The following is a 144179-nucleotide window of genomic DNA, read 5'->3' as shown; positions in this document are numbered from 1 at the left end:
TTTTGAACAAATGGTAATGGAAAAATAGGATATTTATTTGCAGAAGAATGAAACAAGACCCATATCGTGTCATGTGTTTAAAACTGAACTTAAAATGAATTAAAGGCTCAAATGTAAGACCTAGAACTATAAAGATAATAGATGAAAAATAGGGACAAACCTAGGGGCCCTAATACAGGGCATTAAGAACTATCGAATTAAAAGCAAACAAGAAAACAAAACAAATAACCTACAACAGCAGAAGATAAAATAAATGAGACTTCCTAAGAAATTAGACACATGTGCATTAAGAGATGCTGAGTATGTGCTGGCCCTGGTGTCACTGTTGGGTAACCATTAGACTGCTAACCACAAGGTTAGCAGTTCAAACCCATCAGCTACTCCTGGGGAGAACAATGAGGCTATCTGCTCCCCTAAAGATTTACAGGCTGTAAACCACATATAAGGTTGCTATGAGTCAGAATGAACTTGATCCTAATGGGTTGATTTTTGCAGTGCATCAAAAGATTTCACCAGGTGGCTCTGGATGCCTACAATATCCCTGTGCAGAGAGCCCGAGGTCCTGGGCCTGCTAAATACATTCTCTCCTATTGGACCCAAGGCCACAGCCACAAACATGCTCCTCCAGGTCCTCAGTCAGAACAAGCATCCGAGTTTCTTTTTATTGTCACACAATTCACATATCAGACAAATCAATAGTTCATTCACATCAAGAATAGTTGTAATCATCATCATCACAATCACCTTAGGACATTTTCTTTGTTCTTGTACTCATCACTGTTGGCTTCCCATTTCATACCCACCCAGCCTCCCATGTCACACCCACCAAGGAGCTGTTAATCCAGATACCGTCGCTACAGATTCACCTGTCTGGATTCCATAAACAGAAAAACATTACAAACAAACAAAACCCTAACAATTACAGAGTAAAACAGAGCCTCAATCCAAAAGAAAGCAGAAAATATTAAAAATTAGAAAAATCTAAAAAGGATTTCAAGGGAGTTCAAATGATAAGGTTAGTACTTGAGTTGGGTATCTTGCTGCATATTTATTGGATCTGGAGGTACAGGAGCAGCACTGTATGTCACCCACCTGGCATTGTTTAAGTCAGATATTAGTTGGGATAAAAAGAACCACCCAGACTAGGGAATAAAGTGGGTCCCAAAGATCAATACAAGTTCTACTCTGTGAATGTGAATTACAGCAAGCTGAAGAAAGAGGGCCCTTGTTTCTAAATGAGATATTTTCCATAGTTGTTCATAATGAAGGTGTTCCAGAAGTCATCTGCACAATTTCCCACTTAACCAGGGTATCATTACCCCCAAATCCATGAAATTATGTTGTAGTATCATGTTAGCATTTACAATTTATAACAAACACCTGAAACTTGACGGCGGGGTGGGGGTGGGATTTCATTAAAGAATAGAAAGAGAACCCACAGACAGGAAAAAGAAATGGCAATGGCATATTGAGCAAGGTACAAATCTATAACATTTATAGAATATTCTGACACCTCAACAAGACAAGACAAATAAATAGCCCAAAGGAAAAAATAGGCAGATGATATGGACAAGCAGTTCACCAAAGAAGAAATTCAGGAGGCCAGTACACATCTGAGGAATACTTTGTATTGTGTTCCGGATACTTTGTCTCTCAAGAGATACGAGATACGAATCAAAACAGTGAGTACTGCCTAACCCAGAGAGTGATTGCTAAGTTAAAAAACAAATTGTAACAAATGCTAGAGGGTGCTGACAGACTGGAACCCCATGAGAGTATGAAACAATGCACTCACTGTTCGGTGGTACTTCCTCCCAACGTTGCAAGTAGAGAGACTATGTGACCCAGTCGTTCCTCTACTTCATGTATGTCCTTGTGACCTAAGTGCTGAGACACCAAAAGATACATGCACAACATGCAGTCTGGAACTGAACTCTCCACAAATGGTTGTTTAGAGTAATCAACCATTTAAGACAAAAAAGGAGCCCTGGTGGTGGCATCAGGCTGGCATTGATTAGCTCACCATAAAATATCACCACTATTAAGTTGATTCTGACCCATAGTGACCCCAGAGCACAAAGTAGAGCTTCTGTAGGTTTCCGAGACTGTGAATCTTAACGGGAGTAGAAAGCCTCATCTTTCTCTAGTGGAGGGGCTGGTGGTTTCAAACTCTTCACTTCCTGGTTAGCATTCCAGCTTGTAGCCACTGCACAACTAGAGCTCCTAAGGCTTATTCAAAGCGAACTGCTTTGGAAAAGATTTACTGCCCTGGAAACGACATGGTATTGGTATTGGGGTTGGGTGCCATTGAGTCAGTTGCCGCATAACAACCCTATGCAAACACAACAAAACACCACCCCGTCCTGCACCATCTTCACAACTGCTGTGTTTGAGCCCATTGTTGTAGCCCCTGTGAGAGTCCATCTTGTCCTGCTCCTGTGTCAATCTACCTTGTTCACTGCCCCTCCATTTTACCAAGCATGATGTCCTTCTCCAGGGACTGGCTTCTCTGATAACATGTCCAAAGTATGCGAGACAAAGTCTTGCCATCCTTGTCTCTAAGAAGCACTCTACCTGTACTTCTTCCCAGACAGACTGCTTTTGTTGGTTTGACAGTTTGGAGAACTTTCAATATTCTTTCTTAGCAACATATTTCAAGTGCATGGGTTTTTCTTTGGTCTTCCTTATTCAGTGTCCAACATCCATAGACATATGGTGCTATGAGTGGAATCAACTGGATGGCAGTGGGTTTAGTTTGAATAAGATCAAAAGGGCAGCATTGACCCACAGAGAAACACAGAGAGTTAAGAAAGAAAGGACAATGGAAACGGAACAGGGAGGAGGTGGGATAAGTGGTGGTACACTGAGGGGATTGCAATGGACAAGTGGAAGCAAAATGTGTATAAACTTTCAAATGTAGAAATGATGATGCTCTTGTAAACTTTCATCTAATTCAAATAAAAACAACAACAAAACCTTCGCCCAACTCTAGTTTTAAAAAGGGCAGTTGTCCTTTTGTTATGAAGATTGCCAGAGGGCATTAGAAGATAAACCCACAAGAATGAAGGCATTAGTGATGGGATCTATTCGGGTTTATAAAAGGGAATCAGACAATTGGCTGAGAATGAATTAGTCTGGGCTCAAAATGCCAGAGCCAGGTGTGAGGTGCTGGTTACTTTTTACATACAGTATAGAGCAAGAAGGTATCATCCACAGTTTGCCGGGCACCACTCACGCGGCTGGAGTCAAGATGGAGGAGTACGCGCGAGAACCTTGCCCGTGGCGCATCGTACTGCGGCGGAGCCTTTACCATGGGCACCATAGGCGGTGGTATCTTGCAAGCCATCAAAGGTTTTCGGAATTCGCCAGTGGGAGTCAACTACAGACTAAGCGGGAGTCTGACCGCGATTAAGGCCAGGGCGCCACAGTTGGGAGGCAGCTTTGCAGTTTGGGGAGGCCTATTTTCCATGATTGACTGCAGTATGGTTCAAGTCCGAGGCAAAGAGGACCCCTGGAACTCCATCACAAGTGGTGCCTTAACAGGAGCCATCCTGGAGGCAAGAAACGGACCGGTGGCCATGGTGGGGTCGGCTGCAATGGGTGGCATTCTCCTGGCTTTAATCGAAGGAGCTGGCATCTTGTTGACAAGATTTGCCTCCGTGCAGTTTCCCAATGGTCCTCAGTTTGCTGAAAATTCCTCCCAGATGTCCTCATCCCAGTTACCACCCTCACCTTTTGGAGACTACCAACAATACCAGTAAGGACTGCTGCCCTGGAATTAGGCGAAAGAGAGGTAGTTCAAGAAGGATTTGGGATGACCAAGTCACAGTCCGTTGTTTTTGTTTTTTTTTAATTTTAACAATTTATTAGGGGCTCATACAATTCTTATCACAGTTCATACATATACATACATCAATTGTATAAAGCACATCTGTACAGTCCCTGCCCTAATCATTTTTTTCTCCTCTTTTCTTTTTTTACATTTTATTAGGGACCCATACAACTCTTATCACCATCCATACATATACATACATCAATTGTATAAAGCACATCCATACATTCCCTGCCCCAATCATTCTCAAAGCATTTGCTCTCCACTTAAGCCCCTTGCATCAGGTCCTCTTTTTTTTCCCCTCCCTCCCCTTTCCCCCCTCCCTCATGTGCCCTTGGTAATTTATACCTCGTTATTTTGTCATATCTTGCCCTAACAGGAGTCTCCCTTCCCCCCTTCTCTGCTGTCCCTCTCCCAGGGAAGAGGTCACATGTGATCCTTGCAATCAGTTCTCCCCTTCCAACCCACTCACCCTCCACTCTCCCAGCATCGTCCCTCACACCCTTGGTCACAGTCCGTTTTTAAAGCAAGTATGCCCACACTGGCTCCGAGAAGACATTGAGCACCTTTGTTTTTCTTTTTCCTATTTAAAGGAACGTGGGGGGGAGTATTAAAGGATAAAAAACATTTATTTATTCACATATGGATTGCATTTGTGATCAAAATAAATGCCTAGTAGCATACATAGAAAAATGTCTAGGTGCTCAGAAGGTGAAGGAGCAAAGGACAGATAGCAGTGAAACGTGGCCACCATTTCCTTGGGGACTTCTCTGCCTGGTTTTGTGTGTGCTGTTATTCAAACAATAAAAACTCCTGGAACTTGCTCTTTCTTTGAAGATAAGTTGTAGAGTTCTACTTTTCACGCACAAATACTTCAAGTAAGGCAAAGTGCGTTTGAAACTGCATATTCGAGCGCTGAGTACCTCATCCACATGAAGTGACTTGTGGACGAGAAGTTGATGGGGAGCCGTGGGCCCGCCCGTCCGTGGTAACGTGCTGTATGATCACGGGAGATGGTGCAGTGCCCGTCCTCTGAGAGTGTAACATGTGCTCCGTCCTGGTTTCAGAATCTTGGCTACAAAGCTCTCTTACCATTAGGGCTTCTATGTCTGGATTCCTGATCACCAGAAATAATTTATTCTCACTATCCCCAGTGCTGTGGGAGAAGAATTGGTAAGAGGCTGCTCTTGGCATTGGAGAAGTGTGGTGTTAATTGGGTGCTTGAAAATAAAATAATGTTTCCAATCTAAAAAAAAAAGTGTGTATCATCCACATATTGAAGGTTGTTCATGAGTATTGCTCGAGTCCTGATGTCGCATCCTTTTTCATACGGTCCAGTTTCCAGGTCCTTTGCTTAGCATAGAAATCCAGTAAGTATGGGGAAAGGCCACAACTCTGATCCACACCTTCCTGATTTCAATCTCAGTATCCCCTTGTGTGCCCAGTGACTGCCTTTTGGCAGTCTTTGTACAGGTTCTGGGTGAGTACCAATGAAATGTTCTGGAATTCACATTGTTTCCAAATGCTGTGTTTTTGTAGGCCTTTTTATAGTTCTCTAAATTTTCCACAATCAACTTACATTGCCTTAGAATGAAGTACTTACTGATGAACATCAAAGATGATAACCTTCAGTATGGGTTATGACTGAAAGTGAAGAAAAAGAAAATCCTCAAAACTGGACGGACAAGCAACATCATGACGGAGAGAGGAAAAGTTGAAGCTGTCAACAATATTACTGTATCTGGATCGTCCATCAATATCCATGGCGACAGCAGTCAGGAAATCAAATGACTTAGTACTGTATTGGGTCAATTAAGTTTTAAATGGCATAGATGTTACTTTGATGACTAAACGTCCTGACCCAGACCATGGTCATTTCATTTGTTTCACATGCATTTGAAAGCTGAATAATGAAAAAGGAAGACAGAGGGATGATGCATCGTAATTGGTGTAATGGAAGAATGTTGAATGTGCCATGGACAGCCAGAAGAATAAGAAGTCAGTCTTAAAACGCTTCTTAGAAGTTATAAAACCCCCCACTCTCATGACCACAATTCTACCCTACAAAGCTGGCTAGGCCAGAGCATGTACACGGGTACAGATATGAGCTGGCCACACAGGGAATCCAGGACAGATAAACCCCTCAGGACCGATATTGAGAGTGGTCATACCAGGAGGGGAAGGGGAAGGTGGGAGGAGAAAGGGAAAACGGATCACAAAGGTCTACATGTATCTCCCTCTAGGGGGACGGACAACAGAAAAGTGGGTGAAGGGAGACATTGGTTAGTGTAAGACATGAAAAAATTTTTAATAAATTACCAAGGGTTCATGAGGGAGGGAGGGTGGGAGAGGGAAGGGACAAAAAGAAGCTGATACCAAGGGCTCAAGTAGAAAATGGTTTGAAAATGATGATGGCAACAAATGTACAAATGTGTTTGACTCAATGGATGGATGGATGGATTGTGGTAAGATTTGTTTGAGCCCCCAGTAAAAGGATTTAAAAAAAGAAGACGTTATAAAACATTAGCTTGTTGCTTTGGACATGTCATGAAGTGTTGGGAGCCCATAGCCATTAAGACCTTGGCCTCAGACACGGAGCAGAAACTTGGCCGCTTTCTAACAGCAAGGCTTTGTTTCCTGCCCAACTTTGCCCCCACATTCCAAGCTACGTGCTCAGTAGCATGGGCAGTTGTGATAACTGACCTTGTTGCCATTAGTTAAAGTACTGAGCACCCATTGGACTGCAGACATACCATATTAGGAACATCGTGATAAATTTACCAAGTAAGCCTTGATTTGCATGCGGACATCACCACAGACGTCTTTGAGTACTGTTGAGCACCCTTTTTACCTTATTAGGAACATGTAGCCGATTGGTTGTTACACAGTAAAATATGTGCCTCCCACTTCCTTCTCTGTTGTAAATATATACCCCGAGTTTTGGCGAAATAAACAGGCTTGATCAGCACTTGTCTTGCCTCATGTCTCTGTGTCTGTTTTCCATCTAGGTTCGTTGCCCCTCCGGTCACCGCGTGAGGGTCTCGCTGGACGAGACCCACACAATGCAGAATGATCAGTAGCTGGGAAAGGACTGCATGTCTGGTAGAGAGTCAGAAAAAAATGAAGAAATGAAACCAAACACCAGTGAGATGGGCTGTTGCCACAACCCAAACAATGGACGCAAATATGCCAACGAGTAAATTTGAGCAGGTCAGGGTAACACATCATTCTGTCACACATAAGGTTGCTATGAGTCAGGACCCACACAAATAATGCCTTAGGGGAAAAACCATAAACCTCAAATTTTATACCCTACTTATTCTAAATGTCGTCTGAAATATCATTTCTTCTCTGAAGTCCCCATACTTCAAGTAGATGTGGTTTTTCCTGTGTGACAATATTCCTTCTGGCACTTTTATTTGTCTGTGTCATCACTATACTAAAATGTCATTTTAAAAAAACTAAAATTTTAAAAATTGTGAATCAGGTGGAGGTTTACATAGTAGATCATCCATTTTTACATTCAACAATTCATTCACATTTTATTTCAACTCATGTAATATAATCCCCAGTTTCTCCCTTTGTTTTCTGTTTCCATTCTCCCTTCTCACTGAACTCTCAGACCTTTACCCTTGGGTAAATGCTGCTCCTTTTGCCTTCAATGATTGAGGATTTGTGCTCAAAGGTGAATTCAGCTCTGGACGGACGAGAAGGGTAAGGCCAGACCGCTCTCTCACCTGCTTACCCTCTGTGTAATGTTGCAAATTCTACAGCTTACCCAAGGAGCCTGCCCTTTAGGTATGAGAGGTGGTCACAGGATGTTGGAATATGTATTTCTCATGTATTTCCCAGAATGAACCTGTACTTCTCTTCCTGACCACCTGTCTCTTTTGAGCGCTTTTCTTCTTGGGAAAGTGCCCCGTCATAACAACTGACTCTTGGTTAAGAACAGACTTGGCCCAAGGAACACATGCACAAACAGAAGGAGAGCCGCAACCTGAGGTCACCCCAGAACAAAAGAACTTTGATCAAGGAGCCTTCACCAGGAAGACATTTGAAAATGAAAGATCTGATAAACCATAGCCTGTGAAGAATCATAACCTCTCTCTAATGAATGCTCATGGCCATTCCTGGGAAATCTGCTACATATTCAGAATCCCGTCGATTTGCTTCCTGGGGTGCACACATAAAACTGAACATTTGCTGAGTCTAGTTCTGTTTTTTTGGGTTTGTTTTTTTTTCCTTTCTTGATCAACCAAAGTAAAGCTTTCCCCTTTCACTTTTTTTAAACAGTTTTATTCGGGGCTCATACAACTCTTATCACAATCCATCCATACATCAATTGTGTAAAGCACATTTGTACATTCATAGCCCTCATCATTCTCAGAACATTTGCTCTCCTCCCCTTTCACTTTCATCTGGTCTCCCATTGTCTTACCCTGATTTCATCAGCTTTTGCCACCTTTCCCCTTCTTGTGTGTTGCCTTGCCCTTCACCTAGATTAACACTTACCCACCCAGGCACCCTGGGACAAATATTGGAGTGCTACCTGACAGGGGAGTGCTTAAAGTCCACTAGCCGTTCTATGCGAGAAAATGGTGCTGTCTGCTTCTGCAGAGAGTTTTTAAATCATTTTATTGGGGGCTCATACAGCTCTTATCACAATCCATCGATCCATCCACTGGGTCAAGCACATGTGTACATTTGCTGCCTGTAAAGATTTACAAAGCCCCGAAAACCTAACATAGGGTCACGCAGAGTTAGAACGGACTTAATGGCAGTGAGTTTGGTTTGGGTTCATGCTCTAACCAGTGACATTCCTTCCCTCTCTTCATCCCTCTCCCACACCTGGCAACCAATCAAAATATGTTTCTTTTAGTGTTAAAACATTTTCCTTGACTTTTTATAAAATGCTCTCACACATTATTTGTCCTTTCTGGTTAATTTCATCCAGCCTAATGTCCTCCAGGTTCATCCATGTGATGAGCTGTTTTACAGAGTCATCTTTAGTCTTTTGTGGAGTATTTCATGGTGTGTATACACCAAAGTCTACCTGTTCTTCTACTACTAGGTGGTCAGTTCGTTATTTTGCTATTGTGAATACCGTTTTCAATGTTGTTGATAATCACAAGTTCATATCTGTGTGAATCTCTGATCTCTTTGGACTCAAGAAAGATTATAGCCAGAAATATGAGTTCCTTGTTTAAGAATACTTAATAACTTCTAAGGAGTTTATTGTTTGCCTGGAAGGATCTATGTTAAAATTGAAAACAAATTTCAAGCTGATTTTATTTTCCGGCATCTCTGTATAGGCAGCTGGTGGTCACTGACGAACATGTTCTCGTTAAGAGGATAAGAATTTTTCCTAATGCTGTAAGATTATATATTTTACTTTTCTCTTCATAGATAGAAAAGATCTTTTGTCTTATAGTAGTTTCCAGCAATTTGAAACCTTCTCCAGATGACTGCATACAGCAGTAAGACTTTTGTTTAAAGACCCTGTTAAGCTTTTCCTCTTAGTGAAAGGATTGCTGTCCATGTCTATGAAATCTTTTTATTTGAATAATGTTAAGGAAAATGGCTCAAGATTTCTCTTTCTACCTAATAAAAGGAGTTCTGGTGCAATAAGAAGAACTCTGCTAACAGTTTTCACAAATCTGAAACAGTGCACAGCTTGCTAGCTTAATATCTTTGACATGAACTTGAATAACCTGTTCAGTGCCAAATCCCACAATCCTTGGTAAGACCTTCCCTCCGCCCCTGTATAAAGGGAGATTATTTAAAATAAAAAGTAGCCCAATTTATCGGAGCCAGCCAATGAGTCGAACAGTCCTGAAAGTGGGAGTGAGGATTAAGGAAAAAAAGAGAGACAGAAAGTACTGGGAGGGCAACAGTCTGATGGACTGAAGCACCCGAGTTTATTCTACACACTCCTTACATCCATGCAGAAACAACCCGGGGTTAATGATCTCATTGTTAAGCAAGCACATTTGATACACATCGCAACTCTGTCTTCTGCCAAGGCAGACATCCTTGAGAAAATTAAACAACCTGTTTTCCCAGACATTGCATACTTTCTTGTCCTTGACAGTCTGTTCAAAACATAAAGAAGAAATCAGCAAACACTGACACATAGGTCCTGAGACTTCTCAGCAGTTTCAAGGCTGAGTCTTAATGGCCGTCAACACCAACTCTAGTTTTAAAGAGAACAGTTGTCCTTTTGTGATGACTGTTAAGACTATCAGAGCCCATTAAAAAACAACAAGAAAGGAGGCAGTCATGATGAAATCTGTTCAGGTTTATGGAAGGGAGTCAAATTGAGTATGAAGCAGGACGGGCTCAAAAAGTCAGAGCAAGGTGGGAAGCACTGCTTTCTTTCCATGATGTTAGATGCTATCCAGTTGGTTCTGATTCATAGTAACTTTTTGTACAAACGGAGCAAAACACTGCCTGATCCTGCACCACCCTCACGAGAGATGTTTGAGCCTATTGTTGCAGCCATGGTGTCAATCCATCTTCTTCAGGATCTTCCTCTTTTTATCTGCCCTTCTACTTTACCAAGCATGATGCCCTTCTCAGAGACTAGTTAGTCTCTTTTGATAACATGTCCCAAGTACGTGAAATGACGTCTAATCCTCCTGAATTCTAAGGAACATCCTGGCTGTACCTCTTCCAAGACAGCTTGGTTTGTTCTTCTGATAATCCATGGGACTTCCAATATTCTTTGCCAGTGCCACAATTCAAATGCTTCACATCTTCTTCAGGCTTCTTTACTCAACAATCAACTTTCATATGCATATGAGGTTACTGAAAATTGCATGGCTCCCTGTGGGAAACTAACACTGACTAGGACTATATTCCCTAACTTATATCAGAAGGAATCTGGAAAGTTAGTATTCCATGGTAGAAAAGGCATCACTTTGGTAAGTTAGAAATAAAGTCAGTACTCAGTGAGCATTTAAGCCATTGGTTTCGGTTTCCCTTTTTGAAAACGGCCAGGGACCTATTGATTTGGCAACTTTGTCTCTAGGCATTCTGTATACAGATACGAATCAGTACTTACAAACTGCCTTCCAGTTGATTCCAACTCATAACAACCCTATAAAGGGTTTCTGAGATGGCACATCTTTGCAAGAGTGAGCAGCCAGCTTCATCTCTTTTTCCTATGGATTTGAATTGTCAACCATGCTGTCAGCAGCCTAACACCTTAACCCACAGCACCACCAGAACTGGGTGTCTGTTTGTTTGTTTGTTTGTTTTGCCATGGTTGTTGGAATATTGAAAAATGGAAGGCAACCTACATGGTGTGTCCATACTTGACAATAATCTACAGCTGTTAAAAATGAGATGTACGTAGGATGGGTCAGGATGTGAGAATGTCAAATGTATTGTCAAGGGGGAAAGGCACATATGTAAGATGAGCTCACTTTTGTGAGCAAATATGGTATGTGTATGCATGAACAGGTGTGCATGGCTACACATACAAGTTATCACTCCACAAACCAAAAATGTTTGGTTAACAAGACAATGCTAGGTAAAAAGAGCCAAGGTGCAAGGATAATGAATTAATGGATAAGATTCCTGCCTTACTAGGAATCAGCACTCGGGTTGGGCTCCCATGGGTAAACATGTGTGGTGGTGTGGACACGTGTTTGTGGATAGGTGCCAGCCAGCCAGCCCTGACTTGGCGATCCTATGTACAGCAGAAAGAAACGCCACTCCGTCCTAACCACCCTCTCCAGGCTCTTTCGTTTGAACCTCTGTTGCAATGACTGTGTCGATCACTTTGTCCAGGACCTTCCTTTTTGCCGCCACCCCTCTACTTGACCAAGCATGACATCCTTTTCTAGGGACTGGTCTCTTCTGAGAATATGGGTTCTAAGGAGCATTCTGGCTGCTGCTTCTCCCAAGACAGATTTGTGTGATCTTTTGGTTGCCCAGAACACTTTTAATATTTTTGCCAGTACATAATTTAAATGTATCAAGTCTTCCTTATTTAATGGTCAAATTTCATATACATATGAGGCGGTTCAAAAGACCAGGGCTTAGGTCAGGTGCACCTTAGTCCTCAAAGTGACTTCACTGCCTTTCAACACTTTAAAGACGTCTCCTGCAGCAGATTTATCCGATGTAATGTCTAGTTTGATCTCGAGACTGCTACTTCCATGAGCATTGATTGTGGATCCAAGCAAGGTTACTGTATATACTCAAGTATAAGCTGACCCGAATATCAGCTGAGGCACCTAATTTTACCACAAAAATTACATTAAAATGGGCTGAAAAAACTCAACTAATAAATGAGTATATACAATAAATCCTTGACAACTTCGATATTTTCTCCATTTATCATGAAATATATTGATCCAGTTGTGAGGATTTTTTTTACACTGAGCTATAAACCATCATGAAGGCTGCAATCTTTGACCTTCATAGGCAAGTGCTTCTAGTCCTCCTCATTTTCAGCAAATAAGGTTGTGTCATCAGCATGTCACAGGTTATAAAGCCTTCCTCTAATCCTGTTACCACATCTTCTTCATATACTACAGCATACAGATTGAATAAGTATGGTGAGATCATAAGCAAATATGATAAAGAAAGCTAAAGGTGCCCGGCTATCAAAAGACATAACGTCTAGGGTCTTAAAGGCTTGAGATAAACAAGTGGCCATCTAGCTGAGAAGCATCAAAGCCCACAAGGAAGAAGCAAACGAGCCTGTCTGACCACAAGGTGCAGAAGGGACCAGTTATCAGACATCAAAGAGCTAAAAACCATATCGGTGGGTGCCCACCTCCCTGATACGCTCAATGAAGCCAAACATGTGCATAAGCAAATGTGCTGAAGAAAGCAGATGGTGCCCAGCTATTAAAAGATATAGCGTCTGGGGTCTTAAAGGCTCGAAGATAAACAAGTGGCCATATAGCTCAGAAGTAACAAAGCCCACATGAAAGAAAAACACCAGCCTGTGTGACCACAAGCTGTCGAAGGGATCAGGTGTCAAGCATCAAGGAACATAAAATCATATCATTGAAAATGTGGGTGAGTGCAGAGTGGAGACTCAAAGCCCAAGGGTAGCTACCCAGACACCCCTTGCTGAGGGGTTGTGGGGAGGAGATGAACCAGGCAGGGTGCAGGGTAGCAACGATGAAACATATAATTTTCCTCTAGTTCTTAAATACTTCCTCCCCCTCCCCCCACTATCATGTTCCCAATACTACCTTGGAAATCTGGCTAGACCAGAGGATATACATTGGTACAGATAGCAACTGGAAACACAGGGAATCCAGGACACATGACTTCCCCAGAACCAGTGATGAGAGTGGCGATAACCTGGAGGGTGGAGAGAATGTGGGGTAGAAAGCGGGAACTGATTACAGGAAACTACATATAGCCTCCTCCCTGGGGGAGGGACAGCAGAGAAGTGGGAGACGTCAGACAGTGTAATATATGACAAAATAATAATAACATGAGTGATGAAGGGCTCACAGGGTGGAGGGGAGTGGGGAGGGAGGGGGGAAATGAGCATCAGATATTAAGGGCTCAAGTAGAAGGCAAATTTTTTGAGAATGATGATGGCAACAAATGTACATATGTTCTTGATACAATGGATGTATATATGGATTGTGATAAGAATTGTATGAGCCCCAATAAAATTATTTAAAAATAAAACAAAAAAAGTATGGTGAGAGAATACAATCCTGATGCACACCGTTCTGGATTTTAAATCATGCAGTATTGATTCTCTTGCTCTGGTTGCATGATAGCATCTTGATCCCTGTAGAACAATGGTTCTCAACCTTCCTAATGCTGCAACACTTTAATACAGTTCCTCGTGTGGTGGTGACACCCTAACCATAAAATTATTTTTATTGCTACTTCATAGCTGTAATTTTGCTACTGTTATGAATCACGCGACCCATGTTGAAGAGTCGTTTGACCCCAAAGGGGTCGAGACCCACAGGTTGAGAACCACTGCTGTATAGGTCCCATATGAGCACAATTAAGAGTTCTGAAATTTCTATTCTCAAGTTTATCCATAGTTTTTATGATCCACAGAGTTCATTGCATAGTCAGTAAAACACAAGTAAACATCTTCATGATATACTTTGGTTTCAGCTAAGATCCATCTGACACTAACAATGACCTTCCTTGTTTTACATCCTCTTGTGAATCTGGTCTGAACCTTTGGCAGCTTCCTATCAATGTACTGCTGCAACCATTGTTGGATTATCTTCAGCAAAATTGTACTTGCATGTGATATTAATTATATTTTTCTATAATTTCAGTATTCTGTTGGGTCACCTTTCTTTGGAATTAATGTTGGTCGGTACAAGTTGTTCGACCAAGTGGTGTCTTCCAAATTTCTTGGCATAGACAAAAGAGTGCTTTCATTGGCTCAGCTTGTTGAAATATCTCAATTGATATTTCATCAATTCCTGGTGACATATTGATATAGGAGAGGATAGAGGGATTACTAAATAAAGTTTGCTGTAACACAAGTAGAAATCAATATTCTAAGAGTTGAGAAGAGTTATGATTCGTTAGTCGTATGACTCTTTTGCTAGTGATTTTTTACCACTTTTTTTATCTCTAAGAGATTTAAAATATAAATAACCAACATACCTGACAGATATTAGAGATTCAGTTTCAGACCACCACAATAAATCAAGCCACACATTTTTTTTAACAGTATGGTTACACAACACTGTGGTCCATTAGAAGCCTGGGTGATGCAGTTGATTCAGTGCCAGGCTGCTAACTGCAAGGTCAGTGGTTCAAATTTACCATCTACTCCAAGGGACAATATGAGGCTATCTATCTTGTAAAGATTTACAGTCCTGGAAACCATAAGGAGTAGTTCTACTGTGTCCTGCAGAATTGCTGTGAGCCAGAATTGACTTGATGGCATTGAGCTTCTTTGTTATTGGTAGCTCATCAAATATATAGTAGCATGAATAATTTTGAAATATTTTGAGATTCACTAAAATGTGACATAGAAACATGAAGTAAGCACATGCTGTTTAGAAAATGGTGTCAATAGAGTTTCTCAAAGCAGAACTACTGAAACCCTTTTATTGGGAAAAAAAAAAAAGAAGAAGCATTTTCAAAATGCAGTCAATTGACACACAATAAAAAGAGCTATGCCTGTATGTGTGAGGCTTATATTTTTATATATTTTGCCTCACATAAATATAGAGCCACAGAGGAAAAGACACATATATTTAACCTGTCAGATTTCTCCTCTTAACATTTCAGTTGTCACAGAATATTCATCTGTACAATGCTTAAGGGTGATGTGATAGGTTAGGTTTATTGTGCCAACCTGGCCAATAAGAACATGTGGGATTAATAAGGTTGCATTTTGGTTGGAGGGCAAAGAGATAAATAGCTCAATAAGGCCCACCCTTCTCTCTCTTGCTCTCTGGTGATCAGACCAGCGTGTGGCTGCTTTAGCTAGTTCTCTGCCTCAACTTGTGAGCGACATTACCTGTGGGACAGCCAACCCCTGGATCATGTTGCTAGAGCTTGAGATTCTTTGGAGACCTGCTTCGCCACGCTCCTGGTGTGTACATTGCTTGAGGGTGAGGCTGGTGGATTCTGTTCTTTCATTGCTTGAGTTTGATATTCCAGCCTGGCTTGCTTCGCTAAGCTCCTGAGCTGCTGACTGTTGGTGACCCATCCTGCTGTTTGCTACCTATGAGTGGACTACCTAAATTGCCTGAGGAAAGACTCGGTTGTCTGGTTCCTTGACCTTGGACCCAGCAGCCCTTGTGAGTTGAACTGAGCCCTCTGGACTTGTGTGGACTAATTAGCTGTTATATTCCCTAATGCTGTATAAATATATCTATCTATATAAAATTATATATAAATTCATAGGTGCCCTGGTTTTGCTTCTCTAGAGAACCCTGTCTAACACAGATGATCACAGGAAAATTTGAAGGGGCAGAATAAACCTTCAGCAATCTCTTCTAGTGACCACAGGGAAGGACATCAGCATCTGTGACGTAATGTCACAAAGAACCTGCCTGGCCAAGAGTCCAGCATCGCCTGTCTTTGTTAGGAAGAAGAAGAAGAAGAAGAAGAAGAAGAAGAAGAAGAAGAAGAAGAAGAAGAAGAAGAAGAAGAAGAAGAAGAAGAAGAAGAAGAAGAAGAAGAAACAAATAACAAAAATCATAGTTTCTATAGAGAAGCGAAGTCAGTGTAGCTTATATTTATATATGTAGAGATTTATATGGAGGAAATGACTCACACAGTTGTAGAGGTGAGCAAGTTCCAAGTCTGTGAATCAGATATCAGGCTGCAGGGATCTCCTGACTTGTGTAGTTTCAACAGCTGATGAATCCAAAGGAGTAGGTCTGATGATAGACTTCTGGCTGCAGAGATGAATGAATCCAAGGTTGGCTGATAAGATGGCAGGCTGCTAATGACCCCAGAATCAACAGGAAATATAGTAGGCCAATGGCTCAAATCCACAAACTAGAGGTCGATTGAAAATCCAGATGCAGGATCCGGACCCAGCAAAATACAAGCAAGCTTTCCCACAGGACCCACTTGTACTGGAAGTATGCCGTACCCTGGAGGAAATCTCAGTATGGAGGATTAGTAAGTCTTAATAGTCAATCCACTATGACTCCTGGCCCAGTCAAATTGGCATAAATTCTTAACTGTTCCAATAGGATCACACATTTATTTTGGATGTTGTTGTTTTTTAAAGATCATTTTATTGGGGGCACTTACAGCTCTTATAACAATCCATCCATCAATTGTATCAGGCATATTTGTACATGTGCTGCCATGTCATTTTCTAAATATTTACTTTTTATCGAGCCTTGGTACTGTTGCAGGTTCAAATAAATTACAGCCACTATAATGTCTTGAAATTTAAAAGAGTCTTTTATTTGATTATAGCCAGAGGTTATAACCGGACTGTAAGAATCTAAAAGCCACTCCGTGGTTGCAGTCCCAAGTGATATTTCAGTCCATCTTTAAATGCAAAAACACATTTATCATTTGTCTAGGACTTAAGCAAGCATGGACAGAAGCAGAAAACAAAAATAATGCTATTATTCTTTAGAGTTAGTGAACATTACAGGGTACAGCATTGATGATAGCATCCTGGTTAATAAAATTAAAATAGTAATATCCTGGTTATAGCATCAAAAGGAACACTATTAATAATTACAATGTTCTGATCTTGAGAACATAAGAGTACATTCATTCTAAAATCAATCACTAGTGGGATTTTCCGAATGGCAGGGGGAAGGAGTCGGGTCATTCAGCAGTCAACAAGATGGCCTTACAGTGGCTGGTGTTAGTCTGTTTCAGTATCAGCTCCTTTTTTCCGCTCCCCACCCTACACCCTTGTGGCCCCTTGATAAATTATAAATTATTATCTTTATGTCTTACACCAACGGCTGTCTCTTCACCCACGTTTCTGTTATGCATCCCCCCAGGGCGGGTGGTGGTGGTGGTGGTGTTTGTTATGGATCATTGTGATCGGTTCCCCCTTCCTCCTTTCTCCCAGATCTTTCCCCTACACTCCTGGTTTCGCTACTCCCACTTCTATTCCTAAGGGGTTTGTCTGACCTGGATTTCGTGTGTCCTAAACTCTTATCTGTATACCCTCCAGTCTAGCCAGAATTGAAAGGCAAGACTGAGGACATGACAGTGGGGGGTGAGGAAGCCTCAAAGAACCAGAGGAATATTGTGTGCTTCATCAGTGCTATGCTGTGCCCTAGTTGACTCATCCCTTCCTGTGTCCCTTCCATGATGGGATGGCCTATTGTCTACAGATGGGTTTTGGGTCTCCGCTCTGACCCCCGTCTTACATATTTATTGAGAAGGCTTTGAGACATAAATCACTTACATAAATTCTCCTTTAATATACAAAGTACCCCTAATAGGTAGATACTTATATTTTCATTTTATAAATAATGAAAGATAAATGAGGCTTAGTAAAATTAAGAAAAATATTTAGTCAGACAATTTGGTGTTTAATCTTTCAAAAAGAGTTCAAAAAGCCTATTTTGAGATAAACTGGTCATTTCTATTCAAAAGCTAATTTCAGACTTGAATTGATTCTGTATGAATAGTAATCATAAGTAATAGCCTTTTTATTGTATTTGCTGACAAGAGTTTGCATGTTCTATGAGGGCCTTAGAATTCTTGGAGTTTGGGGCACCAAAAATTAGAATCTATCAAAGAAAATCACCCATTTCCTGAGAGTCAGTCTTTTTATACAAGGAACAAAAATGCGCCCCCGCCCCCCAGTTATTTGTCTTCACCTGAAAGAAACGTTATTTTTCACAGTACCCTGCAGACATAGGCAGGGCAGGGAGCATGCTTCATAGTTTAGGAAGGGCAGAGAGAACTCAGAAAAATGCCCCGAATCATACAGTTAGAGTTAGGCACATCTGCAAGGGGCAGCTCTAAGAAAGACCACTGTGGGGTGGAGGCGTGCGAGCTGAGGCAGGTCTGAGAGAATGCAGGGCTGATAGCAGGTGGCTGCAGCAGGCTTTCCAGGCAGCAAGAACAGCAGGTAGAAAGACAAGGAGCGAGGGAGGGCGGATAATGGGTTGCAAGTGATAGGAATGTTGTTCTCTTATCTCTCTTGGAATTTTAAAAAATCATGGGCAGCATTCCAGGTAGTCTATTTCCTGCTAATTAAGATTTTTAATAGAATTTTAGAGACTTGGGGCTTTGAGACAGTGGGCATAGATGAAACATGGATTCAATTTGAATGCAATGTGGAAAATCATAGGCCTAATAGCATGTCAACATGTTATCTGAGAATTTGGAGGTCTCTTCCAGGTGTTTTCAGAAAGACAAAGGAGATGACATCACAGTCCTTGGAACTCTAAATTAGAGTTCTGAGTTGCAGATGCTGGGTAACTTAAATGGGAAAGGAGTGTATTGCTAACCATTAACATGCACACTCAGCTGCTAACGGAAAGGGTGGAGTTGGGGTCCACCTAGAGACACCTTGGGAGATAGACTGGAAGTCGACTTCCCAAAAATGGATCACTGACAATGAGGTGGAGCACCATTCTATTCCAACTCACGGAGTGGTGAGACAGACTAGCACTCACCTCTGTAACGCCATCCTGTTGACTGCTGAATGATCTGCCTCCTTCCCTTTCCCATCTCAGAAAATCCCACTAGTGATTGATTTTAGAATGTACACTTATGTTCTCAAGATCAGACATTTCAATTAATAATATTGTTCCCTTGGATGTGGTAACCAGGACATTACTATTTTAATTTTATTAACCAGGATGTTATCATCAATGCTGTACCCTATAATGTTCACGAACTCTAAAGAATAATAACATCAATTTTGCTTTCTGCTTCTGTCCACGCTTGTTTAAGTCCCAGGCAAATGATAAATGAGTTTTTGCCTTTAAAGATGGACTGAAATGTCCACTCAGGACTGCAATCAAGGAGTCGAGTCGCTTTTAGATTCTTGCAGTCTGGTTATCACCCCATAAAAGACTAAAATTTCAAGACACTATCATGGCTGTCATTTATCTGAACCCACAACAATCTCCATGAGTCAGAATTGATTCAGTGGCAACTGGCTTGATTTTTTTGTTTGTAGAACATAATCGACCAGAAACCCAGGTTCCTTGGAAAAATGAGAGGCTCCACGGGAAGTTGAGAAGCAGGAAGCCCGGCCATGGACACTTACTGGTACTGGCCACTCATGGTTACTACCCTGAGTCAATTCTAAACTCTCAGCTGTCTCACTCCAGCAGTGTTCGAGGACCAGGTGCCATGGCATAATGGTGGAGTCTAGGTCACGAGGATGGACAAGATCTCGCCACCTGGACTTTTTTCATGAGAAGTGGGACTCTACTCTGGGTTCCACTAATACAACACGATGAAGACAAGAATATAACACATCCTCACTTCCACTTCTATGAGCTCTAACACCAGCAGGACAAGCTTTGGCTAGAAGGTCTCAGTCTCTGCATGTAACGCAAACTCCATCCTCTTTCCCTGGAGGTGGTTCATGTCAGGAGGCGGGGGTTCTCTGGCCCAGCTGCCAAGAGATAATGATCTTGGGGCAACTCCCACTTGGCCTGGCCAACCTCCAGCCAGAATTGCCTCTCTAGAACAATCGCCTGTCAGGTCTATAGACCTTATCAAGGACAGTCAAACCCTTAAAGAAATTCCAAGGTTTGGCATTATACTTTTTAAAGGGATTATATTGCAGGAATGAGGAGAAAGATCAAATGATTTGGCTAACATTGAGGGATTCCATAAACTCAACATGAAAACGAGTCCTTATCTCAAAATAGGGAGGGAGATCTGGAGGCTAACCCACCCCTACCAATCCCCCCAGTAAATCAAAGGATCAGATTACAAAGCAATGTGAAGACTAGATCTCTATTTTGTTCCATCCCAAGGCCCTGGGCTCTTTCCTGGGGTTGTGGACATTTCTGGAGTTGGAGGTGTCCTGAGCTGGTCGGCTGGCTGGGAGGGTTTTGCAGTGACGGCTCTGGTTTACTGGAAGTACGAAGGCTTTCCCAGGAGCATTGAAGACCCTGCACCTGGAGTACTTTGCAGAGGCTGGGAACCACCTGCTCAGTCACCCTGAGGTTGGCTCTTGTCTTCCTGTTTTGGTTTAGATAGCAGATTCCTAAACATCTCCTCCCACTGGAGGTCAAACTAATTAATGCAGGCTCCTGAGGGACAGAGAAGAAGAATGGTGATAGAGTCTGGGATAAATTTAAATATTTTGTCCTTTCAAAGAAAAAAATAGACTTCAGAACTTGGAGGTGTCTCATAAGGTGCAGGGTACACAGTTAGGACAATCACCATCTTGGTTTACCCAAAACAGGATTCTTGGGGTAGAGAGCTTTCAGGGCTAAAACCAAGACTGTGGTTGGCCATTGTGAGCCACGCTGGCAGGTTACTGGAAGGGAATCACCAGACTTTCCTTCAAGGTACCTCTGTGCAGATTCCACTTGCCCACTTTTTGGCTCTAGGAAAACCAGGATGATTAGTCACCCTTGCAGCACTGTTACTTTGTGGTTATATGAACTTGGGGCTAGGAGGACAAGTCAGAAAGTATTGCTACAAATCATAGGCATCGTTATCAAACAAAATGTACAGCTAATATTTGTCAACTTCGCCTCCCATCTAGGTCTTAACATTAAGGAAGGATGTTCCCATCTCTCTCACCCTTCCTCAAAGAGTTCTGTGCTCTTTGACATAACATAACATCAAAATGGCAGTTTGGGTATCCTGGAGGGGCTAACATGATGTTCTATTGAATTGTTCTCCAAGTTTGGGGAACGAAAAGTAGTCTGAAGGGGCAGATAAGGTGGGTTGGGTAAGGTTTCCCAACGAAATTCTCCCAAGACAGCTTTTGCTACCCTTAAGTTCATCGTTGTGATGGGGAACTAATCCCTCACTACAATTTCCTTTTCTCACCAATGCAGTTTACACTTTTCTTAAAACTTCTTTATCGTAACCAAAAACATCGTGGCCCTCGGGTCGAACTGTCCCTGTGGTTTCCTGAAGTTGAATCTCTATGGAGCTGCGAGCCTCCTTTTCCTCTGAAGGAGAAGCCGGTGGTTTCAATCGGCCGATCTTGTGGTTGACAACCTAATGTGCCATCCACGATTGTCTTGTGTCCTTGGAGACAAATCTATCAAGATCACCTTCAGAAGGCACTGCTTTGATTGGACCTTTTATTATTTTTTTTGAAGGCACCTTAACAGGACTAAGTCAAGAGCATATTGTTGAAAGAATCCGTCTATAGCCATCTACTGGGGGCAGAGACATGTTTAAAGGTGTTCCGTGTGAACCTGTGCATGTATGAACAGGAACTCTAATAAAAATACTTTTTGACTTACTCTCATATTGCACAAAGGGGCTCAGCTTGTCTCCTAGCCTCTAGGCTTGCTGGGGAAGTTAAATGATATAAAAAACAAACAATGCAACCCACCACCCACAACCTGCTGTGCGGGCTTAATAGAGCATTTGTATTTTAGCAACGTGTCAGCATTGTTGACTCAGTATTCCAAATAAAGGGGCCCTGGTGACACTAACCACAGGTCGATGGTTCAAACCCACCAGCTGCTCTGAGAAAGAAGTCGAGGCTGTCTGTTTTCATACAGATTTGCAGCCTCAAAACCCCTTTAGAGGGTTGCTATGAGTCAGAATCCACTCCATGACAGGGGATTGGGGTATAAATAATTATATCAGTAACTTCAAAAGAAATTTTCCATTGTTTGACAATTATGTCAGAATACATTAATCTAGGGGAAGATTGACCCAATAAGCAAGTTAAGTATGTGCTAATCTGTAGTGAACACTGATCGGACACCATTTGTAGCTACCAGTTTCCTGCTTTTCACCACATCAAAGTCAGTGATCTCTGAATTCTAATGCTGACTACTCCCCACCACATGACAGTGTTCATGGATTCACTCTCCTTCTCTTGCTTCTGTCCCTTTCTCAGGTGAAAGGTCCAGGAATTGGGCTGCTTGGACATTCGAAAGGGAGCGAACTCTACATGTCTATGGCTTCGTTCTTGAAGGTTATCACAGCTGCCACCATCATCAACGGCTCTCTGGTCAATGTCGGGGGAGAGTTACACAACAAAGATGAGACCTTGCCCCCTGTGGGTGTCATCTCTCATCGGATCAAGGTGGTCAAAGAGGGCCTTGTAGACATCATAGATATCCTCAACAGCCCAACTGAAGGACCTGACCAGAAGAGCGTCATTCCCGTGGAAAGGGCTGAGTGTACCTTCCTGTTCCTTGTTGGTCTGGATGACCACAACTGGAAGAGTGAGTTCTATGCTGATGAGGCCTCTAAGCGCTTACAGGCCCATGGTAAGGAAAAGCCCCAGATCATCTGTTACCCAGGGGCTGGGCACCTTATTGAGCCTCCTTACTTCCCCTTTTGCCCAGCCTCCCTGCACAACTTGGTGGGCAGTCCTGTCATCTGGGGAGGGGAGCCCAGGGCTCATGCCATGGCCCAGGTGATACATGGAAGCAACTTCAGACTTTCTTCCACAGGCACGTAGGTGGTGAAGAGGGGACTAGCCCAGCAAAACCATGATCTTTATTTGATGATGTGGCATTTCTGCTAATATATCCTGAGAGCAACTGCCACAATCAGCATGCATATGCTCACTAACTACGCCTCACATGTACTCTCAGAATGCAACTAATTGCCTACCATGAAAGGAAAGCATACTATATTAAATGTGTATATATATATATATATATATATATATATATATATCAGATTTTAGCTTCCCCTTTTGTTGTGGGTTCAAATAAATGACAGCCACGATAATGTCTTAGAATTTAAAAGAGTCTTTTGTAGGGTTACAACCAGACTGCAAGGATCTAAAAGCAATCCTTGATTGCAGTCCTGAGAGGCTCTTTCGGTCCATCTTTAAAGGCACAAATTCACCAGTCTTTTGTCTGGGACTGAAGCAAGCGTGGACAGAAGCAGAAAGCAAAACTAATGTGAGTTAGTGTCATAGGTACAGCATTAATGATAATAACACCCTGGTTATTTAAATAGAAATAGTAATATCCTAGTTACCACATCCAGGGGAACAATATTATTAATTACAATGTTCTGATTTTAAAAAAACACATTTTATTGGAGGCTCATAAAATTCTCATCACAATCCATCCATCCATCCATTGTTTCAAGCCCATTTGTACATTTTTTTGCCCTCATCATTCTCAAAATATATGCTTTCTACTTGAGTCCTTGGTATCAGTTCCTCATTTTCTCTCCTCTCTCCCCGTCCCCGCCATGAACGCTTGATAATTTGTAAATCATTATTATTTTTTCATGTCTTACACTGTCTGATGTCTCCCTTTGTTAGGTAGCTAGCATAGGGACTTGGGAGTCCATGATGCGTGCTCAGAGGTTAGAGCTTCGGACCAGGAAGGGATGGTACATCTAGGTGGGTGTTACACCTGGATTGGCCCATCTAAGCCAGGTGAGTTGATTCAGCCAATGGGGTTGACCAGTATTATCGACCACGCCTCCCAACAGGGCCCCTTAAAAGGCCAGACCTTTTGCTCTGGCGCTCTCTTTCCCAGCAGCTGCTACACGATGTAGCACAGCCAGGCTGCGGTTGCAAGCAGCCAGGTCGCAGTCCCAAAACTGTGCCACAGACTGTCTGGCTTGCATTCCGTTTACCGAAGAACCTGAAACTGCTTCTATTCTCTGTAAACTCACTTGGATCACAAACCAAGCTTTGGCGTGAATTCTTTCTCTCGGGGAGCCAAGGACGGAGGTATATCTCTCCCCTGAGAGATCTGACACCTTCACCCACTTTTCTGTTGTCCATCCGCCAGGGAGGGACTTACTTGTAGATCCTTGTAATCCGTTCCCTCTTTCTACTCCACCTTCCCTCCACCTTCACGGTATCACCACTTTTACCACTGGTCCTGAAGGTTTTATCAGTCCTGGATTCCCTGTGTTTCTGGTTCCTATCTGTACCAGTGTACATCCTCGGTTCTAGCTGGATTTGTAAGGTAGAATTGGGATCATGATAGTGGGGGGGGGGGGGAAGGGAAGAGGAAGCATTGAAGAACTAGAGGAAAGTTGTATGTTTCATTGTTGCTACACTACACCCTGACTGGCTAATCTCCTTCCCACAACCCTTCTGAAAGGGGATGTCCAGTTGCCTACAAATGGGCTTTGGGTCCCCACTCCACACTCCCCCTCCTTCACAATTATATGATGTTTTGTTCTGATGATGCCTGATAACTGATCCCTTCAGCACCTCGTGATTACACAGGCTGGTGTCCTTCTTCCATGGGGGCTTTGTTGCTTCTGAGTTAGATGGCTACTTGTTTATCTTCAAGCCTTTAAGACCCCAGACACTTTATCTTTTGATAGCTGGGCACCATCAGCTTTCTTCACCACATTTGCTTATTCACCTGGTTTGTCTTCAGCGACTGTGTCAGGAAGGTGAGCATCATGGAATGCCAGTTTAATTGAACAAAGTGTTCTTGCATTGAGAGAGTACTTGAGTGGAGGCCCAATGTCCATCTGCTACCTTCTTACTAAACCTATAAATATATGCACATAAATCTATTTCTCCATCATCATATATAAATATATTTACATATGTACATGCCTGTATTTAGATCTATGTAAATGACCTTTGCCTCCTAGTTCTTTCCTCTATTTCCTTTTACTTTCCTCCTGTGCTACTATCATGCTCAGCCTTCATTTGACTTCAATTCCTCTTGGTTACATTACCCTTGATCAATCCCTACCGGGCTTCTTACACCCTTCTTGTCACTGATTTTGGATCACCTGTTCCCTTGTCTCTGGGTTTGATAATACCACTTCCTTTCTCCCACCTCCCCCTCGCACATGTCTCCCCAGAATAGTCGGTCCCATTGTTTGCTCCTCCAGATTGTTTATCCAGCCTATTTTATCTAGATTGGCCTAAAATGTTCTGATCTTGAGAACATAAGAGTACATTCTAAAATCAATCACTAGAGGGGTTTTCCAAGATGGGAGGGAGAAGGAGGCAGGTCATTCAGCAGTCGCTAAGAGATGCGTTACAGTGGCTTGTGCTAGTCTGTCTCACTTCAAGGGTAGAAGGTTACATCTTAGATTACAAGGTAGGTGTAAAAGTACTAAAAATGTTCACACTTTCAGAGCACATACATTTCTGGTTCTTTACTATATGCTTGGATGCATGATGATTCTCCTAGTTCAGCTGTATTTTGATCCTACGTATACATATGGGTGGTCCCGGGTTGGTGAAGGAGCCCTGGTGGTGCAGCAGCACAGCACTAGCTGCTGAGGAGCAGTTGAATTTCACAGCTCCTAGCGGCTCCAGGAGACAAAGTGCTGGCGATCTGCTCTTGAAACGACGACCGCTCCCTCTCACGATGCTGTGAGAGTGAACAGGTGACAGCAACAACCACCGCCTCAGAGCCTCGTGTTGATGCTTCAATGGTTGGTGGGTGAGGGGAGACGCCGGGGAGTGTAAGATAAGATATAATAATTATTTATAAACTATCAAGGGACCAGGGGTGGGATCGGGGAGGGAAGGGGATGGGGGGAAAAAAAGGGAAACCGAGCTGATTCCAGGAACCCAAGTGGAAGGTGAATTATGAGAGTGACGAGTGCAACGAATGTATAAGGGTGCTTTGCTCATGTGATGTGTGTACAGATTGTGGTAAGAGCCTTATGAGCCCCAATAAAAAGATTAAAAAAAAAAGAAAGAAAATGATTAGGGCAAAGCATGTACGGATGTGCTTTATACAATTGATGTATGTATATGTATATGTATGGATTGTGATAAGAGTTGTATGAGCCCCTAATAAAATGTAAATAAATTAAAAAAAATAACAACAGTAAACTACATTGCTACATTTTGAGACAGTATGTGTAAAAAGCCCAGGTCAGTGGGAAGGTTGAGATAGCTTCTTTCTTACCAAATCAGAAATTCTCAGGGAATTATTTGCAAGAGCACAACAAAGATCATCTTCCACAACAAGTCTACTTCTGTATTTAGACTTGATAACCAACAAGCTGGAAAACCCTGTTTCATAAAGACATGTTGTTGGAAATGGAAGAAGAAGGTGTAACACAGCCTCAGACAGAACAGGATGTGATTGCAAACACTTGATCCAGAACTTTGTAACTGGCACTGTAGAGAAATCAGTTCTCAATGCATCGCTGTTAATTAGTTCAGTGAACACCTTTTGTGTGGTCTCAGGAACATCTTCAACTTTGACTGTGAATGGGGCTTCTGGCAAGTGCAAATGGGGTGTCAGGTAGATTTAGAAAGTACAATAAAATTTCGTCTGCAGGCATGTGCAAGTATTCTTTCATTGAAGTTATCATCGTAATCCTTTTGTCAGGTTCAATGTCGTGTTCCTCAAAGAAAGCAGATAAGGTAGGCAACATGTAAATTTGATTTTCATCCAATTTTTTTTTGTCAAAGCTGAAGTTTCATTTGGAATAATCAGATCTTTTCAACAAATCAAGGCATGTCGCATTTGGTCCTTGCAGTGATAAATTTAACTCATTCAAGAAGGCAAAGGTGTCAACCAAGTAAGCTATTTTCTGCAGTTCACTATTTCGCTGAAAAGTGCTTCGAACTGTGGTCTTGTTTTCTGACTAAAAAACTTGCTTTCTATTTTGAGGTTATCACGAAGCTCAAAAACATGCTTTAAAACTTTTCCTCTCAACAACCACCTCACTTCAGTGTGAACTAGCAGAGCATTATTCAGTGTATCTAACTTGTAGAGTTACGGAAACAGTGACTGTTGAAAGTGCTTGCCTTACAAACTGGACAGAACTTACGACGATTTTCCTTACTTCTTGTCACTCTGGAGGGAGTGTCCTCACTGCTAATATTTGCCGATGACTCACACAGTGAGTTCCAATGACTTTGGAGACTCATTCAGCACCAAACGTTGAAATCCAGATCGACATCCTAGCATAGCTGGAGCACCATCTGTGCAAACACCACAAACCTTTTCCCAAGAGATCTTATGCTCTTTCAGTAATGAACCAACTGCATCAAATACATCACGTGTAGGAGTTGTCGTTTCAAGAGGTTTCCAAAAAAGAAACTCATCTTTAAAGTCACCATCAATATTCCTCACGTAAACCAGTAACTGTGAAGAGTTTGTAATGTCTGTAGATTCATCAAGCTGGATGCTAAATATTGGAAGTGGAGCAGATTTAATTTCCTGGATTACCTGATCAAGAATATCAGCCGACATGTCATCTATTCTTCTGTGGACAGTGCCGTTAGATAAGGAATTTGTACTCAATTTCATAACAAATTCATCTCCGATCATAACTCGAACAATGTCTTTGGCCGCTGGCAACAGTAAATCCTCAGCAATGGTGTGAGGTCTCATAGCTCTGGCAGTTCTGAGTACCACCAAATGTGAAGCTTCAATGGTTCTACGTTTTGGTTGTGGTACTTGCCACCAGTGTCGTCTGGCTTTCTTGAGTCCATCAGCTTTGCTTCTGAAATAGTTGGCATCCTTGCTGGCAAAGCTCAGATGCTTGATATTAAAATGGTGTTTTAGTTTGTTCGGCTTCATAGATTCAGCTGATAGAGCTTCACAACAAATAAGGCATTGCGGTTTCTCAATTCCTGCTGTCATTACTGAGGTGAAACCATTCTGGAAAAAATTCTCCCAGTGCTTTGCCTCGGTGTGGTGGGATCAGGTCAGGTGCAATTCCCACACTGTGTCTCCGGTGCTGTCCCCTGTATCGCCCTTAGTCACTGAGGGGCATCATTTCTCATAGTGGGGCCAGCCATGTTGTTCTCTCTGTGCACTGCCTGCTCTACTCAGGAACATCATCATCACGGCCTGGTGGGCCAGGCTGTGTTCCACTCTCTCCTCCTGCCCCTTCATCTGCTCCTGTGTGCTCTGATCAGATATGTCCATCTCCCGGAGCTGCAGAATCAATGTCATCCTTTGAAACAAATTCTTTTCGAGGGAGGGGCAGGAATCCACTTAATTTTTGGTGCTGGGGCCAGCCTCCCAGACCTCTCCACTGGTTCCCTACTCCATGCCGGGATATTGCATTCACACCTTACGACACTGGGTTGAAGTCTGGTCCCACTTTCCCTGTGGAGATATAAACAATACCCTCCCCTTGGGTGGATTAGTGCCCCATGCCCCCACTCCCCTTTTCTTCCTTAGATTCATCCTTTTGTTTTCCTTCCGCCCCCTCCTCCACCATTGTTTACCATGTGCATCCCTGGTTTTGGTCTGGTCTCTGCCATACTACACAGTCTTCACCCCAAAAATGTTTGTATACAGTAGCTTTTTCCCCTATACCACTTTTGCTTTTTTAAATTCTTACCTCAGCGGGCTCACGTTGTACTTGTCCTTTTGTGCCTGACTTACTTCGCTTAGCATGATTTCCTCCAGTTCTTCCCATGCCGCTATGTGCCTCATACGTTCATCACTGCTTTTTAGTGATGCATAGTACTCCGTTGTATGTATATACCACAGTTTTTTAATCCACTCGTCAGTTGATGGAAATTTGGGTTGCTTCCAACTCCTTGCAATTGTGAACTGTGCTGCAATGTACATTGGAGCACAGATGCCTGGTCTTGGTTTGTTTCTTGCCTCTTTTGGGTATATGCCCAGTAGGGGGATTGCTGGGTCATATGGTAACTCTATTTCCATCTGTTTTAGGTCCCTGTAAAATTTCTGTTCAAATCCTTTGCCCACCTTTCAAGTGGGCTATTGGTTTTTTTTCTTTTTGGAAGCTAGCAGAGTATTGTAGATTTTAGTAATAAGGCCTTTGTCTGATGTGTCATTGCTAAAGATGTTTTCCCAGTCTGTGGATTCTCTTATTACTCTCTTGGTGAATTCTTTCGATGTACACAAGTGTTTTATCTTCAGTATATCCCATTTGTCAATTTGTGCCTCCTCTGTGTGTGTGTGCCCTTCCCTATTTCTGATAGCCTGTGTATTCCCTGTGCCAAAGTTTTCAATTTGGTCCCAATTCCCTCATTGATGGCCCTGGGAGATGGACAGCAGAGAAGGGGGGAAGGGAGACTCCGTATAGGGCAAGATATGACAAAATAACAATGTATAAATTACCAAGGGCACATGAGGGAGGAGGGAGCGGGGAGGGAGGGGGAAAAAAAAGAGGACCTGATGCAAAGGGCTTAAGTGGAGAGCAAATGCTTTTGAGAATGATTGGGGCAGAGAATGTGCAGATGTGCTTTATACAATTGATATATGTATATGTATGGATTGTGATAAGAGCTGTATGAGCCCCTAATAAAATGTAAAAAAAGAAAACAAAAAGGAAAAGCAAATAAAAAAATTCTCACTATGTTTTATTTTCATAACGTTCTTCTCTACATGATCCACTGTCATGAGATGGTTTGTTAATGAAAATAATATACAATAAAGCAATAGCTTTAATGATGAAAATAATATACAATAAAACAATAGCTTTAATAATACAAAAGATGATACATGGCACAGTTCAGTCAATACTATTCTTTAAAGTTTCCTATGATTTACCATTCTGTTGGTTTTTTTACATACCTGTTAGTATCACAAGGGGCAGTATATATCAGTAGTTGATGATTTTACAGCACATGATTTGACATTTACCCAGTAATTATAATTGATGAAGAATCATTTTATCTCCAATACTGCTGCTTTCAATATCATAGCTGCTTTTAACAGAACAGCTGTTTGTAACACAGCAGCTGCTTTCTACACAGTAGCTGCTCTCTACATGTGTGACTTGTTCGTGTGTGGGGTAGCCAGCCCCCACAACTAATCATGGGTTCGATAGGTGCAATTGTACGGTTAAGATATATAAAGATCATAGTAAAGTTATAGAGAAGTAGAGGAGGTGGAAGAGAGAGTGAAGTAAAGAAGTCAGACACATTTCATGGTAGCATGTTCACCTCAGCTCCCCTTGGTGATACACGTGGAGGGAGGTCAGGGACGAGAAGGCAGGAGAATTCTCATGAGGTTTTATTTCTAACCAAAGCTTATATATCTGAGGGGGCATGCAAGCCCTGTGATTACAAATAACAATGTGCGCCATGAGAAGGGATTGTAACGAGGCAATACAAGCAATAGGAGGGGGGTGACCTAGGGGTGTACATGCAATAGTTCAGGGAGGGAATATGTGGCAAGATGGGTGGACCCTAGACTCAATATCGTAGTACAAGCTTAGTCATCCTTGAGTGGTCCCAGTCTTGCCTTTGGGCACTCCTTCAAGGAAACAATATCAGAAGGGAGTGAGCCCTACTTAGAGTGAATCAGACTGTACAGTCTGGTTGCTTTAGATACCCTTAAGTAGAATAACCTCTTACTTACATTCAGTGAGCTAGTGTGTAGCCATTTACCATGTGTAGCAAGAAACGTCTTGGGTTTGGCACATATTTGGGGGAGACAACTTGGGAGGAATCTTTCTGTTTCCCACAGGTCCGCATAAGTACATTAAGGTGCCAACCTGTCACATACACCTGTAATTGTATGGGGTGTATGTGATGGATTTGGCGCAATGATGTCCTCACAGCAGGTACTTGTATGGGGGTGAACCCGCCTAGAGATGGATATAGGAGTGGTGTCTCGGTTCCTAAGACCATCAGAAATATGTGTCATAGGTAACCCCTGTGAAAGGATCATTCAACCCCCCAAAGGGGTCACGAACCACAAGTTGAGAACTACTGCTCTAGGCTATCAAGCCCCACCAAACATTCTATGCCCTTTTCACCATCGATTTTAGATCTCTTGTTGTTCCCTTGCCCCTGAGTTGTTGGCTTCCACCTCCCTTTCCTCCACCCTTCCTCTGTCTCCCTGGAACCGTTGGTCCCATTGATTTTTCCTTGGGATTGTTTACCTTATCCATCTTATACAGAGAGACATGAGAAAAAAAAGGGCCTATCAGATTTGTCTGCTGACCTTTATATATGTTTTATGATCAAGTCTGATGAGGTGCCAAGTCCTGCCCTCTGTGTCTGCAGTGTATTTTCAGGATTCCTCAGGGACTTCGTTGCTTTGCTCCCCTAGCTGCTCTGTTGCGCTCCCTTCAAGTTGCACCCCAGTATGGTGGGGGGTGGGGTGTTTTCTTTCAAATTTCTTGGCATAGACTACAGCGGAAGTCTGCAAACTGCAGCTCTTGAGCCACATGCAGCTCTCTTGATATGTACATGTAGCTCTAAAGTAAATTGAAAATGCTAAAGCTATTGTTTAGATGATGGTGATTTCATTTGTTTGTAAAGATATCATTATGGCTCTCAAATAATTTTTAAATTGTGGTAAGGGACAGGATCGGCCCTTCCATCTCAAAAGTTTGCCAGTCCCTTGACTAATGAGTATTTCCATTGCTTTATCAGCTTGTTGAAACATGTCAATCAATCCCTGAAGCTGTTTCGGTTAATGCTTTCAAGGCAGCTTGAAATTCTTCCTTCACCGTCACTGATTTTTCTCTTATGCTACTTCCTGAACTGGTGGAATGTCGAATAATTCTTTTGGTACAGTGACTGCGTATTCTATCCATCTTCTTTTGATATTTCTTGTATCAGTCAACATTTTGCCCATAGAATCTTCCAATATTGCAACTCCTGGCTTGACTATTTCTCTTGAGTTCTTTCAAATTAAGATAAGGTGAGCATGTTCTTCCATTTTGGTGTTCTAACTCCAAGTCTTTTTACATTTCATTATAGTATTTGACTTTTTATCTTCTCAGCTGATCTTTGAAATTTCTATGCAGCTCTTTGACACCATCATTTCTTCCATTTGCCTTAGCTACTCTATGGTTAAGAGCAAGTTTCAGAGTCTCTCTGATATCCACTTTGATCTTTTATTTCCTTCTGTTGTACATAAGGTCGAAACTCTCTCAATGGTCTTTTGATTTCTTAATGAATGATGTTCTTGATGTCTTCCCATAGCTTACAGGTCTTCTGTCACTACTGTTCAATGCAGCAAATATGTTCTTGAGATGTTCTCAAAATTCAGGTGGGATATACTCAGGGTAATATTTTGACTCTCATGGACTTGTTTTAATTTTCTTCAGCTTCAATTTGAATTTAAATCTGAGCAATAAATGGTCTATTACAGTCAGCCCTAGCCTGGTTTTTTTTTTTTAATTTTAACAATTTATTGGGGCTCATACAATTCTTTTCACAGTTCATATATATACATACATCAATTGTATAAAGCACATCTGTACAGTCTTTGCCATATCATTTTTTTCTCTTTTCTTCTTTTACATTTTATTAGGGACTCATACAACTCTTACCACAATCCATACATATACATACATCAATTGTATAAAGCACATCCATACATTCCCTGCCCCAATCATTCTCAAGGCATTTGCTCTCCACTTAAGCCCCTTGCATCAGGTCCTCTTTTTTTTCCCCTCCTCCCTCCCCATTCCCCCCTCCCTCATATGCCCTTGGTAATTTATACATCGTTGTTTTGTCATATCTTGCCCTATCCGGAGTCTCCCTTCCCCCCTTCTCTGCTGTCCCTCTCCCAGGGAAGAGGTCACATGTGGATCCTTGCAATCAGTTCCCCCTTTCCAACCCACTCACCCTCCACTCTCCCAGCATCGTCCCTCACACCCTTGGTCCTGAAGGTATCATCCACCCTGGATTCCCTGTACCTCCAACCCTCATATGCACCAGTGTACAGCCTCTGTCCTATCCAGCCCTGCAAGGTAGAATTCGGATCATGGTAGTTGGGGGGAGGAAGCATCCAGGATCCGGGGGAAAGCTGTGTTCTTCATCGATACTACCTCACACCCTAATTAACCCATCTCCTCTCCTAAACCCCTCTATGAGGGGATCTCCATTGGTCGACACTTGGGCCTTGGGTCTCCACTCTGCACTTCCCCCTTCATTTAATATGATATATATATACATATATATACATACATATATACATATACACATATATACACATACATATATACATATACACATATATACACATACATACACACACTTATATCTTTTTTTTTTTTGCATGATGCCTTATACCTGGTCCCTTGGGCACCTCGTGATCGCCCTGGCCAGTGTGCTTCTTCCATGTGGGCTTATTTGCTTCTGAGCTAGATGGCCGCTTGTTCACCTTCAAGCCTTTAAGACCCCAGACACTATCTCTTTTGATAGCCGGACACCATCAGCTTTCTTCACCACATTTGCTTATGCACCCATTTGTCTTCAGCGATCCTATCATGGAGGTGTGCAGTCAATGATATGATTTCTTGTTCTTTGATGCCTGGTAACTGATCCCTTTGGGACCACTCGCTCACTCAGGCTGGTGTGTTCTTCCATGTGGACTTTGTTGCTTCTGAGCTAGATGGCCGCTTGTTTATCTTCAAGCCTTTAAGACCCCAGTCACTATCTCTTTTGATAGCCGGGCACCATCAGCTTTCTTCACCACATTTACTTGTTCACACACTTTGGCTCTAGCCGTTGTGTCGGGAGAGTGAGCATCATAGAGTTCCAATTTAATAAAAGAAGGTATTCATGCATTGAGGGAGTATTTGAGTAGAGGCCCAAGGTCCTTCCGCCACCTTAATACTTGACCTATAAGTATAGACACATAGATCTATTTCCCCATCCTCCTATATATATTTGCATGTACACGTCTTTGTCTAGACCTCCATGAATGCCCTTTGACTCCTAGCTCTTTCCTCCATCTCCCTTGACTTTCCTCCTGCCCTACTACCATGCTTCATCGCCACCTGGGCTAGAGTATACCTCTTCTCTAAGCAACCTTACCCTTGATCATTTCCCACCAGGCCTGCCACTCCCACTTCTCTACCATTTGGGGTCCCATGTTTTTCCCTTGTCCCTGGGTTTGTTAACACCACTTCCTTACCCCCCCCTACCCCCCCACCCCAAGTCCCCCCAAAACTGTCGGTCCCGTTGTTTTTCCTCCAGATAGTTCATCCAGCCTGTCCTATTCAGACAGACCTGTGGAGTCACTAACATGCACGAAAACTAGACAGAGGAAAACAAAGCAACAGTATACAACCAGACAACAAAACAACAAAAACAAACCACTGACAAAGAACAGAATAAAACAGTTCACAAGAGAAAAGCTTGTAGTTAGTTCAGGGATCGTTTGCTGGCCCTTAGGAGCGTTTTCCAGTCCAGTCTGTTGGGGCACCACGCCCTGGCCCCGAAGTCCACTTTCAGCATTCTCTGGGGACCTTGCCACTCCATTCCCTTGCTGTTCCGCTGCACTCCCCCAGTGATTTGCCTCGGTGTGGGGGGATCAGGTCAGGTGCAATTCCCACACTGTGTCTCCGGTGCTGTCCCCTGTATCGCCCTTAGTCACTGAGGGGCATCATGTCTCATAGTGGGGCCAGCCATGTTGTTCTCTCTGTGGACTGGCTGCTCTACTCAGGAACATCATCATCACGGCCTGGTGGGCCAGGCTGTGCTCCACTCTCTCCTCCTGTCCCTTCATCTGCTCCCGTGTGCTCTGATCAAATATGTCCATCTCCCAGAGCTGCAGAGTCAATGTCGTCCTTTGGAAAAAATTCTTTTCGGGGGAGGGGCAGGAATCCACTTAATTTATGGTGCTGGGGCCAGCCTCCCAGACCTCTCCACCGGTTCCCTCCTCCACACCGGGATATTGCGTTCACACCTTGCGACACTGGGTTGAAGTCTGGTCCCACTTTCCCTGTGGAGATATAAACAATACCCTCCCCTTGCCTAGCCTGGTTTTAGCTGCTGATATTGAGCTTCTCCATTGTCTCTTTCCATAGATGTGTTTGATTTCATTTCTGTGTATTCCATCTGGAAAAGTCCATGAGTATAGTCCCCATTTGTGTTGGAAAATGGTATTTGCTATGAACAAGTTGATCTTGCAAAATCCTGTCATGTGATTTACAGCTCTGTTTCATAGTTCCCAATTATTTTCCCTTCCTCTGTGTTTCTAATTTTTTCATTCCAATCTCCATTAATTATCAATGCATCTTGATTGCATATTTGATCAATTTCAGATTGAAGATGTTGGTAGGATTCCTCAGTTTCTTCATAACTAGCTTTTGTGGTGATGAATACATTTGAATAATAGTTGTATTAATTAGATTTCCTTGAAGGCAGATAGATATACTCCTATCACAGACAGTATTATACTTAAAGACAGATCTTGAAATGTCCCTTTTAACACAGAATGCAAAATCAATCCTCTTAATTGTGTTATTCCCGGCATAGTAAACCATATAATTTTCTGATTCAAAATGGCCAATTCTATCTCACTAACGTCTAGGATATTAATCTTTATGTGTTCTGCTTCATTGCTGACAACTTCCAATTTTCCTACATTCATACTTCGTACATTTAAAATTCAGATAAACTGACCTGTCTTAGAAGTATGGGCAGAGTGTCCTTAGAGGGAAGGATGGTGAGACTTCATTCATACTTCGGACATATTGTCAAGAGAGACCAGTCCAAGGACATGAGCATCACAGGGAGAGAAAAAAAAAAGAGAGAGACCAGTCCCTGGAGAAGGACATCATTCTTGGTAGAGGCAATGAAAAAAGTACGCCCTCAAGGAGATGGATTGACACCATGACCACAACAATGGACTGAAGCATAGGAACGGTCGTGTGAAGGACACAGGACTGGGCAGTGTTTCCTTCTGTTGTACATAAGGCCGCTATGAGTCAGAACTCTCTCAATGGCACCTAACAACAAGTCCCTATGAGCATCTTGTATCTTTCAAATACATCTATCAAGATTGCCTCTTTAGTCTCAGACACAAATGATGAGGACTGTGATAGGTAGGTTTATTGTGCCAACCTGGCCAATAAGAACATGTGGGGTTAATAAGGTCACTGTTTGATTGGAGGGTAAAGAGATAAATGGCTTTGTAACCCCACCTCTCGCTCTCTTGTGATTGGATACACTACCAGAAGGACACCCAATGTGTGCAATGGTGTCACTAGAGCTTGAGGTTCCTTCGAGTCCTGCTTCACCACACTGCTGGTGTGTACATCGCTTGAGCTTGGGACTATTGGATCCTGTTGTCTGGCTGACTGCTGGTGACCCGTCCTGCTGCTTCCTGCATGTGGCTGGACTGCCTGCATTGCTCTACAGAAGACTCAGCTATCTGCTTCCTTGACCTTGGACCCAGCAGCTCTTGTGAGTTGAAGGACTTCCAGAATATTAACTGTTCTGTGGAAGTGAGTTGAACCGAGCCTCTGTACTGCTCTGTGGACTAATTAGCTGTTATATTCCTTTGTACTGTATCAAGCTCTCTATATAAAATCATAAGTGTCCTGGTTTTGTTTCTCTAGAGAACCCTGTCTAACACAAGGACTAAAAGGGTATAAGCACTGTTAGGTAAACAGGCCACAGGATATGGAACCCTGAAAGAAAAAGGGATTGGATGGATGGAATCTAATAGCCCACTCACTATTGAACAGAGATATACCCAGCTACCCTGATGTAGGATATCAATTAGACTTGGAATTATTTGTATGGTTCCCCCCACGCCACTGGCTCCTTTTCTTTTTCTCTTTTGGTGTCTATCAATATAAGATAGACAGGATAACCAATCCCAAGGAGATACTGATGGGACTCAACAGTTGGGGGCGTGGCGAATGGGAGAGGAGGCTGTGTGTGGGGGTGTAAGTGAGTGGTGAACCAAAAACTACAGGGATTGGGGAATAGTACGGGTTTTTAAATTGACAGTGAGGAGGGTGCAGAGTTCCTTAGTTGTGTTTGATCAATTGAAATGTATCCAAGAGGAATTATTGAGAGGTAAACAATGGCTAAACATGATAGTGGGGGAAAGAAGAAGAAAATTATAATTATATAGAGAAATATGTATATATGTAAATATATAAAGAGCGGGGTATTTGTCTATATATGTATATATAAGTAAATTCATACAGAAACAGATGGACTTCGGGCCTCTACTTAAACCTTACCTCAGTACAAGAACGACTTGTTCTAATAATATGGCACTGTATGATATTCACCTTCCTGACATGATTGCTGAAGACAAAATAGGTGCATAAGCAAATGGGGTGAAGGAAGCTGATGGTGCCCGGCTATAAAAAGATATAGGATTGGGCTCTTAAAGGCTTGAAGTTAAACAAGCGGCCATATAGCAGGAAATCAATGAAGCCCACATGGAAGAAGCACACCAGCCTGTGTGGTCATGAGTTAGATGTCAATGGGTTTAGGTATCAGAAGTTCCAAAACAAGCAATCAAAGTGACATGAAGGAGTATGGACAAAGTAGAGACCCAAACCCACCTGCAAGATAATTGGACAGTCCCTCACAGAAGGCCCACATGGAAGGAATATTAAATCTAGGGAATGGCATAGCACTGATGAAAGACACAACTATCCTCTAGTTCTTTAATATTTCATCCCCTTACTTTTATGGTCTTTGTTTCACCTCATTAATTTTGTTAGACCTGCATGTCTTAATTTGTATAATTGGGAATGCCTGATGCATGAAAACCAAGATAGATAACTCTTCAGGAACAGCAAGGAGAGTAATGATTCCCTGTGGGTATGGGAATGAGGAAGAGTAGGGTGATAAGGGGGAGCTGATAGCAATGATGACTGTATAAGCACACTTGAGGGGAACCAATAACAAAAGTGCAAGTGAACAGATACAGTAGATGGTGTAATATATGACAAATAATAACAATACTAATATATAATAATAAGGGTTCCTGGGCGGTAAGGTGGGGGAGGAGCTGATTTCAAAGAGTTCAAGAAGAAAAAAAAATGTATTGAAATGGATAGGGGTAACATTTGTACAATTATGCTTGATCTCATTGAAATAGGGGTCATTATAATATCTATAAGCTCTCCCATTTAATAATAATAATAATAAAAGATTGCCCCTTTAAAGTCCCACAAAGAGCTGATATCAAGGAGTTCAAGAAGAAAGGAAATGTTTTGAAACTGGCTAGAAGCAGTTGTACAATACTGCTTGATGTGATTGAAATACGGGATGCTATGATATCTGTAAGACCCTCTCATAAAATACTAAAAAAATAAAAATAAAGTTCCCCCAAATAGTCACCATAACCTTTTGAGCTTACCTCTGTGCCTTAAATTTAATTAGCTTAGTATATCTCTATGATGAAGTCACTCTTTTGATTGGATTTGCTTATTGAAGCTACCCTAAGAAAACTAAGTATTATGGCGAGAACTGGTCTCCAACCATCCTCCGATGACAGAGATATGTTCTAAAATGTTTTGTCTGGAATAAACCAGTTAACTCTAGTAGGCATATTTCTTGACTTGCCCTAGTATGCCAATATTTTCCATAGTCTATTAAGGAAGAATTTCAACAGGTGTCCTAAATCTAATTCAAATGGTGACATTACTTATTCGTATTGATGATATACTCATGAGGGATGTCCCAGAAATAACTGTATCTGAAGATCAGGCCCTCCTTATTGAATTTGTAAACCAAAGGTAGGGGGTTATTGTGGGAAACTGAGGACTAGGAAGAAAGTGTATGTGGACAAATTCTCTATATTCGGGATTCAAGAAGCCTGGGAGGCCAGGATTCTGGGTGGAGGGAGGCCCTCACATTTGAGTTGGAGAAGAGAGTCCCAGTCACATTCTCCTAATTAACAATCATCCCCACAATATCCTTCATGATCCTACTTACAAGCACAGGGCAGATTACTATATGGCCCCAACAGCTTTATCTACGGGAACAGACATGTGGCTATTCTTCCCTCTCAGGCTGCGACGACAGTCATTCCTCTCTACCTGCCCCCAGCACTGGTGTTAGGTTACTCCCCCAGTGAACTCAGGGACATCTAGCTTAGGATACTGCCCACCTTGTTACATGTCACATTTGTAGGTGTCTGTGGCTAGGGGGACTTGCATGTCCTGAGACTATCTAAGTTGGTGAAAGAATACAGTCTCTCTCTCTCCTTCTCAGACCTGGCTTCATGGAGGAAGTGAGCAACCAAAACTTTTTGTCTGTCTTTTTATTCAATCTCTTCAAGTACACAGCTGTCCCTTAGGACCCATCCAGCTGTGGCCTGGCTCCACAGGCAAGGTTCTAGGGTCCTGCCAGGGAGAAACTTTCTGGGAGTACAGTTATCTGGGGTAACCAGGAACATCCTACCTTGCTAAATATCACAGAGCTTGTCTGCTCCCATTAGGATTTACAGCCTCAGAAACCCTATATAGGGTTGCTGGAAATCGGAAAATTTAGATTCCTGGAGCAGCCAAGATCTCTTTGAATCATTCAGTTCTCAGTCGACTTTGTACCTCTATTTCCACACTGGCCAGTGTTTTGCAGGATTAGTAATTAATTCCTATTTTAGTTGATCATTTTTTCTCCAGGCTTGTCATTGGTAGATTAGCACAAATTCTAGGAAGCTTTGCACACACACAGTCTTAAGGCCAACCAATGGAAGCCATGCCAAAGGTTCCACCTACAACTGCTTCCAAGGTATATGGAACGTCCCAGTACTGGCCTGTGGCTCCATAGTCCAGATTGAGATGGCGGCGACTGTGACCGTGGAGCCCGCGGGCCACTGCTGCTGGGACGAGCCGGTGCGCATCGCGGTGCGCGGCCTGGCCCCCCACCAGCCGGTCACGCTGCGCGCGTCCCTGCGCGACGACAAGGGCACGCTCTTCCGGGCCCACGCGCGCTACCGCGCGGACGGCGGCGGCGAGCTGGACCTGGAGCGCGCGCCCGCGCTGGGCGGCAGCTTCGCGGGGCTCGAGCCCATGGGCCTCATCTGGGCCCTGGAGCCTGAGAAGCCCACGCAGCGGCTTCTGAAGCTGGACGTGCAGACGCCCTTCGCGGTGGAGCTGGAGGTGCTCGAGGGCCACGAGCCCGAGCCGCGGCGCGTCCTGGGCCGGGCGGTGCACGAGCGCCACTTCCTGCGGCCCGGGGTGCGGAGGGAGCCGGTGCGCGCGGGCCGGGTGCGCGCCACGCTCTTCCTGCCGCCAGGTGAGCCGCCTTTCTCTCAGCAGATCCTTCTGGAGAGGCAGGGCCAGGCCCTGGAGTCACACGGGTCCCCTGTCTTGACTGCGGAAATCCCCCCGCTCCTGCATTCTGCGTGGAAGGTTTTGGAACGTTCCACTGCAGCCGCTAGAGTCCATTCTACATGGATTTGCCGAGCAACCATTCTGTGCCAACTCGGAGGCTGTGTTTCAAGTACCCAATTAAACAGACAGCTCTGCCTGTCCGCTGGGTGACTTGCAGCCGCCTTTCACATCACACTTCCAAGGAGGCTACAGATAGAGGTGGTTGGATTCCTTATGGAGTCGGCTCCCAAACGCGGCAACCCTAAGTGTAACAACAAAATGTTGTCTGCATGATAGTTGGCAATGGGTGAGCCCATTCACAAACGCAGAACTCATTGCTCTGGAATTGATTCTGACTCATAGTGACCCCTAGGACAGAGTAGATCTGCCCTCTAGAGTTGCCCAGGCTGTAATCTGCGGAGAAGCTGACTGCCCGATCTTCCCGTGAAATGGCTGTTGGGTTTGAATTGATGACCTTATCGTTAAGGGCGGATCTTTTATGATGAAGGATGGTCTTTTCTCTCACCGAGCAGCTGGTGAGTTCACACCATTGACCTTACCGTTAGCAGCCAAGCCCTTAGCCGGTCCACCAGGGACTCCTAGGTGGTACAGATGGTTGAAGCATATAAATCCCTGTGACACACAGGGTTGCCATGAGTTGAGCCCACTCAAAGGCAACTGGTATGGAAGGTTACGGTTTGGCTGCTAACCACAAGGTCAGTAGTTCAAACCCACTAGCCATTCTGGGAGAGACATAGAAGATTTTCTCCTGTAAAGATTTACAGCTTCAGAAACTTGAAAAGGCACTTCTACTTAGGCCTACAGGGTCACTATGGATTGGAATCGAGTACAATAGTTCTCAACCTTCCTAATGCTGAGATCCTTTAATACAGTCCCTCAGGTTGTGGTGAATCCCCAAACATAAAATTATTTTTGTTGCTACTTCATCACTGCCATTTTGTTACTGTTATGAATTGGGTAACCCCTGGGAAAGGGTCATTCGAACCCCCCAAGGGGTCTCGACCCACAGGTTGAGCACCGCTGATCTAGTAGATGGCAGCAAGTCAGCTAGACAGAAAGAAATCAGGAGTAGGAAAAGGAGAAACTAGAATGCTAGGTTAAGGTTACAGTGCCACCCGATTCTGGGCCTGGGATAACCCAGCATGGCTAGGGATATAGTTTTTTATGGTTGCAGCAGAGTGTGATGAAGAGGGAAGTATATTCTTTAAGTCTTCTACATATGTTCAGCATTTACAGCTCTCACGGCTTTCTCAAAGAGAGACTGTTGGTGGAAAATACTTATCACATATTATTCTACCTTGTACTATTATGGTCACTTTGTGAAAATATGTGAAAAAAAATCTGGGGAAATGAGGCGCTTTGGGTGCCCTTCTACTTCTTCCCCGCACGGTTTGTTTGTTTTCCCAATAAAAATGGTCATTCTGAAATAGAGGAAAGAACTAGGAGGCAAAAGACATTTATAGAGGTATAAATATAGGCATGTGTATATAAATCTATTAACATATAGTGATAAAAATATAGGTCTAAGTACATATATGTTAAGTATTAAGGTAGCAGATGGATATTGTGCCTCTACTCAAGTCCTCCTTCAGCGCAAGAACACTTTGTTCTAATAACCTGTTATTCTGTGATGTTCATCTTTCTGACAAGACCTCTGAAGACAAAATGGGTGCATATGCAAATGTGGTGAAGAAAGCTGATGATTCCCACACATTACAAAATATAGCATCTGAAATATTTTAAAAATCATTTATTGGGGGCTCATTCAACTCTTATCACAATCCATACATACATCCATGATGTCAAGCATATTTGTTGCCCTCCTCATTCTCAAAACATTTGCTTTCTACTTATGCCCTTGGTATCAGCTCCTCATTTCCCCTCCCTCCCTGCTCCCCTTTCCTTCATGAACCCTTGATAAGGTCAGAGATCTTAAAAACTTGAAGATAAACAAGTGGCCATGTAGCTGAGAAGCAACAAAGCCCACATGGAAGAAGCACAGCAGCCTGTGTGATCATGAAATGTCAACAGGATTAAGTATCAGGCACCAGGAAACCCACAACAATCATATAAATGTAAACAAGTTGGGTCTGAGTGGAGACCCAAAGCCCATCGGTAGACAAGTGGACATCCCCTCACAGAAGGGTCACAAGGAAGGAAGGAATCAGCTAGGGTTCAGTATAGCACCAATGAAACATACATACAATATTCCTCTAGTGTTTTAATGCTTCCTCCCTTCCCCAACTCCCACTATCATGATCCCAGTTCTACCTTACTAGAACTGGGATCTGGCTACACTGGAGCATATACACTGGTACAGATAAGAGCTCTTGACACACCAAATCCAGAACAGATAAAACCTTCAAGAACAGTAATGGGAATAGTGATACCATAAGTAGCAATGAAGGTGGGAGTGGGGAGAAAGGGAGAACTGATCTCAATGATGAATGTATAACCCCCACCACAGCACCCCCCACCAAGGGGAATGAACAACAGAAATGTGGGCAAAGGAAGACAGCAGATGGTGTAAGATATGAAAATAACAATATTTATCAAGGGGTCACAACAGTGGAGGAGGAAGGGGCGAAAGAGGAGCTGTTACCAAGGTCTCAAGTAGAAAGAAAATGTTTTGAAAGTGATGAAGGCAAAAAAAAAGAAAAATGATGGCAACATATATACAAATGGCTTGATACAATTGATGTATGGATTGTTATAAGAGCTGTAATACCCCCAAATTATTTATAATACATAAAAAATATATAAATGACCCTTTTATCAACCCCCCAAGCCACCTCTTAGCGTCGACTCTTCTCTTTGCTGACTGCCAAAATTTGGAACCTAAAACTGGCTTTTGAAATTCTGAAACAACATCACTCTTATTTTGTGCTGTTCTCCAGGTATGGGGCCCTTCCCTGGGGTCATCGATCTGTTTGGAAGTGGCGGTGGCCTTTGTGAATACAGGGCCAGCCTCCTAAGTGGGCATGGTTTTGCTGTGTTGGCTTTGGCTTACTTCAGATTTGAGGACCTTCCAAAACATTTGGAGGTTATGCATCTGGAGTACTTTGAAGAGGCCGTGCACTTCATGCTGCAGCATCCCCAGGTGAGTCCTGCTGCTTGCTGAATGCAGAGAAGGGAGAGGGGGTGCAGGTGACCCAGGGCTGGATTCAAAATCTGACCGGGAAACCTAGGGCTGCCAGTGTGCTGAGACACCAGGTCATTATTCCTATCTCTATCCATTTCTCTAATCCCTCAAAATCAGATCATTTCATCCTCTTTGTAACACTGACCAGAATCAAACTGCTTTGGACTAAAGAGTTACTAATGAGTTCTGCTTCTGCCTCTACCACCAAGTGTAGCCTTATGATCCTGAATAAGGCATTTCCACTGCATAGGGTTCAATGTTTCATTCATAAGATTAATGTTTCTGTAGAACAAAGGGTTTGATATCAAAAACGTAATTTGGGGACACATGATGGCATTTGGCTAGAGACTTTATTCGATGATATCAAAGAAGTCCTGACTTCAGTAATACTTAAGTATGTTGGGTTTATGGGAAAAGGCTTTATCTGATAATAGAAAATAAAATAATGAATTGGAATGTTTGGGTATGACTGTAAATTAAATTATACATGCTCTTTGGTATGTATAATGTGACCCGAACCTCTGGCATCTCCCTGCCAATGTACTGCTGCAACTTACTGGATGACATCAGCAACATTTTACGTACAAGTTATATTCATGACACTGGTCTATACTTAAGCATTCTGTTGAGTCACTTTTCTTTGGAATGGATACAAATATGGATCTCTTCTGGGCAGTTGGCAAGTAGCTGTCACACAAATTTCCTGACTTAAACAAGTAAGTATTTTCAGTGCTTCTAGTTTGTTTTTTTTTTCAGTGCATATCAGAAATGCGGTTTCATTTTTATTGGAAAACCACCTAAAATCTTACACAAATGATTTTAGATATAAATTGGATTTTGTTCTTTATACAGAATATGAAGATGTCCCTCATGAATCTTCCGTGTGGAGGGTTTTTCGAGCGTAAGGGAAGATGTGGCTTGCACACACAAGTGTGTCTCTCCTGTGGGCGGGAGTGGGGAGCCGCGGTGTAGTGCTCCTACACAGGACTCAGGACAGGTGACATCGCGGAGTGAAAAGAGGGCTAAGGAGCACATTCTAGTTAGTCAGATTCAAGACGCAAACATGACACAGAATCTGTGCATAGCAGACCAAGGCAGTCACTTTAGTGAGGATACTGCAGATGACACTGGAATGACAGGTTGACGAGGCCGTCAAGTGGTGCCCACCTGGGAGAACAGCGAGAGAGAGCTATTGAGGGAAAGACTGGAATGAGGGATTTTCGCTAAAGCAAATTAACGTCTTGTCAACTGCCCAAACAAACAAAACCGGCATCATCATGTGTTAGCACACGGAGGGCATGTTAGACCGGTCTCTGTGCAGCATGCTAAGAGTTAGTGAGAACTTCTTCACTGGTGCATAAGAATCAGTAATAGTTACGGAAAGTTGTGTTTTTGTTTTTTTTTTGTTTTCTTTTTTGGTCTCCTTGTTATTATTTTAGGCATGTCTTATTTTGGATGGAGTATAGCTTTTATCTATGATTTCGTCCTGTAAAAACATGTGAAGACAACGCTCATTCTGTGCCAGAGGATGACCGGCGACCTTGTTGATAAACTGCTCCAGCCCGTGCTTCCTTTCCTCGATGAAACTGTCATCGAAGATCCCGTCATCTCCTCTAAAAGGAAGCTGACGTAAAAAGGCTTTTCCAGGGAGTGGGGGAACTACAACCTTGCTTTCTCTTTCTAATTCACTTAGCATTTGTCTTGACCCTGATTTCGTAGGTGGTGAAGCGGGCCCTGCCGACCCCCACGGTCTGGGGGTTGCTCACATCGATCTCGAGGCAGTTGCTGGGCGGCCCGTAGGCGTCATTCAGGTTCTGCGGCTTGGTGATCAGCCGACGGGTGTCCGCCACCGTCTCCGCCATGTCTCGGTTGCAGCCCCCGCCGCGGGCTCCCTCCGCCCCCTCCGCGTTCCACCGACGCCGCCGCCGTCGCCCGCCGCGGGGACACCGGGCTCGCGCGCAGCGGGAGTGAGGCGAACGAGCACGTAGGGCGGGCGTTCACCCCGCGCGCGAAGCCCCGCCCGCCCCTCTCCGACGGCTTCCGCCCCTTCCGCGGAGAGCCAGTGCTTCTAGTTTTTGAAACATTTCAATTGATCTTTCATCAATTCCTGGAGCCTTGTTTCTGGCTAAGGCTTTCAGTGTACCTTGAACTTCTTCCTTTAGTACCATTGATTCTTACTCATATGCTACCTCAACTGGTGGAATGTTTATTAATTCTTGTTGTTATAGTGACTGTGTATCTTTCCATTTTCTTTGGATGCTTCCACATCATTCAATAATTTGCTCAGAGTCTTTTAATATTGCCATACGAGGCTTGAAGTTTTTCTTAAGTTCTTTCAGCTTAAGGTAGGTTGAGTGTGGTCTTCCCTTTTGGTTTTCTCACTCTAGGCCTGTACACATTTTGTCTTTTGGGGCTGCCCTTTGAAATTTTCGGTTCAGCTCCTTGATGTCATCATCTTATCCATTTTCCTTAACTACTCTATGATTAACCTCCCTGGCGGTCTAATTAGGTCAGTAATTTTGTACGCAAAGCAGTACGTTGTTTTGCATAAAATTTGTTGTATATTGTAAGCCTGTAATTCTTAAGAAATTATTCATTTTAATCTTTCTAGTAGACATTCCAGGTATGATAAACTTTAATACACAGTTAACATTTACCCTGAGCCACACTCAGGAGCACTGCCAGGGAGATGTTAAGAGCGAGTTTCAGAGTCTCTTCTGACATCTACTTTGATCTTTTCTTCTTTCCTGTCTTTTTAACGACCTTTTGCTTTCTATATGATATTCTTGATGTTTTCTCGCAGCTCATCAGGCCTTCTGTCCTTAGTGTCTAATGCATCAAACTTATTCTTGAGATATTCTTGAAATTCTGGTGCGATAGACTGAAGATCATATTTTGACTTTTGTGGACATGTTTTACTTTTCTTCAGCTTCAACCTGAACTTGTACATGGGTAATTAATGGTTTGGTCCACAGTGGGCTCCTGGCCTCATGTTAGCTAACGCATAGTCACCCTACACAGGACAGAGTAGATTATTCCTTAGGGTTTCAGAGACTATGACCTGTTGCAGGAGTAGACAGGTTCATCTTCTATGGAGTGGTGGTGGTGGCTTTTAACTGCCAACCCTAGGTCATCAGCCCGGTATCTAACCCACAGCCTCAGATGTGCTCCCTTTAAGAGAGCTATGGCCCTGTAAGAAATCAGAAATCTGTGTATCCTATTAGTTCAACTATTTGACCCTGAGCAAGAAGAGCTTTCATTTTTTAATGACCACACTCTGGCTGTCATTTGCCGAAACCTGCCCCCCCTCCCCCCCCCAGGGAAAGGAATCAGAAGAGATGAAGGACAGTATCACTCTGGATGGTGCCCACTGTGCTCATGGGACTGGGACCCCTGAACTCTTTGCCTAACTAGCTCTGAGCCTGATTACTAACATTGTGCCCCTTCGCACAGTCCATTAATATATACCCATGTCGTTGTTCTCAGGGACCTTCCATTTGCTTCTGACTCACAGCAACCCTGCAAACCACAGAAGGAAACACTGCCCCCTCCTGGGCCATCCTCGCAAGGTTGCTCTGTGTGAGCTCATGGTCACAGCAGTCTCAAGCAATCTTTTTAAAATATATTATTAATTGGGAATTCATATATATATCATTCCATAGTTCAATCATGTCAAGCAGAATAGTACAATTGTTGCCACAACCAGTTTCCAAGCATTCTTTGGATTCCCGGACTCCTTGACATTTGTCTCCTTTCTATCCCCCCTCCACCACCAAGACTGTCCTACCCCCTATGCCCCATGTCAATCAATCTTGGTCTTCCTCTTTTTCACTGCCCTGCTACTTTCCCAGGCATCATGTCTCATTCCAGGGATTGCTCTCTTCTTACATCATGTCCAAAGTACGTGAGTTGAAATCTTGATATCCTTACCTTTATTTTTCACACCTTTCTGTGTGGTCCTACACATTCTCTTATGTGTTATTTGCTTGAGTAACTGTTGATATGCCTAGGGCGGCTCTTAAAAAGCCCCACAAACAGAATTCAATTGCAGCAAGTCTTGTAAGAGAGGAGATTCTGAAGTGCCACTAATGTATCCCCCAGGACCAAAACTCCCTCGACTCTGGCAGGACTCGAACCCTCAACCTTTGAATCTCTTGTTGAGAAGAGGTAGGAGTCCAATGCGCTATCCATTGCATCACAGAGCCCAGCTGATATCCTTACCTTTAAAGAGTATTCTGGCTGTACTTCTTCCAAGACAGATTTGTTTGTTCTTTTGGCAGTCCGGGTACTTTTTTCCCCCAGTACTATAATTCAAACGCATAGATTCTTCTTCGTCTTCCTTATTCAATGTCTAATTTTCACATGTAGATGAGATTGTGGGAACCAGCCTACAGTCCAACAAGCTCCTGCAAGGCGATGGTGCAATTATAGAAAAAAGGAGATAGAAAAGCAGAGCACAGGGGACTGATTTACAATACAGGGATAAGAGTCTTGAGTTTATACAATGGGGTTTTATAGTAATGAGATCTGCAAGCCTCTTGTTAATATGAGGGGTACCCCCCTCAAAACATGATTTCTTTTCAAAGCAATGTATTTAAAAAATTTTTTAACAAAACAACCTTATCACCTTCAAAGTACTCTCCATTACACTTAATAAATTTGTAAAATCTTCAGTTCCATTCTTGGAAACCTTTTTCTAACTCATCTGTCTGGATGACTGTCAGCACCTCCCTCATTTTTTTTCTTCACCTCTTCTACGTAGTCAAATCGCTATCCTTTCTTAGCCCTTGTCATTTGAAGAAACAAAAAGAAGTTGTATGGAGAGAGGTTAGGTGAGTAAGGTGAGTGGGGCAAGAAAGGCATGCTGTTGTTTTTGCCAAATACTGGCCCACTGAGATGGCTGCAGGAACAGGTGCTTTGTCCTAGTGGCAAAACCAGTCCCCCGTCTGCCACAAATCAGGCCTTTTTTTGTCACATACTGTTACACTATCTTTTCAAAACCTATAAATAGAAAGTTTGATTATCAGTCTGACCTGGTGGAATGAACTCCAAATACATTACAAGTCAACATTTTCATCCATTCAGGGAGTTGACAGACAAGCAGAATGAGATTTATCATCAATCGACATTTCACCTTTCTTTTGAAAAAAGAAAACCATTCATACACTTGAGTGTTTCCCGTAGCGCTGTCCTTGAAAGCCGTGTTCAACATCACAACTGTTTCTGTGGTATTTTTCCTGAGCAGGAAACAAAATTTCACAGCCAAACGGTGTTCTCTTAAACCGGCCTCACAAAAAACAAGGTTTTTTTTTTTTTTTAGCTTTGTTTTGTTTTGGGAATAAAAAAAAATCATTTTATTGGAGAGCTTTCACAAATCTTATGACAATCCATCATTCAATTGTATTAAGCACACATGTACATATGTTGCCATCAATATTTCCAAAGCATTTTCTTTCTACTTGAGTCCTTGGTGTCAGCTCCTTTTTTCACCATGTCTCCCACCCTCCCATCCTCATGAAACCTTGATCAATGATATATTATTGTTGTTCTTTCATGTCTTATAATGTCCATTGTCTCCCTTCATCCACATTTCTGTTATGCATCCCCCTGGGGCAGGGCTATATAACCAACTTTGTGATGGGTTCCCCTTTTCTCTTCACTTCCCCACCATCCCCCACCCTCATGATATCACTCTCCCACTACTGTTGCTGAGGGTTTTACTTGTCCTGAATCCCATGTGTCAGAGCTCTTATCTGTACCAATGTGTGTACTCTGGTCTAGCTGGATTTTTAAGGTAGAACTGCGCTCATGATAGTGGGGGTAGCATTCAGGAACCACAGGAATGATGTGTGTTTTATCGATGTTATACTGCACCCTGGCTGAAATGTCCCATCCTTATAACCCTTCTGTGGAGGGATGTCCAACTGTCTACAGATAGACTTCTCTCCCCCTCCCCGCCCCACCCCCACTGCCGCTTTTCACATCGATATAATTGTTTGTTTTGGATCTTTTGATACCTGATCCCATTGACACTTCATGATCACACAAGCTGGTGTGCTTCTTCCATGTGGGCTTATTTGCTTCCCTGTGAGATGGTTGCTTGTTTAACTTCAAGCCTTTAAGGTCCCAGATGCTATATCTTTTGATAGCAGGGCACCAACCACTTTCTTCACCCCATTTCCTTATGCACCCATTTTGTCTTCAATGATTGTGTCAGGAAGGTGAGTATCAAAGAGGGCTAGGTTATTAGAACAAAGAATTCTTGTAAAAAAAAAACAAACTAGGTTTGAGTGAAACTGCTTTCATGAAAAAACTCACCGAGACCAGAGAGAACCTTCCCAGGCGATGCCACTGGGTGCACTAACTCAGAGCAGAGCTGCTTGACTAGTGGGAAAGCTCCACCCAGGGGAACTTTTTTCAGTTTTGATGGAAGTACATACACAATAGGATGGGAAATGTGTGAATCTTCTATATCCTGAGCTCTGTAGGGAAACACTTTATAGGAAGTATCAGGTGAGTGAGAGACAAACTGTACATGACCCCTTAAGAATAAGAGACAAAGGGAGCTGACTTCTCGTTGAGATATGCATCCTTTAACTGGGTATGTGAGGAGCCAGGTATCTGTAGGAGACAGTTTTATAAAATCATTTTATGGAGCATGGATGAGATGTGGGGAAACACCTTTCCTGGACGTTCATGCACATCCTGGAGAATATGTACACTGGGGTGCAAGCCATTATCTCAAGACTGTGAATGCAAGCTGTACTAGGGCTGTTGCTTCACTAGGGCTGGCTTCCAAGTCCTGTGGTCAAGAATGCTGGTCAGCTGACCACGTACGCCTCCATCCAGGTCCACAGGTTCCCATATGAGGTGATTGAAAACACCATACCTTGGGTCAGGCATACCATACTTTTCAAAGTAACATCCTTGCTTTTCAACACTTTAAAGAGATCTTATGCAGCATATTTACCCAATGTATTGTGTCCCATAGGCCTTACTATGTAGGCTGGGATGTTTCACACATGTTCAAGGTACCTCAAAGTATGCACTGAAGCCATGAATGAGAAAAGGAGAAGGAAGGGCCAGTAGTAAGGGGCTAAAGCCAAGAGCTGGCTCTTTCCTGGCCACATTCTGATAGACAAAATGAAGAAGATCCAAGACTTCAAACTTGAGCTTCTAAATTGTTATGGAGGGATATTTAAAATGTAGGAAAATAGAAGATATTTTGAGTTTGCTCATTACAATTGGTTGATGGGTTGTTTGTTAGAAGCCACGTCTGAACTTTGTGGACTGATATATAAGAAAAGTAAATGATTTCTGAGAAAGCTACTTAGGAAATGTAAAATCACTGTTATGTCTTCCATTTATAAATTCTACGATGTTCTCTCTCTTCATCAGGTGAAAGGCCCTAATATTGGACTTATTGGCTTCTCCAAAGGCGGTGACCTGTGTCTCTCCATGGCCTCCTTCTTAAAGGGCATCACCGCCACCGTGCTCATCAACTCCTGTGTGGCCAATGCAATGTCTACTCTGCATTACAAGGAAATGACTATTCCTCCTCTAGGCAGTGACCTAAGCAAATCTACAGTCACCGAGTCAGGCATTCTGAGTAGTTTTCATATTTGGGATAACCCGCTGGAGAAGCCTCACCACCAAAGTCTCATTCCATTGGAAAAAGCTCAAGGGCCCTTCTTGTTCATTGTAGGCAAGGATGACAGGAACTGGAAGAGTGAGTTCTACGCCCATATAGCCTCTGACCAGTTACAGGCCCATGGAAAAGACAGACCCCAGATAATCTGCTACCCAGGAGCTGGTCATTGTATTGACCCACCTTATTTTCCTGCTCGCATAGCCTCAGTGCACTCAGTTTTGGGCCTACCATTGTTCCATGGAGGTGAGCCCAGGGCTCATGGAAGAGCACAGGTGGATGCCTGGCAGCAAATTCAAACCTTCTTCCATAAACATCTTGATGCTAAAATATCTCTTAATCCCAGCAAATTATAGTATTATAATCATAAACTTTATACGATTAATAAAAATCCTCTTCACACAACAGGTGTTGAGTGTTCCAGAATATTTAGTAACCATTTTAATCATGTCAGGCTCTTTGTTAGAGTCTAGGACTTTCAGATTTGCAATATATTGTATATACTCTGTCAGGCAGAAGCTGGAGGTAGCAGGGCAGGCGGGCTAGGAGACAGAGCTGGTAAAAACACTTCAAGGACTCTATGAGAGGCCAGAGCCCCCTTCCCCCTCCTTTTCTTTCTCCTCCTTCCCTTTCGTGGCCTCAGGCCCAGGTGCAAAAGACTAACTATTACAGATAACTTAGCTCCAGACCAGCAGACAACAAAGTTACAGTGGAAAATTCCCCAGCTACTCTCTCCCCCCAGACCCGGACCCTAAAATACTCCACCTCTCTCCTGGACACTGTGACTTCACAGACCCAACTGGGGGCTCAGGATGCTCCAGTCCCTTCTCTGCTCTCCCTTCCCTCCTCGGAGCTCTGAAATAAACCCTTGACACTGTTTGCTACCATTGCTTGCTTGCTTTCAGCCACCAAATCAACTTCACATCCTCAAATACAAGCAGACCCGAATATCAGCTGAAACACCTAATTTTACCACAAAAACTACATTAAAAAATGTGCTGAACCAGGTCTCCAACAACAAAGGTGGGGTGGTGGTGAGAATCACATCACCGTGAAAGAGAGGGAGTGCGCGATGGGGACCCAATGCCCACCTGTAGACAGCTGGACACCCCTTCCAGAGGGGTAGTGAGGAGGAGATGGGCCACTCAGGGTTCAGTGTAGCAACAATGAAACTCAAAACCTTCCTCTAGTTCCTGAACGCTTCCTCCCCTCCCAATCATCATGACCCCAATTCTACCTTGCCTTGCGGACCTGGTTATACCAGAGGATGTACAGCGGTGCAGTGGGGACCTGGAGGCACAGGGAATCTAGGACAGATGAACCCCTCAACACCAGCGGTGGGAGTGGTGACACCAGGAGGGAAGGGGGTGTAGAAAGGGAGAACCGATCTCGGAGATCTATGTATAACCTCCTCTCTGGGAGATGGGCAATGGGGAGGCGGGTGAGGGGAGACGCCGGGGAGTGTAAGATAAGATATAATAATTATTTATAAACTATCAAGGGACCCGGGGAGGGAGGGAGATGGGGGGAAAAAAGGGAAACCGAGCTGATTCCAGGAACCCAAGTGGAAGGTGAATTATGAGAGTGACGAGTGCAACGAATGTATAAGGGTGCTTTGCTCAATTAATGTATGTACAGACTGTGATAAGAGCCTTATGAGCCCCAATAAAAAGATTTTTAAAATGTGCTGAAAAACTCGGCTTATACACGCATATATCGGAACTTTACTTCACTGCTGCCACGCCCAACTCCACCTCCATCTCCCCCAAGTTTTACCTAGCATATAGTTTACTCCTGATCTTAACTATATGACTTTTTTACCTTAAGCAGGTAAAAATTAAAGAGTACTTACATAATTGTCACAATCCATCGATGATACACGCAGTTTATCCTGGTCTACTGACTTAAAGATTAGTGGTTTGAGCCCACTCGATATAATTAAGGTCTGGTGATCTGTCTCCTAAAACAGTTCTCTGTAATTCATCGGGTTGCAATGAATTGTAATAGATTCAATGGTGGCATTTAGAGAATATTGTTTGTTCTCAGCTCTCAGTGGCTGGACTTTCTTCAGTCTTGTATCTCAGAGTTCAGGAGTGAACTACTGGATTGCTCTGGATCTCGTCATGTTTGGGGCCTAACTGTCCACATCTGAAACTTGGGGGCATACTGCCCACTTGAGTCCTTAAAGGAATGGCCTCTGCCTCCTCCTTGCCAACACACATCCCTGGATGTCTACTAGTCTTGTCCTGCAACCTCAGTCTGAAGAGAGAAGGGCCTTGAGCCTGTTAACACATCTCCTCTGTTTGTGGTCTGTAGGGGTTCCCAGTCACGATCCCGTCCTCCCTGCATAGATAGCTGGCGTGATCCTATTTTAGCCATTTTTAGGAGTCCTTGGGTATGTATGTCATGTTTGGCAGTTCACCTGCACTGTGGAATAAAGATGTGGCTGTCTGCTCCTGTAAAGATTTACAGTCTCAGAAACCTTAATGAGACCATTCTGCTCTGTGCTATAGAGGGGTCACTCTGAGTTGGAACTGATCCCACAGCAGTGGGGTTTGGAGTGTGTTACGCAGATACATTGCATGTTTCTTCTGATGGATATTTGACTTGCTCCCACCTTTTGGCTATTGCCGACAGTGCTTCAATGAATGCTGTTGGCATGGTAAGTTTTTGTATGGGTATCTAAATACTCATTTTTTAATACCTGTGCCAGGCCAGGGGACAATAGTGAGAGTTTCCACCATGTACATATCTTTCGTGCAGCTTTGTCAGTGAAGCCACAAAACTTGTGGAACATCGACCTCACCAGCCTCAAACCCCTGCTCACTTCCTCTTTCTGGGCTGCTGTTAGTGCTATATTGGTATTAAACATTGTGAGAACTTCCTCTCCACCAGTTTCCAATCTCAATTCCCGTCATTTTAGTCCATTGCCGCAACGGAAACTTTTATTTCGCCAACCTTTCTTCACTTGGCAAAGATTCTTGCTGCTTTCAAGTCAATTCTGACTGGGCGACTCTCTAGGACACAGCCGAACTGCTCCTGTGGGCTTCCAAGAGGAACTTCTTGAGGGAGTGAAAAGCTCCCACGCCGCAGCTGGTGGTTCCAAACTGCTGGCCTGGCGGATCGCAGCCCAACACGTCACCCGAGCTCCTCATAAGTGACACGATTCCTTCAAGAGAAAAGAGAATCTGACCGCAGTGTGCAGCTCGTGGCATCCTTGCCCGCTAAGGCAGTGTCCCCTCGTGGACAACACGGGATGTCCGAGAAGGCAACCGGCCAGCACGCTCGAGGTCATTCCTTTCTTTCTTCTCGCATTTCGGCGGGTAGGCTGGGGATGAAACGCAGCGTTCCTCAGCCGGTTCCGCCAGGGGACCTCGAAAGCCACGGCCATCCCCGCGTCTGGCTAAATTGTTCAGAACTTCCGGAGGCCCTAGGCAGGCGGGGTCTCCGGGTCTCCGGACTGGACCACGCCCTTTCCGGCCGCCGCCCCCCGCCCGTCGGCTCCTCCGGGTCCTGCCGCCCGCCGGCCCTCTGTTCCCCCCTCCCCCTCTGCCCCTGCCGGGTCGCCCAGGCGGCCCCGCCCGCTCCGGAGCCCCGCCCCTCGGCCCGCCGGCGACCCACTGCGGTCCCGGCGCGCCGCGAGGACCCCAGCGCCATGTGGCGGGTGGCCCGGGGCGCGCTCCGCCGAGCCCTCGGCGCCCCCCTCCCGCCGGGGAGATCCCTCTCCTCGCACCAGGCCGCGACCCTGACCGTGACGCCCGGGACCGGGCTGGCCGACGAGCTCCTGGAGATCCGAGTGGAGGGCCTGGGCCCCGGGCAGCCGGTGACCCTGCGGGCGGCGGCCGTCAGCCACCGAGGCCGCCTCTTCCACTCGAGCGCGCGCTACCAGGCGGACAGCCGCGGGGCGCTGGACCTGGCCAGGGACCCGGCCCTGGGCGGCGACTTCACGGGCGTGGAGCCCATGGGGCTCCTGTGGAGCCTCAAGCCCGCGGGCGCGGAGAATCCCTGGCTCCGCCAGATGCCGAGGGGCGCAATGAAAAACCCCCTCAAAGTGGAGGTGACCGTCCACGACAGGGCGCCGCAGCCGGCAGCGCGGCCGGGCCCGGTGCTGGCCTCCGCCCAGGTGCAGCGCTGGTTCTCCACCCCGGAGCTGCTCCGCACCCGGCTGAGCGCGGGCCGCCTGCGGGGCGTCTTCCTGCTACCCCCAGGTGCGTGAGGCCTCTGCTGCAGACGGCCTTGCTGCGCGGTGGCTGACGTCACTGGCTGCTGTATGGAAGCTGGCTTGCTTTGCTAGCGACTTTGTCACTGAAAACACTGGCGAGATCCACAATACCTTTCCTTTGTTCCTCAGACACCAAACGCATGGACTTCCTCTAAGTCAGTGGTTCTCCACCTTCCTAATGCCGAGACCCTTTCATACAGTTCCTCATGTTGTGGTGACCCACCACCCCACCATAAAATTATTTTCGTGGCTACTTCATCAGTCATTTTGCTAGTGTGATGAATCGGGCAACCCCTGGGGAAGGGTCGCGACCCACAGGTTGAGAACCGCTGTTCTAAGTGGTTATCTAGGATGAAACTGGGTGACTACATCTCTTTTGTAAGCAGCCCTCCTCCAGCTTCAGAAAGTATTCCTCACGGCTTGCTTGTTGGCGACACCAAGCATAACACTGCACTGCTGTAAATTTTCCAGCATTGAATGCTTGTCTATATCTATTAAGCAGAGCTTTTCTGTTGATTTTTTTACACTACCTTTGTGTGTCTGTGTGTCTGTAAATGAAAATGGTAGCTACATGTCTATCTTTTGTTAAAAATACTTATGTTGATAATAACAGATGTATGTCGATCTTTCTATGCCCCAAATTGACCTAAGTTAGCCTTGTAATGTAAACTCTTAAATACTGGCTGAATATTACGATAAAGATGAGCTACCTTGGAAACATTCATCATAATAAGAAAAACAGTCCTTAGTGCCCTGAGAAGGGTTTCCTTAGTTGATAAACGGAGAAAATGAGGCCTGAAGAGTTTCCACCCAATCACACAAGCTAGGTGACACTAAAATCAGAGTGTGAGTCAATTTCTTTGAGTTACTGGTTCTGACCTTTTGGAAAGTCTATTAAGCCAAGAAATGATTAGAGTTATTAACATTTTAACAACTGACTCAGTCTGAATCTAGCCTTAACCACTGTAGTTTAGGCACAATTGTTAGGTGTCACTGAGTTGGTTCTGATTCCTAGTGACCCCGTGTACAACCAAACAAAACACCACCCAGACCTGTGCCGTCCTCACAACTACTCTCATGTTTGAAGCCATCGCTGCAGCCACTGTGTCAGACATCGTGTTGAGAGCCTACCTCTTGTTCACTGCCCCTCTGCTATTCCAAGCGTGATGTCCTTCTCCAGGGACTGGTCTCTCCTGACAACATGTCCAAAATATGTAAGAAGTCGCACCATCCTTGCCTCTAAGGAACATCCTGATTGTGTACTTCTTCCAAGAGAGATTTACTTGTTCTTTTGGTAGTTCGGGGTACTTTCGATGTTGTTTACCAGGACCACAACTAAAATACATCGATTCTTCCTTGGCTTTCCTTGTTTACTGTCTGACTTTCACATGCATATGAAACTCAACACTGCCCTCTAGTCAATGCAGACTCGTGGTGCTCTCCTGTGCATTTCCTAGACTGTAACTGTTCATGGGAGCTGAGCCCAGTTTTTTCTCCTGCAGAGCTGCTGGAGGTTTTGAACTGTTGACCATGCAGATCGCAGCCCAATGCTTCCTTGGGTACACCACCAGGGCTCCACCACATGCATATGAGGAGGTGGAAAATACCATGACTTGAGTTAGGCATACCTTAATACTCAAAGCAAAATCTTTGTTTTCCAACACTTTAAAGAGGTCTTATGCAGCAGATGTACCCAATGCATTGTGTTTGATCTCTTGACTGTGCTTCCATGAGCATTGGTTGTAGATCCCCCAAGTCCTTGACAACTTCCATCTTTTCTCTTTTTATCATGATGTTACCTTCTGGTCCAGTTGTAAGGAATTTGGTTTTCTTTACGCTGAGTTATAATCCATACACATGTCTGAAATCCTGGATCTTCACCAGCAAGTGCTTCAAGTCCTCCTCCCCTTCAGCAAACAAGGTTGTCACCTGCCTATCACAGTGGTTAATAAGCCTTTTCCTAATAGGGCATTTAAAAGAAGGAAAGCCCTGGACAAGGATTGACACAGTGGATGCAACAATGAGCTCATACACAGGACAATTGTCAGAATGGCACAGGACTGGACAGTATTTCCTTTTGTTGTACAGAAGGTTGCTATGTGTTGGAACCGACTCGACAGCGCTGAACATCACCAGACTAATCCTGATGCCACATTCTGCTTATCTAATCTGACTTCTCAGATGATTTGCTCAGTATACAGATTGAGTAAGTATGGTGAGAGCATAAAATTCTCTTGCACACCTTTCCTGATTTTAAGCTAGGCAGGGTTTTAAAAGTGTTTTCATAGCTGTGGGGAAAACTTTAAAAAATACAGCTTACAATAAGATCCTAAAACTTTTCCATAATGTAAAAACAGGACACAAATCGGTTGCAGTGGAATTGGTTCAGACCCACTTGCAGGTGCTTCAAGTCACAGGGATCTGATAGAGCAAGTAGAGCTTCTCCATAATATTCCCAAGGCTGTGAACCTTCAGGAAAGCATGAAGCCTATGATCACGTCATGCTCCATAGATCTGGCTAGTGCGTTAGACTGACCACCCAACCTTCCAGTTAGCAGCTAAGCACTTCAGACTGCGCCACCAGCACTCCTTGAGATTTTCATGCTGAGGCGAAAAATTATGGACTTGCAACTAACCAAATGAGAAATTCTCAGCCATTTTAATGTGGTAATGAGATCAGTATTTTGATGGAGATGATAGACTAAATAGAGGACATCATCATGTGGGAGTCTGAATGTTAAGTTTTACATGCTTTAGGCTTTCTGAAACTTCTCTTGACTCCAGAAATGCTTGAGGTTTATCTAACTTGAAAAGGCAGTTCAAGGTATGCTGAGATACCTGAACGTTGAGAAATACCACCTTGTAAATATCAGTGTCTTAATATGTACACCCTTGGCTTTTATTTTGGGAGAGAGATGAGACTTTCTCCTCAGTGAAAGTCTTGAAAGGGGCAGTTCTACCCTGCCCTATAGGGTCGTTATGAGTTCCAATCAACTGATGGCAGTGAGTTTGTTGCTGTTGTTGTTGTGTGTGTGCTTTCATTTTGGTAGTTTGGTGCTCTTACTTGTTTATCTATTTGAAGATTTAGAAATGACCTCTGACACTGGAATTTTAGATCTCTTTATTTCATTTATTATTCTTGCGTTTTATTCTGTTCTTGCAGGTTTATCTGAAACTTTAACTTTATTTTAAATATCTAAAAAATGAGGACACAATTTACTGTGTACACAATTAAAAATCTCAAAGGGAATTTTAAAGAAAAATACTATCAACATTGAGAAGATAGCACATTGATATTTTGTTACCTTTGCACACATATTGTTCACTTTATTTTGCACCTTTATTAGACCTTGAAATAGCATAATATTTTGGTGACTTTAATTGGATCTTAAGTTCACTAAGAAGTCCAAAATCCCTTCAGAGTTGAGTGTCCTTTAAAAAATGATGTCTTAACAGAAAAGTGGGTGATGGGAGATGTCGGACAATGTAAGACATGACAAAATAATAATATATTTTAAATTATCAATAATAATTTAAAATAATCTTTAAATTATCAATAATAATTTTTAAATTATCAAGGCGAGGAGGGAGGGGAAAAATGAGGAACTGATATTAAGGGCTCAAGTAGAAAACAAAAATTTTGAGAATGATGAGGTCAATAAATGTACAAAGATGCTTGACACAATGGATGTATGTATGGATTGTGATAAGAGTTGTACAAGCCCCCAATAAAATGATTTTTTAAACTTAAAATAAAAATGATGTCATATATGCATAACTAAAACATTTACAAAACTAGATTTAGCAAGACTTACACTTCAAAACACTTTCAACATCTTTAGTGGGCACTTTCTTAACCACCCTCACTCCCCCTGCCCCATTTCTTAATGATTCCCACAGGGAAAAAATATTTAATTGTTTTAATATTTTCAGCTTAGAAAGAGACTTAACCAGTGGCTTTCTTTTTGTTATTGTTATTTTGTTCTTGCTGTCTGTTGTTGTTATTATTGTGCTGGTTTTTACTTCCTTTGTTCTTTTATTTGGCTTTGCCTGGTTTTTGTACTTTTTAATGTATCTGCATGTCTATCTAGATAAGATAGGCGGGATAAATAATTCAGAGATGAAAAGAATGGGACCAATGGTTCTGGGGGATATGGGAGAAAGGGAGATGGGAGAAATGAAGAGGAGGGGAACAACCCAGGAACAAGGGAACAAGTGAGCTATAATCAATGGAAGGAAGGTCGTAGGATGCCTAGTGGGGCTCAATCAATGGTAATGTAGCAGCGAGGAATTACTAAACCCAAATGAAGACTGGACATGATAGTGGGACAAGAGGAAAGTAAAAAAGAAATAGAGGAAAGAACCAGGAGGCTAAGGACATTTTTAGGGGCCTAAATACAGGCGTGTGTGTGTGTGTGTGTGTGTGTGTGTGTGTGTGTGTGTGTGTGTGTGTTGAGAGGGGACTAGAACTATGTACTCATATTTATATGTTAAGAATTAAGCTTACAGATGGACATTGGGCCTCAACTCAAGTACTCCCTTAACACAAGAACACTTTGTTCTAACAATCTGGCATTCTGTGATGCTCACCTTCCTGACATGATCACTGAAGACAAAATGGGTGCATAAGCAAATGTGGTGAAGAAAGCTGATGGTGCCTGGCTATCAAAAGATATAGCATCTGGGGTCTTAAAGGCTTGAAGATAAACAAGTGGCCAACTAGCTGAGAAGCAGCAAAACCCACATGGAAAAAGCACACCAACCTGTGTAATCATGAGGTGTCGATGGGATCAGGTATCATCTAAGACCCATAATAAAACCAAACTCAAGGTTAATGGGGTGGGGTATGGCATGGAGTGGATACCCAATGCCCATATGTAGACAATTGGACATCTTCTCACAGAGGGGTCACAGGGAAGAGATGAGTTAGTCAGGGTGCAGTATAGCACCAATGAAACACACAATTTTCCTCTATCTCTTTGTTGCTTCCTTAACCCCAGTATCATGACCTCAATTCTAACTAAAAATCAGATTAGACCAGAGCATGCTCACTGCTACAGATAAGAAGCCACAACACAGGTAATCCAGGTTAGATAAACCCCTCTGGGCCAACAAGGAGAGTAGAGATACCAGGAGATTAGGGGATGGTGGGGGATAAAAGGGGGAATCAATCACAAGGATCAACCTACAACCCCCTCTCAGAGGGACGAACAACAGAAAAGTGGGTTAGGGATGACAGAGCATGATGTAAGATATGGAAAAAATAATCTTTAACTTATCAAGGGTTGTGAGGAAGGGGGATGGGTAAGAGGGGGAAGAAATAGGGAGCTGATATCAGGGGCTCAAGTGGGAAGAGAATACTTTGAAAATGATGATGGCAGTATATGTGCAAATGTGTGCTTGACACATTGGAAGAATGTATGGATTTACATAAGAGATGCAAAGTATTAAAAAAGAGAGTATCCAGTAACAAGTATCTATTTCAGCCAAAGGACATGTTTTCTTTTTAAGGCAAATAAGTGAATTTTTTAAAGAAAAAATATATTAACATTTACAATTAATTTTTTTTTTTTTTTTACAATTAAATTTTTATGTTGAAGATGTTGGCTGGGTATGCTAGCTTGCTCAACGTTCTGTCAGCTACCTGATTAATCCCCTCTCCTGGTTTATAGGCGATGGCCCTTTTCCTGGTTTGATTGATATGTTTGGTGATGGAGGATTAAATGAATCTCGAGCGAGTCTTCTGGCTTGTCGAGGTTTTGCTACTCTGGCTTTGCCATTTTTTGGCTATGAAGATCTACCTCCAATCATGAAGGATTTGAATTTAGATTACTTTGAAGAGGCAGTTCAATTTGTGCAAAGTCACTCAAAGGTGAGTGGGATAGCTAAGGGAAATGTTTACAAAAGAACTCATTAGGGCCAGAACAGATGCAATAAAGTGGTGGTTTAGTGATTATGAGTTGGTCAGTTCAAAACCACTAGCGGCTATGAACAAGAAAAGCAAAGCTTTCTAGTTCTGTAAAGGGTTACAGTCTTAGAAAGCCACAGGGACAGTTCTCTCATATTATGTCATTATGTGTCAGAATCGACTCAATGGCAGCGAGTTTGGTTTGTTTTTTTGGAGTGGGTTGAGTGGTATCTATAAGACCTGTTAATAAATAAGCAGAAGACTCTTGATCCAATAACAATCATGCTCACTTTTTCTCCTATTTCTCTCCTTGTTTGTCTCCTTTTTCTTAAATCTGCAGGTCAAAGGTCCAAACATTGGGGTCATTGGCTCAGGCAAAGGGGCCGAGTTGGCTTTTTCCATGGCTAGCTTTCTTCGAAATATAGCTGTGGTCGTGAGCATCAATGGCTGCATCTCTAACACGGCGACAGCCCTTACATGTGGCCCATTAATCCTGCCAGGGCTTCCTTTTAACCTGGACAAAGTCTCTGCCGCCGAGCCTGGAGTTTATGACATTAAAGAAGCTCTAGTGGACCCCTTGGATCCAGCCTATCAGGAAAGCCGCATCCCCCTTGAAAAGGCTGATGCCCATTTCCTTTTGATCGTTGGAGAGGATGACAGGCACTGGAAAAGTTCTGTTTATGCTGATATAGCAGTGAAGCACCTCACAGAGCATGGGAAGACAAATTTCACTCTTCTAAGATACCCTAATGCTGGCCATAGAATCGATCCCCCTTATAGCCCGTTTTTCTCTGTAGCCCTGGATCCAGTATTGAAGATGCCCATTTTAGGAGGTGGGCAGCTCAGAGATCATGCTTGTGCTCAGATAGAGTCTTGGAAGAAGATCTTGGAATTTTTGCATTTACATCTTGGGTAAAAGCTAAGTAGATAATAGAATATAGCTCAGAACAAGACAAGGGACAGTCTTGGCAGAAAGACATCAATATTTTTGGCAAATTATGCCTGAGCTAAAAATGATTGCTTCAAATTCATCAGCTTTGGTACTATCTGACTTTCTCCATGTTTGGTTTATTTCTGCTTTAACTTATGGTAGTTGCTAAGTAAAAAAAACAGCTTTCTATCAGTCAGTTATCTACCATCCCCATCTATCCTCCAGTCCACCTTCTCTACTTCCAGAGGCATGTAAAAAGTGGTTCCTGAAACTTAAGTTAAAAGAAAAAAAAAATTGAACAGGTTTGAACACACAAGCCCTTGAATTTATGGTGGTTTGTATGGCTTACTTATAATAGAGGGTAAAGTGAATTCCAATAAAGAATGGTCTTATAATAGTATTTCTGTTAGTATGATTTGAATTGTTCCTTGTCCCAGAGAATGAAACCAAAAGAGAATTGCCTTAAAACTAGCAAATATTGAAAAAAAAAAAAACAAACAAACCACTTGGTTTGATTTCTCTTCTATTTTTGTACTTTAAAAAAAAGCTTTCCTAGAAAATAATGATGGCAACATATGTACAATTGACGTATGGATTGTTATAAGAGCTGTAAGAGCCCTCAATAAAATGGTCTTTTAATGAAAACAAAACAAACAAAAAAACCTTTCATCATGTGGATAACATGCCCTTACAAACCTAAATAAATAAATAACCCTCCAACGCAAACTCATTGACATTAAGTTGATGCTGATTCATAGTAACCCTACAAGACAGAGTAACTACCTCTGTGAGTCTCCAAGAGTGTAACCCTTGATGAGAGCAGAAAGCCTTGTTTTTCTCTTGAGTGGTTCACACTGCTGCTCTTGCATTAGCAGCATCATTACTGTGTACGTCACCAGGGCCCCAACAGATGTTCAAAAACTCCACAACACTTCTAGAACTAATAGAGGCATTAAGGAAACTTGTAAGGTACAAGGTCAGCAAATTAAAATCAGTTAGGTAATACACCAGTAATGAGAAATCTGAAAAGGAAATTAGGGAGAGAATTCCATTTAAAATAGCGTCTCAGAGAATAAAATACTTAGGAATCAATCTAATCAGGGATGTGAAGGCAATATTTGGCATATTTTATACTCTTCTCTAAAACCATAATTAAAATCTACCAATTCTTCTACAGTCTTACGTATTCATTGTCCAGCTTTCAGATGTAAATGAAAGACAAGTGAAAATACAATGGCGTGGGTGCACCTTTGTCTTCAAAGTGACATCTTTGTGTTTTGGGTTTTTAAAATCATTTTATTGGGGCTTGTACAGCTCTCATCACAATCCATACATACATCTATTGTGTCAAGCACATTTGTACATTTGTTGCCATCAATCTTAAAACATTTGTTTTCTACCTAAGCCCTTGGGATCAGGCTCATTTCCCCTCCCTCCCCGCTCCCCCTGACATCTTTGTTTTTTAATCCTTTAAAGAGATCTTGTGTGTCATTTGATTTCTGGATTGCTGCTTCCATGAACACTGATTGTGGATCCAAGTAAAATGAAGTCCTTAACAACTTCAGTGTTTTCTGTTTCTCATGATGTTATGTCGTGGTCCAGTTGTGAGGCTTTTCTTTTTTTTTTTTTACATTGAGTTACAATCCATATGAAGGGAAAGATTAAGATTAAATTATAATTTATCAAGGGTTTATGAGGGTGGGAGGGTGAGGGAGAGAATGAAAAAAGAGGAGCTGATACTAAGGGCTCAAGTAGAAAGATAATATCTTGAAAATGACGATGGCAACATATGTACAAGTTTGCTTGATATAGTCGATTTATGGATTGTTAGAATATCTGTAAAAGCTCCCAATAAAATGACTTGAATTTTAAAAATTAAATTATTAGCCATCAATTTTGGTTGATCAGTGAATCTTGTGCTCAGTATTTACATGTGGTCTATTCTGGACAGAAAATGAAATGTTGTCACCCCAGTTTATTATAACAAAGGTGTTCCCCCATATTAACATTATTTTAAAAATTAAATATAGTTTCAAATCATTAACATCAACAATGTATGAATTAATATATAAAAATAAGCACATATGCATAAATGGATTTAAAATAGAAAATTCTCATGAACTTTTGGAGTCCCCTCCATGCATACATACTTTCTGATTTTTTTGATAATTCATATGTGATTATTTAAAAGGACTCATTTTAAATCAGATCATAGTGATGGGAGATATGAATGTTTTATCAATTATAAGCCCACTGCCATCAGCATAGTGGTTATGCATTGGGCTGCTAACTACAAGGTCAGCAGTTTGAAACCACAAGCTTCTCTGAGGGAGAAAGACAGGTCTTTCTACTCCCGTAAAGGGTTACAGTCTCAGCTACCTACTACCTTGTCCGATAGTGTCGCGATGAGTCAGTATTGACTCAATGGCAGTGAGTTTGGTTTTGGGTTTGGTATCAAATCCATTTGCTCTTTCTCCCACTGCACTCTACTTTTCTGCTGCCTCATATATTATCTTGCAATGGCCATACAGAACTCAGATGATGGCCACAATTATGGGGTTTGTCAGAGAAGCTTAACAGGTGATAATTTAGGTAAGAAATGCTCAGGATATAGTTATTTAGTTAGGCCGGTTTCTTCTCTGCTGTGGCTCTAGGCAAGCTTCTCTCACCAACTTTCAACATCTTTTTTAAAAAGATCATTTTATTAGGGGCTCATACAACTCCTATCACAATCCATCCACACATCAATTGTGTAAAGCACATTTGTACATACGTTGCCCTCATCATTCTCAAAACATTTGCTCTCCACCCAAGCCCCTGGCATCAGGTCCTCATTTTTCCCCTCCCTCCCCCCTCCCCCTCCCCCATGACCCTTGATAATCTTGACCGATCTCCTTTCCTGTAACGAGAGAGAGGCATGCAGTGTTCTAATTCTTGCTCCCCTGTCATCCTGACGGGGCTGGCGCTGACTGAGAGGTAGACGATGGAGCTGGCTCCCCAGACGACATTTGTGCTCCCTGACAGCATAGAGCACATGCACCACTTCTTGGTGTTTTATTTGACTTCCTTTCTTTTTTTTTAATGATTCAGGTGAATATTAAAGAGCAAATTGGTCTTCCATTCAACAATTCATAAACATTTTGATTCATGACTGAAGGCAATCCCCACAATGTAAATAGTTGCTGCTCACTCACTTCCTCCCTGTGTTTACCATTTTCATTGCGCCACTTCCCTTTCTTGCCCTGCCATCTGAACTTGATCCCTGGACAAACGTTGTTCTGTCATCTCCACTGGTTGGTTGCTGTTAGGTGCCATCAAGTCAGTTCCAACCCATAGCAACCCTATGCATGATGGAACGAGACACTGCACGTCCCCCGCCGAATCCTCCCAATTGTTCTATGCCTGAGCTCCTTGCTGCAGCTGCTGTGTGAGTCCACCTCATTGAGGGCCTTCCTCTTGTTTACTTTCCCTACACTTTACCAAGTGATGTCCTTCTCTGGGGACTGGTCTTTCCTGACAGCATGTCCAAAACATGTAAGACAAAGTCTTGCCATCCTTGCCTCTAAGGAGCACGTTGGTTATGATTCCTTCCAGACAGATCGGTTTGTCCTTTTGGCAGTTCATGGCATTTTGAATATTTTTTCTCCAGCACCAAAATTCAAATGCATCAATTCTTTCTCTTTCAATCTCCAACTTTCACATTCATATGAGACAACTGAAAATACCACTGCTAGGATCAAGTGCCTCTTAATCCTCAAAGTAACATCTTTGCTTTTCAATACTTTAAAGAGGTCTTATAGGGCAGATTTATCTAATGCACTGAGTTTTTTTTTAATCTCTTGACTGCTGCTTCCAAGAGTACTGATTGTGGATCTAAGCAAGACAAAATCCTTGACAACTAAAGTCTTTTCTCCATTTATCATGATGTTATTTATTGGTCCGGTTGAAAGGATTTTGTTCTTCTTTTCGCTGAGTCTTCATCAGCAGATGCTTCAACTCCTCCTCACTTTCAGCATTCAGAGTTGTGTCATCTGCATATCACATATTCTTAATAATCCTTCCTCCAATCCTGATGCCACATTCTTCCTCATATACACCAGATTCTCTGATTATTTGCACAGTATACAGATTGAACAAATGTGATGAGATGATACAACCCTGAGGCGCACCTTTCCTGATTTTAAACCATGCAGTATTCCCTTGTTCTGTGACAATGCTTCCAATATGACAGCAATGCTCAAGCCACCACAGTTCCACACCCTGACCGACAGCTGGTGGCTGAAACCCTCCAGCGCACTTCTACTCTGTCCTATTGGGTAAATATGAATCAGAATTGACTCAATGGCAGTGCGTTTGATTTGGTTTTTATTGTATGGCTGAAAATTGAACCGGGCCACCCTTGATATTGGTCAGAGGACTCTCTGGGTAGCATGTAACTCTGACTCACCCTGAACGCAAATGTTAAAACCTGGGTTAAACTGGTTTCTTTCTTTCTTTCTTTCTTTCTTTCTTTCTTTCTTTCTTTCTTTCTTTCTTTCTTTCTTTCTTTCTTTCTTTCTTTCTTTCTTCCATTGTCCAGGGATACCAGGGCAGAGTAATAAAATACCAAACTTACGGGACTTGTACAAGTCACACAGACTAACGTTTATTGTTATTATTTAACATGACAAAAGCACAGATTCATAGAAGTTAAGCGAATCTCTCAAAGTCACACAATTAATTATGATAGACCCACAGCAAGAGCCCACACTTTGTGACTTTTAATATCATGTTCTTCCCACATCATATCATATTGTATCTCTGTATTACCCAGGAGATGATTGAATTTTTTGTTTGCATCTTTTATGTGTTTTTAAGAAATGTTTTCCATCCTGCTTTGACTGAAAATAAAAACAAAACAAACTCACTGCCCTGGACTAGATTCCAACTCAGAGAAACCCTACAGGACTGGGCAAGGACTGTTCCTGGGCGTTTCTGAGACCACCACCCACCTTTTTTGTTTTTTTAAATCATTTATTGGAGACTCATACAACTCTTCCACAATCCATACATATATCCATTGTGTCAAACACATTTGTACATTTGTTGCCATCATCATTCCCAAAACATTTGCTTTCTACTTGAGCCCTTGGTATCAGTTCATTTTCCCCCCTCCCTACCCACCCCACTCCCTATGAACCCTTGATAATTTATAAATTATTATTATTTTGTCATGTCTTACACTGTCTGACATCTCCCTTCACCCACTTTTGTGTTGTCCATCCCCCAGGTAGGGGGTAATATGTAGATCCTTGTGATCAGTTCCCTCTTTCTAACCCACCTTTCCTTTACCCTCCTGGTATCGCAACTCTTATTATTGGTCCTGAGGGGTTTATCTGACCTGGGATTCCCTGTGTTTCAAGTTCTTATCTTTACCAGTATACATCCTCTGGTCTAGCTGGGTTTGTAAGGTAGAATTGGGATCATGATGGTGGGGGGAGCATTAATGAACTAGAGGAAAGTGGTATGTTTCATCATTGCTATACTGCACCCTGACTAGCTCATCTCCTCCCCATGACCCTTCTGTAAGGGGATGTTCAATTCCCTACAGATGGGTTTTGGGTCTCCAATCCACATTCTGTGTCACCCCCCCCATTCACAATGATATTATATTTTTGTTCTTTGATGCCTAATGCCTGAACCCTTCGATATCTCGTGATCACACAGGCTGGTGTACTTCTTCCATGTGGGCTTTGTTGCTTCTGAGCTAGATGGCTGCTTGTTTATCTTCAAGCCTTTAAGACCCAAGGTGTTATATCATTTGATAGCTGCGCACCATCAGCTTTCTTCACCACATTTGCTTATGCACCTGCTTTTTCTTCAGCGATCCTGTCAGGAAGGTGAGCATCATGGAATGCCAGTTTAATAGAACAAAGTGTTCTTGCATTGGGGAGTACTTGAGGTCCAATGTCCATCTGCTACCTTTTTCTTTTTTTTTCATCTGCTCCCTTAATACTAAACCTATAAATATATGCATGTAGATCTATTTTCCCATTGTCACATATAAATATATTTACATGTGTACATGCCTGTATTCAGACCTCCATGAATGCCCTTTGCCTCCTAGTTCTTTCCTCTATTTCCATTTACTTTCCTCTTGTCCTACTATCATGTTTAGCCTTCATTTGGGTTTCAGTAATTTCTCTTGGTTACACTGCCCTTAATCAAGCCCTATCAGGGATAAGGCCAAACCTTTTTTTTTTAAGGCCAAACTTTTAAGAATATTCATTCACAACACCAGAACCATGCCTACCAGATTAATGCATGTCATAAAAAAGCAAGGAGGGCATTAAAATAAGTATATTATAGTCACAGGCCACCATTCACTGGGCACCCTCAAGGCAAGAGGTCTGAACCAAAGTCTAATCAAGGGCTGCCAGTTCTATTCTTGGGATAGCTGTGATCTGCTTCTCACACTAGAGAGTTTCAGCCTGAAGTCCAAGGGTTGCAAGTTAATTTGAGATAAAACCCAGTTCACTTAGTAGGGTTTCCACATCAAGTCCTTCTGCTGTGGCCTAGGAAGGATGTTGTGTGCCTTGAAAGGACAGAGGTTAAAATCCCAGTCATCCCAAAGACTGGATAGAAACTAGATCAAGAGTGTCCAATTAGGAACATGGTACCAGGAATATTCTCCCCTTGGGTTCTATACAATCATTAAACATTTACTGTTTTCCTACTGAGATGGTTCAATTAAGCCCTGCAGGAGGGAAATCAGTTAATCACAATCAACCCTGTTAACAATCATTCTCACTGCATCCTACCAGTGTCTTGCCCTCACTTTCTCTTACTCACATTCATCATGAAAGGGTGACTTTGTGGGAGTTACCAAGACAGTGGCTAGAAGAGCTATATTAAAGAATTCACGGCAATTCTCTACAATTAGATCTAATATTCCTAACCAGTTTAAAACCACCAGCCCCTTGGAAGGAGAAAGATGAGACTTTCTGCTTCCATAAAGAGTTACCATTTCACCAATGTAGAAAATAATAGTTTTCATTATTATAGCATCACATTGGCGTAACTATTATTTATTCTGGGATCTACGCGTGTGTGTGAGATTCTAGATGGTTTAGGAACATAACAACCATACAGGACAGAGTAGAACGGCGCCTCGGGGTTTCTGAGTCTGTACATCTGAGAAGCCGTCTCTTCCTTTCGTTTTTTTTTCCCCCACAGGTATATCAATGTTTGCTGCAGAAATTTCTATAATAGCAAAAAGATGGAAACAAAAACCAAGGGATAAACCAGCTCTGGCATATTCACACGATGAAACATTAAAAGTAAGAAATTCAGCCAGGTTGAAGAGAATTTAAGAAATTCACATCAGTGCGGAGAAGGCCATATGAAACTTTCTCTTGAGGGAAGCGCAGTCGTTCTGGGACGATTGGGGAGTTTCAGTTCTTAGTTGGGGGAACCGGTCCGTGACTGCCTGTTCCTGACTGGTCTCCAATGGAATACCGCTCCTGACCGCGGCGCGCGGCGCTACGCCCTCCCCGTCGCCCCGCTGCTCCGCGCGGAGGCAGCGCCCCCTACCGGCCTCCGCGGGAGGACCCAGCCGGCCGTCGCGCTATCCCACAATGCCCCACTCGCGCCGCTCTATGGGCGGGGAGACGGGATGGCCGCCGGGGTAGGGATTCTGCGGAGGGCTCCTGGAAGTGCGCACGCGCACTGACCCCGGCGGGCCTTAGCAACCAGAGCAGTGACAGTAGCAACGGCCGGAATGGTGAGTCCCCTCGAGCCCTCCTAGCCCCAGAGAGGAGGAGATAGGACGTGGAAAGGCTGGTTTTGGAGTGTCAAGGATGGAGTGCCCTCGAAAGGCGCAAGGGAGTCGGGAGCGGTCGCCAGCTCCAAGGAGTCAGGAGCCTGAGGCGAAAGAGATGCCCAGGCTGGGGTGGTGGAGCTGTGGGCCGCCTGGGTAGGCTTGGAGATGGGGTAAGGGTGGAGGGGCTCTGGCCAGAGAAAAGGAAGGACGAAGAGCAGGGTAGTCTCTATAAGGGGCACGAGGGCGAGAAAGGTGATGGGAGGCACAGTCTGGGTAAAGTAATTCCTCCTCGAAGCGGGAGGGTTGGGAGAGGGGTTTGGTTACTCAAAGAATGTGTCAAACGCCGACCGCAGCAGTATTTAGAGTGTGTAGTGTGCCCAGGTTTTCTTCTGCATAACGGTGAGGATAGTTATTTGGTAACCCTGAAACCCAGGGTGATATATATGTCTATTAGGGAAGTGCTTCCCAAGTTTCTGTGTGCAGAAGTTGATTTTTCTCCCCCTGGAGTACACATTGTTACAACTGAATATAATTCACAGGGAGTAGGATTCAGGAATGTGCATTTTGACAATGCACCTCAAGGGACCTTAATGTTGGAGGCCATCCCACCGCACTTGGAGAAATACTATTTAGATTTATGCTCACCCTGCAGTCTATCCAATCAGAGTTCTTGTGGCATCGTGATTTCACTTGCAGATGCTCCTCAACTCTTCTGGTCTTGCTTACAAACAAAACAAAAACACCACACAGCCATCCAATCAATTTTGAATCATGGCTCCCTACAGGGTAGAACTGCAACTGTTGGTTTCTAAGAGTGGAAAGGCTCTCATTTCTCCGATAAAGCTGGTGGTTTTGAACTGCTGACCTTACAGTTCATAGTACCACACATAACCACTATGCTACCAGGGCTTTTACTTGGTACTTCCAATTTTAAGTGTGAAAGTGATGTTAGTTGGCTTCAGATCCAGTGAAAGCTGGTGTATAACTAAGTATGTGATTGTCCTGCCAGCTGGAGATGTTTATGGACACTAAGTATAATCACTTGTTTTCTTTTCATGATTCCAGTGCTTTGTAAAGTGGGCAGAAATTGAGCCCAGGAGATTGAAATGATGAGAAGGTCATACTGCCTCATCCATCACAATACATGCTACTCTGTTACAAGTAATTCCCCACCCCCAATTGCCTTCCTTACTTTATTCCACAAGTGTGTAGCTGAAGACCATTGATAAGGAAGCTAAAAAGTTCTGGAATGTAGGTTTATATTTGGGTAAAGAAAAGCACAACTCTGAGTAGTTGTAGACATCTCAGCCATGGAGATTACTGAAATCAGAATGGGTGAATCATTGAAGTTTGTACCGAGGCTGTACAGTGTTGGTTCTGGGACCCTCCAGAAGACTTGTGTTTTCCTTGCCCATATAGTATTTTTAAATGTTTGAATTAGTTATTAAAATGGACATATTTCACATTCAGACTCAAATTTCTTATTCTCTGAAAAAATTTTATTACTATATTTCACATTTGTATAATACTGACATAGCATGATGTCCTGCAATTATAATTGGCAGCTTCCCTCCCCCCCTTAATGGTATATAAAATAAGGGTGCTAATTACAATTAATGGAATTTTAGTGTTAGGAGGCTTCAACAAGGTCTTGAGGAAATTCCATGATCTTTTCACTCCATTTTTCCATAAACTTTTTGAAGCCCTGGTATTTGAAGAAATGTAGTATTGGGTAACTCGGAGTTTCAAGTCTCTCTTCAAAACTATTGTCTGGAATCAAATAGAACTTGTCCCAATGAACTTTGTTTTTAGCTAGCCCTCTTGACCCATTAATGAATGTAAATAAAGATGGTGTGGAGCTGATGTCTGACTTCAATTCATAAGGATAAGGAAGAACTAGAATCAAACTCACTGTCAGCTCAAGGCTGATTCTTACGAGGCAGAGATTCAGCTATGCTTTTACTTGCTAATCATTTCCGACACCAACTGTCTCTCCCATGCACCTTCTGTTTCTCTGCTGGCTTCAAATATTCATTGTAATGTCATACAGGACTCACAGACAATACTCGTGCAGGAAATAACTGGTTACAATTAAATAGCAGGACTGCTCAGCATGCACTTCTTTGATCAAAACATCTTTTTCTCAGCCATGCCCACAATGCCTATGGTTCTTTATTTCTCAGCCAGTCTCTACTTGGACAATGTTACAAAGCTGTTAGCTCAATACTGATAAACTCCCCAAAGGCATTGCACTTCTCCAGTAAGCCTCAACCTGAAGGCGCTCAGCTCTGGCTTTTTGAGTCTTCAAGCCTAGCTCTCCAGCTGCTTGGGAGGCATTCCACTCTGCCAGCATGCACCCAGCTTTCGTGCTCTGATCCACCAGTTTGCGCCCACTGTCTTGCGCCCAGCTATCTCTGCTTCATTGCTTCCTTGCCACTTCTGTGGTGTCACAGCTTTTTGTCTCCGTGATTGAGGAAGTTTGGTGAAGGGACCATGAAGTCCAAAGGATTTCCTCCACTTTTGTTTCCTCTTTCTTGATAGTAGTGAGATATCTCAGCTCTCCCTTCTGTGTCCGAGATGACTCATTTTAAAATTAGTGGGTTGGCAAAACCGAACAATTCCCACGTTGAATTCCATATACCCATTTTGCATGGTTTCACCCTATAGGGATGTCAAATACCTTATTTACATGAATAGTAATCCCCTTTAAAAAACCAAACTCTATAACTGTCCTTTGCCTCCTGGTTCTTTCCTCTATTTCCTTTTACTTTCCTCTTGTCCCACCATCATGTTCGGTCTTCATTCAGGTTTAGTAATTCCTCGCTGCTACATTGCCCTTCATTAAGCCCCAGTTGGTATCCTATGACCTTCCTTCCATTGATTATAGATCACTTGTATTCCCTTGTTCCTAGGTTGGTTCTCCCCCGCTTGCTTTCTCCTACCTCCCTTGCGCCCATATCCTCCCGGAATCATTGGTCCTATTCTTTTTATCTCCAAATTATTTACCCCGCCTATCTTATCTAGATAGATATGCAGATACATTAATAAGTGCAAAAACCAGGCAAAGCCAAATAAAATAACAAAAAGGAAGTCAAAACCAACAAAATAATGACAACAGGCAAAGGACATTTATAGCAGCCTAAAGCCAGGCAAGTACATATGTAAATACATATATAACGAGAGGGAAATAGAACTATGTACTCATATCTATATGTTAAGAATTAAGGTTGCAGATGGACATTGGGCCTTGACTCAAGTACTCCCTTAACACAAGAACACTTTGTTCTAACAATCCGGCATTCTGTGATACTCACCTTCCCGACATGATCACTGAAGACAAAATGGGTGCATAAGCAAATGTAGTGAAGAAAGCTGATGGTGCCTGGCTATCAAAAGATATAGCATCTGGGGTCTTAAAGGCTTGAAGATAAACAAGCGGCTATCTAGCTGAGAAGCAACAAAGCCCACATGGAAGAAGCACACCAGCCCATGTCATCACAAGGTATCGATGGGATCAGGTATCAGGCATCTAAGACCCAGAATAAAACCATACCCAAGGTGAATGGGGGGGCGGGAGGCATGGAGTGGAGAGCCAATGCCCATCTGTAGACAATTGGACATCCCCTCACAGAGGAGTCACAGGGAAGAGATGAGCCAGTCAGGGTGCAGTATAGCACCAATGAAACACACAACTTCCTCTAGTTCTTTGGTGCTTCCTTCACCCCTCTTTCATGACCTCAGTTCTACCTTACAAATGAAATTAGACCAGAACATGCACACTGCTACAGATAATAGCCCCAAATACAGGGAATCCAGGATAGATAAACTTCTCAGGGCCAACAATAAGAGTTAGAGATACCAGTAGGATTAGGAGATGGTAGGGTGAGAAAGGGGGAATTGATCACAGGGATCTATCTAGAACCCTCTCCCAGGGATATAAGTAATGGAAAAGTGGGTGAGGGGTGATGGAGGATGATGTAAGATATAAAAATAATAATCTATAACAGATTAAGAGTTCGTGAGAGAGGGTAGATGGGGGAGAAAGGGGGAAGAAAGAGATAGCTGATATCAGGGGCTCAAGTGGGATGAGAATGCTTTGAAAATGATGATGACAGCATATGTGCAAATGGGCTTGATACTCAGAGCCCCCAATAAAAGTATTTTAAAAAAAAGAAAAAACTGATTTTAAAAGCCCTGTTTTTATAACACATGCTTATACCCCAGACAGTAAGGTTAAAAGGCCTCACATACGTGGCCTTTCTTCTTATGAAAAATAAACCAACCAACTCACTGCCATCGAGACTGTGCCGACTCATAGTGACCCTATAGAACAGGGTAGAACTGCCCCTGCAGAAGCCCAGGCTTTCTCCTGCTGGGTGGCTGGTGATTTACAACTGCTTAGCTTAAGGATCACACAACCCAGTACATAACCACTCTGCCACCAGGACTCCTTGGTAAGACCCTGTGGAGGCCCACAAATACCTCCTCTTTGCATAGGCCTACCCTGTTCTTTAGGTGCCCTGGTGCAATCTGAAAAGTTAGCACTTCAAAACTACCAGCTGCTCCACAAGAGAAAAACTGGGCTTTCTATTGCTGTTAAGAGTTACAGTCTTGGTAACTCACAAGGGCAGTTCTACCCTGTCCTAAAGGGTCATTATGAGTTGGCATTGACTTGATGGCAATGAGTTGTGAGACCCAGTTATTTAGGAGTTCCAAAATCTTTGGCTAGAAATCAAAAACCCAACTAAACTCACCACCTGAGAGTAAATTCTGACTCATGGTGGCTCTATAGGACAGGGGAGAACTTTTCCTACTGTAACTCTGTACAGGAGTAGAAAGCCTCATAGGTTTCCTGCGGAGCAGCTGGTGGTTTTGTACTGCTGACTGCGGTTTGGGCATTTGTCTTTTTTGCTCCTGCTACCTGTAGGAAAACCAGTGACCACATACCATTAATACATTGTTGTTTTCACAGTGTGGTGAAGGTGTTCTTGTGTGTCTTGTGTGTGATTGTGTTGATTCCTATTTGTAGTGACTCTGTGTGACAGAATAGAACTGCCACATCGGGTTTTCTAGGTTATAACCCTATGGAAGAAGATCCCATGTCTTTCTCTTCAGAAGCTGCCAACATTCTGTTAGCAGCTGGGCACTTAACCCTTGACCCACACAGCTGCTGTTCATAGCAGCTACACATACATAGGTACTGTACTTAAGAATGTTTCCAAAATGTCTACTAGGTTTGTCTGGGGGGGGTTGTTTGTTTTATTTCTTCCGTCAATAGTTCCAATTTTTTTACATCCTCACCAACCTTCAACTTTTGCCAACCTGAAGGACCTATTTTAATATTGCATTGTTTGAACTTCACTTTTACATGTTAATTTCCAAATTAAACTCACCCTGATCATCTTATTTTAAAATAAACATCTTCCCCACTCAGACACAGACATCTCATGCCCCTCACCAAACTCATTTTTCTTTCTTTTTTTCTTAAATCATTTTCTTGGGAGCTCTTACAACTCATCACAATCGATATGTACATCCATTGTGTCAGCACATTGGTTGCCATTATCATTTTCTTTCTACTTGAGCCCTTGGTATCATTTCCTCATTTTTCCTCTCCCTCCCGAACCCTTTATAATTTATAAATTATTATTATTTTTTCCTGTCTTACACTGTCCATTGTCTCCCTTCACCCACTTTTCTGTTGTACATCCCCCTGGGGGTGGTTATATGTCGATAGATCATTGTGATCAGTTTCCCCTTTCTACCCCATCTTCCCCTTACCCTCCTGGTATTGCTACTTTCATTATTGGTCCTGGATTCCCTGTGTTCCCAGCTCTTATCTGTACCAGTGTACATCCTCTGGTTTAGCCGGGTTTTTAAGGTAGAATGGGATCATCATGGAGGGAGGAAGCATTGAAGAACTAGAGGAGAGTGTATGTTCCATCAGTGCTATACTACATACTGACTGGCTTGTCTCCTCTCCGTGACCCTCTGTAAAGGAATGTCGAGTTGCCTCCAAATGGGCTTTGCGTCCCCACTCCGCATTCCTCCTCATTCACAATGATATGATTTTTTTGTTTTTGATGCCTGATACCTGATCCTATTGACACCTCGTGACCACACAGGCTGGGTGCTTCTTCCATGTGGGCTTTCTTGCTTCTCAGATAGATGGCCACCTGTTTATCTTCAAGCCTTTAAGACCCCAGACACTATATCTTTGATAGCCGGGCACCATCAGCTTTTTTCACCACATTTGCTTATGCACCTGCTTTGTCTTCTGCGATTGTGTCGGGAAGGTGAGCTTCATGGAATGCCAGTTTAATAGAACAAAGTGTTCTTGCATTGGGGAGTACTTGAATGGAGGCCCCATGTTCATCTGCTACCTTAATACTAAACCTATAAATATTTGCACATAGATCTATTTCCCCATCATCAAATAAAAATATATTTACATATGTACATTGCCTATATTTAGACCTCTATAAATGCCCTTTGCCTCCTGGCTCTTTCCTCTGTTTCCTTTTACTTTCCTCTTGCCCCACTATCATGCTCAGCCTTCATTTGGGTTTCAGAAATTCCTCTTGATTACATTACCCTTGATCAAGCCCTACCAGGCCTCCTACACCCTCCTCACCACCGATTTTGGATCACTTGTTGTCCCTGGGTTTGTTGACACCATTTCCTTTCCCCCACCTCCCCCTATCCAATGTCTCCTCAAAGGTGTTGGTACCTCCAGAAGTGTTTCTCCTCTAGATTGTTCATCCAGCCCATCTTATTTAGACAGACCTGAGCAGATAATAACATGCACAAAAAACAAGACAAAGCAAAACAAACAATAAAAAACAACAACCACCACCACAACAAAAACCAATGAACTATAAATAGTTCAAGGTCTGTTTGTTGACCCATTTTTCTTTCTTCTAGAGCTTAAACTCAGTGCTGTTGAGTTAATTCCAACTCATAGTGACCCTTTATAGGAAAATTATACACCTTTTTTAGCAGTTTTATTGATATATAACTCACATGCCATAAATTCGATGGTTTGAATACATGGAAAAGATTGTGAAAGCTGTAAATTTTTAATGAGAGCAGATAACCTTAACTTTTCCTACTATTGTGGAGCATATCACCTTCTAATATGTCATAATCACCTTAGGACCTGAGAGTGCTGTGAGTTAGGCATTGGGTTGCTAGCCATAAGTTCAGCAGTTCAAACCCACCAGCCACTTCACTGGAGAACCACAAAGCTGTCTGCTCCCATAAAGAATTACAGTTCAGAAACCTTATATAGGGGTCACTTGGAGTCAGAATCTACTTGCAATCAGTGGGTTTTCTAGAATGTTGTTGTTGTTGGGTGCCATCAAATTGGCTCCAACCCAGAGTGACCCTTTGCGTAACAGAACGAACCACTGTCCGGTCCTGTGCCATCCTCGCCATGGCTCCTGTGCCTGAGCCCATCGAGGCAGCCACTGTGTCAGTTCATCTCTTTCAGGGCCTTCCTCTGTTTCTCTGCCCCTCCACTTTACCAAACATGATGGCTTCTCCAGGGACTGCTCTCTCCTGACAACGTGTCCAAAGTATGGAAGATGCAGTCTCGCCATCCTTGCCTCTGAGGAGCACTCTGGCTGTACTTCTTTCACTACAGATTGTTTTGTCCTTCTGGCAGTCCGTGGTACTTTCAATCTTCTTTTCCAGCACAATTCAAATGCATCCACTCTTCTAAGGCAGCAGTTCTCAACCTGGGAATCATGACACCTTTTGGGGGTCAAATGACCCTTTCACAGGGGTTGCCCGATTCATAACAGTAGCAAAATTAGTTATGAAGTAGCAACTAAAATAACTTTATGGTTGGGGGGGTGGGCACCACACATGAGGAACTGTATGAAAGGGTCACTGCATTAGGAAGATTGAGAACCACTGTTCTAGGGTCTTCTTCAATTCAATAGCCAATGTTGGATATTGAATAAGGATTTGTAGAATATACTTGTCATTTACTAGTGTCTCCCTCCAGTAGATTTAGTTAAATTCATTGAAGGCAAAGGTTTTTGTTTTGTTTACTAACACATCCAAAGGACATAGGAAAATGCTTGGTAGTCTCAATATTTGCTGAAATAAATCAGTTTCTCCTATAAATGTATTCCTTGTAGATTTTTAGTATGCAGCATTGTCAAATGAGGAATTTCCTTTCTACTCTTAGCCAAAAGCTTTTATTATCAGTAGATATAAAGCTTTATCCAGTGCCTTTTCTGTATTTATTGAAGTTAACATTTCATTTCCCCATTTGTGATGGGATCTATAGCTTTTTCTGTTGTGTAACTGTTTTATACATAGGGTAAACAGTTCATGACCCTGATCTGCTGTTGACTTTTGAGATCTAATACCTGACCTGGATTTTCAGTTCTATGTTGAGAAATAAAGAAAACTCTTTAACTGATTATGAAATCAAGATTATATTGGCTCCAGAAAGTGAGTTGGCAGCTTTTCTTTTTCTGGTTTTGGAAACAACTTGTGTCACAGAGACTATCTGTTCCTTGGAAGCTGGACAGAGCTCACTTGTGAAACTGTGTAGGCTTGGAGCTTTAAGAGAGAACTATCAGAGTAGACCTCTTTGATTACAGTTTCAATTTCTAAAGTAGTGTTTTCAAACAAACATACAGACTCATTGCCAACTCATAGAAACCTATAGGACAGGATAGAGCTGCCCCTGTGAGTTTCTGTCACTACAATTGCACCACTATATACTTTCAAAGATAGAAAAAGAATATACATCTTAGAATGAATGAAGTATGGTAAAATATCAAATATAAAAATGTTTTGTTTGTAAACCTGATGGAAGTCAGGTATATGGGCATTAAATAATGTTTGCTTTTTTTTCTCTTTTCTCTAAGAAATATGTACATTTAAGTGAATCATTCTGATCACATGAAATTGAAATACATTCTTTGAATATTAAGTCTCAAAGAGAGAATTATTTTAATGGTAAAAGCAACTAAGGTTAATAGTTATTGCAGGAAAATTGCATCACCTAATCATATCAATGAAGACAGCTTTTTTTTTTTCAATAGGCAAAAGCAACAACAATCAAAGAAGCCTTAGCCAGATGGGTGAGTATATGAGTTTTCACTTCTTTAAGAAACTGTACGAAGAAAAGATTTTGATAACTATTTAAATCTGACCCACTGAACATGAGGAATCCCTGTGCTATGTGAACTGTTCAGTATTTTGACTGTAATGGCGCACTCACAAACCTACACCAGTGGTAACATTGTATAGGACTTAATGCGCATGTATACATGTGCACTCACTCACAAATGAGCAAATGTAAAATTGGGAAACTTGGATTAAGATTAGTGGACTCTATAAGAAGTCTTCAAAAAATCGTGGAAAAAAATACATTATCTTTTAATTCAGTTTATCCATGATCTTTTTGATGCCCCTCATATCAGTATCAATATCCTGATTGTGATAGTATACTATATTTTACAAAATTTGCCATTGAATAACACTGAGTGAAGTGTACAAGGATCCTCATTGTATGCCTGTTATTTCTTACAAATGTATGTGAATCTTCAGTTATGTTAAAATTTCTTCGCTTATACAACAAATTCTGACCACTGAGAAGGTTGATTCATCTGTTGATGTAAAATGGCTGGAATCTCTGTACATTTCCCCTTTCAACTTCCTCTTCATTGTCAGATGAGAAGAGTAGTATGAGAGCTATAGTATCTGGATTTTGGACAGGGAATGGTTTTAGCTTCTTGGAAGTTTGGAGCAGAGACAGCCAGTGTGGGCAAATATAAACCACATATAGACAAATGGAAAGTATTGAAGAAAAGAAAACCCAAACCAAACTCACTGCATGGAGTCAGTGCCAACTCCTAGGTGCACAATAGGACAGGGCAGAACTGCCCCGTGATTTTCCGAGACTCTAACCCTTTATGGGAGTAGAAAGCCCTGTTTGTCTCCTGTGGAGCAACTGGTGGTTTCAACTGCTGGTCTTATGGTTAGTAGCCCATTGAGTAACCATAATGTCACCGGGGCTCCTAAAAGAAAAGAATAAGATGGTAATATTACAGATGAAACTACATTATAAAAGATGTGTAAAATATGCATTGTAAATATTTGGAACATTATAACATAACTTCAAGTTTAAACTGTTGTAGCCCAGCATTCAGTTTTTATGACCATTGGTAGCTTATATAGTTTAGTCATCAGTTCTCAACCTGTGGGTTGTGACCCCTTTGGGGGTCGAATGACCCTTTCCCAGGGGTCACCCAATTCATAACAGTAGCAAAATTAAAGTTATGAAGTAGCAACTAAAATAATTTTATGGTTGGGGGTCACCACAACATGAGGAACATGTTCTAAATCACAACATGATCTAAATAATCAGTAGTTATCTTGCATAATAATGTACCTTTTGTGTTTTTAGATCATCTGTGAACCAGATAAGGCTATAAGAACATTAGTGTCTAGGGATAATAGAAGTAAAGAAATATTTGTTTTAGTTCTTATTACTTATGTTAGTTGCAATTTAAAATTTTGTTTATAACAGTTTCATGAAAGAAAAAGAATTTGAAGTAGGCTCTGTATTAGATACAATTTATTTTATTTAGATTTTAGGATTTTATTTATTTATAGTAATAAATGCTTGTTTTAATATGCAGATTAATTTCTAAAGAACATTATGATAAGTAGTTGACATTTATGATGATGGATTGATTGATTTGAGTCAGGTGGTTCAATTTATTGGTGGGCATAAGTCAGGCAAGGAACAGGGCTACCAAGACCATCATGAATGCAGGGCCTACCTCTTGTCCAAGGGGCCACCACTAGGGATCTATTTGACTCCGTCCAAGGGGCCACCACTAGGGATCTATTTGACTCCACATCCATCTGAGGTGAGGCATTGCTCAGCCACCATGTCATCAAATTCATTGGTATTAAGCTTGTTGAAACCCCACTTCTTGGAGATGTGGATCATCTTGATCCCAGGAAATTTGAACTTGGCCTGGATAAGGCCTCAATCACATGATCCTTGTTTTGATGCTTGGTTGATGTGGAGCCTAGCCACCATGCCTCAAGGTTTCCTGAAAATACCTCTCATCCCAGTTGAGAGCCTAGTTTAGGGACAGTAGAAATTAGGTCAGAGCCATCAAAGAGCAGCAAAGGGCTGTCCTCAAGGTCCCTTAGGGCAGTCTATACATGCCAGCATGCTGCATATACTTCTGAGGAGGCTGCTGTTTGTAGCCATCACATACCGGCCCCCATGGGAAGGTAGTCAGCTTAATTGGCTGTAGACCTTTAAGATTATTTGAAGTTAACGAGGTCACTCACTGATTAACAAACATTCATTTAAGAGCCACTCCATGTTGAATCCCTTGGGTAGTGCGCATGCTAAAGTGCTCAACTACAAATGCCAATTCAGTGACTCAAATTTACTCAGAGGCGCCTTGGAAGAGAGGCCTGGCATCCTCTTCTGAAAAGTTACTACCATTGAAAACTGTGGAGCACATTCTCTGGAATATTGTGCTTGCCATGCGTCAGAACTGGCTGCAGAGCAACTGGTTTGGTTTTTAGCTGTTAGTTACCCCTCCCCTTATAGATTACTAAGTGACACAACAATAAGAACTGAGTGATATGTATATGTATTAGATCTCTACATTTCAGTTGATTCTGTCTTTTATTTTATTGATGTGTGATTATTTGATTTTTTAAAATGTGTGGCTTTTGTGTCTTGTACTGTACCACATCATAGAAAACATCAGAAAGCAAAGGAGACATCTCTGAGTTTAAGGAGCTTTTCATTTTTGTTGGACAGCTATAGCTAACATTTAGAAATAAGACATTTAGAAAATATTACTAACCAGAATGTATTGATAATTACTTTTAATTCTGTCTTTAGTATGATACTTAAACTCCTAACCAAAAAAAGGGGGGGAAAGAAAATTAAACTCTTAAGGTGGAATTTAGTAGTAAGTTACCTAAATCTAATTTGTTGCTATTGAGTTGATTCTGAGTCATTGCAACCCTACAGGACAGAGTAGAAAGATAAGATTTCCAAAGCTGTACAACGTTATGTAAGCAGACTGCTCTGTATGGTTGTTGTTGTCGTCGTCTGAGAGTTTGAGTGGTGCACCACGAGGGCCCCTTAGTAGTTAGTTAACCAAGAAACCCCAACGCGAAGCTGACTCACAGTGACTCCCTGTGGGTTTCTGAGAATGTAGCTATTTATGGGAGTACAAAGCCAGTCTTTTCCTGTGGAGCTGCTGGGAGTTTTGAACTGCATATCACAGCCCAACTCGTGATCGCTACGCCACCAGGGCTCTCTAGTAAGTAGGAAGTTAGGGTAAACTAAATTGCTTTTACCACAGCTGTTTTGAAAAGAAGACCCCTGGTGGCATAATGGGTTAAATGTTGGACTGCTAACTACAAGGTCAACAGTTCAAAACCAGCAGCCATTCTACAAGAGAAAGGTGAGACTTTCTCAAAGAGTTAGTCTCTGCAACCTGCAGAGGTTTCCTTATTCTGTCCTATAAGATTGCCAGGAGTCAGAATCAAGTCAAGGACATGAGGCTTTTCCAATTTGTATTAAAAAAGGAAGGCCTCCCAAATATTTGATTTCCAGCTCAGGCTGAACTGTACTGAAAAAGGAGGAAAGGTTGTCAATGAAAATAGAAGGGTCGTGAGGAGGAGGCAAACCAGTCAGGGGCCAGTATAGCACTGATAAAACATTATACTTTCCTCTACTTCTTTAATGCTTCCCCCCACATGCTCACTATCATGATCCCAATTCTACCTTAAAAATCCAGCTAGGCCCAAGCATGTACACTGGTACAGATAAGAGCTGGAAACAAAGAGAATCCAGGACAGATAAACCCTTAGGACCAATAATGAGAGTAGTGATACCAGGAGGGTAAGGGAAAGGTGAGGGGAGAAAGGGGGAACCGATCACCATGATCTACATATAATCTCCTCCCTTTTCAACAGAAAAGTGGGTGAAGGGAGACATCGGTCAATATAAGACAGAAAAAAATAATAATTTATAAATTATCAAGGGTTCATGAAGAAGGGAGGGTCCAGGAGGGAGGGGGAAAATGAGGAGCTGATACTAAGGACTCAAGTAGTAAGAAAATGTTTTGGGAAGGATAATGGCAACAAGTATACAAATGTGCTTGGCACAGTGGATGGATGTTTGGATTGTGTTAAGAGTTGTATGAGCCCCCAATAAAATGATTTTAAAAAAAGAAGAAAACAGTTGATCTTACAGGTCTGAGCCTGCAGTTTAAGAAAAGTAGGTTCCCTGGGGGACAGACAACAGAAAAGTGGGTGAAGGGAGATGTCAGATAGTGTAAGATATGATAAAATAATAAATTATAAATTATCAAGGGTTCATGAGATGGGGAGCGGGGAGGGAAGGAGAAAATGAGGAGCTGATGCCAGGGTCTTAAGTGGGGAGCAAATGTTTTGAGAAGGATGAGGGCAATGAATGCACAAATGTGCTTTACACAATTAATGTATGTATTGATTGTGATAAGAGTTGTATGAGCCCCTGATAAAATATAAAAAAGAAAGGAAAAGTAGGTTTAAAAACAAACACTTTTCCGGGCCGGGGGTGGTGGTGTTAAATTTGGTTTTTGCTTATGGATTGATAGATTTTTAAAGGATTGTGAATATTGCAGAAATAAAAGTTATTCTCTTTCTTCCTCCTTTCCACTTATTTGGCCAGGGCCAAATAATTATCTGATTTAGCCACGTAGAAGCCGACACACCTCTAGACAGTAGGTAGAGGTTTTCATTGAAAAGCTGGTAAAGAATTCACTTTCCAAATTCTGAACAAGTAAGCATTGAAACACCTAAGGGAATTCTGGTTGTTTTTGTCTCCATATAACAATTTGGGATCATTTTCTCCATCTTTATTTTTATCACAGGAAGAGAAAACGGGTCAGAAGCCATTTGATACCAAAGAGATAAAGCTTTATGCCCAGATTCCGCCTATAGAGAAGATGGATGCGTCCTTGTCCATGCTTGCTAACTGCGAGTAAGTGAGCTCGTTTCCCTTCCTCTTTCGAGTACTCCTGTTAGGCTGCCCCTCCTGTCCTTCAGATCTGAAAGAAAATAGGTACATTTGTTTTTTGTATGATCTTCATTAATTTTTCATTTGCTCATATAATCTTCCCTTTGACAAAAATGAAAGAATTCATGGTCTGTATGATTAGGAATAGAATAATACTGAATGGTCCAATTTTAAAATAGAATATTTATGTGTCCAGCTGTAGAAGTCCCTTGGTCTCTTGGGAGAAGGTCTGTTACACAATAAAATCAGTACTCAGTAATGAGATAGAAACTGCTGTCTCTTGTAAAAATTATTCACCAAAGATAGTACTGTACTTACTACTATGCAAAAAAGCCCCCAACTTTTCACACGATAAAAATGCACGGTAGCAGATTTGCTGTTGTTCTGTGCCATCAAGTCGATTCCGACTCATAGCAACTCAATAACAGTTAACTGCTCCGTAAGGTTTCCTAGGTTTCTATGGGAAAAGAACCATCGGGACTTTCCTCCCTCAGATGGGCTGGTGGATTCACGCCACCGATCATTCAGTTAGCAGCCCAGCAATCAACCAATTGTATCACCAAGGCTCCTTGTAATACATTTGAAAACATGAAAAGTACAAAGGAAAAGAATTAACATCAGGCTAAATTGTATTCTTTGTGAGCACCAATTAATATTAGTTTGTGCCTTCTTTGTAAAATTCTAAGTAGAATCAAATTACATTGATTATTTTATAATCTTGTTTTCCCATAAATTTAAGTATCATTTAAATGAATTTAAATATATTTTCTAAGTATGCTACATGTTGTTTAGCAGAAGTCTGTGACTAATTTGAGGAAATCGTACCAGGATATCACTTTGCTTTCAGAGTGCAATGTCTTTTGATGACGGGATTGAAGAATTACATCCTCTTTTTTCTGACTCCTCCTTCCTGATCACCTGCATCAGACTCTCCTGATGCAGTTGATAAATTCCACCCCAAATTATAGAAACAGAATATCTATTGATGAAACCAGAAATGTGTGTCATAATAAAGTCCATGGGTATCTCCTAGATGCCTGTGTGGCAGTAGACTATTTTGAGTGTAAAGAGAAAGGCAAAGCTATTTAGTTGTTGTGCAACGTGACCGTCGTACAGAGAACATAGTGCGTCACAGCAAAGTCATCCTCGAAATGGTTTTATTGGCTTCTTGCATGATTTCAGTATGACTTTCTAATCAGAGTAATCTCAAAGGTAAAAGTTTGAGAAGGTTTTGTATCCCTACCACATACCCTGGAAATGGCTTAGGACACACCAAACATTTCAAAAATTTTATGGGCAGTTCTACTCCATCGCATGGGAATGCTATAAGTCAGAATTGACTCAATGGCACACAACAATCTTAAACAAATGTTAAGAATAATTCCCTAGTCATATTCCCAGATGTAAGTCACTTCACTTTTCAGTGGTAGTTGTAATGATGAAAGATGAGAAGAAAAATAGATATGATAGAAAGTGGGAAAAACCACAGAGAACCATTTGTTCTTCAGGTCTAATCATAAAAGGTAAGATCACAATATTTGAGGGATGTGAATAGATAGTCCTGTTGTCAGACAGAGAGCATTGTGAAGTTGATTGTGCCAGACATAGTTAGGCCAAAATGTAATAGCTTATCATTTTCTCTCTCTTTTGACCCATTTAAAAGCTGTGTCAGTTAAAAAAAAAAAAGTGAAGGGGAAATACACCAGGATTAAACCCCTGGTGAATCTTGAATAGCCGTGCTATCATGCAGAGTGCATTGTAAAGTGGATTATTTCAGAAACAGGTTAAAACTTACCACCCTATCATTTGATCTGCCTTAGGATTCAATTTAAATTTGTTCTAGTTTTTAATATTTTTGCTTTCTTTTCTATTGAAGTTTTATGTTTTACTTTGTTATTGCTGTTTGATTTTTAAAAATGTTTTTCTGAATATGAAATCCAGAAGGTCAATCTATAGAGACGTAACTGGAGTAATGGTTCCTTGGGGTCTGACAGGGGAAGTTGGGGGGAAATGGGCAGCTAATAACGTTGAGCACAAGAATAAGAAAACATTCTAAAACGAATGTGGTGATGACTATGCAACTCTTCTTGATGTGATTAAATTATTGAATTGTATGATATGAAAATTATATACCAGTAAATCTGTAAAAAATAAAAAAGCATACAGGAAAATCTCAAAGACAAAACAGTAAGATCATAGACTCTGGAGACAGATATCCCCAGGTTTTTATTCTGGCATGGCCATTTCCTGGCTGTGTAATATTAGGCAATTGCTTAACATTGATGAGCTTTATTTTCCTCACTTGCAAAATGTGGGTAATAATAATACTTTATAAGATTGTTATGAATGCTCAAAGTTAATAAACGTTGCATTAAGTGGCCAATAAAAGTTACCTTGTATCATGTTTTTTGCATGAAATTTCCTAAGATATTAAATCATTTGACCAAAGTAAGAATATTAAGAATATTTAACTATGTACCCTTTAGATTTTTGTTTTATGATTAAAATCAAAAGAGTTATAAAATATTTATATGACATATTAAAAGTAATTTTCTTTGGGAAGATGTATAGAGTGAGTAGAATTATATATGACTTATTATATGACAGTGTTTCATCTCTATCAATTAATAGAGAGGTAGATTAATTTTTTTGCTGTTACAGGAATATACTATCTAGTTCATATATCTTTTGTTATTTGTATGATATTTTGCCATTCAGTAAGAGCTATTCCCAGAAAAGGGCTGAAAAATATATGCATTAAAGATTTTAATCAATAACATCAAATTAGCTTCGAAAAGGTTTTTCTAACTTTCTACAAAATATATATCTTTAAGGTACTGTATTTTGTAATCAGGAAAAAAAAAGTTAGATTTCAAAAAAATAAATGCTATAACTGGGAGTGAGGAAGATATTCAGCATAAACAAAAAATGTGACTTCAATAATATCTTCTATTAGTACTTAAAGAATACTTTCTGATAAACCATTAAAGCTTTTCTCTCTTAATACAAGCTTGTTTTTTTTTAATTCTTTTTAAGGAAACTTTCACTGTCCACAAACTGCATTGAGAAAATTGCTAACCTGAATGGCTTAAGTAAGTGATGCACAGTAACAGATGGTTCTTGGATTTTTTAGTTATATGGATAAACATTCCAGGCATACTATGTAATTCTAAAACCGACACCTGTTTTAACCCAGTAATTGTGAGATAACAGAATATATAAGCCATATGTCTTGAATTTTAATTAGTCCAATGAAAATCAGAGATAACATAAGACCTGTTGTGCTTGTGTGTGTGTGCGCACGTGCATGCGTGTGTATGTGTGTGTGTGTGATTTGTTTGGATTTTCCTCTTGAGTGTATTTCAGACTTATTCTGGTCAAATAGAATTTCTCCCTATCCCCATTCTTGCTTTATCTCTCTTTGTTGGTGACATCCCACTTCCCCAATATAGCAAGGCTTCCAGCTGCATGTATTAGTTTCCTATAGATGCTATAACAAATTGGCTTAAGACAGCAGATATTTATTATTTTCAAAATTCTGGTGTCCATAAGCCTGAAACCAATTAAACTGGGCTCAAAGTAAAATTTGGGTAGGGCCATGCTACCCGTCAGAGGTTCTGGAGGAGAATCTGCTTGCCTCTTCTAATTTCTGGTGACTATATGTATTCTTTGGATTGTAGCTGCGTAACTCCTCCTCTTCTGTCTTTGTCACGTCTCCTGTCTTCCTCTTAGGCGGCTGCTGTGCATTCAGGGCTCATGCAGAGAATCTAGTATAATCTCCCCATTTTAAGATCTTTAATAGCATCTGTAACATTTTTTGCTATATAAGGTAACGTTTTCAGGTTCCAGGGATTAGAAAGTGGGTATCTTTTAGAGGATTATGATTTATTTTACCATTCGCCCCCTCTCCATTCCTGAAGTCCTACATCCATAGTCCTAACACAGTCCTGTTGACCTCTCTTTGAAGAAGCTCTCAAATAATTTGTTGCTTTTAGCTTTCTAGTGGCTTTAGCTCATTTCCCTTGTTGTTTTTGTTCGGTACCATTGAACTGCTTCTGACCCATAGTGACCAGAACAGCCAAACAAAACATTACCCAGCCCTGCACCATCCTCACAATGCCCCTGTGCTTGAGCCCATTGTTGCCCCAGTGTGCCAATCCATCTGATTGAGGGCCGTCCTCTTTTTCACTGCACTCTACCTTCGCAAGCATCATGTCCTTCTCCAGGGCCTGGTTTCTCCTGACAATATGCCCCAAGTATCTAAGATGAAGTCTTACCATTCTTGCCTCTAAGGAGCACTATGACTGTACTTCTTCCAAGACAGATTTGTTTGTCCTTTTGGCAATCCCTAGTACTTCCTATATTCTTTACTAGCACCACAATTCAAACACATCAATTCTTCTTCAATCTTCCTTATTCAGTATCCAATTTTCACATTCATATGAGGCAATTGAAAATGCATGGCTTGGGTCAGGAACACTGTAGTCTCTGCTTTTCAACACTCTGCAGAGGTCTGGTGCAGAAGTTATACCCAAGGAAATGCATCATTTGATCTCTTTCTCTCTCATTATCATTTGATCTCTTTACTGTTGCTTCCAAGAACATTGATTGTGGATCCAAGAAAGACAAAGTCCTTGACAACTTCAACCTTTTCTCCATTGATCATGATGCTACTTATTGGCCCAGTTGTGAGGATTTTGGTCTTCTTGAATGAGTTGTCATCCATACTGAAGGCTGCCATCCTTGATCTTCATCAGCGAGTATTTCAAGTCAAACAAGGTTGTGTTATCTGCATATTGTAGGTTGTTAATAAGCCTTCCTCTGTTCCTGATGCCATATTCTTCTCCATATAATCCAGGTTCTCTGATTATTTCCTTAGCATACAGATTGAATTAAGTATGGTGAGAGGATACAACCAGTGGTGGGATACAAATATAACAACCGGTTCACTGTCGTAATGACCATTTTAAGTGTTAAAAAACAATATCGCAAAAGGTATATTCGTACAGTTAATACTTAAAATAAGAACAATAAAAGAGGTACACAAAACTAGATTGTTAAAAGAAAGCATCTTAAAATATGAAAAATAGTAAATGATACCTGACAAAAACAATAAAAATGTTACATAAGATATATCCATATTGCTTCTTGATTGGCATCCTTATTTGCAATAGTCTTCACTTTTATTTGAGCATGACTGTGATTTATCTTGAACCATCGTTTTACTATAGGAGTAGAATCCCATTCCTTTAGAGGTAGGCCAACTAGACAACAGCCATTGTGTTTGATATATGAGTAACCGCTAGATGACCTCTCTTCCCTGAACATATTATGCTCATTTTAAATACCCCTTTCTGCCTCTGCTGAACTCTGTCAGCAATTGTTCTGACAGTATTTTTAGCTCTTTGAACACTTTCAGGAACTGCCTCATTCACTGGTAATATCTTGTGGGAATTTGGGGTGTAACAAAAAGCTGAAATAAATGACAGCATGTTACCCTCTGGTTGTTTGGCACTTTTTTCTTTGCATTAGAGGTTTGTTTGCTGAAATAACAAGTACAATGGAATGAAAATGTAGTTTCCATTAACAATACAACGAGTTTAATGAAATGAATAATATTACAAGCATAATTCTGTCTAATTTTATACCTGTGCACAGAATGCACATTACTGCAGGTGCTTAGAATATGCTCTTGCCATATTAATGTTAAAAAAAGAGTACAGATGTAAATTTGTGATTTTCACGTTGGGTGGCTGGCTGGCAACCACCTTAGAGAGAACCCTAATTACAACTGCCATTGTAACAACCAATTTGTTCAACTCAACAAAAATTAGGCATTGGTTCTGTTGAACCAGGGCGAACTGGCTGGATCTCACTGGATACAGCCCTAACACACACCTTTCCTGTAGTATTCCTTGTTCTTGATCCATGCATACGTTCTGCGCAAGCACAATGAAGTGTCCTGGAATTCCGTCTTCATTGGCGTGTCTGTAGTTGTTTAAGATCCACACAATCACATGCTTTTGCACAGTCAGTAAAACACAAGTCCTTGCCTTTCCAAGCATTTTGGCCACTTTCCACAGTTAAGAAATACGAGGGGGTAACCCCCAAAAAACTAGAAAAAAGCTCTGCGGGGGGAGCTTTTCTGGTACACATTTTTCCCATTAAGTGAGCATCCAGGAACGACTTCTGAGTTAGTGTACCCAGTGGTGTCGCCTGGGAAGGATCTCTTTGAACACAGTGAATTTTTTTTTCGTAAAAGTTTCGCTCGAACCTTGTTTTTTATGATGGCCGATTTAAGGGAACAGTATGCAGCTGTGACATTTTGTTTCCTGCTCAGGAAAAAATGCCTCAGAAACTGTTGTGATGTTGAACGCAGCTTACAAGGACAGCACTATGGGAAAAACGTCAAGTGTATGAGTGGTTTTCGTGTTTCAAAAAGGGTGAAATGTCTGTTGATAACAAACCTCGTTCTGGACGTCTGTCAGCTTCCTGAACGGATGAAAATGTCAACAAAATTCATGCACATGTGCTTAAAGACTGATGACAGATTATTGAAGAAATGGGGAAGTTATCTGGACTATGTTGGAGCTTGGTTTAGCGAATTTTGATGGCAGAGTTGGGAATGAGAAGGGTCGCTGTCTCTGGGTCTGACTGACCAGGAAAAAGAGCAACCGAGTGGAAACATCCGGTACTTTGAAAGAACACTCCTTACGGTGCTATTCTTAGGATCCCCAAAGCAAACATCCGTCAAGCCAGTGGAAGACGCCATTGTCACGTCCCCCCAAAAGCTCATTAAGTCAGCTGTTCTCAACCTGTGCATCACGACCCCTTTGGGGGTGGAACAACCTTTTCACAGGGGTCGCCTGATTTCATAACAATAGCAAAATTACAGTTATGAAGTAGCAATGAAAATAGTTTAATGGTGGGGGGGTTCACCACAGTATGAGGAACTGCATTAAAGGGTCGCAGCATTAGGAAGGTTGAGAACCACTTTGTTAAGTGAAGTCAAAGATCAAAACAGTACTCATTTGTTTTTTTGATGTGAACATTTGGTGCTCATTTCACCAGGTCAGACTTCATCAAGCTTTCTATTTAGAGGTCTTGAAAAGATTGTGTGACAGTGTGTGACATTAAAGGCCTGATTGTGGCAGACAAGGGACTGGTGTTGCCCTCACAACAATGCACCTGCTCACGCAGCCGTCTCCGTGTGCCAGCTTTTTGCCAAAGAAGCTGTCCTTTCTTGCCCCGTGCACCTGACTCACCTGATCTCACGCCCTGAGACTTCTTTTGGTTTCCATGAATGAAGAGCGACATGAAACATCAGCGATTTGATAGCTCAGAAGAGGTGAAGAAAAAAACGAGGGAGATGCTATCAGCCATCCAAATGATAAGTTTGAGAAATGTTTCCAAAAATGGAATTGACTAATGTATTAAATGTAATGGAGAGGACTTGGAAGGTGTGATAAGGTTGTTTTCCCCCAGGTCCTGGATGCTTCCTCCCCCCAACTACCATGATCCGAATTCTACCTTGTGGGACTGGATGGGGCAGAGGTTGTGCACTGGTGCATGTGGGAGCTGGAGGCACGGGGAGTCCAGGGTGGATGATGCCTTCAGGACCAAGGCTGTGAGGGGCGATACTGGGAGAGTAGAGGGTGAGTGGGTTGGAAAGAGGGAACAGATTACAAGGATCCACATGTGACCTCCTCCCTGGGAGAGGGACGGCAGAGAAGGGGGGGAAGGGAGACTCCGGATAGAGCAAGATATGACAAAATAACAATCTATAAATTATCAAGGACTCATGAGGGAGGAGGGGAGAGGGAAGGGAGGGGGAAAAAAGAGGACCTGATGCAAAGGGCTTAAGTGGAGAGCAAATGCTTTGAAAATGATTAGGGCAAAGAATGTACGGATGTGCTTTATACAATTGACGTGTGTATATGTATGGATTGTGATAAGAGTTGTATGAGCCCCTAATAAAATGTGAAAAAAAATTTAAATACATAGCTTTGAAAAAAAATTCTGTTTTATTTTAGGTACCTCCTCATACATTTGAATTCATAACTCATTGTACACATTTGTATAAATACACACATAAAATTTCTTATAACCATTTATGAGGGTCAGTAAAATATTGCTATAAAAAGAATATGGACCTTTAGTTAAACAAAATTTGAAGCTATTGTTTTTCAACATACCCTCCATCTGGGTAAGTGTGGTATGCATTTCTTGTTTTAATCATTTTAAGCAAAAGGGAAGAAATTTATTGGAGCCCATACGGGAATCCCTAGAGGGGCCCAGCATCCCCTACTGTGTAGGCATGCCCAGCAAAGGGTCACACCATTCACTGTGCCCCCATGTCCCAGAGGGACGCCCGGTATGCATTTCTGGAGGCAGTATTTTCATCTCTCCAACCCTTTACAGAGCCAGTCCATGGAGAAAGACATCATGCTTGGTAGAGCGCCAGCAAGAAAGAGGAAAGCCCTCAATGCGATAGACTGACACATGGCTGCAACAATGGGCCCAAGCATGGGAACCACTGTGAGGATGGCGCGGGACTGGGCACTGCTTTGTTCTGTTGTGCATAGGGTTACTATGGGTCAGAACGGACTTGATGGTCCCTAACAATAACAACCCTTTTCTGAAGAGTTCTGCACACTTTGCTTTACATTGCACCAAAATGTCAGTTTGGGCATCCTTGTGGGACTCATATCATGTTCCTTTTAAATGTCCTTGAATTTAGGTTACAAAAAGAAGTATGAAAGAGCAAGATCTGGGCTGTAAGATGGGCAGAGCAGTTTCCCAATGAAATTTTCATAGGATGACTTTTGCTGCTCTTGACTCAATCTATCAAGATTACTCCTTCCTTTTTAAAATTCATTTTATTGGGGGCTCATACAACTCTTATCACACTCCATCCATCCATTGTGTCAAGCACGTTTGTACATTTGTTGCCATCATCATTCTCAAAACATTCACTTTCTACTTGAGCCCTTGGTATCAGCTCCTCATTTATCCCCTCCCTCCCTGCTGCCCACTCCCTCAAGATTACCCTTTGAGATCTCCCCTTAACAGTTGCTCTTACCCTCTGAACTGACTCTCTACCTCAGATTGAACAGACCTAGCAGAACCCCACGAAACCTACTATTTGGATCGAACCTTTTTTTGAAGGCACTGGAATGAGACTGAAACATAATGTCTCCAGCCATCCACTGATTGACGAGATGGGTTTAAACACATTTGGTTTTGAAGAAACCCACGTATGTATAAACTGGAGCTACAGTAACAATACTTTTGGAATTACCCTTACATAACTGAAATAAAAATTTCCAAAAGAATATTTACTTAAAAAAATAATTTCATTTGGAGCTCATACAACTCTTATCACAATCCATACATACATCATTTGTGTCAACCACATGTGTACATTCATTGCCCTCATCATTCTCAAAACACTAGCTCTCCACATGGCCCCCAATATTTACCTTTTAACATAGGTAGAATTTTTTTAAATTCTCATTCATTTTTTTAAAAATGCTGGTCACAGCCTACTGACTTGATTTCACAACCTCTTTATTGGTTATGACCCACATTTCAAAAATTACTGGTTTATGAATTTGTAATAGCCTCTTAATTGATCTCCTATATCTAATTTTTCTATTCTTCATTGACCTTCAGAACATATACTAGCATTTTCTTTCTAAAAATACCATTCTTATTAGCATTCTCTTGATCAGAAACCTTCATTAAAGAGGTTTTGCCTAGTTGCAATTAAAGTTGTCCTCAAATTGTTTTAAGCACTCGTCCCACCTTACCCACACCCCAAACCACATTTTAAAATTATTTTGTGCACTTATTAAGGCAGTGCTTTTTGTTAAGAATAATACCTTCCTCTAACAGAAAGATCCTACAAGAAACAAAGATTAAAATTAAAAATACCAGCCTTAAATGTTACCTTCCCATATATAAAGATTTCCTTACTCTCTGTCAAAATTTCTTACTTCTTCTTTGGGTATATTTGGATTACCATAAGTTACTTACCTCATGTGGTTATAGTGAACACTAAATGATTTTAGTGTATTTAAAGTGCTTAGAATTATGCCTGACACATAGGAAATATGTAATAAATATTCATCATTATGATAGCCAGTTGGGAATAAATTCTGACTTTTTAGATAGTGAATGCCGTGGGAGCAAGGAGCACATTTTATTCATCTCTTTAGTATCTACTTTATGCTCCTCTTTTTCCTGAATCCTTCCTCAAAGTTGGCATTCGTATAATGCGGGGTAGGAATCAGAATGCAATTGATTCTAAGTTCTCACTGGCTGGTTAAACAATTTGGTACATTTTATTTAATTTTCTGCTCCCGTTTATTTGTCTGTAAATTGAAATAACTTGCTTAAATGAGACTAAACAAATATACATTATTTATCATAAAAGATAACATGCTTTCATTTTTATAAAACCATAGTGATGACAGTCTTGCAAATAGATGACACAAGGGGTGGCAAGTGAGTCTTAACTCATATTTTAACTTCGTTAATTGGTAAATTATGTTGGAATGAATTCCAAAAACAGTGGAAGGAGTATCTTGAGGCCTGTCATAGACAAAGAATGAGGAGACTCAACGCCCATCGGTAGACAATTGGACATCCCCCCAAAGAAGGGTTACAAGGAAGGGACAATTCTATCAATGTTCAGTATAGCACAAATGAAACACATATCAGTCCTCTAGTTCCTAAATGCGTCCTCTCCCCTACTACCATGACCCAGTTCTGCCTTACAAATCCAGCTATACTGGAGTGCACACACTGGTACAGATAAGAGTTCTCAACACATGGAATTCAGGCCATATAAAACCCTCAGGAACAGTAGTGGAAGTAGTGATATCATGAGGGTAGGGGGGTGACTGGGGGTAGGAGTAAGGGGGAGAAAGGGGCAAAGTTGGATATAGACCCCATCCCCCAGGGGGACAAATAACAGAAATGTGGTGAAGGGAGACGAGATGGTGAAAGACACAAAAATAACAATAATATATAATTGAAAAAGGATTCATGAGGATGGGAGGTGGGGAAGGAAGGGGGGAAAGAGGAGCTAATACCAAGGGCTCAAGTAGAAAGAAAATGTTTTGGAAATGTTGACGTCAACATACAGACAAGTGTGCTTAATACAATTGAATGATGGATTGTTAATAAGATTTATAAGAGCCGCCCCCCCCCGAGTAAATGATTCAAAAAAAGAATGAGGGGGTATAGACGTTTGTGTGCGTGTATATTTGCTTTTTTGACTTATCTTATTTTAGTCCTGCTAATAACAAATAGTCTCTCTGCAGTTTATGACCAGGAAATACATTTGATCTGTGACTATGGAGCAAAAAGAATCTGTTCACAAGGGATTGAATTTATGACTGTACCATTTCCCACCATTCTGCTCTTTTTAGTAGCACCAAGTAAACATGTTGGGCTACAAATACAAGGTAAGCAGTTGGAAACCAACAGCCGCTTGGCCAGGAAAAAGGTGAGACTTGTACTCCTGTAAAGAGTTACAGTCTCGGAAACCCATAGAGACAATTCCACCCTGTCTTACAGTCATCTTGAGTCAGCATTGACTTTGGATGGCAGTGAGTTTTGATTTTTTTTGTTTGGTTTTATAAAAGTGAATCTATTGGGAATGTGTAAACTATGCCTGGAAAACTGCATGAGATGACTGTGTTCAAAACTATGACTAAAAAGATTATATAATATAAAGATTAGTAACCTCGTATTAAGGATTAGGAAATAAACTATTTCCTATAAATAGGAGCCATCAAGTCAGTTCTCGTTCTTCGTGACCCTGCCTGGCCGTGTGCCACGCTCACAACTGTTAGGCTCTAGTTGAGCCCCTGGTCACGACCGGGTCAGGCCATCTCATCGAGGGCCTTCCTCTTTCTCACTGCCGTCCACCTTGCCAAGCATTGTTTTCCTTTCCAGGAGCTGCTCTCTCCTGACAACCTGGCCAAGTGAGTGAGACAAAGTCTCACCAGGCTCACTTCTAAGACAAATTTTGCCTGGATTTCCTCATATTCTTGATGGAAAAAACAAACCAAAACACAAAAAATAGTATTTTATTCCTCCAGTTTACTTTTTAAAAACCCACAAAACTGTAAGACACTCTTGGTTTCATTCATCCAGGCATTGTATGAAGAATGAAAGTACTTCTAGTGCTGGCATATTTAAGCAACATATAGAAATATGGAAAGATACATTGGAACAATTCATTTTGAGATCATAATTTTTTCTTTCTTTACAGCGTGAATAAGGATTTTTAAGCTATTTATCATTTTTCAAAGTGAGGTTTACATTTTAATTTGGGTACGATTTTTGAAAGGGCTGCGTATATTTGCTCTTTCAATTTTTGAGGTCGTTTCTCAGTTGACTTATCTTGGTTGGCCTGTCATCATATTTTGACATAGGTGATTTCTTCTCTGAAGCACTGTAGTGTTCGAATTATGTAGCCTTTCTGGTCACTTCTTCCTAGTCTCTTCTGTTCAACTTTTAACTGTTGGAATGCCCTAGGCTTTGGTTCTTGGACCTCTTTTATTTTCTTTTTTCACTCACTTTCTAGATGATCTCATCCAATGTACCATCTATGTGCTAATGAATCTCAAATTTATATTTTTGCTTCTGGCTTCTTTGAGACTCATGCATCCAGTGGCCTGATAATCTCCACTGGCAGTCTAAAAGGCATCTCCTAGTTAACATGTCTAAAACTGAGTTCCTGATAGTCTCCCCTAAGCCCAGTCAAATTCTTTCTTCCAGTTATTCAGCCAAAAAAACCTTGGTGTTTCTTGATCCTTTTTCTTATTTCTCCTATAGAAGGCCTGCTAGTTATCTTTCTAAAATCATCTCATATTATTCTTCCTTCATTCTTTGAACTTTTAGCTCTTTGTATTTCATAAACTCTCCTGATGTTTCCCACCCCCACCCCAATACCTTTTCACTTAAAGCTCCATCAGCTTGGAAATGCTCTTCCTGTAGATTTCTTCATGGCCAGCTGCCCACTTCCTTTCAGCTTTTATTTATGTCCTTTTCCCTGCAAAATGTCAACTGCTCCCAGCCCCCTGAAATGCGATTCCTCTTGCCTACTTTGATTTCCCTTTGCAAATTTCACTGCCTACTATAATTTGTACCTCACTTACTTATTTCGCTCACTTAGAGTCATCCTCATCGACTGAAACACTGCATATAATTTTTAATCTATATAATTCAGTTTTAATGTGATTGCTTATTTCTATGCTTAGCATAAGTGTTGAATGGATTTTTAACTAAACTTTTTATTCTCCAAGAAATAGAAAACAAGAGAATGATAATATTTGCATATCAAGAAGGTTTAGAGGAAAAATGAAGCTTAAAAGAATATTTGATTATGTCATTCCTTATTTTATTTTTTATTTATAGATATAGAGAGTCTTTTTTCAATAGTTAAACCACTTTACTTAAATTAAAGCACCTTGCTTGAAAACTCAATATTTCTCAAAAGAAAATCTAAAGTGATTTACTAAATTAAGCAGATTAAAAGTTTATATAGGTGTGTATGCCTGAAATACAACCACACATATAGACTTGTCATTTATTGTGTACTTACCATGGGTTGGTAGGAAAATGAGGTTTTCTACTCCTGCAAACAGTTACCGTCTTGGAAATTCACAGGGGCACTTGCACCCTGTCCTATAGCATCAGCATTGAGTTCATTGTTTTGGTACTATGGGTCAAGCATTATGCTGAATGTTTTAAATAATTACCTCATTTAATCTGATAGTCTTGTTAAGATAGGTATTATCCCCATTTTATATGTGACAAAACAGATTCAAAGAGATCTAGTTACTTCCAGAGAGTTAGGGTTGGAGCCCTCTTAAATTGTATTTGTGTTCTGAACTATCAAATTGTGCATATTATAGAGCAGTGTTGTCTAGTAGAAATGTCTTATTAAGCACTTGAAATATGGTTAGTATGCACTGAGGAAGTAAATTTATCATTGTATTCAACTTTAAATTTAAATAGCAACACTTTTAACTATTAACCATGATTACATTGGGCAATGTAGTTATAGAAGCTTAAATTATGAAAATTAAATTTATAACTTATGCAAATTAATTAAAATAATTTCATGGGACAGAAATGAGGTTTTTATTGGAAATCTTTTATTTCTATTAGAAAAAATAATGCATGCACCTGATTTTATTGAAATGGTTCCAAAGAGATTACCATGAAAAATAAGCTTTCCTTTAATCACAGGCTCTCACTTCCTCTCCAAAGGCAATCATTGTTCCTATTTTTCAGTCCAGAAATAACTTATGGATTTCAAAAATAAACAGTGTTTGAAACATTGCAAATAAGAATTTTATTTTTAAAACAAACTACACTCTAATTGTTTAAATATAAAACAAACTATTTTAATACTAGATTAATATGCTTTTACTATTAATCTGTTTTCTCCACTCATCCATCTGTTTATTGTACTGTGGTGGCTGGTGTGTTACTGTAAAGCTGGAAACTGCCAATAATATTTCAAATACCAGTAGGGTGACCCATGGTGAATAGGTTTCAACCAAGCTTACAGACTAGAAAGAAGGAAAAGCTAGTTCACTTCTGAAAAACTTGCCACTGACAGCCTTATGAGTAGCAGCGGAACATTGTCTAATATAGTGTTGGAATATGACTGGGAAAGAGCTGCCTCCTCAAAGAAGTGTGATTGAACAGAGCTTTGGGGAAATTTATTTACTGAGAAGAAATAGCTGCAAACATCCACTAGTAATTAAAATAGAATATACAGTAGTCTATTCAAAGACAAGAAAAACCAAAGTGGATGTCAGAAGAGACTGAAATTTGCTCTTGAATGTAAAGTGACTAAATGATAAAGTAAAAGAATTGAACAGAAAATGTCAAATGAGAAGACAGAGTAAAGTATTATAATAAAATGTGAAAAGATAGTAAACAAGTGGCCATCTAGCTCAGGAGCAACAAAGCCCACATGGAAGAAGCACACCAGCCTGTGTGATCATGAGGTGTGGAAGGAATCAGGTATCAGGCATCAAAGAACAAAGAATCATATCATGTGTGCCCACCTTCCTGATAAAATCACTGGAGACAAATAGGTGCATAAGCAAACGTGGTGGAGAAAGCTAGGTGCCCAGCAATCAAAATATAAAGCACCTGGAGTCTTAAAGGCTTAACGATAAACAAGCAGCTATCTAACACAAAAGCAACAAAGCCCACATAGAAGAAGCACACCAGCCTGTGTGATCACGAGGTGTCAAAGGTATCAGGTATCAAGCATCAAGGAACAAAAATCACATCATTGTGAATTAGGGGAAGTGCAGAGTGGGGACCCAAAGGCCATTTGTAGGCACTGGGCATCCCCTTACAGAAGGGCCGCAGGGAGGAGAGAAGCAGGTCAGGGTGCAGTGTAGCAATGTTGAAACATCCAACTTTCCTCTAGTTCTTAAATGCTTCCTCCCCCTGATTATCATGATCCCAATTCTACCTTACAAATCCGGCTAGACCGGAGGATGTACACTGGTACAGATGGGAACTGGAAACACAGGTAATCCAGGACAGATGAACCCCTCAGGACCAATGATGATATGAGGAGGGTGGTGTGAAGGTGGAGTCGAAAGGGAGAACTGATTACAAGGATCTACTTTTAACCTCCTTTCTGGATGACAGTCAACAGAAAAGTGGGTGAAGGGAGGCGTTGGACAGTGTTAGTAAGATATGACAAAATAATAATGACTTGTAAATTATCAAGGTTTCATGAGGGAGGGAGGAATGGGAAGGGAGAGGGAAAATGAACTGATGCCAAGGGCTCAAGTAGAAAGAAACTGTTTTGAGATTGATGATGGCAACAAATGTGCATGACACATGTATGTATGTATATGTATGTATGGATTGTGATAAGCGTTGTACGAGCCCTCAATAAAATGATTTTTTAAATGTGTAAAGACCTGGAATTAGGAAAATAAAACACTCAAGCTGAAAGAACTGAAGGGAAAAATTCAAGCTTCCACTTGCAATATTGAAGAATTGTATAGGCAAAATTCTATGGGCAAACAAATATGTCTTTAAAAAAGTACAATCAGAATGCCCTTAGAAGCAACGATGGATGGTAAGATCTCATCTCACGTGCTTTGAACATATTATCAAGAAAGACTATGTGTTAGTCTGGGTTAACTAGAGAAGCAAATTCATTGATACTCATATGTATAAGAAAGAGCTTATATCAAAGAGTAATTGTATATTAAGAAACCATCCTTTCCCAGTCCAGATCAAGTCCATAAATCTGATATTAACCCATATACGCAATGATGCAGACTGTAGGAAGATTACAAGCTAGTGGATGCAAAATCTTGTGGGTCCAATGGTGGTGGATACATCTCCAGGTCTGTGGCTGCCTTCAGTTTGACTCCATGTGGCTTGTCAACAGGAAGATGAAACACACACTGAGAGAGTGGCCTGCTTCTCAGGAGAAAAAGAAGTTCCCAGAATCCTCATGAGAAGGCCACACCCATAAGGTAGCACCATAAATCTGTGACCTGATTGAATCATCAGGCTATGACCTGAATGACTGGCTAGCCTCCACTCTATTTATCAAGTTGACATGAAATTATGTAACTACCACAGCCTAGTTCCTGGAGAAGAACATCATACTTGATAGTGTCAGAAAGAAGGAGGAAGACCCTCAGTGAAATGGGTTGGCACTGGCTGCAACAGTGAGCTCAGACATAACAATCGTGAGGATGGTGCAGGACTGGGCAGTGTTTTACTTTGTTATATATTGGGTTGCTATGCTTACAGCTGACTCTACAGCACCGAACAATAGTTACTCCTTTGTGGAATGAGATGGTATTTGTAAATACATATTTCTATTTTTTAGTGTGAATCTTAATATTGTAGGGTGAAATATATATATTCCCAAATTTAAATGAAATCTTTACTCATTTTATTTGTGAATACTTTTACTAGCCAGCACTTTAAGTTGTATCCATTCCAAATACCTAACCACTTGTTTATTTAATATTGGCATGAAGTAAGATTATAGCATTTACCTGAGATGATAGGTAAATGTATTTCTTGATTACTAATTTTTATCAGCATGGCTTTTCTTACTTATTATATAAGGGCATTATATCCAATTTATTACAGCTTTATTATGGTATGCTAGATTTACTGCTAGATGGATGTGATAAACAAATAATTGCTTTCTCTCCACTACAGAAAACTTGAGGATATTGTCATTAGGAAGAAACAACATAAAGAACCTAAATGGACTGGTATGTTATTAATTATTACTTTAAACACATACACACATTTTCCCCCTTAATATAAAAATAATACCTATTTTACAAAACAAATATTTTTTAAAACACTGGCTGTTTTAAGTCGTGATTTAAATATTTTTTATTGACAGCGAAGTTATACTCTACATATTGTTTTCTTATCTTCTTTTTAATTGAAGATGTAATCATTATTTTTCTATGTCATTGTGTTAGTCTGGATTGACTAGGAAAACAAACCAGAGAGTCATATATGTATAAGAGAGACCTTTATATTAAAGAACAATTGTATATTGAGAAAATATCCCAGCCCAGTCCAGATCAAGTCCATAAGTCCAATACTAGTCCATACATTCCTCTTCAGACTCATGCAGCACATGCAGAGATGCCAGATGCAGGAAGATCACAGGTCAGTGGGTGAAAAGTCTTGTGGCTCCAGTGCCGATGGAAGCATTTCAGCGCTGGCATGTGTTTCCACGTGGCTCCTCCAGCTCTGAGTGTGGCTTGTCAACATGAAGGTGAAGTAGAAAGTGTGATTCACCTCCAGGATCCTCCAGAATCCTCATGAGAAGACCACACCCCACATGGAATCATCATCAGTCTGTGTGAACTGATTGACAGGCTCGACTCCACCCCTATACTTATTTAATCAAGTTGACATGAAATTAGGTAACTACCACAGTCATTCATCCAAAAAATTTATTCAATGTATTTTCTGAATACCTACCTTAAACCAGGCATTGGCTAGACATTGGCAGTACAGCAGAATGTAAAAATGCTCTCATAGAAATTACATTCTAGGAAGAGGAGATACATAATTGTGTAATATATCAGGTGGTGATGAATGTAATGAAGAAAAATGAGGCATAGTAGTAAGAGCATAAAATGATGAGTTGTCTCTGAGGAACTGAGGATGTAGGCCATGCAGTTGACTGAATCAGAAGACCTTCAGGCTGAGACAGCACGTGCCAAGGTCCTGAAACTGGAGCTACTGGACATGCTGTGTAAGAGCAGGGAATGCTGAATGAGAGGGAGCCAGACACTAGGCCACACAAGGCCTTATAGGCCATGATACAGATTCTAGATTTTTATACATTCTTTTCAAATGAATTGCAAAACCATTGAAAGTGTTTGATTTCAATTTTTCCTATAATTTCAACCATGGCCTTTTAAAATGATAGCCTAATAGTCTATTTTATTACTGTAGTATTATTTTTTCTTTTTTTACATTTTATTAGGGACACATACAACTCTTATCACAATCCATACATATACATACATCAATTGTATAAAGCACATCCATATATTCCCTGCCCCAATCATTCTCAAGGCATTTGCTCTCCACTTAAGCCCTTTGCATCAGGTCCTCTTTTTTTTTCCCCTCCCTCCCCGCTCCCCCCTCCCTCATGTGCCCTTGGTAATTTATACCTCGTTATTTTGTCATATCTTGCCCTATCCGGAGTCTCCCTTCCCCCCCTTCTCTGCCGTCCCTCTCCCAGGAAGGAGGTCACATGTGGATCCTTGTAATCAGTTCCCCCTTTCCAACCCACTCACCCTCCACTCTCCCAGCATCGCCCCTCACACCCTTGGTCCTGAAGGTATCATCCACCCTGGATTCCCTGTGCCTCCAGCCCCCCTATGTACCAGTGTACAACCTCTGCCCTATCCAGCCCTGCAAGGTAGAATTTGGATCATGGTAGTTGAGGGGAGGAAGCATCCAGGGTCTGGGGGAAAGCTGTGTTCTTCATCGGTACTACCTCGCACCCTAATTAACCCATCTCCTCTCCTAAACCCCTCTATGAGGGGATCTCCATTGGTCGACACTTGGGCCTTGGGTCTCCACTCTGCACTTCCCCCTTCATTCAATATGGTGTATATATATATATATATACCATATATATATATATGTATGTATTCAATATGGTGTGTATATATATATATATACATACACACACATACATATATATACATGTACACACATATATCTTTTTTTTTGCATGATGCCTTATACCTGGTCCCTTTGGCACCTCGTGATCGCACTAGCCGGTGTGCTTCTTCCATGTGGGCTTATTTGCTTCTGAGCTAGATGGCCGCTTGTTCACCTTCAAGCCTTTAAGACCCCAGACACTATCTCTTTTGATAGCCGGGCACCATCAGCTTTCTTCACCACATTTGCTTATGCACCCATTTGTCTTCAGCGATCCTATCATGGAGGTGTGCAGTCAATGATATGATTTTTTGTTCTTTGATGCTTGATAACTGATCCCTTCAGGACCACTCTATCACACAGGCTGGTGTGTTCTTCCATGTGGACTTTGTTGCTTCTGAACTAGATGGCCTCTTGTTTATCTTCAAGCCTTTAAGACCCCAGTCACTATCTCTTTTGATAGCCGGGCACCATCAGCTTTCTTCACCACATTTACTTGTTCACCCACTTTGGCTCCAGCAGTTGTGTTGGGAGAGTGAGCATCATAGAGTTCCAATTTAATAAAAGAAAGTATTCATGCATTGAGGGAGTGTTTGAGTAGAGGCCTAAGGTCCTTCCGCCACCTTAATACTTAACCTATAAATATAGACACATAGATCTATTTCCCCATCCTCATATATATATTTGCATGTACATGTCTTTGTCTAGACCTCCATAAATGCCCTTTGACTCCTAGCTCTTTCCTCTATCTCCCTTGACTTTCCTCCTGCCCTGCTACCATGCTTCGTCGCCACCTGGGCTAGAGTATACCTCTTCTCTAAGCAACCTTACCCTTGATCATTTCCCACCAGGCCTGCCACTCCCCCCTCTCTACCATTTTGGGTCCCATGTTGTTCCCTTGTCCCTGTGTTTGTTAACACCACTTCCTTACCCCCCCCCACCCCAAGTCCCCCTGGAACTGTCGGTCCCGTTGTTATTCCTCCAGATAGTTCATCCAGCCTGTCCTATTCAGACAGACCTGTGGAGACACTAACATGCACATTTCCCCATCATCATATATAAATATATTTACATATGTACATGCCTTTATTTAGACCTCTATAAATGCCCTTTGCCTCCTAGTTCTTTCCTCTGTTTCCTTTGACTTTCCTTTTGTCCCACTATCATGTTCAGCCTTCATTTGGGTTTCAGTAATTCCTCTTGGTTACATTGCCCTTGATCAAGCCCTACCAGGCTTCTTACACCCTCCTCTCCACCAATTTGGATCACTTGTTGTTCCCTTGTCCCTGGGTTTGCTAACATCACTTCCTTTCCCCCACCTCCCCCTCTCCCTTGTCTGCTCCCACCACCAACCGTTGATCCTTTGTTTTCTCCTCCAGATTGTTTATCCAGCCTATCTTATCTAGATAGACCTGCAGAGATAATAATATGCACAAAAACAAGACAGAGCAAAACAAAACAACAAAAGACCAATGACCAAAAAATGAAAAATCTGTTAATAGTTCAAGGTCTATTTGTTGACCTTTAGGAGTGTTTTCCAGTGGAGTCTTATGGGGTGCCACGCCCTAGCCCCAAAGTCTATTTTTGGTATTCCCTCAGGACTTCCTTGCTCTGCTCCCCTCGCTGTCCTGTTGTACCCCCTAAGTGTTTTGCCTCGGTGTGGTGGGTTCAGATTGGGTGTAATTCCCACACTGTGTCTCCAGTGTTATCTCCTGTAGGACTATGGGACAGTGAGGGGTGTCGTGTCTCATAGTGGGGCTGATTAGGGTCCTCTTTGTGCATTGGCTGCTCTGAGCAGGGATATCGTCCTCAAGGCCTGGTGGGCTAGGATGTGCTCCACTCTCTTGTCCTCCCCCTTCATTTGCTTCTGTGTGCTCTGATCAGACACGTCCCTCTCCCTGAGCTGTAGCTTCAGTGCTGTCCTCTAAAGTAATTCTTCTTAGGGGAGGGGTGGCTGTCCATGTAGTTGGGTTTATGGTTGGCCCCTCAGAACTCTCTACTGGTTCCCTGCTTCATGCTGGCATGTTGCATTCACATCTAGTTCTTGGCGCACCGGGTTGAAGTCTGGTCCCTTTTTTCCTGTGGAGATATAAATAATAACCTACCCTTGGGTTGGTTAGTGCCTTGTTCCCCTGCTACCCATTTTTTTTTTTCTTCCCCTCCCTCGTTCCTTTTTAGTTGTGTACCATATGTATCCCTGGATTTGGTCTGGCCCCTGCCATACTACTTGGTCCTCACCCCAGGAATATCAGTGTACAGTAGATTTTTCCCTATGCCCCTTTTGCATTTTTTAAGCTTACCTCAGCAGATTCATGTTGTACTTGTCTTTTTGTGCTTGGCTTACTTCACTTAGCATAATTTCCTCCAGTTCTTCCCATGCGCCGATGTACTTCATGCATTCATCACTGCTTTTTAGTGATGGTAGTACTCCATTGTATGTATGTACCACCGTTTTTTAAAACCATTCGTCTGCTGATGGGAATTTGGGTTGTTTCAATTTCCATGCAATTGTGAACTGTGTCGTGATGAACATTGGAGCACAGATGTCTGGCCTTTGTTTGTTTCTTGCCTCTTCTGGGTATATGCCCAGTAGGGGGATTGCTAGATCCTATGGTAGCTCAATTTCCACCTGTTTTAGATATTGCCAAATTAATTTCCATAGAGGCTGTATATACCCACAGGTCCACCAGCAGGGGGTGAGAGTTCCTAGCTCACTACAGCCCCTCCAGCACTTGTTGCTTTCTGATTATTTGAATTGAGCTATCTTTGAGGATGTTAGTTGGTATCTCATTGTTGTTTTAATTTGCATTTCTGTTATGGCTAATGATCAGGAACATTTTCTCCTATGTTTATTGGCCATTCGGATTTCTGCCCTGTGAAACTTCTCTTCAGGTCCTTTGTCTCCCTCCTCAGTGAACAATTAGTTTTTTTCTTTTTGGAAGCTAGCAGTATATTGTAGATTTTAGTAATAAGGCCTTTGTCTGATGTGTCATTGCTAAAGATGTTTTCCCAGTCTGTGGGCTCTCTTACTACTCTCATTGAGTTCTTTTGATGTACACAAATATTTTATCTTCAGTATATCCCACCTGTCAATTTGTGACTCATCTGTATTTGTGTCCTTACCTATTTCTGATAGTCTATGTATTCCCTGTGCTAAAGTTCTCAGGTTAGTCCCAATTCCCTTATTGATGTCCCTAATAGTTTGGGGTTTTACCTCAACATCTGTGATCCACCTAGAGTTTATTCTTGTGCATGGAGTGAGGTAAGGGTCTTGCTTCATTTTTCTGCAGGTAGATATCCTTTTTTTTTTCTGCAGCACTTGTTGAAGAGGGCATCTGTTCCCATTTGATATTTTTTGAGGCCCTTATCAAAGATCAGTTGTCTGTATGCTGATGATTTCATTTCTGTGTTTTCAGTTATTTTCCATTGGTCTGAGTATCTGTGATTATACCAATACCATGCAGTTTTGACCATTGTGGCTGTATATGTGCTAAAGTCGAGTAAAGTAAGCCCTCCCACTGTGTCCTTCTTGAGGAGTTCTCTGGTAATTTGGGGCTTCTTCCCTCTCCATATGAAGTTGGTCATCATTTTTTTTCATTTCTTGGAAGAAAGATGAGGGTAATTGTATTGGATTGCATTAAACTTATATTGTGCCTTGGGCAGAACTGACATCTTTATTATATTGAATCTTCCAATCCATGAGCATGGGATATTCTTCCATTTGTTGAGGTCACTCTTGGTTTCTTATAATAGTGTTCTGTAGCTTTCCTCATATAAATCTTTTGTTCTTTTAGTCAGGTATATCCCTAGATATTTCACTTTGTGCTTGGCTATTGTGAAGGGTACCACCTTTCTGATCTCCTCTTCTGTGGTCTTGTCGGATAGACTTCTGTTTGTTGATCTTGTATCCTGCCACTTGGCTATATTCCTCTATTGCTTCAGTACTCCCCTTGTGGAGTTTTTGTGATTTTCCATATATAAAATCTTATCACCTAAAATAGCGATAGTTTCACCTCTTCCCAAGCGAATACCTTTGCTGTCTTTTCTTTGCCTTATGTAGTTAGATAAAACCTCCAGTACGATGTTAAATAAGAGTGGGGACAAGGGGCATCCTTGTCTGGTCCCCTTTTTCAGTAGGATTGTGTCCGTCTTTTCTCCATTGACTACCATGTTGGCTGTTGGTTTTTCTTATCTAGCTTGTATTATCTTGAGGAATTTTCCTTCCATTCCTATCTTCTTGAGTGTCTTAAACAGGAATTGGTGTTGGATGTTGTATAATGCTTGTTCCACATCTATAGATATTATCAGGTGGTTTTTATAGTTTTTCCTGTCAATGTAGCAAATGATACTAATGGTTTTTCATATGTCGAACCATCCCTGCATGCCTGGTATGAATCCCACTTGGTCATGGTGAATTGTTTTATACACTTTTGTATTCTATTGGCCAGTATTTTGTTAAGGATTTTTGCATCAATGTTCATTAAGGCTATTGGTCTGTAGTTCTCGATTCATGTGGGATCAACGTTATACTAACTTCATAGGAGTTCAGGAGTGTACCATCTTTTTCTATGTTCTGGAAGAGTTTGTGTAGGATTGGTGTCAGTTCTTCTCTGAATGTTTGGTAGAATTCTCCTGTGAAGCCATCTGGTCCAGGGGATTTTTCTGTTGGTAATGCCTTGATAACCTTGTCTATTTCTTTTCTTTTTTTAAAATTAAAAGCCTTTTATTTAGCCAGTGGACAAGAGGTGGCTCCTGCCTAGCATACTCTCGACCAATCTTGTCTATTTCTTTTAGTGCTATGGGTCTGTTGAGATTCTTGACATCATTTGGGGATAGACTAGGGAGGAATTGTTCTTCCAAGTTGTTGAATTCATTGGAGTACAGTCCTTCGTAGTACTGTGTAATTTTCCTTTTGATTTCATTAGGGTCTGTTGTAATGTCCCCTCTTTCATCCCTAATCCTTGCTATTGAAATTTGTTTTTTTCCTTTTTTTGGTTAGGTTTGTCAGTGGTCTGTCAATTCTGTTTATCTTTTCAAGGAACCAACTTTTAGCAGTATTAATTTTTTCCATAGTTTTCTTATTTTCCTTCTCCTGAATCTCAGTCCTTGTTTTTTATTGTTTCTTTTCTTTTGCTATTAGTAGGATTGTCCCGTTGACTCTGCTCTAGTTGCTGTAAATTTTGTGCCAGCATATCAATCCTAAGTCTCTCATTCTTTTTCAGGTGTTCATGTATTGTAATGAAACTTCCTCTGATAACTGCCTTTGCTGTGTCCCATAAGTTTTGGTACATCAAGTCCTCATTCTCGTTGGTTTCTAGAAATTTGCATAGAGTTATTCACCCTCCAATTGTTTGCTCTTGTTTACTTAATCTTCCTTTTGTTGATTTCCAGCCTTATGTCACAGTGGTCAGAGAGAGAGGTCTGTATGATATCAACGTGCTTATTAAATTTTTACAGATTCACCAAATGCTCCAGCATGTGGCCTATCTTAGAATATGTGCCATGTGGGCTTGAAAAGAATGTTATTTTTTATTTTGTGTTTGGATGAAAAGTTCTGTGAATATCTATCAGATCAAATAGTCTAATTGTAGTATTTATATCTCTAGCCTCCTTGTTGAGTTTCTTTCCCTGTGATCTGTCTTTCTCAGAGAGCAGTGTATTGAAGTCACCTACTATAATTGTTGAGGCTGTGATTTCTTGTTTCATCTTTTGGAGTGTTTGCTTGACATATTCAGCGGGTCCCTCGTTTAGAGAATATATGTTTAAAATGCTTAGTGGTTATTTGTCTACCGTTCCCCTGAGCATTATATATTGTCCCTCCTTATCTCTTTTTCATGGTTTGCACTTTGAGGTCAATTTTATCTGAGATTAGGATTGCAACCCCTGCTTTTTTTGAATTTATGTTTGCTTGGTATACTTTTCTCCCGCCTTTGATTCTCAGGCTATTTTTCCCTGTAGTCTTGAGATGGTGTCTCCTGTAGGCAGCAGATTGATGGGTTGTGTTTTCTAAGCCAGTCTGCTCGCCTCAGTCTTTTAATGCCTGAGTTCAGTCCATTGATATTCAGGGTTATTAACTCCATATGTGAACTCTGTGATGCCATCTTATACCTTTTGTGTTGGATGTTTTCCTACCTCCCTTTCTTACCAGTGTGCACGTGTGTGTGTATCACTCTTGACTTCCTTCCACTCTTAAGCTAATGCTATTTTGAGGGCTGTTTTCTCTTTGTTACCCTCTGGGTAGGGTTATTCTATGTGGCGGTCTCTTATTTGTGCTTGGTGAGTGCTTTTCTTCTGTCCATACTGGGTCAACAGGGATCTTTTGTAGGACTGGGTTTCTTATAATGTATTCTTTGAGTTTTTCCTTGCTGAGAAGACTCTTACTTCTCCATCTATCTTGATAGATAATTTGGCTGGTTGAGTATTCTTGGGTTTGCATTATTTTCCTTCAATTTTTGGAATATGTTACTCCAATCTCTCCTCTTCTTTATAGTGTCTGCTGAGAAGTCTGAGCATATTCTTTTCTGGCAACCTTTATATGTGATTGCTTGTTTTTCCCTAGCTGCTCTCATGATTTTCTCCTTTTCTTCAAAGTTGCATAGTTTTAACTATTATGTGCTTTGGTGACTTCTTGGGATTCAGTCTAGCTGGTGTTCTTTCAGCCTCCTGAATGGTTGCCTAGTTTTCATTCATTAAGTTGGGAAGTTTTCCTCCAAGAATTCTCACTATTGTTGCAGTTCGCTTCTTTGTTGTGTCTTCCTCCAGTAATCCAATTATTCTGATATTGCCCCTCTTCATAGCATCAGACATAGCTCTTAGGGTTTTTTTTTTCAGCTTCTCTGATGATCTTATTAGATTTTTGTTTGCTTTTGTTAAAGTCTGCTTGGCTGTCCTCTAGATCACTGGTGTGGTTCTCTGCCTCCTCCAGTCCATTGGCAAAGTCCGTGAGTCTGCTACTGTTCTTGTATCTCATCCTTAAACTCTTGTATTATCCTTTGGTGTGTGGACTTAATCTCCTCTATCACTTCATCCTTTTTCTGTATTGTTTCCCTCATAGCCTGTATGACCCCAAGCAGCATTCTGAAATTTTCGTTTTGTGGCACATCAACGTCTGCTTCTTCTATGCACGTCATTCGGTTCGGGACATCTTCTAACATTGCCTTTTGTTTCTCCTGTTTTTTCATCGAGGTCATTGGGGCTGATTGCTTTTTGCATGGTATTGTTTTATAGGAGCCAGGTGCCATTTTCCAGGGAGTCGAAGAGTACTGGCTCTCTCTGGGAGATTTGTAGGAATGCTTCTTCAAACTGCCTGCAGCTAATTTCATTATGGAATTGGCCTACCACTTTATCCTCCTGTGGCTTCACTCTTTCCCTAGTCATACAGTATTTGGTTATTTGGAGGGCTAGTTGTATGGTCCTTTCAGGGGACGCTGGTTGGATTGTTGGGAACCCACAAGGATGATGCTGTAGTGGGTGATCTCACAAGATTTCGTGATGGTGTGGTCCACAGCAGCTTGGGGCACTGCAGAGGGCATTCAGGGGTGCCCACTACAACAGGAGTGCAACGGAAGGGTGGTGGTTTGCTCGCTTTGGTGTAGAGCACCACGAATGGTGGGCAGAATTGCCCTGGTCAGGTAGATCGCTGTGGAGGTTGGGCAGAGGTTCCCGCAGCAGCATGAAACGTGGGCAAATGTTGGCCGACCTGCCTTAGGCCCTGTAAGGCACTATGGCAGGTGGAAACAATGTCCCACAGTCACATGGAACCACAGAGAAGGATAGGAGTTCCCCCAGCCATGCAGGCAGGATTTCCCCCATAGAAGGTGGGTGGGATTTCCCTAGCGAGGTGCTAAGCACTGCAGAGGGTAGGCAGAATTTCCCTGGGAAGAAGTTGAGTGGATATCCCTTGTGGAGGGTGGGCAGGCTTTCCCCAGCCATGGGTTATGCTTCACAGGGTGGAGCACTCCCTGTTGGGTGGAGGGCAGGCGCAAATGCCATAGGCTAAGGGGAGTGGTCTTGGAGGTTGGCAGTGGCCGGTGAGAGAAAAGAGAAGATAAAATAAAATAAAAAACAGCCTGCTGAGACGGTGGGGTGATAGAGAGAAGCGAGGGAAGCAAAAATAATTATATATCTGAACCTCAATCTCTGACTGTGGGGCTGGAAGTGTTTAATCCCTGCCCCTGAGGCATTTGCAAGCTATCGCTGTATTGAGATAAAGTCCCTGGACCAGCTCAAATGATCCCAGCTCCAGCCAAGACAGTGGCAGGGCTAAGGTTAAACCCTAGCCAGCCTCCACTGTGATAAGCCAAAAGCTCCCAGCTCCTCAAAACCTAGTGGATATGTGCCTACTTATCTTTATGATGCCCCTGTTGTGACCCGGCAGTGTGGAATTTTCCTCTTCGTAACTCTCCTGCACTGATTTCTGCGGTGTCCCTCTGGTATGTGTTACTCAGTCGCCATCTTCCCGGAAGTCTCTGCACTTAACTTCTTCACACATACTGTCAACTACTTCAGTTATACTCATGCCAGTTTCCACTTTTATTAGTGGCATGTAAGAATATCCCCTACACTCCTGGCACTATAGATTATTATTCAAATTTTAGTATTTGCCAACATGGTTGGCAAAAATGATACTGAATTATTTAATCTGTACTACTCTCTAATCAGCTAATTTTTATACATTTATCAACTATTATATTTCATCTTGGAAATTGACTAACCATATTTTTTTGCTTATTTTTAAAAACTTGCTTAGTTTTTTTTACTAACAAATGATAGGCACATTTAAGTATTACCAATAATTATCCATTATTCAAAATGTATTACTATTAGTGTTCTTGAAGTCATTGATTATGTACCAGGCTCTTTACCTGCATTATCGCATTTCAATCTCACACATAGCTAAAACTGTTATCCTGATGTTAAAGTAAGGAAACTGAAGTTCAGATAGTTATGTAATGTGTCCATGTATAGAACCAAAGCCACAGCCATGAAATCGATTCCTACTCGCTGTAATTGCCCATTGGGTTTTTGAAACTCGATCTCTATTACAGCAGATGGCCTCGCCTTGCTGAGATGATTGATTGGTTCAGGTTTGTTAGTGGACAGTTTGCCAATAGTATCTCACTTTTAAATATGCACATGTTTTGTCCCAGCTATTCTATATGCAGGAGTTTTATACTCATATGTGGTCAAAGATGATGGAACAAGTATGTTCATTAAAATATAAACCTAAAACCAAACTCACTGCCTGCAAGTTGATTCCACTTCAGCAACCCTGTAAGTGTAGAACTGTTCCATAGTCTTCTAAGGCTGTAAATCTTTATGGAAGCAGACTACCTTATCTTTCTCCTGTGGAGCCAGCTGGTAGATTTGAACTGCTTACCTTCTGGGTAGCAGCCCAACACTTAACTCAATGCACCACCAGCATTGCTTACTGCAACCTAAGTTGTAGAAAAGATTTTTAACTACTTATATGCCTTAACAGTAGTAGATTACTTAAAGAAATACTGTGCATGTAGGGGGGAAATGGGACAGGCTTACCTGTATGTGCTAAAATTGAATAGTTTGTTAATTGAATAAAAAAGCAAAGCAAATATTTTTATGTATGTATTTGCATGGCATATTTCTGGTGACAGTTGTGACTTCTGGGGAAGGGAATGAGAAATATGAGATGAGATGATGTTCTTCAGTAGTGTTTCTTAGTATTATTTTTATTAGACCTTGGATAAGAAATGTAATCCTGGGTAATTTGTAATTTTTCGTTGCTCATTGTAACATAGCTTTAACATAGCAAACAATTGTAACCACCAAAATATCTATCAGTTGTGGACTTAAAGATATACTGCGTATCGAGGGAGAAAATGACAGAAGAAAATCTAATAATTTGTACGATATATTAAAATTTATTGTAATATGTTTTTTGTATGCCATCTCATGGTGAATGAGGTCATTTTTCTCTAACTTCCTGTTTACTGTTGGTTTGTGATATGAAAGCTATTTATTTTAATTTATTTCCTTTGAAACCAACTATGTACCTACAAGCAATTCTTAACTCTACAAATCAGCTATCTTTAAAGATTTTCAAGCAACAATGTACTACTGGGTTCATTACTTTATATACAAAGTAATGTATACTATATATACAAATTTGTGTACTTTACTGCCATCAAATCAATTTCAGTAGTGACCATGTAGGACACAGTTAAACTATTCCATAGTGTTTTTGAGAGTCTAAATCTTTACAGGAATAGACAGGCTCATCTTTCTCCTTTGGAGTCTGGTGAGTTTAAACCACTGACCTTGTGGTTAGCATCTCAATGCCAAACCCATGGTACCACCATAGGTCATTGTCATAAATCCATCATTTTATTTATTTATTTATTTTTAAATCCATCATTTTAAATGGTCTAAAATTGAGAAGTGTTACAGCACTGCAGAAAGCCCTTTCACTTCTGTAACTACTAACATCCTAATATTAACAGAGCAGACCATTTTTGCATCCAATACTTATAATGGCTTGTTAACTCTAAAGAATGGAAATTTTAAGAGTTGAAAGTGACTTGGAGATCTCCTTACCCAACCCTCCCATTTTACAGAGAAAAATTGGAAGGAAAATTATTTGACAAATTCAGAAGCATACAAACTTGCTATATACCTGTTCACTCAGTGTCCACTTCTGCACAGAACCAACTTATTGGATGACAGATCCATTAAATGGATATAAACTTAGCCAGATTCATATTCACCATATTGTTTTTGTTACCTCCTTACCCATAATCCATAAGTCCCTAGGTGGCTCAAGGTTAAGAAGTGCCAAACTCTAAGTAAAAGGCTGGAGGTTCATATTCACCCAGAAATGCCATGGAAGTAACACCTGGCAATTTGCTTCCAAAGGTCACAACTTTGAAAATATTATGCAAGGCCGTTGTACTGTTGGGATCACTGTGAGTTGAAATAGACTTGATGTCTACTAACAACAAACAATTAGAAAATTCTGTTACTTCAAATCGATCTACACCTTATGAAAACTTTTTAAGTGTTTTGGTTAGTGTTCATTTTCCTACCGTTGTGTCATCCCAGAGGTCAAATTTGTCATTCCATCTCTGGGAAATGTCAGCTTCATATTTTAGACATGGATCGCTTCTTGAATAACCAAAATACCAAAAAATATTACTTCAGTTGAGATGGTTAATAAATCTTTATATCTGAGCAAGTACAAAAAACAATAGATAGGTTGAAAATATTTTTGAAAGACTGAACTACATCATGGACAAACAAGATTTATACAATGCTTCTAATTCTGTGATCATAAAAAATTCTCATTCCTCAGAGGTATATTCCCAAAATGCACTGAAATTAGGTCAGAGCCACACAGTTGAAACCAAGTAGCTAAATGCTAAACTAAAACAAACTTTGCACTTCATAGAGTGAACAGGACAGCACAAACATTCTTGGAACCTTCAGTACATACTTCTAAGAGAAAGACACCATGTGTGAGTGAGGTATTCTCTATGATACTCTAATGGGGAACACATATTAATCCTGTATCAAATCCACAGGACTATTTAGAGTGAACAGAGCAAACTATGTTTTTTTATTAAAAGATCATTTTATTGGGGACTCTTACAACTCTTTCTACAATCCATATATTGATTGTATCAGACATGTTTGTTTATATGTTGCCTTAATTCTTTTTCAGACATTTACTTTCTTTATTTACTTATTTTTGCTGGAAATCTTTTAATTTTTATTTATTTATTTTAAAATCATTTTATTGGGGGCTAATATAACTCTTATCACAATCCATACATACATCAATTGTATAAAGCACATTTGTACATTTGTTACCCTCTTCGTTCTCAAAACATTTGCTCTCCATCTAAGCCCCTGGCATCAGCTCCTCATTTTCCCCCTCCTTCCCCTCTCCCCTCTTCCTCATGAACCCTTGATAATTTATAAATTATTATTTGGTCATATCTTACACTGTCCGACATCTCCCTTCACCCACTTTTCTGTTGTCCGTCCCCCAGGGAGGAGGTTATATGCAGATCCCTGTAATCGGTTCCGCCTTTCTAACCCACCCTTCCTCCACCCTTCTGGTATCACCACTCTCACCACTGGTCCTGAAGGGATCATCTGTTCTGGATTCCCAATTTTTCCAGTTCCTATTGATACCAGTGTACATCCTCTGGTCTACCCAGATTTGTAAGGTAGAATTGGGATCATGATAGTGCGGGGTGGGCGGTGGCGGGGGGAGCATTTAGGTGCTACAGAAAAGTTATATGTTTCATCGTTGCTACACTGCACCCTGACTGGCTCGTCTCCTCCCTGTGACCCTTCCATAAGTGGATGTCCAGTTGCCTACAGATGGGATTTGGGTCCCCACTCCACACTCCCCCTCATTCATAATGATAGGATTTTTTTGTTGTTTTATGCCTGATACCTTATCCTTTCGACACCTCGTGATCATATAGGCTGGTGTGCTTTTTCTATGTGGGCTTTGTTGCTTCTGAGCTAGATGGCCCCTTGTTTACCTTCAAGCCTTTAAGACCCCAGATGCTATATCTTTTGATAGCTGGGCACCATCAGCTTTCTTCACCACATTTGCTTATGCACCCATTTGTCTTCAGCAATTGTATCAGGGAGGTGAGCACACAATGATATGATTTTTTGTTCTTTGATGCCTGATACCTGATCCTGTCAACAACTCATGATCACACAGGCTGGTGTGCTTCTCTCATGTGGGCTTTGTTGCTTCTCAGCTAGATGGCCACTTGTTTACCTTTAAGCCTTTAAGACCCTAGACACTATATCTTTTGATAGCTGGTCTCCATCAGCTTTCTTCACCACATTTGCTTATGGGCCCGCTTTGTCTTCAGTGATTGTGTCGGGAAGGTGAGCATCATGGAATGCCAGTGTAATAGAAGAAAGTGTTCTTGCATTGAGAGAGTACATGAGTGGAGGCCCAATGTCCATTGACTACCTTAATACTAAACCTATAAATGTATACACATAAATCTATTTCCCCATCCTCATATAGAAATATATTTACATATGTATATGCCTTTATTTAGACCTCTATAAATGCCCTTTGCCTCCTAGCTCTTTTCTCTGTTTCCTTTGACTTTCCTCTTGTCCCACTATCATGCTCAACCTTCATTTGGGTTTCATTAATTCCTCTTGGTTACATTACTCTTGATCACGCCCTACCAGATCTCCTACACCCTCCTTACCACCGATTTAGATCACTTGTTGTTCCTTTGTCCCTGGGTTTAGTAACACCACTTCCTTTCTCCCCCACCTCCCTCTCTCCAATGACTCCCCCCCCCCCCCCGCAGAACTATCGGTCCTGTTGTTTTCTCCTCCAGATTGTTCATCCAGCCTATCTTATTTAGACAGACCTGCGGAGATAATAACACAAACAAAAACAAGACCGAGCAAAACCAAGTGACAAAACAAATCAACAGCAACAAAAGGCCAATGACAAAACAACAAAAAAACCACAACAACAAAAAAGAAAAGCTCATAGTTAGTGCAAGGACTGTTTGTTGTTCTTTTAGGAGTGTTTTCTGCTCGAGTCTGATATGTCTGACTTTGGGCCTAGCCCTGGCCCCAAAGTCAGACATTTACTTTCTATTGAGTCCTTGGTTTCAGCTCCTCTTTTATCCCCCTCCCTTTCCACCCTACTCTCATAACCCCTTGATATATTATGAATTATTATTTTCATATTTTACACCGACCACTGTCTCCTTTCCCCCATGTTTTCTGTTCTTTCCCCTAGAGAGGGGTGTCGATCATTGCAATCGGTTCCCCCTTTCTCCCTTTCTCTCCCCACTTTCCCCCTACCCTTCTGGTATCACTATTTCCACTCCTGTTTCTGGATTCCATGTGTCCTATGCCCCCATCTCTTATCTATACCTGTGTACATGCTTCAGCCTAGTCTGAATTGAGAAACAGCACTGGGGTCATGATAGTGGGGGTTGAGGAAGCCTCAAAGAATCATAGGAAGAGTGTGTGTGTTTCATGAATGCTTGACTGCACCCTGGTGGACTCATCCCTTCCCTGTGGCCCCTCTGTGGGGATATTGTTCCATAGTCTACAGATGGGCTGTGGGTCTCTGCTCTACTCCCTGTCATTCTCAACAATGTGTTTTTGTTTGTTTGTTATGTGTCTTCTGATGCCTATTACCCAGTCCCGATGATTCCTCATGGTCTCACCGGCGATGTGGTTCTTCCATGTGGGCTTTGTTGCTTCTCAGCTAGATGGCCGCTTGTTTAACTTCAAGTTTTTAAGACTGCAGATGCTATATTTTTTGATAGCCAGGCCCCATCAACTTTCTTCACCTCATTTGCTTATGAATCCGTTTTGTCTTCAGTGATTGTGTTCAGAGGGTGACCATCTCAGAATGTCCATTTGTTAGAACAAAGTGTTCTTGTATTGATGGAATTATGAGCAGAGGCCTGAAGTCCGTCCATTACCTCAGTGTATTTTTGTATAAATATATGTACATAGGTCAGTACCTCTATTTTTGTGGATTAATGCATTTATATCTATACACACCTATGCTTATACCTCTATCCATTGCTTTGCTTCCTAGGTCCTTCCTCTATTTCCTTTTAAGCCTGTGTCAAACCCAAAGGGCTGTTCAGAGTGAACAGAGCAAACAATTAAAAAAACAAACAAAAAAACCACCAACCAATTGACTACGTCTGTTATGATATTTTGGCGACCTCATGTGTTTCAGAGTAGAACTGCACTCAATCCGTGGGGTTGTCAGTCACTGTGTAAGTAGATTACCGAACCTTTCTCTCCAGAAGACTCAGGATGGATCATGAACTCCCAACCTCTCAGTTAGTAGCCACGTATTAACTGTTTGCATCACTCAAGAATTCCATGTAAACCAGTGTTTCCCAAAGTGGGAGGCCCTGGAATGACCCAAGAGGAGCTGCAAAAATAGATACCTAACATTTATCCTGGATGATGGGCTATTGTATAAAAGTTTTTAATTGTCAGGAGGGCTCTGAGTAATTTTTTTTTGTAATTCTGAGAAGGGAGGGTAGGCCAAATAAGTTTGGGGACCATGGTGTAAACTATGGACTTTAGTTAATAGTAATGCAATTATAACCAGTATACTACAGGAATCCGAGATGTTAAATCAGAGAAACAATGTTGGAGGTTGGAAGAAGCTGGTGAATTGGGAATGTGACTTTCTACAGAATTTTTCTGTAAACCTAAAACTTATCTAAAAATTGAGCTTTGTTTTTTCTTAAAGTATCCTATCCAAAGGAATTCCTATTCTGCCCTATCCTATTTTCTCTTATTCCATCTAAAATGAATTGCTATAGCTAAGTCAATAAGCAAGTTGCTTGTAAATCAGTGAGAGTGGGTTCATCCCTTTGACAGTTTAGAGAGTTGGCCAGCTAAAGACTGATGAAGCATTGTCCCCGTGCATGTAAAATAACACTAACTTGGTGAATCCAGAATGGAACCTAAGTTTTGTGATACTCTGCTCAGTAATTTTCTACTCCATGTTGTCTGAATTTAGAAGGATGAAGGTACAGGCACTTAAACTGTATACGACAAAACTTACATTATTTTAAGACTTACTTCCCTCCTCTGAAAGATATACCTATGTATACTTGAGTATAAGCTGACCCGAATATCTGCCGAGGCACCTAATTTTACCATCAAAAATGCATTAAAAATGTGCTGGAAAACTTGGCTTATACACAAGTCTATACGGTATATGATAAAGTAATTAGATCATTTGAAGGAAAAATACATCTGAGAGGTCTTGGAGTTTAAATCACGAAGTTTTGATGTAAGAATGCTAGGGTGGTTAGATTCAAAAGTTTCTTTTCTTTTGGAACTGTTATTATTAATATTTATTAACTTGGAAAGGTGAATTGCATGGGTTATACTAAATCACAGAGCTAACCCAGGCCATGTATTCTCAACTCTACCCCATGTTTCTACCAGTATAGAAGATGCATGATGCATTCAGAGTATTTGTCCAGACTACATTTATTCTCTTTGAAGAACAGTTACCTGGGCTCCCCATTCTAGACGTTATCATGTAGACATGGGTAAATTCTTTTGAAATAAGAAGGTATTTTGATTGAATATCAAATTATTCCTACTTTTTTTTCTTTCTGTCTGCTTATAAAAGAAGGAAAATTTTTTGTTCCACCACTAATGGATAACATTTAAGAAGTAATATGATATGATCTTTATACTATTCCAGAGTTTAAACTGAATTTAATGTATTAAAACAACTAAATGAATTAATAGATGGTTAGTTGGGTGGGGTGGATAGGTGATGGGACAAGTATTAATTTACTAATGACATTACTATATTAACATATTACTATATCAACCAGTAAACAGTTAATGGTAGAATCTGGGGATTGGATAAACAGATGATTATTATAATATTCTTTTTAAAAATTTTATTATAACATTCTTTGAACCTTTTTAATGCTAAAAAATTTTCATAATGCTGGGAGAAAAAACAGATTTTAGGCCTCATTCTACTATTTAGTTTTATTAAAAGACAAAAACCTTCATCTCTCTTTAATAGGAATAAGAAAACTACTTTGCTTACCTTAAATACTATAAGGATCAGATATTAGATTGTATAGGGAAGTCATTTGAAAACTAGTATTTAATAACAATTGTAAGATAGTTCTAGTATCTTCCTTCTTGATGATTTCAGTGGCCATTCTTTATTTTTAAATTGTGAATTAGGTAAATGTTTATGTAGCAGATCTTTTCTGCATTCGCCATTTTAAACAACTTACCAAACCTCCCAGTGGGTTGTAGCCAGTTTTGAAGTCTTATGCTCTGTGAGTTTTAGCTTAATGACACACTCAGAGAGAAGGAAATATTCTAGTCAATCAGAAGAGAGGAAGAGTAAGTTCTACTTGACGTCTTTAATAAGAAAAAACGCCCACACACCCCTCAGTGCCCTAGACCTCAATTCACTAGGAAGGCCAGTGCCTATAGATGTTTAGAAGGAGGGAGGCATAACAAAAGTGTAAAAATAAGCATATATAAATCAGATTGTGCTTTCTTTTGTAGGAAGTAGTAGGAGACACATTAGAAGAACTGTGGATCTCCTACAATTTTATTGAGAAGTTGAAAGGAATCCATGTAATGAAGAAATTGAAGATTCTCTACATGTCTAATAACCTAGTGAAAGACTGGGGTAAGTGAAGACTTGGCCTTCAAACTGCTTGTAGAATATAGCCATGTAAAGCAAACAATGCAAGTTAGGAACAATTTTTTTGTAGTTACAGAGAGAAATAGCTATATGAATTTCTACATTTCTGCTAAATGTATGACATTTAAATTTTTACTTAGAATGAATATAATTACATAGGCCTTGTCTTATTAAATATCATAAAAATTATAAAACTATTATCCAAGGGTTGAAATGAATCAATAACTCTTGTTACTAAATTTTAAAGTTTATTTGCTATCACTTTGCTTTTTTCCCGTTATTTATTTTTAAAATTATTGCTGAAAATATAAACCCGTTCCCATCATACAGTTTAGTAGCACTGATTGCATTCTTTGGTTTGAGCAATTATCCTGACTCTCTTGTTCTTAGTTCTTCCTCCCTCAGTAACGTAAACTGGCTGTCCCTTAAGGTTCCTATCCAATCTCCTGCATTGCTGTTATCAGTTTGATCGCATATAGATCTTAAAAGACCATAATGCTAAGGCAACCCTTCCTCAATTTGCTTATTTTATTGTACATTATGCGTTCAGTATTTACCAAAGCCTCATTGTGTACCATGAACTATAACTACTTTCAAGGAATACACAACTTAGGAGGAAGAATAATTTAGAATCCAGTAATTGTGAAAGTATGTGATAAGTTGTGCTATAGAGGTTTGAATGAGTACAGTGTACAATGAGTGGTTATGTATTGGGCTGTGATCTGCAAGGCCGGCAGTTCAAAACCACCAGCAGCTCCCCAGGAGAACGTCAGGGCTTTCTACTCCCATAGACAGTTATCATCTTGGAATCTCACAGGAGCAGCTCTAGCCTGTCCCGTAGGGTCACCAAGTCAGTGTTGACTCAATGGCAGTGAGTTTGGTTTAGTGTTTGGGTAAGTAGTAACCCCTTGTGTGTGTGGCCCACATTTTGTTTATCCATTCATCTATCCCTGGGCTTTGAGGTTTTTCCCTTCTTTTGGCTATTGGGAATAAAGCTTCAGCAAACAATGGTGTACAAATCTTTAATTTTCTCTGCTATCACCTGGATATATATGAGTACCAGTTGGAAAAATGAAGTCTTGATACATGCTATAGTATAGATGGAGCTGGAAGATATTATGTTGCATGAAATAATCCAGTCATAAAAAGACAAATATTGTGACATCACTTATATAAAAAGAGCATTCCAAAGTTTATTAGTGCTTGCCAGAGGCAGCCAGGAGAAAGAAACAGGGGTTGGCAGTGATGGAAAAATAGCAATCCACCCAGCAGACTATTGTCATTTCTGGCAATAAGTTGTATACCTGTAAAAAGTTGAATTAACAACAAATTATGTGATGGATGTATTTACAATAAAAACCCCAAAACTGCTGAGGCTGCTTATTTGCAACTGAACACCACATATGCGGTGGTACCCCCCCAAAAAAAATGGAAGAAAGCTTTGCTGGACAGAACTTTCATAGTACACATTTTCCCAGGTAGGTGAGCATTGAGCATCTCGCTCTGGTGTCACTTGGGAAGGTTCTCTCTGGTCACAGTGAATTTTTTCATAAAAGCAGTTTCGCTCAAACTTTGTTTTTTTTTTTTTTTGGTGATGGCTGATTTAAGAGAACAGTGTGTGGCTGTGGAATTTTGTTTCCTTCTTGGGGAAAAAAATGCCTCAGAAACTTGTGATGTTGCACACCGCTAACAAGGACAGCGCTGTGGGAAAAATGCAAGTGTACCAGTGGTTTTCTCATTTCAAAAAAGGTGCAATATCTAGATGACATACCTCATTCTGGACGTCCGTCAACTTCCTGAATGGACAAAAATGTCGACTTGTAGTATATTTGGTGTTCATTCCATCAGGTCAAACTGTTAAACAAGCTTTCTATTTAGAGGTTGTGAAAAGATTACATAACAGTTGATGACCAAAAAAGGCCTGACTTGTGGCAGGTGGGGGGCTGGTGGGCACCACAATGCCCCTGCTCATGCAGCTATCTCAGTGGGCCAGTTTTTGGCAAAAATTACAGCATGCCTCTCTTGCCCCAGCACCTTCTTCACCCGACCTTTCTCCATGTGACTTTTTTGTTTCCATGAATGAAGTGGGACATGAAAGGATAGTTATTTGACGATGTAAAAGAGATGAAGAAACAAATGAGAGAGGTGCTGTCAAACAGATGAGTTTGAAAAATGTTTCCAAGAGTGGAATCGCAGACTTGACAAATGTATTAAGTGTAATGGAGAGTTCTTTGAAGGTGATAAGGTTGTTTTGTTTTAAAAAAATTTTTTTTAAAGGGTACCCTCTTGTAGAATTCAGTTCCTTTGTTTGGCGGTGTATGGTCATGACTAGAGAACATTCCAGTTAATTGGCCTAATGACATATTCAGTGCTTCTTTTCTACTTCCCAGTTAACGTTATATTACAGAAAGAGGTCTGGTGGCCAGTGTGAACCCTGAAACTATTGCTCTGAGATAACCTTGAAACCTTAAATCCAAAATATCTCCTGAAATCATCCTCAAAGCAAGCACTAGTTTACCTTAACTTGTTAAATGGGTCTACTGGAACCATTATGCTATCTTAAGAATTATTTTTGTGAGACCAAATTGACAGCAGCAATTAGAAATCTTAGCTCGGAATCATGGGATACTGGGGGGGGAGGGAGCGTGAGTTTATATTAATGAGGGAGGAAGAATTCAGAAAAGGAAGGTGAAATGGTCGCACAACTCAAAAAATGTAATCAATGTCCATAAATTGTGCGTGTAGAAACTGGTGAATCGGTCTATGTTTTACTGTGTATATTCTCAAAAAAATTCAAAGATGAAAGAATAGATAAAGACAATTTAGTCTACCCTGATGCAGCACAGAAATCTTTCACTGGAGATCCATTTGTTGCTCTCTTTTATTCTGAACCTTGTTTCTTCTCATTCCATTGTTGTGGTTAGGGTGTTAGGCTGGCTGGGTTCTCTAGAGAAGTAAAATCAGTGACATACACATATATGTGGATGTGTGTATATGTGTACATATATATTTGTATGTGTGTATATGGATGTGTGTGTGTATATATATATATTATTTATATATATATATATATAGAGAGAGAGAGAGAGAGAGAATTTTATATAAAGAAAATGGTTCATGTGGTTGTACAAGCAAACAAGCCCAATCTGAGACCCCACAGCCTGGTGTCTGCAGAGGCTGATGAATTCAAGGTCAGTAAGTCAGGTGGCAGGTTGCTGGTAGGTGCTGTGATTGGCAGGCAATATGGCAGGCCATTGACTCAAGTCCAAAAATGTGCAGGTCAATGAACCCGATGTGGGATCCAGGCCCAGCAGAAAACAAGCTTTTCCACAGCATACCCTTATACTCTTGAGGAAACTTCAGTTGCCTCAGGGCTGTGACCTGAGTGAGAGAGTTGCATTCTATCCCAATCTTCTTACAGCTCATTGGCTATTCATAGCAGATCCCATTATGGAGCTGACTGTTGTGTTGGGTCACATGAGGAACTACCAAACCACCAAGAGTCCTATCCCAACAAAGCTGACCAAAACTTACCACAGTTAGCATAACCACGGGAGAGATGTGTCTTCTTTTTCCTCTCTCTCCCTGATGTCTTCAGGGATTAACTTCATCTGGTATGACTTGCAGAACTGCCTTCAAAATGGAATTGTCCTGCATAAGTACAAATTGAGGATTAGTAATATTAGAGTTCAACCCCAAAGATTTTAACAGTAAAACCTGCCATTTTCAGACTGAGTCTATTCTTTGTGCTTGTAGCTGAATTTGTGAAACTGGCAGAACTGCCATGCCTGGAGGACCTGGTATTTGTGGGTAATCCCTTGGAAGAGAAACACTCTGCGGAAGGGAACTGGATCGATGAAGCAACCAAGAGAGTGCCCCGACTGAAAAAGCTAGATGGTGAGTGACTCTGAGCAGCAGCTTGGACCCAGCTTGGAAATGTTTTCATCATGTCATATGAATAAGAATCAGATTTGTGGCATGAAATAACAAAAAAGAAACAAAGCTTAAAAAACAGATAGGTTGTCTCGAATCTCTCCACGGCCATTTCTGCCCATATTAAATTTCATGCTCCAGGTTTAGGTCACAGTGGAAAATAAAACTCCTAGGATGTGTAGACTGGCATGAGATTATCCTTATACCAAAAACTTCTCATTCTGAAGTCATAATGTTTTTATCTTGCTTGGTAAGCAGGTTTTTCGGTTAGGTGAAAACGATAGTGCTTAGCCTTACTTTCTCATTTCTCTCTTTCCTATTTAAGATTGGTCTTTGTGCCAATAGATATCCCTCGGCTTTCCCCTCCTTCTCTTGCACATTGTTTTGTGTCACTTTAAAAATGCTCATCTTTTCAGCGGTCTTCTTGGGCTTTTCAAAATTAAGAGTGTTAGGGACTATTTCTACTGAGACAGTGGTATCCAGAGCACACTACCCTACCTGACTGAATCAGTAGAAAGAAAATACCTCAAGAAAACCATTTAATATACCATATCATATGTCAAATGCATATTTTTCTTCTCAGGATGTTGCCCTTCACTCAGCTAGATGAGGTGTATATGGTGTGAACTGGACCTTTTTCCTGACTTTCCTCTAAGACATAGATTCCCAAACTTATTTGACCTACTGCCCCCTTTTCAGGACAAAATTAAATTACTCAGCGCTCCCTGACAATGAATAAAGTAGGTATCTACTTTTGTAGCACCCTACCGCCCCCTAAGTCATTCAGGACTTCTGGTGGTGTAGTACACTATGTGTTGGGCTGCTAACAGCAAGGCCAGCAGTTCAAAACTATCAGCTGCTCTCCTGGTAAAAGATGAGGTTTTCTATTCCTGTAAAGATTTATACTCTTGCTCACAGAAAGGTCACAGGAAGGAATGAGTCAGCCAGAGTGCAGTGTAGCACCTCTGACACACACAACATCACTCTGGTTCTTCTTATTCTTTTTTTAAAAATTATTTTATTGGGGGCTCATACAACTCTTATCACAATCCACCCATTCATCCATCCATCCATCGTGTCAAGCACATTTGTATATTTGTTGCCATCATCATTCTCAAAACATTTGTTTTCTACTTGAGCCCTTGATATCAGCTCCTCATTTTCCCTTCCCTCCCCGCTCCCTCCTTCATGAACCCTTGATAACTTATAAATTATTTTTATTTTGTCATGTCTTACACTGTTCAGTGTCTCCCTTCACCCACTTTTCTGCTATCCATCCTCCAGGGAGGAGGTTCTATGTAGATCCTTGTAATTGGTTCCTGTTTTCTACCCCACCTTCCCTCCACCCTCCTGGTATCACCACTCTCACCACTGGTCCTGAAGGGATCATCTGTCCTGGATTCCCAGTGTTCCCAGTTCCTATCTGTACCAATGTACATCCTCTGGTCTAGCTGGATTTGTAAGGTAAAATTGGGATCATGATAGTTGTGGGGGTGGGGGTGGGAGGAAGCATTTAAGAACGAGAGGAAAGTTGTATATGTAAATCATTGCTGCACTGTATCCTGACTGGCTGGTCTCTTCTCTGTGATCCTTCTGTAAGGGGATGTCCAGTTGCCTACAGATGGGCTTTGGGTCCCCACTCTGTACTTTCCCCTCATTCACAATGATATGATTTTTTGTTCTTTGATGCCTGATACCTGATCCCATCAATAACTCATGATCACACCGACTGGTGTGCTTCTTTCATGTGGGCTTTGTTGCTTCTCAGCTAGATGACCGCTTGTTTATCTTCAAGCCTTTAAGACCCCAGGTGCTATAGCTTTTGATAGCGGTGCACTATCAGCTTTCTTCACATTTGCTTATGCACACATTTGTCTTCAGCGATTGTGTCAGGAAGGTGTGCATCATGGAATGCCAATTTAATAGAACAAAGTGTTCTTGCATTGAGGGAGTACTTCAGCGAAGGCCCAATGTCCATCTGTGTGGGGAAAGTCAGTCTCTCATCGAGGGTTCAGTAAGTGCAATTATATGGTTGAGATATATAAAGATTACAATAAAGTCCTAGAGAATAAGGAGAGATAGAAGAGAGATTGAAATAATGGAGTCATACACATTTCATAGTAGCATGCTCACCTCCTGGATGGCCATGATCTCAACAGCGAGGTCAACACCCAGGTCTGGCAGAGAAGCCAGGAGAGAGAGCAGGAGAGAGAATTTATTTGCTAACCAAGGCTTATATCTACATAGGGGGCATGATTACAGGTAACCACACACGTTACAGACAGGGGCTGTACAATAGACAATACAAGCAATAGGAGGGGGATATACAATGGGCATAGAGGTAACAGGAAGGGATGAGCTAGGGGTGTGCACATGCTAGGAAGGGGAAGGACTAGGGATATACATATGACAGGAAGGGCGGACCCTAGATTCATGATGGCGGCCTAACCTTGGTCACCCTGGAGTGGACTTGACCTCCCTGGGCTCTCCTTCAGGGAAACAATTTACTACTATCCTTATCAGAAGGGAGTGGGCCCTACTTGTTGTGGGATAAACAGTGGTGACTGCTTGCTCTAGATGACTGATAGCCCTTAGGGAGGATAACCCCTAACCTACTTCTGTTGATCTCCAAGTGTATAGTCAGTCATCTGCCATGTGTAGCAAGCAGTTAAGTTTGGAATATATTTGGGGAGACAACTTGGGAGAAATCTCGCTGTTTCCCACCCATCTGCTACCTTAATACTAAACCTATAAATATATGCACATAGACCTATTTCTCCGTCATCCTATATAAATATATTTACATATGTACGTGCCTATATTTAGACCTCTATAAATGCTCTTTTCCTCCTAGTTCTTTCCTCTATTTCCTTTTACTTTCCTCTTGTCCCACTATAATGTTCAGCCTTCATTTGGGTTTCAATAATTCTTCTCGGTTACATTGCTCTAGATCAAGCCTCTACCGGGCTTCTTATACCCTCCTCACCACCGATTTTCGATCACCTGTTGTTCCTTTGTCTCTGGGTTTGTTAACACCACTTCCTTTCCCCTACCTCCTCTCTCATGTCCCCCCCAGATTGTTTATCCCACCTATCTTATCTAGATAGACCTGCAGAGATAATAATATGTACAAAATCAAGACAGAGAAAAACAAAGCAACAAAAGAAAACAAAAAATGACAAAGAAAAGCCTGTTAATAGTTCCAGGTCTGTTTGTTGACCTTTGGGAGTGTTTTCCAGTTGAGTCTGATGGGGTGCCACACCCTGGCCCCAAAGTCTATTTTTTGGTATTCCCTCGGGACTTCCTTGCTCTGCTCCCCTAGCTGTTCTGTTGCACGTCCTTAGTGTTTTGCTTCGGTGTGGTGCATTCCACTGGTTTTTTAATGCTTCCTCCTCCCCTATCCCTACCCCCCGCCCCACTATCATGACCCCAGTTCTACTTTACAAATCCAGCTAGACTGGAGCATGTACACTGGTACAGCTAAGAGCTCTCAACACACAGAATCCAGGACAGATAAATCCTTCAAGAACAGTAATGAGAGTAGTGATATCATGAGGGTAGGATAAGGTGTGGGGAGAAGGGGAAGAAAGAGAGAACTGATCCTAGTGATCGACATTTAACTCCCCCTCCCAGGGGGACAAACAACAGAAATGTGGGTGAAGGAAGACAGCAAATGGCATAAGATATGAAAATAATAATAATTTATAATTTATTAAGGGTTCGCGATGGTGGGAGGGTGGGAGAGGGAGGCAAAAAAGAGGAGCTGATACCAAGGGCTCAAGTAGAAAGAAAATGTTTTGGAAATGTTGATGTACAAATGCGCCTGATGCAATTGATGTGTGGATTGCTATAAGAGCTGTAACATCCCCCAATAAAATTTTTTTTTAATTACAGTCTTGGAAATCCACAAGGGCAGTTCTGTTCTGTCCTATAGGGTCACTAGGAGTTAAAATGCATAGCAGGGAGTCTGACTTTTTCATTTGGATCTGTCCAGTGCCCCCAGAGAACAGGATCACATACTTCGGGAACACTGCCAGTGTTGTTTCCATTCCCTCACCGTAGTTAGGGGGGGGGGAGGTTTCTACAATACCCCCAGGGAGACTGGGACTGTTTGCTTTCCCTCAACAGTTTAAAATCTTATCCATATTCCTTGTTTACAGTTTAAGGTCATACCCATATTCTATGTTCACATCGACAACACGGGACTTGGTCCTCTGTGGTTAAGACTTGCTTGACCCTCAGCCCTTCTCTCCCCTCGCCGCCCTGCCTTCCATTCATGCTCTTGGTTCTTCTGTCTCTCTCTCTGCATCGAAGTTGAAGGACACAGGTGCTGTGGGGGATCGAGGCCAAGCTATGCTCTCACTGCCATAAAGAACATACATCGACATCTGGGAAGGTATCGCAGAGGACTTAATCCTTGAGTGAGGCTAGGATTTAGATAGGAAAACAATTTGGGAGGACATTCCAAGATGGAGGGACTCTGTTCATCAAGAGTCCAGAGAAAAGAGTGTGCACAGTGAGTTGGGAAAATAATGAGTTGACAATTCAGCAAGGGTAGAGGGTAAATGGCTGAATGGTTAGACAAGATGGTTGGCTGGGATCAAATTGGGGGTAGGCTTAAAAGTGCTAGAAGTCAGAAATGGGTGGGCCTTGGCCCAGATAGGATCTGTGGTTGCATTTTGTTTTCTCTGCAGTTCTTGTAAAAAAAAAATTCTCACTGTTGAATAGTTGGAGGATTTCACATAAAAATTCAAGTTCCAGTAACACTGGAATTTTACATTTCAAGGTGGAAAATGAAGAATACTTAATCATGTTTAACATGCAAGCAAGGTTTTTGGTTTGTTTGGGTTTTTTGCGGACAACAGCAGCACAGATTTATTGACATGTAATTCACACCATACAATTCACTAGATTCATCTTCTTAAAAAGAGTTGTGCATTCATCACCACATTCAGTTTTCAGGCAAGCAAGGTTTCTAATGAGTACAGGGCTGACTTTGTTTTCCTGCCTGCCATTTACGACAGTTTTATGTGCAATCCCTCCTATGGGTAGAAGAACAGTAACACGTACTTAGGAGAATCCATTTGAGCATTTTCTTGCGAGGCAGTTGGTAGGGTTGAGAAGGAAGAGCTTATGGAATTCCTATTCGTATGGCACCCTTCACAGCGTCTCGGTGTTCCTGGAGTGAAAGGAAAATCTCTTCACTGAGAATGTTAACCATCTGTTGAAAATGACCAGAAATGTCTGTTTTTTTTCTTTTAGGTACCCCAGTAATTAAAGAAGATGAGGAAGAAGAAAACTAACATCACACTTTTTGCTTCATATTAATTTATTTCAATGTGATGATCACAGTAGATAAGTTTTATATCATTGTCTACGTTAAAGATTGTGTGTGGGTCAAAAGGTTCTTAAGAAACAACAAATTGTCAGTCCTTCCTTTTTTCTGTCTCATAACCTGTTCAAATAGTGTGTCATCTTTAAAACGATAGCCCCACTTTATGGATTCTAGCCCTCTTCTCAGAAACTACACATTTTCCATTTCTGTCTTCAGTCCCAGTTATATGCTGTGGTCCCGTCTATTGAAGCCTTTTGCAGACCAATCTATCGTAGACCAGTTATTATAACAACAGAGGAACAATTTTGGTTCTTTATTGAGTTTTTAAAGCAGGTGTTTCAAGGATACACTTAACCTTTGTCTCTGTAGACCGTCTTTATGGAATGTTCAGCCTCTTACGAGGTGAATTAGAAGCACAGACGTGTCAGGCCTTTGGTTCCGAGGGCAGTCAAGGTGACAGGCAGAGCTCCTCGTATAAATAACAGTGCAGCCCTTGACCCAGGAATCCAAACTCCAATTTAATTAAGTTTGGTGAAAACAAGGCACATTGAATATCATGAAGATTGTATAGCCCATGTTGTATTTACTTTTTGTGTTTGATAAAAATTTTGTATTATCAACTGGAATCTACATGTGTGGGCAATTCAAGTCAGTGTACACAGTCATTTTATGATCTGAGTCAGTGGTGAAAACACTGTTATGATCATTCCTTCACCAATAATGTGGTCATGTTACTCATGTGACTCTGGCCGTGGCACATTTTTGGTTTGTAATTCCTTTAGTTTAAGGAGTGTCTGTGTTTGAACCCCTACCCTAGATAGAGATCGGCAGATAGAGATGTCAAATTTGCCTTAGTGACCCTGGTGACCTTCTCGTTTGGGGAATGTGATGGTTCTGGTTATAAGGGTATAGAACGTACAAGAAAGAGTTTTAAAATGATACTAAGTATTTCAAAATATATTTTTTGAGAAGTTCTTCATAAAGCAGCGCTTTAAATGTGTCAGGTAAGTGGATACAAGGAGAAGAGAGATGGTGAGATGCTTCATTATGAGGTTCCAGGCAAATGGCTGTCTTTTTGAGGCTTGCCTTTGTGAAGCATTGTAGGGTTTCAACCTAAAAATTGCAAAGCAATGAAGGCAGAGTTTAGAATTGAGCAGGTAAGGTCAAAATTGTATGGTATTTCTCACTCTGGAAAATGAAAGGTATTTTTAATCCGTGCCCAGTTGAAGTCCATAGCAGGCCATGCCTAAATCACTAATAGATGACAGGTTTAAAAAAAAAAAAGCCAGGAACCCTCTGCCACATTGTGCCTCAAGTTCCTCAGCTAGAGACTATTGGTTCTTACTTCCCTGTCCACATAGTTAAAAGGGGGAGAGTTATTTTTAAAAAGCATTTGTGTAAGTAGTCCTGGGTTTCAGAAGTTGTCCGCTGTCATTTGAAATAGAATCAATCACTTGATTTCTCTAAGGGTCATTCGGATCAAAGGGACCACTGCTTTGACAATCAGCTCTCAATATCAACAACAAGAGGAAGAATTTAGTCCCACACGTTTTTCAGTTTCCTTCCTCTCTGACAGTAAATCTTTGCTTTCTGACTGGCTTACAACTTTCAAAGCTCTTTGTGAACTGCAGGGTAGTGAGCCGTTCGTTGTTCCTCTTGACATTTAAGGTTCACGGGCTGAGAGGGAAGACGATCTTTGCTTATAGTTTGCACTTCATCCAGTAGGCACGCTTAAAGCCATATTGCTATGTGGGTGAATTTTCTAAAAGTTATCTTGGAAATGAATATGATAGGGAATGGATTACTTCATACTGAATTTACTTGTAACGTGGCTAAAAGTTTTGGTGTTTGGTTTTTCTGAATTCTGTAGTATCTTTTAATATCTTGTAGTTCTCAGAAATCTAGGGTGCTTTTCTATGTCCTTTTCTCACACGCATGCGCGCGCGCGCGCGCACACACACACACTCACAAATCATTTTCATTTGTACTCAACAAATATTTGAGGACTTTCTGTGCATCCTTCCATGGTTTTAATGCCAGAACCCTATTAGGGAATGGAGGAAAGTTCAGGATATTCTCTCAATTCGCTTTGCCTGCTGTGACTGCTGTGATGTTAGCTGATACTCAGCGCTTAGATTTGTGCTGCTTTAACTAGACATTTGACCCCTGGGAATAGGCCGTCCAGTGTTCCTGCTTTAAAGCACTAGGCTATCTGAGTGGATCGGTTAAGTGTCTTCTTGTCAGTTTTGGAATCATTTAAATTTATCACAGGAAGTTTGATTTTCCTATACTAAGAAAATCAGATTTTCTGTGTTCCCAACCTTTAAGTCTATGGCCAATCTACTTGACCAGGTCTCAAGATATATTTGTGTTCTTTGGTAATAAGCGTTCGTATCTTTAAACCAGAGCTTCTCAACCGTGGCTCTATTGACATTTTGGGCTTTGCTGTGGGTGGCTATCCTGTGTATTGTTGGTAAATTTTAGTAGTATCCCTGGTCTCTACCTACAAGCTGTCAGTAATATCCACTTCCCAACTGTCACAACCAAAAATGTCTCCAGACACTTCCCTCTGCCCCTGAGGAGCGGGGCGCAGGTTGGGCAAAGTCATGCAAGTGGAGAAGCAGCGCTGTAGACGTTAGAGCAACATTGCTTTGGGCCAGCGCATCCATTTTCACTCTGTAGCCGGATGCCGCCTGATTATAGTGCATGCCAGAGGTGATGCATTTACTCTTGATGGCTAGAAGGAAAGGGCCACTAGGATTCCCTCTTTTGTATTGCTCCTTTCACAGGAGCCATTAGAAATTCAGGGCTGGAGAAGTCAACTTTTTATTCACCCCCACCCTGCTTATCTCAGCTTATTTCCTAGCATTATTGCTTATCTTAAGACAGTGGTCATTAACCTACCTCTCTCTCAACATCAACAGAATCCAACTTTATCATAGATTTCGCCTTGTCTCTGCAGCTGTACATTTTGAATGTGCTTTGGCTCATCGTTCTTTGTCATTCACTGGTGCAGAATTCCAGACAGTACCAGTTATTAAATACATAAATACACCGTGTAAAATTTGGCAATCATGTATAAAAATTAACTGTTGTCATTATCGATTTGGGTGTGATCAGAAGAATGTCTGATCATGATAACTGGGCATGGTTACTAAATCACCTCCTCAAATGGAAACACTTTAATTTGGTTTCTATGTGGGAAGAGACATTTTGACTTGAATAGGTGTCTATTCTGATACTTCTCAGCAGTAGGCTTAAGCAAAACAAGGAGACATGATCTTGACAGTCAATCTGTTCTCCTGATGTTAGGAGAGTTGAAGGTAGCCATCTCTGTAGCCCAGAACCTTGCAGCTGGGTTGTCCATAGACTGCACGGCCAAGGGGAGGGCACCAAAAGGGTGGATGTAATCATTTATCTATAAAAACTGGGTCAGTATCAACTCCCTGCTGAGAAGCAGAGGAGTTTCGTGTCTGACTGCAGGCAGATGGTCCGTTCACTGACCTTTATACACTGTAGGTATTGGTAAAAGTAGAAAACTGATAACCGCAACTCACCTTTTGCCAGACAGTTCTTTCCTGGGGCTGCTGAATGCGTCTGTAGATAACCCAAGATGGGTCTAAGAGAGATGCAGTGCAGCAGCATTGGTGCTTCTGACACAGCTATTGTGACCAGATGCCTGCCTCTTCACTCTAGCATGCGTCTCATTGTTTCTGTTTTGTGGTAAAAATGTAAAATAGGTGCAATAGAGAAAAAGTGTTATGTTTAAAATCACTGAACTTTTAGAAATCGATCTCTTCCTGCCTTTTAATCAATCAGTGACTACCGAGAAGGTAACCGAGAGAAAGAAATAGACTTAGCCTCACCTCTTTCTATCCAAGATACATTGAGGCAGAGCTTTCCCTTGACACTTGGAAAAGTCATAACTGGATTCGAAATAGTTTCCCATATTGGGCAGGTTGGAGAGGAACCAGCCAATCAAATTATGATCTTGCATATGTAACTGGGTGAGGGTGAGTAAAAGATTTTTCAGTAGATTTGCACTTTAAAATGATGAACTGGATATTGATAGAAAGTACGTCCTCTCAATGGGCAGAGGGCAAATACCTAGTCGGCCCATGGAGGTTAGAGAGAAATCTCCCCCAAGTGGTTCACCGCCCACTTGCAAGGCCGCTGTCTGTCAGGAATTCCGTGCTTGGTGCCACCTTCTTGTCTACTCAGAAAACTTGAGTTATCTTTCCTGCATCTAGATTACAGATATTTGGATGGTGGCTCAAGGATGGCTAGTGTTCTGTGGGTAGGAAGCTCGTTGCTTCTCTGGTCAGTGGGGTGCCTGCCTCTGAAGTGCTATTGCCTTAGAGTGCTAGGTCCATCCCAGGGCCTGGGGGTGGTCAGCCGAAGAGAACATGCAAGAAGTCAGCTGCTTCCGCAGGGTGGCAGCCAGGAGGACCCAGCGTCATTCCAGAATCTTTGGCTTTTAAAACCAACTCCAATCTGAAGAACATTTTAATATCTATGAATACTTTGGTAATCTTTTATACACAGGAATTTTGTAGCATGACTTATGACTAAACTTATTGTGTTAAATTATTTAGAAATGTTGATTTTCTGAATGTTATTTTGTGAGACTTGTTTTAAAATAGTAATAAATTGTATTGTTTTCTAAGAAAAGGTCTTTATGTTGTTTATGCTACTGACATGACACATTCTGCCAGCACAGATTTTGCGTTTCAGCTGAAGCCGGATGATGCTCAGATGGGTTTCTGCTTCTCATAAAGGTGCACATAGATTCGACTTCATAATCCAAAGGTTATGATGTTGCATTTCTTGTTGCCACTCACGAATGCAAAGCAGATTTTTTTCTCAGCATAGAGAGAAATGCTGCTCTCTGTCATATCAAATAGAGAGTCTGTGCAGTTACAGGCAATTCCCGGATTAGATTATAAACATGATCCATCCACAGTGTTTTTAAATTGATTTGTAAGTACCGTATATACTCGCGTATAAGCCAAATTTTCTAGCACAAAATTGTTGTCCTCATCATTTTCAAAACATTTGCTTTCCACTTGAGCCCTTGGTATCAGCTCCTCTTTTCTCCCCTCCCTCCCCACTGCCCCTCCCTCATGAACCCTTGATAATTTATAAATTATTATTTTGTCATATCTTACACTGTCCAATGTCTCCCTCAATCCACTTTTCTGTCTTCCGTCCCCCAGGGAAGAGGTTATATATAGAACCTTGTAATTGGTTCCTCCTTTCTACCCCACCTTCCCTCTAGCTTCCCAGTATTGCCACTCTCACTACTGGTCCTGAAGGGAATCATCTGTCCTGAATTTCCTCTGTTTCCAGTTCCCATCTGTACCCAGTGTACATCCTCTGGTCATCAGATTTGTAAGGAAGAATTGGGATGATAGTGGAAATGTGGGCGAGGAAACATTTAAGAACTAGAGGAAAGTTTTATGTTTCATCGTTACTATACTGCACCGACTGGCTCGTCTCCTCCCCGCGACCCTTCTGTAAGGGGATGTCAGATTGCCTACAGTTGGGCTTTGGATTCTCAATTTGCACTGCCCCTCATTCACAATGATATGATTTTTTTTTGTTGATGCCTGATAACCTGATCCCTTCGACCCCTCGTGATCACACAGGCTGGTATGCTTCTTCCATGTGGGCTTTGTTGCTTCTGAGCCTTTAAGACCCCAGACACTGTATCTTTTGATAGCCGGGCACCATCAGCTTTCTTCACCATATTTGCTTATGCACACATTTGTCTTCAGCGATCATGTTGGGAAGGTGAGCATCATGGAATGCCAATTTAACAGAACAAAGTGTTCTTGCATTGAGGGAATACTTGAGTGGAGGCCCAATGTCCATCTGCTACCTTAATACTAAGCTTATAAATATATGCACATAGATCTATTTCTCCATCATCATATATAAATAATTTACATATGTACATGGCTGTATTTAGACCTCTATAAACGCCCTTTGCCTCCTAGAGCTTTCCTCTGTTTCCTTTTACTTTCCTTTTGTCCCACTATCATGCTCAGCTTTCACTTGGGTTTCAATCATTCCTCTCAGTTATGGTTCCATTGCCCTTGATCAATCCCTACCGGGCTTCTCACACCCTCCTCGCCACTGATTTTGGATCACTTGTTGTTCCTGTGTTCCTGGGTTGGTTATCACCATTTCCTTATTCCCACCTCCCTCTATCCCATGTCCCCTGGGAACCATCGGTCCTGTTGTTTTCTCCTCCAGAATGTTGATCCAGCCTCTTATCTAGATAGACCTGCAGAGATAATAATATGCACAAAGAAACAAGACAGAGCAAAACAAAGTGACAAAAGAAAACAACAACATAAAAAGCTTGTAAATAGTTCATGGTATTTGTTGACCTTTAGGAGTGTTTTCCGGTTGAGTCTGATGGGGGGGCCAACCTCTGGCCCCAAAGCCTATTGTTGATATTCCCTCAGGACTTCCTTGCTCTGCTCCCCTTGCTGTTCTGTTGCACACCCTCAGTGTTTTGCCTTGGTGTGGTGGAGTCAGATCAGGAGCAATTCCCACACGGTGTCTCCAGTGTTATCCCTTGCAGGGCTATGGGTCAGTGAAGGATGTTGTGTCTCATAGTGGAGCCAGCCATATGGTCCTCTCTGTGCATTGGCTGCTCTGAGCAGGGATATTGTCCTTAAGGTTTGGTGGGTCAGGATATGCTCCACTTTCTCTTCCTCCCCCTTCATTTGCTCCCATGTGCTCTGATCAGACATGTCCCTCTCCCTGAGCTGTAGCTTCAGTGCTGTCCTCTGAAGTAAATTCTTCTGGGGGGAGGGGCAGCTGTCCACTACACATAATTCAGATTGGAGTTGGCCTCAGACCTCTCTACTGGCTCCCTGCTTCATGCCAGTATGTTGCATTCACATCTTGGAGCATTGGGTTAAAGTCTGGTCCCTCTTTCCCTGTGGAGATATAAACAATACCCTCCCCTTGGGTGGGTTCGTCCAGCACATTTTTAATGCAGTTTTTTGTGGTAAAACCTGGTGCCTGGGCTGATATTTGGGTCAGCTTATACTCGAGTATATATGGTAACTCGAAACCGGTGCAACCATTTATTTAGCCTTGATTTCAGGAAAAGGCTATAAACGCCTTTGCAATGACTTAAAAACTGCATCTGCAAGTGAAGGTCCTTGTGCTAGAAGAATTTGTGAGTAGGAATTGCCTCAATCATTTTCAAAGTGAGGACAAAGTTATATAACATTCAAGGGCAAGTAGTTGTCCACAGTTAGTTGTTCTTATAAAGTATAACCCTACACATTGAGGTGGGAGGATACCTACAATGGGTGGAAAAGATTAGCCTGTTTTTAAGAACCTGTCCATTTGTGGAGGCATGAACACATGCACTGTGGCGGGCTGCTTTGTGAGCGGGGAGACTTAATGTGTACATATCCGTGGTGGGCTGAGTGGGAGTGTGAGGTGGAGGCGGAGTCCTGCGTGTGCTACATGTGGTACAGCGTCGGAGTGCCGTGGAGGAAGGCATGTTGGGAGTGTTGGACGGCGCGGGCGAGTGTGATGGTTAAAGTGGCATGCGTGTGACTGCGTGCCAGTGGGCGGCGGGTTATGTACAGCCAAGTTGGGTGGGGACATGCCAAGTGTTTGTCAGGGAATGGCGAGGCAGTACCTACATCATGGTACAGAAGTGAGGACATGCATGAGTACACAGAAGAATCTGGAAGACCACATCGTATTTGACCCGGTATATAAAGTTTGCGCTTTGTGAGGTGAACCTGCTGGAACCTAACCCTTACTATCAGGAGGGGGGAAAAACCCACTTAATTCATATGAATCTAAATAGAGGAACTCAGTGAGAATCTGCAGCCAAATAATCATGTGTCCAGGCCTTATTTGCCTTTAAGTTCCTGGTTTAAAATGGCTGCCATGAAACGGAAACCATTTCCCACAGGTGTAATGAGTCAGTTATTTCTTCAGGGGAAAAAGCATTTAGCTAAGAAGAGATTTTTAAAAAGGATCACAGGCCTTGTCCTAAATTACCCATTGTAAAATTTCCTAAAATTTTGTAGTGACTATCATGTTTGTTATCTTCTAGTATTTGCCTTGAGGGAACATGTAAAATGGAATATGAAATTATCATTTAAATCCATAATTTGGTGTAAAGAATAAAAAGATAATGGTTTGGTTGCTTTTTACTTTTAGCAAGATGGGAAAATCTTAAAAAAAACAAAAGATATAGAGAGCTTAATTACAAGAAAAATATAAAACTAGAAGACAGTAAGACTTTTTGAAATGCTTTTATTAGTATACATCTAATTCAATACCTTCAAACTTAGAACACTTAAAAATTGGCATGAACAAGGAGAACAATTCATGACGAAAGATTTGAAATGGGGAAATGGGTTACCCTAACAGGGTCTTCTTATCAGGCTTCCATGCAATTCCTATCTGTATCTTATACAGTGAAAAACTCGATTTACACAACACTATAATTACAGTATTTTTCTAATACTCCATGTTGTAGTCTTAGAATACTTTTTCAATTACACTGATCCAGGTGTTTAAAGATGAGAAATGGAAAATTTGCATCTGCAAGTTAACTAATAATATCAAATCAGTAAACACAGAAAATGATCCACTAACAACTGTCACATTTTTATGAGAATGCCTCTGAACCGGTCCTGTGCTAAATGTCGGAACATGCATTTTCTCATTAGATTACCTCAACGGGAAGTGTCACAGCTTCACTGGTTTGTTTTTTTCACAACTGAGGATGACACCTTACACTGAGCACGTGTCCCAAACGTGCCCTGGGCGTTTCAGCAGGGGGTAGGGGGTGGGGGGCACTATGAGAATAGAGCAGCTTCCACGGTTGGCTCGCACGATTTCACTAAGGTTACACGAAGAAGTAGGCCTGGCTGCCCCCTGAAAACCACAGACTAAGCCAAATCACGGACAGAGACAAGGAAAGCAGCTGTGATCTAGGACTGCGCGAAAGGCCCGGTTTCCAAAGGCTCAGAAGTGCCCCTCCAGGCCTAACTGCAGGAGGGCGGCCTCAGCCTCCTCCTCTTCCTCCTTGGCCTCCTCCTCGCGGATCTGCACCAGCAACTGGAAGAGATTCGGGGCCGGCCCCTCGGCAGCGCCGGTCAGCCACAGCTGCCTCCGGATGGCCCCGCTGTGGTTGGCCCCTGCAATGACCTGCTCCAGGCGAGCCTGGTTCACGTTATCTTTATCGATGGCCCCCTTCTCCACCACCTTCTGCAGCAGGGGCTCCAGGCGGATGACATAAGCAGATAGCTTTTCCCCTGGGTTCTGATAAGTGTTCAGAAACCTGACCTGGGCATCCCGGGAGCTCTCGATGCTCCCAAACACCTGCTCCAGCGCCTTCAGGCACTCGGTGGTGGTGATGGCAGGGTTGTTGGTCTTGAGGATGCGAATGACATCGGAGGCGGGGCCCCTAAGACTCTCCACCAGCCGCCGCCTCTTTTCGAGGTCGGACACCTGCCACTCCTCCATGACCTCATTAGTGTGCTCCAGCCAGTGATCAAAGGTTTCCTCCCCAGGCCCAGGGATGTCGCGCCCCGAGAACAGCGTCAGCTTCTTGTACCAAATGGACTCAACCAGAGGCTGGATCACATTATCCAAAATGTAGTTTAGCATCTCTGCGGGCATTTCGGGGCCTGGGACCGGCGCTGGGTTCTGAAACCCAAGGACCCGGGCCACATCTTGCACGGTCCAGCCCTCTCTCGCTAAAAAGAGGTGCAACCGTTCTAAAAATTCAGCATCGGAAGTCGGGGGCTTAAAGACCACTTTCCAGACCCCTCCCTTGCCTGGCATCTCCCGGGGGATGACGGCGTAATCGGCGGCGCCAGTGAGCTCTAATAAGGCTGCTTTCGCATTCTCTTCCCTCCAGAACATTCTCCCAAGCACTCGATAGGGCACCTGGGGCATCGCAGCCCGGAGGGTCTCTTCGATTTCAGCCTCATCACAGTTCACTGGGATCCCCCAGACCAGCAGGGCTCTCTGGGAGTTCACATCCATCCCCCTGCACCAGTCTTCCAACAGGGTCATCGCCATTTTCCCACCTCTCAATTGGCACCAATTCTACAAATACAAATTCTCTCTCGGCTCGGACTCAGAACAACGCCAGAGCCTCGCGGAGGCACGTTTCACGCAATCACAACGCACAAACACCACCAGGATCTGGCTCTCACCCTTCCTCCCTGCTCCCCAAAGTACTCCCCTAAGGCCGTCTGCGCGTCCTTGGAGCGATGCCTACTGGATGCTCAGTCACGCGGTCGCCGCCATCTTGCGCCTCAGGTGCGACGGGGCCGGGGTCTGTCGCCGACACACGGGGAGTCTCGGGCAGCGCACAGCAGCTGGGGGGGCGAGGGGAGGTGTGGAGCAGGAGCCGCGGGCCGGAGATGCCGCCGAGGTGCAGTCCTGGGGCGTGGTCGCCGGCTGGCGGGGCTCCGGGCGTCGAGCGGGCGTTAGCGGCCGGAGCCTGGCCTCAGACTGGCCGTGATGCTGCGTGGCAGGCCAGGGCTCGGACGCCCTCGGGGAGGACGCTGTCCGAAAGCCGCGAGGCGACGGCGGCCGGACCAGCTGGCCAGCGGCTTCTTCCCGGGCGCCGAAACCCCCTCCTGCGCGGGTGGGCACTCGCGGGCGACAGCTGAGGATCTAGGACGGAGGAAGCGGACGCAGTGCGGGGAGACAAGGCTTGTGGCGGGGGAGGCGGGCACCGGCCGCGGTGGCAGTGCCCGGGCGGCAGCCGGCTCCGGCCACCGAGGCAGCAGGCGAGTTCTGCCCGCAGCGAGCCGAGCCCAGCCGAGGTTCCTGCCGCAGTGGAGGGCGGCGCCAGCCCCCCGAGCGGCTTTCGGCCCGCCCCGCCCCCTGCTCCCGCGTAGCCATGGCAACAGTGTCCCGGGCGACGCGAAACCAGCGCACTTCGGCGACCGGCGGGTCGAGCCGTTGCTATGGGGCCCAGATCTCTCCTAAGGCGCCTTTCCTTTTTCACATGTATATTTTTGTTTTTCACAAGGATACTGCTAAGCACCAACAACCACTCTTTTTTTTTCTTTTTGTTATAATTCTCGAGTGGATTTAGGAGGATACTTTCAAAAATACACCTGTCACGGCAGTCAGGTTGCTCACTCAACCTGGGCTGCGGATGAAAACGTTCTGCTCAGCTCCTCAGCTTCCCTGGGCCCTTCCTCCATGTTTCATCCCAGTGAAACGATCTTGTTAGCCATGTGCCTTTTATATGCTTTTGTGAGCCATTGCATTTATCTGTATCCAAAGGATCATTCACACATTTCTATTCCGTCATCTATGTAGCGAGGCCAACACCACTGCTATCCCTCTTGTTCTGCCCTGGACAAGGCACTGCTGGAATAATCCTTATGGTTCGAAACTGTCTGGTGAAGTTCATCCTTTGTAAACAAAACAAGGCCTACTTCTGTCAATCCTGAATGGTGAGCCTTCCCCTCCACCCCCTCCACCTCAAAAGAAGACAGCATTCACTGAATTTTTAAAACATTATTTAATAAAAGGTTTAAAGATATAGAGGGGCATTCGAAAGTAAATAAGTTACATAAGTACATTACAATCACATCAGCAAGATTTTCTTTAGTGTATTAATTTTTTTCTTTTTTATAAAAAGCACACAAAAAATAAAATCTTTAGTCTGGTCTATCACAACTGTACAGCAAAGGAGGTAATATTTATAGATATATATGTACACTATTGTAATATGTAACAGTCTTTTTAAAAAAGGGGGCCACAGGCAGCAAACACACAAAAGGCAGTGTCTGATTTTTTTCAAAATAAAAGGAATATACTTCTTTATATGCTATTAAAATATTTATACAATAATTACAGGCTATCAAGGCTGTTCCTGTGCTGTCCCCTCCAACAAGGCCTTCCACCTAAAGACTAATGAGGAAAAGGCGACACAGCTGCGAATTGTGTTAAAGGCAAATCTTATTAACACAGCAAAATGTGGGGAGGGCACAGAATCGGTTTTTTCTTATAAAAATATGTATACTTTCTGTAAACCTAAGGAGTTAGGCTTGCCAATTTGGTAATAAATACCAACCCAGAAAAGTAAGCCCCGGTGAACACACAGACCCCTGAGGCTGGAGGATGTGCGGTATCCCTCCCTCGTTCATCTGAACATCTGGCACATGAGAAGAGTTTGGGTCGTTGAGGCAGTTAAGGTAGGAGCTCCCTTTGGCCAGAAGCAGCACACGACCTCTGTGCCAGGGAGGACCCCACGAAGCACAGCGGCAGAAGGGCGGGCAAGTACTTTAGCTGGAGGGGGGGCTGCTCAAGGCATGGAGGCTGGTACGGGTGGCACCATCTCCTTGGGGGGGTGGGTACGAGACTTCAGACATGGTCTGGGACACAGGCACTGGGGTTAGTTTCATGCCCTTAGCTGAGTGCAGATGGCGGCTGGGAGAAGGCGGGGAGGGGGGTGGGGGTTGTCAATCTCCCTCTAGCAAAGAGTTCTGAGTGAAAGGCGAGAGAGCAGAGCGTGATGTGTTCACAGAGAGAAAAGCACCGTGAAGGATCTCTACCGAGCCAGCTTCTATGCCCGCATCCACTTTCTTTACAGGTCCCTTCCACAATTGCATCCGCTCTCTGAACGTTTTCATTTTCACACTGCATTCTAGCTAAAATTCCCAGCTGCAGCCCCAACTCTCCTAAGACCTGGGCATCTGGTGGGCAGTTTGCTGGAGGACGAAATACAGACGGGCACCCTCGACTGTCCCCATGTACATTCACCTGGTCTGGCCTCCGGACTCTCAGGAGAAGAGAATCACTTTCTCATTAAAAGAGGTTTCTTGCAAGTACTAGAAGCTACCACTACACAGAAGCGCCTCCCGGGAATGGAGGAGGTTTCTGTGACCACATGTCCATAAAGGGGTCTGAAACAAAATACAGTTTAAATAGGCAAATATATATATGGAAATCTAAGTAGCACTTTGGGGCGAAGCTGTGAAGGCACTCATGTTACCCAAGTGATTGCAAGAGAGCCTACGTTTGCTACCCTCCGGCTTCCAGAGAGAAAACCAGATTTCTGCCATCTTGGGACACTGAGTTGGCCGAAGTCTATGTAGAAAGCAACTGAGAGGGCGGAGAGCAGGGTAGGCGTCCAGGAGTCTGGGCAGGGAGAATCATCTTGCTCACCCATACTTGGGGTCCTGTCAAGCCACATTCATGCATACACAAACGCTGAAAAAAATACCTGATGGTGAATAGTTCAACCCCTTCCCTTGCCAAGCCTACTCCCATTCCCTGTCAACCTGATGCCTGGCAGCTGCCCCAGAGCTCCAGCAGCAAGACCGCTTTCTGGCTCCCTGCTAACTTGTTGACTTAATAGAACTCCGTTTAAAAGAATGACATGGAATAACATCAGAAAACTCACTCGGCCCTTCTGGGGCTGGCAAGCACAGGGAACAACGTAACCTTCCAACCCTTTGCTTCAGAGGCAAATCCCCGCTCCTTCCAGCCAGGGCCTGGAGCTGATAAACAGAGCTGGGATCCTGGCCCCCAGCCAAGCCCCTCAGGCGGATGTGCAAGTCTGCCCAGGAGAGGTAGCTAACAACACCGGCCTTTGATCGCCCAGCCTGCTGCCACCACCTTTCAGTGCTAACAAGAGCTTTCAGAACAACCAGGTGGGGGGACCTTTGGGCCTTAGGGGGGAGAGCCGCGAGGGGGGGGGTGGGAAAGCAATGAAGGTGCCTTGTTTTGGGAAAAATGCACTTGGGCCTCTGGAAAGCAGGAGGCTCCTGGTCCCTGAGAGGATGTTAAAAATTAAATATTAAGAATAAATAAATAGCTCCCATACGACAGGAGTCAAGGAATGAAGGCTCCCTTCCAATCTGGTGCGAAGCCAACGCCCCCTCCCCTCTCCTCCACAAGCACACACCCTTTCAGGGAAGGATCCAGAAATCTCCAGCGTGAGAGACTGGGGAGCTGGGCTGGGGGCATCAGCACTGGAAAGGGTGGGACCCAGGGCAGCAGCTGAGAGGCAAGCTGGGAGCCCCACAGGAGGCTCAGGCTGGGGACCCTCTTTGGGCCTCCCCAGGGCTAAGCCCCTTGGAGTCTCCAGGGCCCGAAGGCATTTGGCAAGGAGGAAGCAGGAGATCTGGGCTGGGTGACCCCCTTGGTGACGGCCTGGGCAGTTCCCCTCCTCCAGCAGGCTGCACCCCAGTCGCTGGGCTGCGACAACAAGCTGTCCCTGCCCGACCCCACCCCTTTCCAGGAAGCAGCAAAGGGAGAGGTACCTGTCCTCTGGCTCCCAGGTGGCATCCCGGTGGCCTCCTTGCCTAGGAGGTGGCCTCTCTGA

At 42.0% G+C, this 144179-nt stretch overlaps 4 protein-coding genes, 1 non-coding gene and 3 pseudogenes across 5 annotated transcripts; 5 read left to right on the top strand and 3 right to left on the bottom strand.

Annotated features, from left to right (window-relative positions):
- Positions 1–3250: 3250 nt before the first annotated feature.
- LOC142425866 (mitochondrial import inner membrane translocase subunit Tim17-A pseudogene) lies at positions 3251–3761 on the top strand (annotated as a pseudogene).
- A 12568-nt stretch (positions 3762–16329) lies between these two features.
- Positions 16330–22906, top strand: LOC142426223 (acyl-coenzyme A thioesterase 2, mitochondrial-like; annotated as a pseudogene).
- A 16889-nt stretch (positions 22907–39795) lies between these two features.
- Positions 39796–52583, top strand: LOC142425914 (acyl-coenzyme A thioesterase 6-like). The gene is made up of 3 exons (XM_075531370.1): positions 39796–40274; positions 43270–43472; positions 50913–52583. Exons 1-3 carry the CDS (start codon positions 39818–39820, stop codon positions 51516–51518), a joined length of 1266 nt encoding a protein of 421 aa, XP_075387485.1. The 5' UTR covers positions 39796–39817; the 3' UTR covers positions 51519–52583.
- LOC142425915 (sorting nexin-3 pseudogene) lies at positions 44938–45391 on the bottom strand (annotated as a pseudogene).
- Positions 52584–54418: 1835 nt separating the features above from the next.
- LOC142426221 (acyl-coenzyme A thioesterase 1-like) lies at positions 54419–63825 on the top strand. Its single transcript, XM_075531683.1, has 3 exons — positions 54419–55370; positions 61057–61256; positions 61633–63825. The coding sequence occupies exons 1-3, from the start codon at positions 54419–54421 to the stop codon at positions 62206–62208; spliced, it is 1728 nt and encodes a 575-aa protein (XP_075387798.1). The 3' UTR covers positions 62209–63825.
- Positions 63826–69862: 6037 nt separating this feature from the next.
- Positions 69863–134494, top strand: DNAL1 (dynein axonemal light chain 1). The gene is made up of 8 exons (XM_075530727.1): positions 69863–69985; positions 79090–79128; positions 83956–84065; positions 87138–87193; positions 101352–101407; positions 120414–120540; positions 124312–124452; positions 129751–134494. Exons 1-8 carry the CDS (start codon positions 69983–69985, stop codon positions 129789–129791), a joined length of 573 nt encoding a protein of 190 aa, XP_075386842.1. The 5' UTR covers positions 69863–69982; the 3' UTR covers positions 129792–134494.
- LOC142427078 (small nucleolar RNA SNORA70) lies at positions 81196–81324 on the bottom strand. The gene has a single exon (XR_012779907.1). It is a non-coding gene; the product is annotated as a small nucleolar RNA SNORA70 (small nucleolar RNA).
- Positions 134495–138107: 3613 nt separating the features above from the next.
- PNMA1 (PNMA family member 1) lies at positions 138108–140685 on the bottom strand. The gene has a single exon (XM_075531859.1). The coding sequence runs from the start codon at positions 139901–139903 to the stop codon at positions 138842–138844; it is 1062 nt and encodes a 353-aa protein (XP_075387974.1). The 5' UTR covers positions 139904–140685; the 3' UTR covers positions 138108–138841.
- Between the last annotated feature and the right edge of the window lie 3494 nt (positions 140686–144179).

This window comes from Tenrec ecaudatus, chromosome 14 (genome assembly GCF_050624435.1).
Source record: "Tenrec ecaudatus isolate mTenEca1 chromosome 14, mTenEca1.hap1, whole genome shotgun sequence".
Taxonomy (NCBI): domain Eukaryota; kingdom Metazoa; phylum Chordata; class Mammalia; order Afrosoricida; family Tenrecidae; genus Tenrec; species Tenrec ecaudatus.
This window is presented reverse-complemented; position numbering and strand designations above follow the sequence as displayed.

Excerpts from the sequence above, each read along its gene's own strand:
- LOC142425914 (XM_075531370.1), top strand. The coding sequence starts at position 39,818 with ATGGCGGCGACTGTGACCGTGGAGCCCGCGGGCCACTGCTGCTGGGAC. Across the intron at positions 40,275-43,269 it reads CACGCTCTTCCTGCCGCCAG|GTATGGGGCCCTTCCCTGGG; the intron begins GTGAGCCGCCTT and ends GCTGTTCTCCAG. Across the intron at positions 43,473-50,912 it reads TCATGCTGCAGCATCCCCAG|GTGAAAGGCCCTAATATTGG; the intron begins GTGAGTCCTGCT and ends TCTCTTCATCAG.
- LOC142426221 (XM_075531683.1), top strand. The coding sequence starts at position 54,419 with ATGTCCGAGAAGGCAACCGGCCAGCACGCTCGAGGTCATTCCTTTCTT. Across the intron at positions 55,371-61,056 it reads CGTCTTCCTGCTACCCCCAG|GCGATGGCCCTTTTCCTGGT; the intron begins GTGCGTGAGGCC and ends CCTGGTTTATAG. Across the intron at positions 61,257-61,632 it reads TTGTGCAAAGTCACTCAAAG|GTCAAAGGTCCAAACATTGG; the intron begins GTGAGTGGGATA and ends TTAAATCTGCAG.
- DNAL1 (XM_075530727.1), top strand. Across the intron at positions 79,129-83,955 it reads AAGAAGCCTTAGCCAGATGG|GAAGAGAAAACGGGTCAGAA; the intron begins GTGAGTATATGA and ends TTTTTATCACAG. Across the intron at positions 120,541-124,311 it reads TAACCTAGTGAAAGACTGGG|CTGAATTTGTGAAACTGGCA; the intron begins GTAAGTGAAGAC and ends TTGTGCTTGTAG.
- PNMA1 (XM_075531859.1), bottom strand. The coding sequence starts at position 139,903 with ATGGCGATGACCCTGTTGGAAGACTGGTGCAGGGGGATGGATGTGAAC.